Here is a 144,179-nt window from a genome sequence, read left to right as displayed (position 1 = left end):
AATGCAAAAGTTATTAATAAGATATTTCACATTCTTATTTTTGTACTGTTTGATAATAGGTATATAATTTACATTTACAACACATTCCAGTTTGCATTAGCTACCCCTATGACTAGTGGCTACCAAATCAAATCATGCAGATTAAAAATAATCTCAATTAGGCCAGCTATGATGGCTCACTCCTGTAATCCCAGCACTTTGGGAGGCTGAGGCAGGTGGATCACTTGAGGCCAGGAGTTTGAGACCAGCCTGGTCAACAAGGTGAAGCTCATCTCTACTAAAAATACAAAAATTAGCTGGGTGTGGTGCCACATCCCTATAGTCTCAACTACTCAGGTGGCTGAGGCAGGAGAATCGCTTGAACCAGGGTGGTGGAGGTTTCAGTGAGCCGAGATCATGCCACTACACTATAGCCTTGGTGGCAGAGAGAGACTCTGTCTTACAACAACAACAACAACAACAAACCTCAATTAAAATATAATTTGAAAACAATTCTGACATTCTAAAATTTATAAATTTAAAATTTCAGAAAAAAATCTGAAAAAGAAGTAAAAGTATTATACAAGTGGAAATATAAAAACTTAGATTAATGGGGACAGCAAACATTACAGATTCAGTTATAAATAAGAATGTAGTTAACTCCAAACAATGGAGAAAGGGAGATACATTTAATAAACAGTGTTAAGATCATTATTCAAGGAGGTGAGGAAATAATATTTTTAAGTCTCCCACACCTTTTTTTACCATATATAAAAATAAATTGCAGAGCATATAAAGTATTACATTTAAAAGGAAGAAAGGTAAATTAATCAAAAATGGAAAAATTATTATATCTTCAGAGAACTACTAATTTTCCAATAGATGATACGATACAATAAATTACAAAGGAGAGGACTCAAAGATACAATGACGAAAAAATTTAACACATGTGTAGAAAAAGAATGTAGACAATAAAAAAAAAATGTGAAAAATTTGAAGGAAATGTTCTTTAGATTTATAAGAAATAATTAAGATACCAATTAGAAAAGAATACAAATAGATCATTATATTTAAAAATCAGTAGCAGTATATAGAATCACCATTAGTCAAATAAATGAAAACAACTGCAAGTAATACTTTATATAGCTTAAATTTACTAAGCCAATATTTATAGAGCACTTAATGCATGTAAGGAATTCTTTAAGGTTCTATGGATGTGCAATTGAACAAAACAAGTAAATACTCCTACTGTCATGGAGTTTATATATTCTATTTTTTATATTCCATTGTGGCGAGAAAGAATGAATTTATAAAGATGTAAATACCTTCTGTAGGTGACAAACTACAAGAAAGCCAAGTACCCAAGAATATGGGTCAGGGAGCAGGAAAGAGTGGTGCTGTCCAGGAAAGCCTTGCTGCTAAGCACATGCCAGCAGAGACCTAAGGACTGTGAGTGACTCAGTGGCTGATGAAAAAGAGGACATTCCGTGCAGAGTGAAAAGCAAGTGTCAATGCCCTGAGTAACAGGGTGGAAGCTAAGGAAAGTGGGTAGGTCAGAGATCGATCTTGTGGGTGTTTCAGGCTATCATAACAACTTTGGCTTTTACACTAACTAAGATGAAAAGCCATTTGAAGTTTTTAATCAGGGAAGTGAATAATCGGACTTTGTATTAAAAGCAGTGCTTTTGCAAGTGGAGGGTGGCATATGGAATGCAAGGGTGAAGAACAGACTGTGGGACCAGAAGTAGAAGCAGGAAAAGACCTGTTTCAATACTTCAACAGAGATACCAGGGTGCCAGGATGAAGATGGTGGAGACAGTAAGAAGTAATCAATTCTGGGGATGTTTTGAATTTAAAGTTCTGTTGATAGACCATGTGTGAGCTGTGATAGAGAAAATTCAAAGATGAATGGAGATTTACATTCAAGAAAGGGGAAGAACTGTTCTGTTCCCATTTCCAAGAGGGAAAGATACATGTGAATAGAACATGTTTCAAGAATGAAGGTGGCACAACAAAACCCCATCAGTACATCACCATCATCAAAGACCAAAGGCAGATAAAACCACAAAGATGGGGAAAAAGCAGTGCAGAAAACCTGGAAATTCAAAAAATCAGAGCACATCTCCCCATCCAAAGGAATGCAGTTCATCACCAGCAACGGAACAAAGCTGGATGGAGAATGACTTGGACGAGTTGAGAGAAGAAGGCTTCAGTCGATCAAACTTCTCAGAGCTAAAGGAGGAACTACATACCCAGTTCAAAGAAACTAAAAACGTTGAAAAAAGAATGGATGAATGGATAACTAGAATACTCAATTCAGAGGAGACCATAAAAGAATTGATAGAGATGAAAACCATGACACAAGAACTACGTGACAAATGCACAATCTTCAATAACCGACTCGATCAACTGGAAGAAAGAGTATCAGTGATTGAAGATCAAATGAATGAAATGAAGTGAGAAGTGTAGAGAAAAAAGAGTAAAAAGAAATGAACAAAGCCTCCAAGAAATATGGGATTATGTGAAAAGACCAAATCTACGTCTGATTGGTGTGCCTGAAAGAGACGGGGAAAACAGAACCAAGTTGGAAAACACTCTGCAGGATATCATCCAGGAGAATTTCCCCAACCTAGTAAGGCAGGCCAACATTCAAATTCAGGAAATACAGAGAACGCCACAAAGATACTCCTCGAGAAGAGCAACTGCAAGACACATAATTGTCAGATTCACCAAAGGTGAAATGAAAGAAAAAATGTTAAGGGAGGCCAGAGAGAAAAGTTGGGTTACCCACAAAGGGAAGCCCATCAGACTAACAGCAGATCTCTCGTCAGAAACTCTCCAAACCAGAAGAGAGTGGGGGCCAATATTCCTCATTCTTAAAGAAAAGAATTGGGCCGGGCGCTGCGGCTCAAGCCTGTAATCCCAGCACTTTGGGAGGCTGAGATGGGCAGATCACGAGGTCAGGAGATCGAGACCATCCTGGCTAACACGGTGAAACCCCATCTCTACTAAAAAGTACAAAAAACTAGCTGGGTGAAGTGGTGGGCGCCTGTAGTCCCAGCTACTCGGGAGGCTGAGGCAGGAGAATGGTGTAAACCCAGGAGGCGGAGCTTGCAGTGAGCTGAGATCCGGCCACTGCACTCCAGCCCAGGTGACAGAGCGAGACTCCGTCTCAAAAAAAAAAAAAAAAAAGAAAAGAATTTTCAACCCAGAATTTCATATCCAGCCAAACTAAGTTTCATAAGTGAAGGAGAAATAAAATCCTTTACAGACAAGCAGATGCTTAGAGATTTTGTCACCACCAGGCCTGCCCTATAAGAGATCCTGAAGGAAGCACTAAATATGGAAAGGAACAACTGGTACCAGCCATTGCAAAAACATGCCAAAATGTAAAGACCATCGATGCTAGGAAGAAACTACATCAACTAACAAACAAAATAACCAGCTAATATAATGACAGGATCAAGTTCACACATAACAATATTAACCTTAAATGTAAATGGACTAAATGGTCCAATTAAAAGACACGGACTGGCAAATTGAATAAAGAGTCAAGACCCATCAGTTTACTGTATTCAGGAGACCCATCTCATATGCAGAGACACACATAGGCTCAAAATAAAGGGATGGAGGAAGATCTACCAAGCCAAAAAAAAAAAACAAAAAAAAAAAAGCAGGGGTTGAAATCCTAGTCTCTGATAAAACAGACTTTAAACCATCAAAGATCAAAAGAGACAAAGAAGGCCATTACATAATGGTAAAGGGATCAATTGATCAGGAAGAGCTAACTATCCTAAATATACATGCCCCCAATACAGGAGCACCCAGATTCATAAAGAAGTCCTTAGAGACTTACAAAGAGACTTAGACTCCCATACAATAATAATGGGAGACTTTAACACCCCACTGTCAACATTAGACAGATCAACGAGACAGAAAGTTAACAAGGATATCCAGGAATGGAACTCAGTTCTACACCAAGGGGACCTAAGAGACATCTACGGAACTCTCCACCCCAAATCAACAGAATACACATTCTTGTCAACACCACATCACACTTATTCCAAAATTGACCACATAGTTGGAAGTAAAGCACTCCTCAGCAAATGTACAAGAACAGAAATTATAACAAACTGTTTCTCAGACTACAGTGCAATCCAACTAGAACTCAGGACTAAAAAACTCAATCAAAACAGCTCAACTATATGGAAACTGAACAACCTGATCCTGAATGACTACAGGGTACATAACGAAATGAAGGCAGAAATAAAGATGTTCTTTGAAACCAATGAGAACAAAGATACAACACACCAGAATCTCTGGGACACATTTAAAGCAGTGTGTAGAGGGAAATTTATAGCACTAAATGCCCACAAGAGAAAGCGTGAAATATCTAAAATTGACACCTTAACATCACAATTAAAAGAACTAGAGAAGCAAGAGCAAACACATTAAAAAGCGAGCAGAAGGCAAGAAATAACTAAGATCAGAGCAGAACTGAAGGAGATAGAGACACAAAAAACTCTCCAAAAAATCAATGAATCCAGGAGCTGGCTTTTTTGAAAAGATCAACAAAATTGATAGACTGATAGCAAGACTAATAAAGAAGAAAAGAGAGAAGAATCAAATAGATGCAATAAAAAATGATAAAGGGGATGTCACCACCAACCCCACAGAAATACAAACTACCATCAGAGAATATTATAAACACCTCTATGCAAATAAACTAGAAAATCTAGAAGAAATGGATAATTTCCTGGACACTTACACTCTACCAAGATTAAACCAGGAAGAAGTTGAATCCCTGAATAGACCAATAGCAGGCTCTGAAATTGAGGCAATAATTAATAGCCTACCAACCAAAAAAAGTCCAGGACTAGACAGATTCACAGTCAAATTCTACCAGAGGTACAAGGAGGAGCTGGTACCATTCCTTCTGAAACTATTCCAATCAACAGAAAAAGAAGGAATCCTCCCTAACTCATTTTATGAGGCCAGCATCATCCTGATACCAAAGCCTGGCAGAGACACAACAAAAAAAGAGAATTTTAGACCAATATCCCTGATGAACATCAATGCGAAAATCCTAAATAAAATACTGGCAAACCAAATCCAGCAACACATCAAAAAGCTTATCCACCATGATCAAGTGGGCTTCATCCCTGGGATGCAAGGCTGGTTCAACATATGCAAATCGATAAACATAATCCAGCATATAAACAGAACCAAAGACAAAAACCACATGATTATCTCAATAGATACAGAAAAGGCCTTTGACAAAATTCAACAGCCCTTCATGCTAAAAACTCTCAATAAACTAGATATCGATGGAACTTATCTCAAAATAATAAGAGCTATTTATGACAAACCCACAGCCAATATCATACTGAATGGGCAAAAACTAGAAGCATTCCCTTTGAAAACTGGCAGAAGATAACCATGCCCTCTCTCACCACTCCTGTTTAACACAGTATTGGAAGTTCTGGCCAGGGCAATCAGGCAAGAGAAAGAAATGAAGGGTATTCAGATAGGAAGAGAGGAAGTCAAATTGTCTCTGTTTGTAGATGACATGATTGTATATTTAGAAAATCCCGTCGTCTCAGCCAAAATCTCCTTAAGCTGATGAGCAACTTCAGCAAAGTCTCAGGATACAAAATCAGTGTACAAAAATCACAAGCATTCCTATACACCAATAACAGACAAACAGAGAGCCAAATCATGAGTGAACGCCCATTCACAATTGCTACAAAGAGAATAAAATACCTAGGAATACGACTTACAAGGGATGTGAAGGACCTCTTCAAGGAGAACTGCAAACCACTGCTCAAGGAAATAAGAGAGAACACAAACAAATGGAAAAATATTCCATGCTCACAGATAGGAAGAATCAATATCCTGAAAATGGACATACTGCCCAAAATAATTTATAGATTCAATGTTATCCCCATCAAGCTACCACTGACTTTCTTCACAGAATTGGAAAAACTACTGTAAACTTCATATGGAACCAAAAAAGAGCCCGCATTGCCAAGACAATCCTGGGCAAGAAGAACAAAGCTGGAAGCATCATGCTACCTGACTTCAAACTATACTACAAGGCTACAGTAACCAAAACAGCGTGATACTGGTACCAAAACAGAGATACAGACCAATGGAACCGAACAGAGTCCTCAGAAATAATACCACACATCTATAGCCATCTGATCTTTGACAACCCTGAGAAAAACAAGAAATGGGGAAAGGATTCCCTATTTAATAAATGGTGCTGGGAAAATTGGCTAGCCATAAGTACAAAGCTGAAACTGGATCCTTTCCTTACTCCTTATACGAAAATTAATTCAAGATGGATTAGAGACTTAAATGTTAGACCTAAAACCATCAAAACCCTAGAAGAAAACCTAGGTAATACCATTCAGGACATAGGCATGGGTAAGGACTTCATGTCTAAAACACCAAAAGCAACGGCAACAAAAGCCAAAATTGACAAATGGGATCTAATTAAACTAAAGAGCCTCTGCACAGCAAAAGAAACTACCATCAGAGTGAACAGGCAACCTACAGAATGGGAGAAAATTTTTGCAATCTACTCATCTGACAAAGGGCTAATATCAAGAACCTACAAAGAACTCAAACAAATTTACAAGAAAAAGACAAACAACCCCATCAAAAAGTGGACAAAGGATATGAACAGACACTTCTCAAAAGAAGACATTCATACAGCCAACAGACACATGAAAAAATGCTCATCACCACTCGCCATTAGAGAAATGCAAATCAAAACCACAATGAGATACCATCTCACACCAGTTAGAATGGCAATCATTAAAAAAATCAGGAAACAACAGGTGCTGAGAGGATGTGGAGAAATAGGAACACTTTTACACTGTTGGTGGGACTGTAAACTAGTTCAACCATTGTGGGAAACAGTGTGGCAATTCCTCAAGGATCTAGAACTAGGAATACCATTTGACCTAGCCATCCCATTACTGGGGATATACCCAAAGGATTATAAGTCATGCTGCTATAAAGACACATGCACATATATGTTTATTGCGGCACTATTCACAATAGCAAAGACTTGGAATCAACCCAAATGTCCATCAGTGACAGACTGGATTAAGAAAATGTGGCACATATACACCATGGAATACTATGCAGCCATAAAAAAGGATGAGTTTGTGTCCTTTGTAGGGACATGGATGCAACTGGAAACTGTCATTCTCAGCAAACTATCGCAAGAACAGAAAACCAAACACTGTATGTTCTTGCTCATAGGTGGGAATTGAACAATGAGATCACTTGGACACAGGAAGGGGAACACCACACACTGGGGCCTATTGTGGGGAGGGGGGAGGGGGGAGGGATAGCATTAGGAGATATACCTAATATAAATGACGAGTTAATGGGTGCAGCACACCAACATGACACGTGTATACATATGTAACAAACCTGCACGTTGTGCACATGTACCCTAGAACTTAAAGTATAATATTAATAATAGTAATAAAAGAAATAATATTTGTGGGATTAAAGAAAAAAAAGAAAAGAAAAGAAAAAATTAGCCAGGTATTGTAGTGAGTACCTGTAGTCCCAGCTATTTGAGAGGCTGAGGTGGGAGTATTAGTTAAGGCCATGAGTCTGAGATTACAGTGAGCTATGATCACACCACTGCACTCCAACCTGAGTGACAGAGAGAAACCCTGTCTCTTATGAATGAATGAATGAGTAAATAAATAAATAAACACATAAAAAAAAGAATGGAGGTGGGGGGCAATGACATTAAGAAAGTTAGAAAAAAAAATCAGCAATTTCTTTTTGGATATGCTATTTTTGTGTTACATAATTTATATCCAAATGGAAAAAGGTAAAGTAGGTAGTACATTATTAGAAAATATATCAAACAATTTAGTAGAATAAAGAACAAAAGAAGAAAATCATTTTAGAATCCCAACAGGTGTAGAAGAAGCATTTCTTAAAGCACTTACCTATGAAAAAATGTGGGGTTTTTTTTTTTTTTTAGAAAGTCAAGTATGAGAGAGTACTTTATTAACTTGCAAATAATATATTCCAAAAACCTACTGTGAATTTAATCCTTAGGTTAGTTTCTTTAAATTTTATAATTTTCATAAATACCAGCTTTCTTAGATTTTTTTTTTGCATTATAATGGAAATCATGGCCAACAAAATAAGAAAAGTAAAAGGAAAGAATGGTGTAAGAATTAAAAAGTAAGAGATAAGCCATTAGTACTAACAACCCTTCAGAATGACCACATAATACAAGATCAATAGAGTGCCTCTACTCCATGTGCTGGCACACTTTTTCTATAAAAAACAAGTTAGTACATAGTTTCACCTTTGCAAGCCATAAGTTTCCATCACAACTGTTCAACTCTGCCATTGTGTTGTGAAAGAAAGCAGCCATAGACAATACGTAAGTGACTGGATGTGATTGAGTTTTAATAAAACTGTACTTACCTAGAAAAACAAGTTGGTGGGCCAGATTTGGCCCCTCAGTCATAGTTTGCCAATTTTACATCTTCTGTATACCAACGTTACCAACCAGAAAAGGGAATCAAAAATGAAATACCTTTCTCGATAGCAGCAGAAACTGTGAGGCATTTAGGAATTAATTTAAACAATATGGCACAATATGTTTACAGAGAACATTTTAAAATATTCTCAAGGACATTGAAAAAGACTTGAGTAAGTGGAGAAATATACTGTGTTCACAAATGGGAAATTTCATTGTGAAGGTACCACTATTTCCCAGATTAATCTCTAAATTAATTTAATCCAAATAGAAATTTTAGCCACAGTTTTCAAAAATATGAAAACACTTATTCTAGAATTTATATGGAATATAAAAACCACAAATAACTAACTCAATAAGGCAAAAATAAGAGCAAAGTAGGTTGCATCTTCTACTATATTTTAAAGCTATAAAGGCTTAGTAATAGAAACAAAATTATATTGGTGGAGAACAAACTAATGAAACTTAGGAGAAGACAATATGCATGCATGCATATTATCCTATATATACATATACGTATGTATTAAAACTCTATGGGAAAAGGAGCATCAAAACCAATGAGGAGACAATTCCTCATTTAAGTGGATTATACTGGAAAAATCTCATTCAGTATACAGAGCAAAATAAACTAGATCCTAACTTTGTTTGTTGTTTGTTTGTTTGTTTGTTTGAGACAAGATCTCCTGTCCCCTTTCGCTCAGGCTGGAGTGCAGTGGTGCAATCACTGCTTACTGCAGCCTCGACTTCCTGGGCTCAGGTGATGCTCCTGCCTCATCCTCTTGAGTAGCTGGGACCACAGGTGTGCACCACTACACTGGCTAATTTTTTTTGTGTTTTTAGTAGAGATGGGGTTTCTCCATGTAGCCCAGCCTCATCTGGAACTCCTGGACTCAAGCAGTCGCCCATCTCCTCAGCCTCCCAAAGTGCTGAGATTACAGGTATGAGCCACCATGCCCAGCCTAGATCCTTACTTTACAAAATATACTATAATGAAAGCCAGATTCAAGATATTAATTTAAAATTGGAAAGTCAAAATAGTAAGTATTGTGGAATATCTTTATAATCTTATAATGGAAAAGAGATATATTTACACGAAACACACAAGATATGCATATCAATTTGACAAAAATTAGAGATATCCTTTTTACAAGTAATATTATAGGCAAAGTTAGTAAACAGATGACAGAATGGCAGAGGATATCAATAATATCTGAAACAGTCAAGGGATTAATATCTTAATAACAGGAAACTCTTGTACATCAAAAGAAAAGAAAATGGACAAGCACTGTAATAAAAATCACACACAAAAAGGAAAACTGAATGGATTAGAGATCCTAAAACTCATCAGTAACCAAAGAAACTCAAATTAAACAACAATATCACTTTAGAGCCATCAAATTAGCAAATTTTTAAAATTAAGATACTGGTCAATACTGATGAGAATGTAAGTCAACTGGAAACTTCACGCCTAATTGATGAAAAGATTTGAGTCACTCTGAACAGCAATCTGACAGTTCCTAATGAAACTTATTGTGAAAAAAGCCTGTGACTCAGCAGTCTCATTCTTGGGTATAAATCTCAGAGACATGCTCTCAAAGTTCATTATGTGATATTTGCAAGGATATTCATTGCAGCATTATTTGTGTTTCCTGGAAATATGAGGTAATTTATACAACAAAATGCCACATATGTACATTTAAAACTCTATAAATATCATGTTTTAGAAGGGTGCATACATATCCAAAAAGCTGATGTCTACTAGAGAAGGGAATGTGTTTGGGAGTCAGGAATAAAGGGAATTAAGAAAAGGGGACAAGAGAAAGGTCTTAATTGCACTAAGAATGATGGAGCTTCATAAACTGAGTATATGATCAATTCTACACATGAGGCTCAAATAGAGAAATGTCTTGTTTCTGTATTGCAACAAAAAATTGTTGAAAATCATAACTAAGAATCATGCAAAAATACAGACATGCAAGGAAGTAATGTGGAAAAAAGCAAAAATTGGTGTGTCTGAGTGATAAAATCATGTGAAAAAAGTTTCCTTTGTTGTTAAAATGTTGTTAGTGTTAATGACACTTCTCTTTAAACGCAATACAAGGGAAACCCTAACAATGATGTTTGTTGTCAGTGGTGAACATTTTCCAGGGGCAGTGGCTAAGCAAAATTGATAGTCTAAGTAAAAGTACTAATTAGTTATTTATTTGGAGCTTTGTTAATTTTTTTTTTAACCTCATAATACTATGGTAAGTATTTTGGCGATTTCTAATATGTCACAATAACTTAGCTTCATTCGTTTACTTAGCACATTTTTGTTCGGTTTTAAGTGCTGAGTATGGTAGCCTCCGGTAATAAGCTTTGGGATTAAGGAAAGGCAGTGGGGCTCTGCTTCAACATCCACCGGCAGATAAGTCTTGACAGTGGGAAGATTTTAAATCTTGTGCATGACCTCCTAAACCAAGAGTTGCAAACCCCTGTTCTCAGTTTTTCTTGATAAACCCAAAAACATGAAAGGACTCACTCAAATCCACTACAACCCATTCTCCTTGTTAAATCCTCACAGAGTGGACTCACATATCCATAGCCATCTATATCTAAGAACATTTGCTTCCCTCTATACCTCATATTTTTTTTTGTTTCTTTGTTCTCCTTTCCTCCTGACCAATTTCCATTACTGTAATATATAAAACCTCTGTTCACTACCAGCCAGGGTTGTCCCACTTTGGGAATGACCTTCCTGCTAACAGCAAACAAAGGTTTTCATGTGGTTGCTCCCGGTGGCCGTCTTTAGTTTAGGACCTTTCTAGAGTGGCCAATCCTGACATAAAGCTCTGGAATTCAGTCTATACCAATTGTGGCACACTTACATAAACTTCTCAAAGTCTGCTCTTAGGACCAACAGATTTCAGACCAAATAGTCTTTTTGGACCAGTAAGTCTTCAGTATGCCTACCATTCTGTGGCTTCTAAGTCTTGCAAAAGAGCAGATACTTTTTTTTCTTAAAGGTAGAGAAAGTGATTTTCAGGCCCATTGTGGCCTTCACTCTCCTATTCTCTAAAGTAATGGTCAAGCATGAGCCTGAAGCCAGATGACTGAGTTGCAATACCATTTCCATCACTTACTATCCGTGACCTCTTGGATAAGTTACTTGGGTAAGTTACTCTTGGCTAAGTTAACCTTTCTGTGTCTCAGTTTCCTCATATACAAATTGGAGAAAATAGTAATAATCTCATAAATTTGATGTGAGGATTAATTAAGAACCTAAGTAAGCACTCATTGCATTTCTTCTATTATCATTGTTGCTGTATGCCAACCACTTCAGGCTCTGTGCCAGGTTTGCCATGCTGAATCATAAAAAATCTCTGTTCTCATATTGCATCTATCTTAACAAGTGTCATCAATCTGTTATTTAGCAGCAAATTTCCATTGACTAAAAGGCAAGGCCCTAGTTGCATATCCCAAACACTAGGATTCTTTGTGCCTCCAACTACCCTCTTCTACTTCATCTGTTGGGACCAGAGCTTTCAGGGATTCCTATCTGCTAATCTCTCACTTGTTTCTCATCCTTCAGGGGTTCTTAATATCATAGCCATCTGCTCCAATATCCCCACTCTCTAGAAGGGCAAACCTAGGTATATAAGAAAGGGAACACCAGGAAGAAGGTTGTGAGCCTGTTTGTAAACAGAGCAAAGGCGACATCCTTATAGCCCCTGTAATGATAAGTCAGCAACTTATGTTGCAATTGAAATCTTCCTCATTGGATTTATGTTAATGTGTCAATGAGGAAAGAGATTAAATGTAGTGCCAAGGGTGAATTAAGAGTAGAAAAGTTTTATGAGAAATTACAAATCTAGGCTGAGTGCGGTGGCTCATGCCTCTAATCCCAGCACTTTAGAAGGCCAAGGTGGTTATATTGCTTTAGGCCAGGAGTTCGAGACCAGCCTGACCAACATGGTGAAACTCAGCCTACAGAAAAATACAAAAATTAGCCTGGTGTGGTGGTATGTGCCTGTAGTCCCAGCTACTCAGGAGGCTGAGGCATGAAAATCTCCTAAACCTAGGAGGTGGAAGTTGCAGTGAACTAAGAGCATGCCACTGCACTCCAGCCTAGGCAACAGAGCAAGACTCTGTCTCAGAGAAGAAAAAAAAGAAATTACAAATTTAAATTTGGCTCAAGAAAAGCTGAAAGGCAAGTAGTCCAATCAGCTTGGCTACAATATATGATCCAAGCAAGGCTCCATCTGGTTTAGATGCATCCAGGTGTAAACCTGGTACCAAACAATAAAACTAAACAATACTGTAGTACAACAGATAAGAAGCTACCTTCATCACAGATGAGAGATGCAGAAAGGAAAATAGATTATTGGGAAGAAGACACTGAATAATTTCAGTGAAGACTTGATGGCTGCAAAGGTTGATTCAATCCCTCTGGGCTTAGGAAGATAAATCTCTAAGGCATATTATTAACACTTCAACCCAAATGGACCTTGCTTACCTACTGTTATCCCTTGGAAACTACACAAAACAGGTGTAGTATGTGTGAGAGGGTTGTGTATGTATGTGTATAAATTAAGTAATGGAATAAGTAATGCAATCAAGACCTTAAAATTTGAAACTTGAGGCCGGGCACGGTGGCTTATGCCGGAGCAACAGAGCGAGACTCCATCTCAAAAAAAAAAAAAAAAAAAAAAAATTGAAACTTGCATCTCTTAGTGAATTATACTAAACTTTACCCACCCCCCAACATGTCTTACACTTATAAAGTTACTATTTGCCTAAAATAAAATTTGGAATCTTGACTTCATTATGCTGAAAGGAAGCATCTAGATAGATTGATAGGATGGCGATGTGGTTGGGATATTATCCCCTTCAAACCTCATGTTGAAATGTGATCCCCAGTGTTGGAGGTGGGCCTAATGGGAGGTGATGGGGTCATAATGATGGATACCTCAGGAATAACTTGGTGCCTCATGAATCACCCTCTCTCGCTGTATAACAGGCCTACTCCCCCTTTGTCTTCCACCATGATTGTAAGCTTCCTGTGGCCTCACCAGAAGCTGAGCAGATGCAAGAACCAGGCTTGTACAGCCTGAAAAACCGTGAGCCAAGAAATCTCTTTTTTAAAATAAATCATTCAGCCTCAGGTGTTCCTTTATAGCAACACAAAATGAACTAATATTGATGTCCTTAGGGGAAAGTTACCGAAGTCCTAGGATTAGAAACATATTTTCAGTAGCCTATCCTCTGGAACAAATTCTATCTAAAATGTAAAATATTTGAAATTAGTTGAATCTAGAATCTGGTAGGTAAATAGATCTAGTGGGCTGAGAGGAAGCCCAAAGTATGCAACTCATTTCTTTGATTAATGAGGTATTAAATGCTAAATGTTGTTCTAGAATCATGTGTCTCCAGCCCTGCCTGTGGTTAATGTATATGTACTCATGCCTGAGTGTACTATCCAACCAACAACAAAACAAGCTGCTAGATTTAAATGCTAACTTCTGCAGATATACAGATGACCACACACTGACACTCAAATATTTATTCTTGTTAATAATAAACCTCAAAATCTAGAGTAATGGTACAGACACCCTGTTTATTTAGAAATATTCCAAGATAAAGCCACTGCTCCTCTTGCAAATATATGTGCTACTTTGTTGAACAATTTGATAGGAATTTTAGGTTAAATGACTATTACCTTTTCTCCCAGACCAGGTTGCCTTTTACTGATTTAAATGTTGACTACAGCAAGTGGAAAGCATAAAAAATATAATGATATAGCCCTATAAAAAAAATCAAGAAAGGAGAGGCGCAGCCCTGCCTGAACAAATATCATTAAGTCTAACCATACCTAGAGGTCAGGGATTTGTGTCAGTTTTGTGTCTCCAGCAGCCTAGAGAATGCTCATGAGCTGCAGACACAAAATACATATTTCTTAAATTAATGGTCTTCAATTTTTAAATTATTTTCCATTTCCAATTATAAACACTACATTTCATTCTCTCATTTATTTCATTCCATTTTCTCCTTTTGTGTGCCATTCCTCCAGTATCTCTAATAAGCACATCTGTCTATCCCCAAGACACATGCTAAGCAACCTAATGTGATGCCTATGCATCTCCAAGACGTTTACTAGGGGAAAAGGGAGACTTTGGAATCTTGCAGGATCAGATTTTGTTCTTCAGAAATGATAACTGAGTAGATGAAAACCTAGAAGACATTCACTTTTTAAAACATTTGCTATCTTGGAAGACTGGGAGGATTGAGGGTTGAGTCAAGAACACCATCCTTACTAAACATATTTTATGCAAATAAGAAAGCTTTTGACCACCAACAAAATTTTCTTAAAAAATACAGCAACAACAACAAAAACCAGTGACCCTGTGAGATATAATTACACCTCAGGACAACCACATAATTTTAATTATGCCAGAATATGTTGGAATATGGTGAAATGTATAGAAAATATGCCCATCTGAAACCCTTTACTGGGCGAAAATGTATTTCACAATAACAAGCTCAAGCAGTAATGAAACCTCCAGTGTATCAGGATGACCTTTCAGACTGTGCCAATGTTGACAAAATCAAGGAACTCTTTGAAAACCTAGATAGGAGAAGCAAATAAGAAACGCCAAGAGATCACACTACATATTTAAGTCAACCAAACCAAGCTTATCTGTAACTTGACAACATTCCTATGAATCAGAAATTATAATGCTTTTAAAAAATGTCTTGGGGTTCTAAATTTTAAATTTGATCTCTTGAAATTGTTCATGTTATGTTTAAGAAATTCCCAGACTAGCAATTAGCTCAAATAGCTATTTAAAAATCAACTTGCATTAAAACTACTCAGCATTAAAATGTTCCATATTATTGAAATATGTTGAAGCCACTTCAGGTGTTTGCCTGGAAATCATGGAACCACATGTGTGCATATGGTTATGTATGCATGTGTATGTATATGCATGTTTATGTATGTGTATATTTGTGTGTGCATACACCTATATATGTCTGTGTATATATGTGTGTGTGTATATGTATAATGTTTAAATATCTTTAAGTATAAAAACAACCAAAAATTCCAACTCAGTGCTTGTTTAGGACAAAATTAAATGCAGATTCTCAAGCCTTAGCATATTAATGCTCTCCAGCTCAAAAGATCAAATGTCAGCATCCACAGTACTTCTAGCGGATTTAAGACAACAGGGAACAAGAATCCCAGATGCTTTGCCTTGTCAGCAAATCTTTTTCAGGTAACTAATCCTTAGCTCATTATGCAGTTTTGCCATCTAAGAGATTTCTTTTACTCCCTCTCTAAGTGTCTGTCTGATTGCATTTGTTCTAACAACTTAACTGCAGTGTACTGTCATTATTACGTGATTTATTAAGTAGCCAAGGGTCAAACATGCTTGAATGTCTACAGTAGATTTCAACAATGTGGGCAGCATAATAGAATGAGACCCAAATAAATGACTGTGTTATAAATATTTTATATTAGTGAAAAAAATGGTAGAAGCTTTTGGGCTTCTCTGAGTCCTTCTGAAAGGATGTGGTTTTTAAACAACAGAGCCACTTCAAAACCAAACTCTAATTTTAATTCAAAGATGATGTCTCTCAGTGTTCCACACCTGAACTCCAGTTGGTATGTAATTCCTAATAAAATTCTAGGTAAGGGACATCACTGTTTTTGTCACTGGATGATGTTCTGAATACCATTTCCATCTCAGTAGCCTCTATTTGACAGCTTAATAGTGCTATGAAGTGAAAGGCATGAAAGAGGATTACAATGCTGGTGTTTGGGGAGTGAAGAATATTTTTAAAGCAGTTAAGGCAGGAAAGAATAGGCTGGGTCTAGGGAAAATAACTTATTCAAGATTATTTGAAAAAAATGCAGATAGCATCACAAAGCTAAGTCTCTTGCTTTCATGTTAAGGATGAAGGATATTTCTTAGCAATTCTGAAAGTCAGCCAGCCTTTAGTTCTTTTGCATTGTAATGAGCCACTTCCTTATTCCCTGCATATGCACCCTGTTGTCCTTACTGACCTTCATTTCTTCCTATAATTGTGGTAACATTTAACATGAGCTCTACCCTTTTAATAAATTTATGAGTGCACAATACAGTATTGTTAACTACAGGTGCAATGTTCTACAGCTGATCTCTAGAGCTTTATTCATCTTGCCAGACTAAGACTTTATGCCCATTGATTAGTAACTCATCATTTCCTCCTCCTCCCAGTCCCTGGCCGCTATCATCCAACTTTTTCTATGAGTTTGACTACTTTAGATACCTGATCTAACTGGAAAAATGAAGTATTTTTCTTTCACACTGGCTTATTTCACTTAGCACAATGTCCTCATTGTCACATGTGGCAGGATTTCATTCTTTCTTTAAGGCTTAATAATATTCCATTTTTTTATATATATCATGTTTTGCTTATTTACTCATTCTTCAGTAGACATTAAGGTTGTTTCCACTCTTGGCTATTGTGGATAATGTTGCAATGAACTTAGTAGTGCAAATATCTCTTCAAGATCCTGATGTCAATTTTTTAAAATAAATACCCAGATGTGGAATTGCTGGATCATAAGGAAGTTTATTTCCACACCTGCTCTTATCTTCATCAGGGCTATCCCTATTCACTCATCAGGTCACATCTTAGCTGTCACTTCCCAAAAGAAATCTGTCTGGCCCCACCCTCTCACAACTGTATTTCTTGACTACATAGTGTCACATCTCAACAAGCATAGTCCCAAGGCCACGGCACTTGACCAAGTCTTCTTATCTCCTTCTGTGTTCCTCCCTCAGGGAATGGCTCCACATTCATGCAGTAAATCCATCCATTCATGCAGGGGCTTAAGACAGAAATGTGGATGCCATCTTTGGTTCCTCTGTTTTTGTTCCCAACATCAATTTGGTAAACAAGGTTCTCAGTCAAATCTGCCCACTTCTCACCATGCCTACCCTGACTCCTCCAATTCAGGTCACCATCATCATCTCTCACTTGCTTGATGACAATCTCAAAGTTTCGTGTTCTTGACTCCATGATATGTGTTCTCTACTTTATTGTCAGCCATCCTTCTAACATGTGAATCTAATCATTTATTCTTCAGTGCTACCGTTTACTAGTCTCCATTGCCTTCAGGATATAGTCCAAACTTCTCATCATGATTTACATGGTATGTCATAATCCCTAATCCATAATCTGTGTGGTAGATATTATCACCCTTAGATTGATTATATAGAGATACACCCTTGATTATATAGAGATAATCAAATTATAGTCTCCATGATATTGAAAACCTTGATTAGTGTCATACAGCCAGGAATTGGTGGTGTTAGAGGTGAATTCATATTATAAGCTTGAATAATGTATTCAAGTTTGATTCATATTTAGAAGTTTTAATTTATTTCTTCCCAGGAAGGTATACATTCTAGGGTCCCACTTAACATACTTGTGATTTTATACACAGAATAGCATGGTTAGATTTCATTAGAATGTTACTGGTATATAAGTTTTGAGACAACTCTTACTTGTTATCTTAGTTGGGTTCTCATCAAAACAGAATCTGATAAAGGATTTGTGTGCAGGTAATTTACTTGGGAGGTGATCCCAAGAGCAGGAGTGGGGAGGATTACGAGCCAGGGAAGGAGAACTAGTCAATCGAAGTATGTGTTAAGGAATGCCAATGCTATGACAGTGGGGCTTAATTTTGTAAGGACCTTGTGAGAAGTGTCCTGGATGCCTCCCAGAATTCCTACCTGAGGGACAGAAAATCGAGAACTTTCCATCAGCTTCTGGCCTCGCTGGTTGAGAGTAACCCTCAGGGGTATTAACTTCCCCCAAGGTTCTAAGCTGCACATATGCAACAACCAAACAAGATCCTGCCAGCTCCTGAGATCTGCAGAACGCCGGGTCAGAAAGCAAAAACAGGCTGCACACATATAGTCTCTCTGCCAGCATGATGGGAATTGAAGGCCACATAGACCTGTCCACAACAAAATCCAAGGTGGTGGCCTCGAGGATAAACCTGGGCACCAGGCATCTAAAACATCCATGTCAAGCATGAAATAATTTAGAAATAGAATGCTATTTACTAATATTTCTAGACTCAGAACAAATTTCAAGTACAAATCATTGGTTATGGATTAACACAAATACATTTTTCACTGATTTTTCTCTTCAGAAAACAAGTATAATTTAATTATGTGTAAGTGGTCTTGCTAAATGATTCATTTATTGCAAATAAGGACTAGGTATTTAGCTGCAAAGCTGGGGCTAATGAAGAAATCATTCTTTCTGGAAAAGGAACAGAATTCTCCACTATAATAGTCCATTTATAGAAATATTAAATATTAAAAACTCTAGGCCCTAAATTTTTCACACAGAAAATGGTTTTCACCATTGGCAAGAACCTTCCAAGTCATATGACTGATATTTTTGCTTCTTTTTATTCTCAGTCAGTTCTCAAGGTTCTTTGCTGACTTACGTATTAGGGCATTAAGAAGTATGTCAGGATCATCTGTAACTTTTAAAAATGAAATATTTCACATATTTTTGGAACATGAACTCTTTATATCTATTTCACTTCATTTTAAAATGTATGTTAATATATCCCTAGGCAGGGATAGGGACAAGATAGGAATAGGATGTAATTTAACATATTAACAATAATGACTGCTTGATGTTGGAATTAAAGAAATTTTATTTTCTTCCTTGTGTTATTTCTGGATTTTCTATAGGTCTTACACAATTTTTGTAATATGAAACAATCCTACACTATACATTTTTTGAAAGTTAAATTAAAAAGAAAATACTTTGGTAACCACTTTTAACTCAAATGTGGCCCAAGATACTTTTTATGAAAAACTCACAATGTGAGCTCATGTAGAAAAGTTTCCCTTGCTATGAAAATGTCTCAACCATTTGATTGTATACTGAGTTAACTTATTTCCCATTTGTGAGAGATGTTAATATCTTTGGTTTGGAGCCCATGCAGAAAGGGTCTGAGAGATGATGAACAATATGTATACAGAAGTGGGAGCTACAGTGGGGAAAAACTATAGTGTCCTTCTTGTAAGATAGGTTGCAGCAGAGCCTTCCAGGCAGGAATGAGGGAAGAACTGCAATATCCCACTGGCCTTAATTTTGACTAGATAGGGACAAACATAGCGTTATACCATTTGTCATTTCATGTCATGCCTTTCTAGGTTGGTGATGACCTTGCAGTTTCTGGATAGATTTGTCCATATGCTCCTGTTAGGAAGGTTCTTCTGAATATATTCCACTGTATTTCTCCTCCTGTGTTAATGGAAAATTCTGGAAAAGAACCAGAAGCTTTTTACCTAAGGGAGCTGGTGAGCGTATTAATCATTAACCACTGTAATCACACCAAACCAGCCAGAAAAATAGGCTGATAGGCAGAGCCAATAATTCCGTCAAGCTCACTGCTTATGACTAGCAAACCCTACGTGGATCTTTATGTTGTTAACCATGAGTCACTTCCGAGGAGCTCCTTTTCCACAAATTCCCGACATTGTTCAGCTGTCACAACATTTCTAGAGCTGCAGCCCCTTGTCCTTCTCTTCCCAATGGCTGACTGCAGAATGGAACTCCACCTTTCTCCTCTGCCATGTCAGTTTCAAAGACAGTCACATAGGCCCTTCAGGTTTGTCAGAGTTTTTTGTTTTTGGGGGGTTTGTTTGTTTGTTGCTTTGCATCATGAAAAAAAAAATGAGCATAACTGAAAATAACAAACAAGGATCAAAGTCTAGTTTCTGATCATCATAGCCCTCATTCTACAATACTGATGCGTTACTGAGATGGTATCTAGTTCCAGCCTCTACTTACACTCTTCAAGTTGTTGTTCCCCAAATAGCCCATCATTTTCTGACTTCCTCATTAGAGAAAGGACTCAGAGTCTTCCCTATTCAAAGTTTTTTTTATTCTGTGTATGTTGGCAAGGAAAGAAACCAGAACAAAACAAATGTGCCCTTTGTCTTTAGTGATTGATTTTCTTCTCTGTGGATGTCCATACTAGCTATTAGAAAGGCTTTACCTAATTCCCAATCTCCCCACCATTATATGCTCTCTAAATACTACATATTTTCTCTTTACAACAGAGTTTCTGAACTTTGGCACTGTTGACATTTTGGGCTGGATGATTCTTTGTTATGCAGGGCTGGACTATGCATTTTAAGATGCTTTGCAGTATCCCTGGACTCTCCCCAGGAGACATCCGTAGCACCACCCCACTGCTTATCCTGGTCATTCATTCCTCAAGTTGGTGTTCCCCAAATATCCCCTAATTCTGACCTCCTCATTAGAGAAGGGAATACAGAGTGTTCCCTACTTGAAGTCTTTACTTCTGTGTATGTTGGCAAGCAAAGAAAACAGGGCAAAACAAATGTGCCCTTTTTCTTCAGTGGTTAATTTATGACAACCAAAAATGTTGCCAGAAATTGCCAAAAGTCTTCTGAGGGGGAGGGGGCAAAATTACCCCACTTGAGATTAAAAACCACTTCTCTAGAGAACTTATTAAATTTGTAAGTGTATGTTTATTTCTGTAATTTTAAGTAATTACTGTCTCTTCCACTAGACTGTAAATTCCAGAAGACTAGGACTATCTCTATATTAAAACATGCCTAACTTATCTTCCTGGCACATAGTAGCTATGTATTAAATATATATTGAATTAGTTAATGAATAAATGCTGTGGTCCATTTTATGAGTGGTTACAATAATTCTGAAAGATCCAGCCAGGGTTAGTGTCTGCATCACATTTCATGAGAAAAATGACTGTTCTTGCTATGTGACATAAATTATACTTACAAACTTTAACAATATGTAAGGGACATGATGTTTGAGACATATGAGTAACTTTTTTTATATTGTTATTTGAAAAACTTGCAAGTAGAAGAGTTTAAAGTTTTTTCAAAAATAGATTTGAATTTTAATTTACATTATATTTCTTCATAAATTTTATCTGAATGTTTGTGAGTATGCAGGTACATTTATTAATGCTGATGCCAGAATAATTGTTTAGTTCTTGTAAAACATTTTATTAGCCGGGTGTGGTGGCTCACACCTGAAATCCCAACACTCTGGGAGGCTGAGGCGGGCAAATCACTTGAGGTCAGGAGTTCAAGACCAGTCTGGTCAATATGGTGAAACCCCATCTCTACTAAAAATACAAAAATTAGCTTGGCATGTGGCATATACCTGTAGTCCTAGCTACTCGGGGAGGCTGAGGCAGGAGAATCGTTTGAACCCAGGAGGCGGAGTTTGTGGTGAGCCAAGATTGAGCCACTGCACTCCAGTGTGGGCAACAGAGAAAGACTCTATCTCAAAAAACAGAATTGTTGAATTTATTATAATTTAAAATTTTTAATTACAAAATTAATATTCACATACTCTAAAAAAAAAATTTAAAAGAATTTAAACTATACAGATAAAGTAAAGCCCTTGACTGTTTCACAAACTAGTGTTATCCTCATAGTTGAAAACCGTAGTTTTGTTTTTTAATAAGTATTAAGATATTAAGTTTTCATCCCCATACACACATTTATTTACTGGCTCTTGACACCATACAGTTAGTGGCATTCATCACCTTGGAGGAGAGCTAGCACACTCAAATGAACCAAACAGCAAGTCCAGTTCTTACATTTCTAAGCACACTTTTGAAAATCATGACAAAAACCATAGGCTTGAAAACCTTTTTAAAATTTTTTGATTACAAATATAGTGTTTTTGGTTTTGTTTTGAGCTTTGAGACTCAAAAGTAAAATTTGGGCAGAGTTGAGTAAAAGGGAAAAAAGCCACAAACAATAGCTTGGAAAGAGACTAGCTGAAGATTCAGAATAACTACCCCACCTCCATCCCTTCCCCCAGAGGCATAGTAGATAATACCAGCCCTGGGAATGGAGAGACAGCAACAGTCAGACATCCACGTAGGTCTTGGGGAAGAGAAGACTTTGACCAGGTGCTACAAAATTGATGGAAAGAGGGCTGTTCCAATGATCTATTGTGGCATAACAAATTACCATAAAATTTTAATGGTTCAAAACAAAAGTAATTATTTTATTACCTCTCACAGTTTCTGTTAATCAAGAATTCCAGAAGGACTTGGCTGGGTGGTTCTGGCTCTGAGAAGCCTATATATTCAGTGTCCATTTCCCTGTGAATGGTATAATACCCCTGTCTGCATGGGCAGACACCAAGTGGAGACCATTCCCACCCCAAATGTTATGGCCCTTTAGCACCTGTGAATGTACATGATGGCTAAGGTAAGAGAAAGTCCTGAATTGATATCTGGAAGTGACCAGATTAAGTTTTCTACCATCAGTCCACATTGGGGCTCAACATATAATCTCTATGTTGATTTACAGAAAAATAAAGAATGCTATTAATTTCATTTTCATAAGATACCCACTATATTACTATTCCCTCTTGGGTGAACATTTAGATTGTTTCCAATTTTTTACCATAGAAATTATGCTGCAATGACAACTTGTACATGCTCATATGTGTATATGTCTATTTCTCTAGAAAAGATAAAATTTAAATAAAAATTCAACAGATTCTTTGTGCTTTTCCACAAGGAATTATCCTGCCCAACCATTCATTGTATTACTACAATGTGAGCTACTTGAGGACAGGGATTTTTGTGTGTTCTGTGAATATTATTTGTACAATAAACTTACATTGAACATAGTTATCCTTTATGTGTCAAGTAAGTCTATTCTTTCTTCTCATCTTTGGAATAATCTCATGAGCCCTTTTTCTCAGAGAGTTCCATGTTTCCTGAATAAAACTAATGCCACAAGCAGTCTTAGAAACCAGCTAAGAAAGACTGAGGAGGAGTTTGAGTAGGAAGTTGGCTAGGGGCCCCTTGCTCAAGAATACCAACCCTGTCATCTATGAAGCAATGATTTTTACAGCATAATTGTTAAGGGTCTTGAGGAGGTTTGATCCTCTACTAAATGCAAGTATAATAAATCTTCCGCCCCCAACCCATCACCACCAATAATTTTACCATAGTTATCAGCTGGTAATTTAAACATGGCTTGATAGAAACAAAGAAGACCAATTTTAATTGAGATTTTTTTAAAAAAATAAGAAGACCGAAAGAGAAGGACACTAAAGACATAAAATCTCTTAACTTCGTTTTGCCTGGAGCCCACCTTGCCTGGGATTAGAGATGACAAAGTTTATATTTAGAGAACTTCAGTTGCTTGACAGTTACATTTCATCTGTGAATGTCATTCATCCTTTTCTTCTCAGGTTTTCTTTTATCAATGTAAATCCACCGGGTAAGTGCTATACCTACTTTTATTTAATGCATGAAGAAGGATTATTAGACATCAATAAGCATCTGTAATGTCACAATACTGTCATTAAAATGTTCAGGTTTTATTTCTCTTTTCACACAGGACAGCCCAGGCAAGTAGAACAATGGTGTCTGCTCTCTCATCCACACAGTACTACCATAGTAGAAACTGGCTTTTTAAAATCAAGTCTGGGAGCGGTGGCTCACAGCTGTAATCTTAGCACTTTAGGAGGCCAAGGCAAGCGGTTCATAAGGTCAGGAATTCAAGACCAGCCTGGCCAACATGGTGAAACCCTGTCTCTACTAAAAAAAAAAAAAAAAAAAATTAGCCTGGCATGGTGGTACATGCCTGCAATCCCAGCTACTAAGGAGGCTGAGGCAGGAGAATTGCTTGAACCCAGGAGGCAGAGGTTGCAGTGAGCTGAGATCGTGTCACAGCACTCCAGCCTGACAGAGCAAGACTCCATCTCAAAAAAAAAAAAAAAAAAAAAATCCCAAACAAATGACTAAACAAGAAAAATGCAGACCAGGGTTTTTTCTAGGGGATCTTAAAACTGTGGATAACTTTTGTCAGTCAGCTTGAGATTTACCTTTTAGCTAAATATAATTATGGAATAAATAGACCTTGGGGAAAAGACAGGTGGGAGGGAAAGGGAGATTGCTCACGCACCCTCAAGGATGTTCTTGAGACTTTCAGGATTACAAAAGGCATTGTTTTCTGCTTCTCTAAATCAACCAATAGCAAAGGTTTCACATAAAAATGTTCTTGGGAAAAAAGCAAGACAAGTAAAACAAATAAAAGAAAAATCTATATGCAAAAAGTTATTTTTTGTTATTTCCCTTTGTCAACTGGCTAATGATCAGTTAGAAAATGAGGCTATGATAGCTCCGCTGGCAGTCTAATAATTTAATTTTTTTCTGAACTTGGCTTCTATGCATGTTTCTAGAGAAGGAAGCTCTTGGCATTTCAAAAGAGTGTTAATAACCTAAGACTTCATCGGATTGAACAGACCTGGATGATTCCTTCTGTTCCTATGGCTCATTCTTAGCTGATCTTCAAATGTCATTTAGATGACATTCAACAGCAATTGTATGTCCATGCATATTGAATATTCACTGTGTGCCTCATAATTTATGCATCTATCACATTTAATTATCATAAAAACTTTATGACTTGAATACCAACATTAACCCCATTTTGGAGTAGAGAATGGAGGCATGTTGTGCTAAAGTCATACGTGTTTAGCTGTTTGTATGGGATTTAAATGCACGTAGTCTGACCCTGAGGCATATGCTTAACCTTCATGCAATCAATCCTTCAATCTGGCTATATGCTTTCCTATGTGCACCCGTGGATCCAAGCGCCTACACTATCCTTGAACTTTTAAAATGTCACTGTGGCTGCCTGCTAAATTGCCTGTCTCTCCTAGGAGATTACAAGCAACTTCAAGGCATAAATATTTTCAGTCATAGTCATATTCCCAGTGCCTAGCACATTGCCTGGCACATAAACAAAAACATTTTCGAATGAATATTTTTCCCTCTAGTGATAATAATGGTGAATAGCTTTAACAACTAATCTACCTGGATTCAAATCTTGTTGCTGATACTGACTTCCTATGTTGACCATGGAAAAATCATTAACCCTCTTGGTAACTGTTTCCTTAGAGATAGTAATAGTCTGCTTTGTAATATTGCTATACAGATTAAATGTTAAAATTAGAAAAATTAAAACAGTGCTCGGCACATAGGAAGCCATTTCATGAGGAATTCAATTCACAGATATTTTCTTTTAATGAAGAAGACAATACATTGACATGAAAGAAATAAAAGAAATTCTATTATTAAAAAGAGTCTATTAAGATTCAAAGGAGGATCACATGCTAATGAATGAAAGACAAGATTGATATCTTACACAACAGATGACTATTCTTGGCAATGTAGTTATAATTACAATTTTACATATTGGACAAATATTATCTTTGGCTGCACTTCATGCTTCGGAATTATGGTTATTGACCTCTAAAAACAACTACCTGTAAATCTCAAAGCATTACCTCTAATAGTTCCTCAAAGTGGCTGATCATAAGAATAACTTGGGAGTTAAAAACACACACACGCACACGTTTCCTAGCCTTACCCCTAGAAAGTCTGATTCTTCAGAACTAAAGTGGGAACAGAGTTTGCATTTGGAATGTTGTATTGATCTTTTTTCAATCTGGGAGTCATTGATTCAAGAGAGTTCCACTCCAGTTAGCTACATTAAGCTCTCTTCTTAACCTTATTTTTCAAGAAATACCAGCAGAAATCAGGCCACAGTTGAGAGATCATGCTGCTCCCAACTCCATCCTGGATTTTCCTGGTGTTGCTCTACCCCCTTCAAGGATTTCCCACCAACCACATTTAACCTCTTCTGCTGGGATTTACTAAATACTAAAGATTTTTAAAATACTTTTTAAGGAATGTGTTGGAACTGAATATATCATTCTGTCAATAATTAAAACTGTGGTTGAAATTATTGACTAAAAAAACACACTTTTTGGTAAACACTATCTTTTTTCAAACAAAGCAGGAAAATTATTCATTTCCATGAAATAATAAAGATACTGACATTACTGAGCATCTACCCTGCCTCAGACACAAGCTGATTTTACTCTTTATAATAACCCTGCAAAGTAGGCATGATTTTACTGTCTTGTTGATTAGGAATTGACATTCAGTTCAGTTGAGTAACTTGTTCAGGATCCCATGGCCAGTAAGAGCTCAGGTTCTAATCCAGATTTCTGATTCCACATTCACAGCCATTTCCTCCTTCACTGACCAGTAGGGGGGCATCTCCTTCCTGCAGTGAAAATAACATTCAACTAGGTTTTTTAAAAATTATAATGTATTGTCAACAGGTAATAACATTTTTGGTAACCTTACTTTTTAATAGACAATGTCTTTTTTGTTAGAATTACTCCACAGTGCACTGTGAATAGGCTGTGAAAATTGGCAGCACAGGCCACAGTCTGATTTAGTCAAACATCAATCTACACGTAAAAGTTCTCAGAAAACAAAAAAAGTCTTTAACACTTTGCCAAGCAGTGGAGAGGAGGCTGGATTGAGGGTTACATGTGCTTTCTTCCCACAGTTCAGAACAGTCTACTTCACAGCTTCAAACATCAGTACATATATTTTTCTTCTTGCTTGATCACTTGGAATACACTTGGAAATGCATTTGCTCCATAAGACACATGAAACTGGCAGGTAACCCTCCGGGTGCCCACAGGTGCATAAAATCCATCATTTTGGGCTAGGTGCCCTTCTCAGCTTGGTCAATTTGCTGCCAACAGGAAGGGAAACATTCGCAACCTCTGAGTGGGCAGCCACTGCTCCCAACACCTACTCCAAGCCTTTTGTCTTTCTTCATTTGAAGCCTTATCCCAAAGGTCCGTGGCTGAGCAAGACAAGGAAAATCTCCTCAAAATAGATGACTGCGCATTTATAACCGACTTTAAAAATCTTGTATGGCCGAGTTGGGCTAGTGACTTGGGATCATTTTCAAGCTTCATTCCATTTTCATTTACTCAGTTATTCACTCATTCATTTATTCAACGCTTCTTAAGGGGCAGCTGTGCACCATGTGCTCTGTAAGCACTAGGGATGATTAGTCATCTACTCTCCGTCCTCAAGAAGCTGCCCAAGAGATGCTTTATAAAAGGCAGTCTGATAAGTCCAGTGATGGAGGAATGTGCAGGGTAGTGTGGGAGGACAGAAAAGGTTTATCCATCCCAGCGAGAGGAGGTGGGCTGAGGGTGAGGGAAATCTTCCTGGGGAGGCAACCCCTTAGTTCATTCTGACAGGATGAGTGGGAGGAATCCAACTGGGGTGGGAGACTGGGACTTGATGAGGGGTGTTATGGACAATGAGGACAACATGAGCCTAGACTTTAAGGAGGTCACCGTGTGTGTGTCTGTGTGTGTTTGTGTGTGCGTGTACGTGTCTGTGGGGGCTGTGGGGACGCGTGTGGGACAATGTGTGTTGGGGAGGGGAGGAGCTGCAGCAGTTCTGCATGTCTAGGGTGGAGGCTGAGGTGAAAAGCCCCAGCAGATGAGGCTGGAGATACAGGAGGTGAGGCCACCCTGGTGCTCTGGAGACAGTTAATGAAGTCAGTTCATTCGTGTCATCAGGGGGCAGAACAAAAACGTTAAGAATGAAAGACTACACTCATAGCTGCCTTATTATTCCTCTGTAGTTACTGATCAGAAGTCCTGAGGTGTTCCAAGATCTAACAGCTTCTGAAAGCATGAAAATTAAGACTGACACTCCATAGGATCCTTGGCAGCTCTTTCTCAAAGGCTTCTCTGGGCTTTCATTTCTTAAGTGGGGAAGTGAAGAACCAGAATTCTGGAGTGATGATGCACGAAGGCTCTAAGGTTGACTGCCTTGGTTTGCATCCTCACTTCAATTGCAGGTTCTATAAACTGAGGCCAATTGCTTAAGTCTCTTTGCCTCAGTTTCATTGTTTATAAAATAAAGAAGATTATGGTTTTTATCTTTGAGTTGCCCTAGTCACAAAATATTCTTAAAGAGCTTAGAAGCTTACCTGGTACAAAAGAAGCACTCAGTGACTGTCCATTTTTACTGTAATTATTGTTATAGAGGCTCACCTTAAATCTAAAACTTTAGGACTCCCCAGTTATCTCAGATATTTACTGCATAATTTTAACTGTAAAAGTTTAGCAAAGGTTTAGAGAATGAAAAAGATTTGGGAGCTAGAGTGTCATAAACTGCCACATTATAACAATGGAAGCATTTTTTTGCCTGTTTTCTTATTGAAAATATAATTTATAATACCAAAGCTCATGATACCTATATGTAATTCATATAGTTATTTTAAGATTAAATAAAAAGAAGTATGTAAGGATGCTGAAACGCTTGGTATAGGCATCTGGTATACATATTCAATACGAAATAAATAATTATATTCCCCTTTACACAAATATAAATAGTTACTATTTCCATTAGAGGAGAGAGAATATACAGAATAGAGCATGTGTAACTTTTTGATGAGTCCTGCAAATGTAAGGACAAGAAGACACATGAAATTAATAGGTATTTTATCAAAAACAAAGTGGAAATACTCTTACGGCCACTTGTGGAATTGGGGTTATTGATAGCCACAGAGATATATTTAATAACAGTGCTTTATGGATATCAGTGACATCAACATCATGCAAGCTGAGTGATGGCAATGATAGTACAAAACCTTGGGATGTACACCTGGAGGGTGCAGAAGAAATTCTCCCTCGATACAAAGCAAGAGGATGGAGAGGTATAAAACAAACTAAAAACAGGGGTGATCAAAAAGGCGTTCTTAGAAATGTTAATATTAACCACGATCCAACAGATATATTAAGAAAAAGTCATCTTGTAAATAGCATAGAATTAAGTATTGAGTAGAACCAGTGCATATATTTATGCACATGATTAAGCTAAAAGCAGAGCTTTTAAGTGGGATCTAGAGAGAAGGAAAAATAATCATGATGAGGCTTCCCCACACTGTCATTGAGTGTCCTGTGGGTGACAACAGCTCCCAGAACATGCTGAGAGAGTGGCAACTAATTATTTGCCAAACCCGTTCCCATGCTTTAGCCTTCTCTTACATCAGCCACCCCTTCTATTCCATTCCCTTACTTAAAAGTTACTTTCAAGACCCTTGCAACAAAGCAGACTAGGAAAATACTAACTTATTCTCTTACTCATGGAGGCAGCCTCCAGTCCTGCCAGCCACAATAATGGCACACTGTTTTATTTAAATGACCAAACCCATACAGTCAATCAGTAAACATTTAGTGTTTTCCCAGGAAGTTTCAGCATCTAGGACTCATGGAGATGACAAAAAAAGTACATTTCATTGATGATGCCATCAGTTCTAAGGCAAACCATAATTTTATTTCAACTGAGAAGGGAGAAACACTTCCAACTAACTGATGACACAATGCCATACTGATAGTATGTATGTATGCATGAGTTGGTCATATCAATTTTCATTGCATTACATTTTTTTCATCTGTTAAGAGGTAATTAACAATTTCTTCTTTTTTTCATCACCTTGCCTTGCATATGATAAGCAGTCTTTTTGCCCACATTTTAGTACAAAATGTAACAAAGCTTCAACCATTTATGGCTCTCTTTCTTAGGTTATGTAAAGCACTTCATAATTGCTTTGCAAGAAAATATGGAATTGCAGTCATCCCTCCAATCACCAATATCTGCTTCACTACTGTTACATGTATGCCCCCACTTTTCTATTTCTGCATCTTGCTATGTACAAATCACTTTCATTTCATTACTGGATTATAATGTATTCTTTCTATATTCATTTTAAGTGGCAATTAAATTCAACATGTGGATTATCAACAATGCATCAACAGATGTGATGATATTGTTGAGAGCTACAACCAAGTTCACCCATGTGCAGGCAATGACAGCTCTGTCACCATGATGATGGTAACAATCCATAGATTATAAGACACATCCTGCTTTCAGAGATGTTGAAATATGGAGGTCTTGGATAAGCTCATCTTAGAGTGGATAAAATGTAATAATAAGCTTGATTCCTGTCTCCCAAATGTCCATACACCATAATTTGTAAATAAGACATAGGCATATAATATGACACCCACAAGTCAGTGATTTGCATAATTTCCAAAAGGCTGTCACAGACAGTAAGTTCTCTAATTCTTCAGTGCAGAAAGAAAATACTTAATATTGATTTAGATTCCTTCCAAAGGGAAGGATGGAGACCCAATTCTCTTTAGTATTTTCGATTCCTGTTATCCTATTCCTACATGGCAAAATAGTGTACAGTGATATTTTATGCAAGGTAATATGACACCTCCACCTTAATTCCCAGGCATTAAAGAGGTGTAGAGTGTTATAACGCAATCCAGAGTGCAGCAAACATTTACCACACAGGCGTTAGTGCAGCAAATAAAAAGGAATGGGGAGTGTGTGTTCTGAAGGTCAAAGTCTCTTCACAGACCTCTTGCCAGGCAGGCCTAGGTGCTGTCTCCATTAGAATTGGCATATATGTGGATCTGTACATACTTATTCTCAAACCATGTCTCCAACTCAAATATTCTCACCTAGCCTCAAACCACCAATCATTTAAAGAAAGCTCAGCTTAAATCCTCAATAGAGAAAAATGAGATTTGAGGATTACTGGCCACAGGAGGGTGATCAGGGCACTGGAAGAGAACAGATGGACCATTACCAATGGTATCACCCAGAGGACATTCAGCATCTACCATGGCAGCCGTGCAACCATCCATCCTCTTCCTATTCAAGCCCTTCAGCCTGCTTCCATAGTAGAAAACATTTAAATCTATAAACCAAAGGGCGTAGTCCTTAAATCTGAGCATAATACTTGTGTTTTGTGGTTATTTAGAAAGATGTGTAGCTGGCATGTGTTATGGGTGGAATTGTGTCTCCAAAAAGATAAGTTGAAGTCCCACACCCAGTACCTCAGTATGTGAGAATGTGACCTTATTTGGAAATAGTCTCTATAGAGGTAATCAAGTTAAAACGAGATCATTAGGGTGGGCCCTAATCCAATAGCACTGGTGTCATCGTAAAAAGGGGAAATTCAAACACAGTGACAGATACATACAAAGGAAAAATGTTGTGAAGATACAGAGAGAGAACGCCATGTGAGGAGAGAAGGTTAGAATGATGGTTCTACAAACCAGGGAATGCCATAGAGTGCTGGCAAATCATCAGAGGCTAAGAAGAGGCAAGGAAGGATCCTCTTTTTCAGGTTTCAGAGGAAACATGGCAATGACAACACCTTGACTCATGACTTTGAGGTTACAGAATTATGAAACAATAAATTTGTATTGTTTTAAGCCACCCGGTTTATGGTACTTCACTCTGGCAGCCTTCCCTGGGAAATGAACACAGCATAATACAATCTTTTTTTTTTTTTTTTTTGAGGTGGAATCTTGCTCTGTTGCCCAGGCTGGAGTGTCCTGGTGCAATCTCAGTTCACTGCAATCTCCACCTCCCGGATTCAAGCAATTCTCGTGCCTCAACCTCCAAAGTAGCTGGGATCACAGGTGCACGCCACCATGCCTGACTAATTTTTTTATTTTTTATTTTTTAGTAGAGATGGGTTTTCACCATGCTGTCCAGGCTGGTCTCAAACTCTTGGCCTCAAGTGATCCACCCACCTTGGCCTCCCAAAGTGCTGGGATTACAGGCATGAGCCATTACGCCTGGCAATACAGTTTTTTATTTAGTGGGCTCCTAAGAATGATCAAGTGTCAACACTTCATCATTTGTTCAAAATATTTTTAAACATAGAGGAAAAGTGTGGAAAAGAGGAGCCAAAATACATCTATTTATTTGTTACAAGCTACCAGAGTCCAATGAATGCAGTAGATAGCAACATTTTTGCCCGTGCCGTTTCCAATAGCTACCATAGGAAGTGCTGATGTAAATTTGGCTAAGTGGCTGTTTCCCACTGGAATGTGATTAAAACAAAAGCAATGCTAGATCACACCAAGGATCTCAGGCAAGGTGCCAGCTTTTCCAAGGGAGAAAGTTGAAAAGTACTTCAATGGTTCAGAAACTGTTACAAACCAAACATGTCACTGTTGCTGTGAAAAGGAAAGGTCACAAGCATGTTGTTCCAGTGCTGAGGAATTGTGGATGTAGCTGCATGTTGGTTCCCAGGGAATAAAAGATTTTTTTAAATTGAAAAGCTTGTGACTGAAACCTAACCCCCAATACCAAAAGCTAATGGATTTATTGTTAGGGTATCCATATCCTATTATCTACTTGAGCATTTTCTAGACTCTAAAAACAACACAAAACTCATTAAACCTTTCTATAATTCAAAGAAACACAAAATCTGAGATATGCAGATATCAAATCATGATCAAGGTATGCTATAACTTAAAACACTCTCAAAATATGAAGTTTCACCTTAACCCCAAAGATGCCAATTTTTCCAGCAAATGTAGCAAGATTTACAGATTTATATACTCTGTTTTTTGATAACACCAAAGATGAAATATACAGTAGGTTTTTTAAAAAGAAAAATGTTATTCAAATATTTGTTAAGATGACATTTTAATCAAGTATCTTGAGAAATATACCAAAATCAGACTTTATTAACTGATATTTCAAAGTAAACATGTATTTCAGTATTACAGAATTACATAGAATAAAGACACGATAAATTCTCTTCAGAAGATAAAACGTTATTCAATTTTTTACATATCTAAAATAGTATAAGGAATAGTTCTCTACAGATTTAATAAGATGCTAAACAAAACCTCATTTCTGTTTTAATACTGACTAAAAAGAAAATGGTAGATTGTCTATAACTGTCTCAATTCAGAATGCCTCTTTCATTTGTTTCATTGGGATTTGTCACTATTTGGGAAATGAAAACTTTCACTTTCTGTTTTTTCCCTACCTGAAAGCTCTCCTGGACTTCTTTTGGTCATTACATTCAAGCCCAAATTGTTTATTCGTTCACCATTTCTGTCTTCACTCCACAAACCCTTTATGTCATCAAAGCCATGTAGGAGTCTTTAGGTATGACTAAAAGGAAGATGAAAAATTAGTAATTTTTAACAGGTAGTAAGAAAGTCTTCTTTATCCAAAATTCCAAAAGTGACCTCTTATCCCAAACAGCTTTTCTTCTATGTCTTATAAAGCAACTGAGGCAATGAGTTACTGCTCAGTCCTGTGTTTTCTTAGAGTCCTAAGAAAGATTACAGTGATGCGGAGGAATGCACTGTCATGGCTCTTGCTTTCTTCTTAGGAGCTAGCTTGTAGGTCCTCCTTCTGTGCTAAATAACTTTCAGTGATTGTTGCGAGGGCTGTGAACACGTTTGGATACCACATGAAATCAATTTGTTAATTTTCACTTGTTTCCCAAAGAATAATTAATCTCTGCGATAGAACCAACTTAACACTTCCATTTTGAGGGTCAGTTACCTGAATCATGTCAATACAGAGATTATTTTCAAAGTTACTGATCCAGTTTTTTAAGGGCCACTGGATAGATTTTAATCATCATGACTTTTAAAGTCAATTAATTACAAGTAACTCAGATGTGTTCTGTTCTGAGACTGTTTCCACACGTTCGTTAAAATTGATTCCCCTTCGGGGTCAGGTTGTACTTGCTTTGTTCCTGCTGAAATCAACATTTTGGACTCAATTAGTTTTCTTGAGTCTTCTTATTTTCAGAAACTTTGCTATGGAAGAATAGCTTTCTCTAACACCCAGAGTTGAGATTCCATGAGACAGTTGAGATTCCATGAGACTGAGGTTAACACATCCCCTACCTTTCTCTACCCAAGTCAGGATCTAAGCTGGGATCTGAAACTCATACCATCAATCAGTTCAAAATGTTGGTTTTCCCCAGAAGAGTATTTAGGAGTCATGGAGTCAGAAGAGATTAGCACAAGGGAGGCAGAGGATGATGGCAGTGTGATCCTAAGAGGAATCTCAAAGGGCTCCTTCTCCAAAGGTCTCAAGTTTTACACCAATGATTGCCTGAACATGTGGGTAGAGTTGATTAAAAACTGGAATGAAAAATATGTTATTCTCAAGGAACCAGGAGACCCAAGTTACATCTGGTAGGGCCTGGATGCCATTTATATTCAGGAATAGAACAGCAACTATTTTTAGATATAATTATTCATAATAATAAAAGGTAGCCTTATTGTCATCTTCACAGATGATACTCATGCTTCTTTAGTTCAACCAAATCTAAAATACATATATTATCACTTCATATTCAATGTCATTAGTTTTTCCTCATGTTTAGTTACTGTACTACAATAACATTGCTCTATTATCCTTCATTTTAGGTGAACAATTCCACAATCATATTAAAGATTTAATAATCTTTTGCTTGTTATTTTGGAAAACCAACCACTACTTCTACAATTTCTGTTAGAATGTACATTGTAATTTCAAATAAAAGACTTTAAAACAAAATTTTGTAGTATAGCCATTTATGAACTGGGTCCTGATGGTCCTAACAGCTAAGTCTAAGAGACCTGCTAGAAGGGGAGAGTCAGTAGGGAAGGATGTGGGCCTCATACTTAAAAAATTGTTTCACTTTGGTTCTTTCAAAATAACGTATAATTATTTAAAATGAATAAGCAGAATGCTAGAGTCAGGATATTTTCATGAGTTTTAGGTTTCTAGGGCATAAGAAAAGAGAAAAAGAGATGAACTTCTTTTTATAGGGAGATACATTTAAAGAGGGTAGTAATCAGACCGGGTGTGGTGGCTCACGCTTGTAATCCCAGGACTTTGGGAGGCCGAGGTGGGTGGATCACATGAGGTCGGGAGTTCAAGACCAGCTTGATCAACATGGAGAAACCCCGTCTCTACTAAAAATACAAAAAAAAATTACCAGGCATGGTGGCGCATGCCTGTAATCCCAGCCACTCGAGAGACTGAGGTAGGAGAATCGGTTGAACCCGGGAGGCGGAGGTTGTGGTGAGCCAAGATTGTACCTCCAGCCTGGGCAACAAGAGCAAAACTCCATCTTAAAAATAAAAAAAAAAAAAGAAAGAAAGAAAAAGGAAAAAAAAAGAAAGAGGTAGAAATCGGTGAGGGAGTTTGGGGTTAGTGCTGATAAAGGGAAATTTATTGTTTTGAAGGAGAGCCATATACTAGATTAAATATGTGTTGTCAGTGAATTCTGAAGAACATATTTCTCAGTAAGACACTGAGACAAACAAACTAGATAAAGATAAAGAGACTGTAGAATGTGTACATTCTTTGGACCAACCAAAGTAAGGCAGGCCAAGTTTACAGTTGGAGAGAGGTTCCAGCTACATTCAAAGCACTGGCGCCTCTCCCTGTTGCTCTAGTGATTGAGCCCCTCCTAACCTTAATGATTTTATAATATAAGGTAATACACAAGCAAAATAAGTCTCACGTAGGAGTAAGGTCTTGGGAGGAGAGTGTATGGGGTGAAGGATGAGATCGTGAGGGAAGATGCTTAGGTGATCTACACGGAATACTGTCGCCCTGAGTGCTACAGCTTCTCACGTTTTAATGCACACACACTTCACCTGCACGTCTGGTTGAAATGTATATTCTGATTCAGTAAGTCTGGAGTGGAGCCTGGGACTCTTGCATTTCCAAAAGACCACTGCTGGTCCATAGGTCACATACCCTAGACATCTTGCCTCTCCGTTTGACATCAGTGTCAATAAACTATTCATTCCTGAATCTGTCTCAACTGTTCTACCATGTAGCATTGATGTCCAGTAGGAAGTCCTGGGAGTGGGAAACAGTGGGAATCTTTCTCCCTGGGACTTTTGTGAACTGGCTTGACTGTTAGCTGTGGCCACTTGCTGTCTTCGTCAGTTCCTTGGCTTTTGTTGTCGTCAAACTCATCCAAATGGGTCAGGAAAAGTAGAAGCAGGCGCCAATGGGAAGATCATTTAGTAAGTAAAAAATAATTTTGCTTGGATGCACAAGACATACAATATGATGCTGCTAAGAGTGCAAAGATTTATCAGGGCCTCCTAGTCCTAAGAAACTTTTGGTTTAGTACAGAGGTTCTCATCCTCTGAGGAAAGGGAAGCTACTATCTTTATGTCACTAGCCATTAACTGAGATGTACTACTTCCTTCCAGTGTGAAAGTATGTATCACCATGATATTAGAAGAATCTACAACTCCATCATTAATGGAAATCTCAGATATTTTTATATTACATTATTGCTGTAAATTTCTCTCTATATATATGTATGTATATATAGAGAAAGACTAATGATAATTCCATCACTGTTTTGGAATTGCAGTCATTATTATACTGACATCAGGGTTCACATGATACTAGTCTTTCTGCCCACAAATGTTATTGTAATACAAGTCAGCCAACTATTGGGCAGTTTTGAAATTCGTTTTGATCAGCCACCTGACAGTGAAGTCATGTGTAATACCTTGATGACCTCAGCATCCACATTTCTTTCCCCATCTACAATTTCGTATTAGTCAGTATGTGGAGATGAGTCAAGGACCACTCCACAGTTTAATAATCTTACCTTAGCTAAGCTACAGTAGCTGATGCTTTAAAAAATAAAACTAACTTGCCGACACTTTAAATATCATCTTTTTCTTCAATGCGTTAACAAAAACTTGTATACCACTATAACACAAATTTGTCTTTTTAATGTTTTGATAACTGTATTTCACTATTTTAAATAATTTCTCTTATAAGTCTATGCATTATATTTCATGCATTAAAAAATTACTTTGAGAAGGGGTCTGTAGGCTTATTGACTGCAAAAGGTGTCTATGGCCCAGAAAAATGTTCATAACCCTTGATCTGGTAGAATAATGTCAATTTGAAGAGTTCATTACCATAAAAAAACACTTTTTTCATAGAGGTAAACTAGTGACTAGAGCTACTCTAAGGTACTGGGCCGCTATTTTCTTAAAAATTCCACAGGACACTGTGCGCAGTGGCTCACGCCTATAATCCCAGCACTTTGGGAGGCCACGGCAGGCAGATCACGAGGTCAGGAGTTCAAGACCAGCCTGGCCAACATGGTGAAACCCCGGATCTACTAAAAAAAAAAAAATTTGCTGGGCACATGCCTGTAATCCCAGCTATTTGGGAGGCTGAGGCAGAACTGCTTGAACCCGGGAGGCAGAGGTTGCAGAGAGCCAAGATAGCACCGCTGCACTGCAGTCTAGCTAGCAAGAGTAAGACTCTGTCTCAAAAAAAAAAAAAAAAAAAAAAAATCCACAGGAAACAGATACTGAGACATTAAGTTCTTGCCCATCATGTATAGAGTTATCCAGGGAGAAGCTGGTTCTGTCTCCAAGGGATCTAGTTTATTCATTTCTCTTTTTTTTGAGACAGAGTCACTCTGTCACCCAGGCTGGAGTTCAGAGGCGCAATCTCTGCTCACTGAAAACTCTGCCTCCCAAGTTCAAGTGATTCTCCTGCCTCAGCCTCCTCAGTAGCTGGGATTACAGGGATGTGCCACCACAACCAGCTAATTGTATTTTTAGTAGACACAGAGTTTCACCATGTTGGCCAGGCTGGTCTTGAACTCCTCACCTCAAGTGGTCTGCCTGCCTCGGCCTCCCAAAGTGTTGGGATTACAGGCGTGAGCCAATGCATCCAGCCTTATTCATTTATATATTTTTGGCTGGTCATGTGGCTCATGCCTATGGTCCTAGAACTTTGGGAGGCTGAGGCAGGCCGATGGCTTGAGCCTAGGAGTTCGAGACCAGCCTAAGCAACAGGGCAAAACCCCATCTCTATAAAAATACAAAATAAATAAATAAATAAATAATAAGAAGGAAAAATTAGCTGGGTATAATGGTTCATGCCTATGGTCCCAGCTACTTGGGAAGCTGAGGTGGGAGGATCACTTAAGCCCGGGTGGTCGAGGCTGCAGGGAACCAAGACCAAGCCACTGCACTCCAGCCTGGGCAATGGAGTGAGACCCTGTCTCAAAAAACCAAAACAAACAAAACAAAGTTTTCTTAGTTCCTACCTACCACATGCCAGGAACAATTCAACCTGTTGGGGATAATAACAATAACAACAACAAAAAGACCAAGAAAAATGCTATCCTCCTGAAGCTTATATTCTAATGGGTCATCTTTCCTACACTGCAGATACCTCGGATAAAGCAACCACATGTAAGAAAAACAGTGAGAAGGCAGGAGATAGAGACACAAACTTTAGCTAACAACCAAATAAGCAATACTCTTTTCGAGACAACAAGAGACTGTAATTTATTCCTTTCTTCATTCAAAGTGTCTTATATTTTAAAAAATTGTTTACACTTTGGTCCTTTCAAAATAATTCATAATTATTTAAAATGAATAAGCAGAACACTAGAGTCAGGATATTTTCATGAGTTTTAGGTTTCTAGGGCATAATAATTGCAATACATTTATCTGAGAGAATTTGTTATTTATACTACTTAAAATTATATTTTCTATGGGCACCTTTTTCTGAAATATTCCAGTGGCCACAGAAATAATCTTTGCAACCTTTGCCTTGAAAACTCCCAGGCCAAATTGTTTGAGGTGATGATGTGTAACCCAGAACTTTGGGGACTTAGTCACTAGTGACCTACATACTGGAGCAGTAGGAGAAGTGTTTTCTGAGGAAGATCTTGTCCCAGCATCTAGGCAGTACCTTCACCCACTTTCCTGCAACTGTGGGATGGCCATTCCATTCAGGCATGTGTCTTAGTAACAGACTTTACCCTTACCCTCTGTCTCTTCCATATCTGCACTGCAGGTTCTTGGCAGAAATGACAACTTCAACCATTTGTTGTATAACTTCTCAATGATAGCCTCATTATGAGAACTAGTAAATGTGTAGAAATGCTCAAAGAACATATTCAGTTCTCCAGTTATTCTAAATGTTTTCTTTGGACCAAAACAGAAAATGAAAATAAAAACAATCATGCTTTGAACACTTATTCCGTATCACTGTGCTAAGACATTTACTTAATTGTGTGCTAATAACAATGCCATGTGTAGCTATTAATTATCTTTATTTTGCAGATAAGGCACAGAGAAGTGAAGTTATTTGCCTGAGGTTTTACAGCTAGTAAATGGACTAGTATTCACATCAGTCTGTTGATCCTAAAGAGAGTTACCTTTAACATAGTAAAAGGTTCCACGTCAGAGTATTACATGCTTAAATTATGTTGCTTCAGACCTTTATGAATTATTTTTACTGAAACATGGGTTAGCCTTCCTTTACCAGATGTCATTGCAAAGTGTTCCAGTACATATCCATACAAACTGGCAATGTTGATGATGATTGTTGCATAAATGAGGACTCATCAGAAATTATTCCCAAGTGTGTTGGTCAAATAAGTCTAAGATTCTTCTGAATAACATTTTTTTTTTAATCTTAAGGACACTGAATGTCATTGATCATGTTTTCTTCTTTACTTTGGCTACTAGGATGCACAAAGACAATTGATGCCTATCTCTAGCGACTGTACATATGCATTTCAAAATGTCAATTTTACCATAGATATATTATTTTTCTACTCATACTTTTCCTTTATCCTAATTATCTCAATTCTCTCACTTATTTATTTTAGGTATTTTTTATTGCGTATATTTTTAAGTCTACTCAAATCCTTGGTGAAAATAGGCAGAGTAGATTAAGTAAATAAATGCAGTATATTCAAGGTGATTCTAATTACTGTATTAGTCAAGAATTTATTAAGTGCTTACTGTTTTATCAAAACTATTCTAGGCACTGCATTAATACTGAAACCTTAAAAAAAAAAAAAAAGCCCATATATTCTGATGTTTAAAATATAACTTCTACTTCTTATTTTATTAGCCAAGCAAATGTCTGGCCAAAAGTAAAAAAACATGGACTGATAGAAACATCCTAATTCTGGTATTCTGCTTTCTTGTACTATAGCATACAATAATCTTTTTCTTTTTCTTTTTCTTTTTTTTTTCTTACAGTTTCGCTCTGTCACCCAGGCTGGAGTGCAGTGGCACAATCTTGGCTCACTGCAACCTCCACCTCCCAGGCTCAAGTGATTCTCCTTCCTCCCGAGTAGCTGGGATCACAGTTGCCCACCACCACAGCCCGCTAATTCTTTTATTTTTAGTAGGGATAGAGTTTCACCATGTTGGTCAGGCTGGTCTTGAACTTCTGCCTCAAGTGATCCACCCACCTCAGTCTCTCAAAGTGCTGGGATTACAGGCGTGAGCCATAGCACCTGAACTTAATATGTACTTTTAAAAAAACTATATTGAATATTTTAAACTGTATTGATTTTATAATAACTATATTGAATTTACAGTAACTATAATTAATTTTTAACTATATTGAATATTATCAACTTGAGCAGTGTAAGGGAGAAGGCATGCAGATCAATTACAATCAAAACACATTTATGAATGAAGCTACAGTAGAGGAAAGCAAAAATAGAGTTTCTTTGACATCTTAACAAACATTAATTAATACCCAAAACTACTTTTGCTCAGCTAGATAATATCTTTGCACCTCTAGGCCTGAGAAGAGCGATGCATTATGCTTTATACAACATTTTTCATGAGATGAAAATGAAATGCAATAGAAGAACCCAGATGTAAGCCAGAGTTTCCTGTTATGACTACTAATCTTATTTTCCAGAGAAAAGAAGAAATAAACTAAGAAAATTAGTCAAGATTACCCAAAACAGACATGTGTAATTCAGTTTTGCTATCCTTAAAGTTTATCTCACTGAGTGTTCTGACCACCTTTGAAAAAATGAATTATTAAGTAACTTTCGTAAGGCTACTTGGTCAGGTTTTCCTCCCACCTCAAGAGCAATAATGCACACAAATGCATCACAGAGTAGGAGGCAATTAAATCTTTAATTGATTTCAATTATTGACAATACTTCAATTAAATTAGGGACTTATGACTTCTTTCCCCAGCTATCATTTATTTCCTATAAAAGTAAGAAAACAGATCTTTTAAACTTCTTGACCATTTACTTATAAAACATATATTTTAATGTTTTTTTATTACGGTAACTATTATCCACTGTTCTTTTATGAATAGAAACTGCTGTAATGGACTTATTGATTTTTCATAGTTATTTCCAAAGAAGATTGCTACTTAATTCTGTCAAGACAAAACAAAGTTCCTAAAAGGTCTCGAGAAAGGACAATGAAAATAATAAACTAATACTATAATTATTGACCTCTAGACGTAGCTTCAATAATTGTTGAAATGTTCTGACTTTATCTGTGGTTGCCTGGTACAATGACTTTAGAATTAGATAAAATACATTCTTATTTTAAGAACAAAACTGAGATATACCTAATAACTCAATTAAAAAGTATTTTTATGATGTGCAGAATTCTGTGTCAAAGTTATCAAATGTTAAACAATGATCCACTCAAGGCAGGGTTTACCTTTGAAACAAAAACGTTTCTGTAGACTCATTTGGGCAAGTCTTTATGATTACTGTTACTGACAAATGAAAATTTAAAACAGTTCTTTGTTGTTGGTTTGTTTTCGTTTCTTTTTTCGTTTTTTTGAGACAGAATCTTGCTCTGTCCCCGAGGCTGGAGTGCAGTGGCCCAGGCTGGAGTGCAGTGGTATGATCTCAGCTCACTGCCACCTCCGCCTCCCGGGCTCAAGTGATCCCACCTCAGCCTCCCAAGTAGCTTGGACTACAGGCGTGTGTGACCATGCCCGACTGATTTCTGTATTTTTTGCAGAGGCAGGGTTTCGCCATATTGCCCAGTTGGTCTCAAACTCCTGGGCTCAAGCGCACCTCCCTCTTCGACCTCCCAAAGTGCTGAGATTACAGGAGTGAGCCACCCCACCTGACCTAAAACAGGATTTTAATCTCAGTTAAAACATCCACTGTTTGGGTTGTTTTCTGCTGTGGGTCTCTGACAACACTTTCCAAACTCACTTCAACAGTAACAAGAGGTTGATTGGCTCCAATAACTGAGGTCTGCCGGTGCTGGGGCTTCAGTCTTTCCGTGCCACTTTCTCGTGTTCCTTCAGCTGTGTCCTCTGCTGGGTTTTGGCTTTGTCTTTAGGTGAAACTCCCATCATGGCGACAAAATGGCTCTGATGTTCCAGACATAATATTCGTGGACCACAACATCCAGGAAACGATCATTTCTTTGAGTAGCTTTTTCTAAAGAGAAGCACGAAAGAGAAGCACGGGCCTTCGTGACCAAAGCTCACATCTCATGAGTTTGAACTGAGCCACTTACCCAGGGGGTGGGGCTGCCCTGATGGGCGTGAGCCAATCACAGCTCCCCACAGGACATGACGAGGGGCAACGCCCACCCAGACCACAGGCTGCCGCGGACCAAGGCAGGCTGGATGCCAAGCAGACAACTGCAGGGGCCACTCCGGTTCCTAAACTTCTTTCTCCCTTTTTTCGTTCTCCTTTATTTACGGGTGGTGGGGTTGGGGGATATAATATGAAACCCAAGCATACCAAGAGAAACTAAAAATAATTCTCATAGAAAGAAGCCTGGACATCGTGTGAGTCCTGACTTCCCACTTGTGACATTTTACCAAAGACCCAAACACCAAAATTTACTTAATTCTAGATCAAAGTAAATGTGACTTTTCATAGTATTTTCTCCCCGTTCTTAAGAGAAACGTTACTGGCAAGACTTTATTGCAACTGGCTCCCAGGCTGCCTCTTATTTGGGAAAAAGCAGCAGGCATGAGGATTCCCATCTCCTTAACAACTTCCTGGGAAAGGCTGCTGCTAGGTGACATCTCGATGTGAGAGTCCAACGGCAAAGAAGCTGCTAAGTGAGCCGGAGCTCAGAGTTAGGTGATATGTCCTTGTCATGAGAACAGAGACAAAGAGGCCTGCTGAGCCAGTAACTCCTCTTCAACAGCACTGGAAAATAGAAAGAATAGACATGTTGAAGAATGCTATCTAAACAAATCTGTAAATGAGTTCACAGGGGCAAATCATTTCTGAAATAAAAACAATCAACCGTGCCACTAAACTTTATCACTGAATTTTATATCTCTTAGCGACTATTAGAAAAGACAACAGCAGTATCTAGGCATCTACTGAAAGATTCTAGTACCCCTCTTGAAAACAAAAAGATATTGTATTCTAACCAAAATAATAAATAAATTTAGGAATTTGTCCATAGGAGTACACATTACCTATTCATGTTACAAATTGTCCTTCAAAACAATAGAATTCACAGTGTTTCCTATTTGGATTCTTTCATTTTTAAGTCTCTTAAAATTGAGTTTCTAATACATTCTGTCAGCTTCACAAAAAAACACATCACACCCAATTAATGAAATTCCTGTCAGTGGTCAAGCAGCAGATCTGTTAGTGCCTAGAGGAAGCCAGAGAAGTAATCCATCTTGATTTAGGCAAAGCTTTAGACTGTCCAATTTGGCATGTACTGGAATAATCTAGGAAAACATGCTCTCTAGAATTCCACTGACTGCAGAACGGAATCTGTTCATTGATTCATTCATTTAGTCAGTCAGTCGACAAGTGTAACCTGTGTACCTATTGCATGCCAGGCACTGGGCTTGGTGCAGTGGTCTCCAACTTCACCACACCCAGAACCAAATGGAAGTTGTAAGAGAAGATAGTGAAGGATGGAAAAAATTGGGGGCAGGAGAGAGGGAAGAAGAAAGAGAAGAAGAGAATGGAGAAATGACAGGAGAGAAGAAGGAAGAAGAAAAATATATCTATTAATGACCAATTAATATTGCTGGCCAGGCTGGTTTCCTGGCCAAGCCTTTGTTTAGTGAGAATGAACGGGAGAAAAGGGAGAATGTGGTGGAGGCAAAATGTGAAGGGGACAAAGACCTACCTTAGAGTCTCTACCACCCCTATTCATTAAGTCTCAGTGCCATTCGTAATTCTCACATCAACCCACCTCCTAGATTCAGTGCCATGCCTCTTAACACTGGTTACCTTATCCCAGATTGCTGGGAAGACAACCCTAGTGCCTTGAAACCATCAGTGATGAAACAGAAGATGTAGTCCTATCTCCTTGAGACACAAATCTGAGCAAATATTCCAGTGATGTCAGCTAGAGTCTCTATTACTGCATATAGTAGTCCTGTAGAGTTATTCTTTAATTCATTCACTCATGCATTGAAGATCTACTATTTTCAGTCACTGTTTCAGGCTATTGAAGGCAATGTTGAACAAGAACTCTCCTCTTATGAAACTTACATATTAGCTGGGGGACACATAGAATGCACAAAGACATTAACAAGAGGATATCAGGTGGTAGGTTTTTTTGAGCTATGCAAAGAATGGAAACATGATAACATGTTTAATAGAATGATTAGGTGGCTAATCTACATTGGGTGTCATAGTAGCTTTCACAGTTAGGCTGAGTCTACTAAGCAGGTGCACCCAGTGACATTTTTCTTAATGTCTGGAGGAGAAGGAGTCAGAGAATTGCATTCTAAGTGAGAAGACAACTTAGGCAAATGCCTTAAGGTGAGAATAAATCTGACTTCTTCAAGAATCTTGTGGAAGACCAGTGTGACTGGAGCACAGATGGTGAGGGGAGAGTGGTGTGAGGTGAGGCCTGAAAGGAGGCAGAGGATGCCTCATGAAGGACATCATGGGATAGGGCAAGGGATTTGAGCTTTACTCCTAGGGTAAGAGGAGAGTATTGCAGTACACTGGCATTGTACGCCTTTAGCATTGTCCGTACATATGACATGCTAAAGAGGTCTGTGGGCTTTTCTGGGGTCCAAACCACCATATGAAAAATTGTTTCTATGAGAAATGGTTTCTGAATGCCAAACAAAAATTCTCGCAATTTATTGAAAGCCTGATCAATTTATCATCAGTGCTGAGATCTTTCTCTAATATGGCTTGGGCGTTATTTCAATATTGCTTTACTTTCATTCCTGATGATAAATTTGGAAAATGGAGAGCTGCTATTTGAATCTTCCAGGCCTCAAGAAGAAGGTGGCTGGTCATTTACCTCTCTCTTCCAGTGTACAACAAGGCTTACCACTCGCAGAATCCGTTTCAGGATGGTCATTTGTGTTAACTACTACTGAGTCTACAATTCTTAGGCTGTTTAGTTTGTATTTGAAATGTTTTCTGACAAAAAAATTAATTCACAGCATCTTCTCCTTCTTGGTCTTAATTAAACCAACTTTCACTTTGAATTTTTCTGTAAGCCTTTTTGACCTAAAAATATTAGAAATAGGCCGGGCATGGTGGCTCCGCCTGTAATCCCAGCACTTTGGGAGGCCGAGGAGGGCAGATCACGAGGTCAGGAGATCGAAACCATCTTGGCCAACATGGTGAAACCCCGCCTCTACTAAAAAAAATACAAAAAAATCAGCCAGGCGTGGTGGCTGGCGCCAGTAGTCCCAACTACTCGGGAGGCTGACACAGGAGAATGGCATGAACCTGGGAGGCGGAGCTTGCAGTGAGCCAAGATCGGGCCACCGCACTCCAGCCTGGATGACAGAGCGAGACTCTGTCTCAAAAAAAAATAAATAAATAAAAGAAATAAATCTACCATTTTGAAAATTTCATTAGTAAGCAAAATGTGAAATGCAATTATATGTTTAGTTCTTTGTGAAAATTACTCTCTAGGATTCAATTATTTTATTTTGGGATATACATTTCTTCTAGGATAAGAGATTACTCTAGTATATATTATGGGCCACATCAAATAATTTGAAACAAGTTGGAACTTAAATAAATATGTAAATGTAAAATGGTGTTTTTCATTAAGTCAACCACTATCTCACGCACAAAAGACTTCCCTTCAAGCAAGTTACTAAGACAGAAAAAGATGATGTTTTTTATTATCATCTTAAATTGAAGCTCACTGTATCCTTACTGTAAATTACTTTCAGTAGAAGAGATTTTGGGGAGTATTTTTAAGACCTTAGATAGAGCCTTATAATGGAAACTTACCATGTGAATTTCACAGACCCAAAAATCCAGAGGCTAAATAAATTATCAAGTAATATAATAAAATTAAAATAAATTTTATTTTCCAGTTATAGATACTTACCACACAATATTATCAAAATACTTTTTTTAAAACTTCATTTTATGAAAAAATTCAAACACTTCCAAAAGTAGAAAAACTAGTATCGTGAACCCCCATTTATACACCATCCACTTTCCATAATTATCAGCATTTTGTCCACTTGTTTTAGTAACTCCTCAACTTTTGAGAACATTATTAAGAGTTGAAAATAATTATATGCATAAATTGGTAGTTATTTTGAAGTTAACTACAAGATCACTCTCTTTGCTAACATCATATATCTCTTTATGGTTTTTCTACTTTTTATCATAATTATTAGATTTAATTTTAATTTTTTAAGCAAAAATATGATCTACAGTGACTCCTTGTCACAGTTTTTCAGAGCATCACATCTTTTACTGCCTTGTGGGAATTCAGTAAAAAATAAGTATTAATGATTTTGGTGTTTCAGAGTCATAGTGCTTAGGTTAAGAAGAGAGCATACCTCTTATAAATAATACCTGAAAAGGACAAAACAGGAACTCCTTTATTGCTTGACGATAATTGTTGAGTTTTGGCCTTGACGGCATTAATGATAGGAGAGCAATCTCACGATATGAGAATCAATGTAAAATAAAGTAATCTTTTGTGCTTTTGCCTAATAAATAATCTTAGATTTGTTTCCCAAACAGTAGAATCCAGTTTAATAAATCTTCACCTCTGCAGCCATTATTTTATTTAGGGTTTCTGTTATTTCCCCCTTGCAGTTCTGTGATTCACTCTCCTAACATCAGTACATTTTTGCATACTGTCTACCTTCAGTTCGGGAAAATATTTATAAAACTCAATTTTAAACATATTGAAATCCTGCAGAGGTTCCTCGTTGACTTCACAGTAACAGCCATCACTTTAGCATGACTTAGGTGAGCACATCGAATCTGACTCCAATTTCTCTGTCTGCCATCATAATATGTTAAACTTGCTGCATGAACTGGAATGACTGTCCAGAATACCCCTTTTGGGTGAAAACTAACTACACCGTCTATTTATTCTTCAGATATTCCTTCATTTAGGGGCCCTGAATCGTCATCTGTATGAAGTGCTCCTTCTCGGCTCTCACAGAACTGAGCAGGTTATGTTTGTTTGTTTGTTTTTTGAGACAGAGTCTCGCTCTGTCACCAGGTTGGAGTGCAGTGGTGCGATCTCGACTCACTGCAACCTCTGCTTCCAGGGTTCAAGAGATTCTCCTGCCTCAGCCTCCTGAGTAGCTGGAACTACAGGCATGCACCACCACACCTGACTACTTTTTTGTATTTTCAGTAGAGATGGGGTTTCACCATGTTGGGCAGGATGGTCTCGATCTCTTAACCTCGTGATCCACCCACCTCAGCCTCCCAAAGTTCTGGAATTACAGGTGTGAGCCACCGTGCCTGGCTCTGAGCAGGTTATGTTTTAAATGTCCATTGACATTGTCCTTCCCACCTACACAAAATACTCCCTGAGGCCAGGGATGGTGTTGTACTCATCTTTACATCCTCAGTGTGTTTTCCATTGCTCCGTGTGTACTAAATATCCAATAAAGAGTTGTTTAATAAATGGCTGCAGTAATGAATGAAAGATGCACAATTCTGCTTTTATTTAGTAAAAGAATTTTACTAAAAGGAAAACGGAAAAGTCATCATTTGGAGTGTATTTTCTGCCATAAAAGTTATGGTAGCAAGTTACTTCTAGGCAAGTATAGGATTCTAGATCTATTTCTTAAATATATCTATTCCAGATCTATAATCTCAAAATAGTATTATTCATTGATATCGGATCCATGTTAACAATGTACCCCATCAAGATTTCAGTAGAACCTGTGAGTTTAATAAAAGTCCTTTGCTCTTTCATATCACATGGGTTGGTGGTGAGACACAACCCAGATAGCTGTAGGTTCCCTAAGAGAGCTCCAAGGAAACAACAATGAATAAGAAGAAGCTGATTCTATTTTTTCCCTCAAGAAAACAAGCAGGCTTTTCCCAGCAACTGATAGACATAAGTTACTTAGGTTTCTTATGGGATTTATTGAGTTATGTTATGAGTGTGTATCGTTGCAAATTTAAACCATGTATATTTTTATACACTGTCTCAAGTCCTTTCAGAAACAGATAGGAGCATAAATTTAAAATAAATAAAGGTACAACTTAATCTATATATAACTACAGAATTGTTGGAACATGCTACATGATATGTTGGTATACTTGTTTCTTATTTGCAAGACTAAATTTATCTGTGTTATTACCTGCAGTGTGGCTATACTGCTTTGCTTTATCCCTAAGAGATTTTAACCTTAGTACTTTAGACAGAAAATGTGACTGCATCATTTAAATTGCTCTGATCTTAACCCAAGGCAATGCATAACAAAAAAAAAAAAGTTGAAAAACTGTACCCCTTTTAAGAACCCAGGGAATATGTAATTCTTTCAAATACATTTAAGAATAGTTTGTCTTGAATGTTGTAATTCAAGCTGCAATTTATTCTTATTTTCAGAGCTTTGCTATAATTTTCTTTCTTATATGCCTTGTACAAAAAAAAAAAAAAAAAGGTTTGCATCCGTCTGTAACAATGCGTGTTTATAATAAGGCTATGAAAGAACTTTCAAATTTAAAGTACACAATATTTTTTAAAGTTCTCTAATCTTTGTTTTTTGTTTCGCTGTGTTTTGTTTTTGTTTGGAGACAGGGTCCTAACTCCGTTGCCCAGGCTGGAGGGCAGTGGTGTAACCACGGCTCACTGTAGCAACGACGTCACTAGCTGAAGCTATCCTCCCACCCCAGTCTCCAGAGTGGCTGGGTCTACCGACGTAGGCCACCACGCCCAGCTAAGTTTTTATACTTCTTGTAGAGAAGAAGTTTTGCTATGTTGCCCAGTCTACTCTAGAACTTCTGGGCTCAAGCTATCCTCCTACCCTGGCCTCCCAAAATGCTGGGATTACAGGCATGAGCCACCGCACTTGGCCTTAATTCTCCAATCTTAGTCTAAGAATAATAGGAAAAATTATATGATTCAGATTCAGATTCCATAAACATTTATTGAAAAGCTACTACAGGCTGGGCGCAGTGGCTCATGCGTATAATCCCAGCACTTTGGGAAGCCGAGGTATCACCTGAGCCTGGGAGATTGAGGCTGCAGTAAGCCATGATTCCGCCACTGCACTCTGGCCTGGGTGAAAGAGTAAGAATCTGTCTCAAAAAAAAAAGCTACTACATGCCAGCCACTGCACCACGTTCTTTCTTTGGTATCTCATTTGCTCTTCATAACAATGTGATGAGGAAGGTATTATTATCATCTCTATGTTACAGATGGGCAATTGAGACTCAATGGAGTAAGATGCTTACTATCGCACAGGTAGAATGGGAAGTGCCCAGGAAACAGTCCAGCGCACAGTAGGCATCAGTAAATGCTTGCTGGACCTGAAAATACACTGCCTTTTAACACAAATTTGCTGCTTTTCAGCACTCTTAGATCCTATCACAGTGGGTGAGTAAACATGAGGTTTGGCAATCATTTTGGCTTTTTGTGTATTTATTTTTATATGTGTTTTCTTTTATCTGAACAGGTTATTAAACTGTCTGCCAAATGTTTTACACTATTTAAACAGGTTCAAAGTCAACCTTTTCAAATTATATTGTATTAATAACCCACTACATTTCTCTGCCTTGTTGTTTTATAAAGATGTCTAAGAAATTGAAGTAAAGTAGTTTGAGTTTATTTTGATAAATCTGGGAAAACATCCCCTTGTGTTCAATCAATGCTTATATGTTCTAACATTACAGTTTGGACATGAAAATGGCAAACTGCTTTAAGATCAACCTTTACTTTTTACTAATTTCTTGTCCCCTCAGCACATACCACAGTGCCCGGTACATCATAAATATTCAGTGTGTTTAGTTATCAGATAAGTAAAATGATGAATGAACAATTCTTACATTGAATGCCACCTACATATAAAACAAGTAATTCTTTCCTGAAATGTTTGTTTTGATTGCATTCAATCTGGCTGTTTAAAGACAATGTTCAAACTCTGCCACTTACTAGCTGTAGGAACTTGGTCAAATCATAGAAAGAGGCTAAGCCCCAATTTTCTCCTCTTTCAAATGGGGACAATAAACTCTATTTGCAGAATAAATTATGAAAGTTGATGGAAGGTAGTTTTGAAGTTTGTACCTGTTGTGGATTGAATTATACACTCCCCCCAAAAATCGTATGTTGAAGTCCTAACCTAGATTACCTCAAAAGGTGACCTCACTCAGAGATACGATCTTTACAGAGGTAATGAAGTTAAAATGAGACTAATATAGTGGGCCCTAATCCAAAGTGCCTCGTGTCCTTACTCAAAGGGAAGTTTGGAAACAGGCACACACATACACACACACACACACGCACAAACACACACACAGGGAGAATGCCATGTGAATATGAAGGCAGAGATTAGAGTGATGCCTCTAGATGCCAAAGAATATCAAAGGTCACCCCAAAACCACTAACAACTAGGGAAGAGGCATTAAACAGATTCTTCTCACAGCCTCAAGAACAAATCAACTCTCCTGACACTGGATCTTGGACTCCTAGGCTCCAGAACTGTGAGACAACAAGTTTCTGTTGTTTAAGCCACTTAGTTTGTCGCGTTTTGTTATAGAAGCTCTAGGCAAGTAATACAATGTCTGACTGTGATTATTTCCTCAGTTAAGAAGTTGTAATCGCCAGTTGCAGTGGCTCATGCCTGTAATCCCAGCACTTTGGGAGGCCGAGGCAAGTGGATCACTTGAGGTCATGAGTTCGAGATCAGCCTGGCCAACATGGTAAAACTCTGTCTCTACTAAAAATACAAAAATTAGCTGGGTGTGGTGGCGGGCACCAGAAAGCCCAGCTACTGGAGAGGCTGAGACAGGAGAATCACTTGAACTCGGGAGGCGAAGGTTGCGGTCAGCTGAGATCGTGCCATGGCACTCCAGCCTAAGTGATAGAGTGAGACTCAGTCTCAAAGAAAAGAAGAAGTTAAAAATCATCTTCTGGGAGGAAGGCGTTGGCATAGAGCTAAAAGCTTGAGAAGAGAGACTCATTCTACCTGTAGTTAATGGACATCTCCCATGTGTCAGCTATTATGCTTTGTCACCAGAGATATAACTGTGGCTAAGAGTCATGGCTACTGCCCTCACAGAGCTGAATGCCCAGCAAAGCTTTGAAAGTGCTATGGTGGAGAACAGGTAAAGGAGGCAACTTGGGTTGAGTAAACTAATTGTCAAACCAAGTTCAAACTGTTGATAGGCACAATCTTTTATGACTTAGATTTTACCTGCTTCTTTGACTTCATTTTCAACCTTCAATTGACTCCTTCCCCATCACTCCACATATTGTGTACATATGTGCTTGTGCACATGCACGCGTGTGCACACACATACGCACACACAGAGGTTATGCTGCCACCACACTCACTTGCATTTCCCAAAACTCCAATATTTTTTGTCTTTCACCTTTGCACATTCCCTTCTCTCTGCCTGAAAGTCCCCTCTCCCCCTTTTATTTACTTGGCAGATTACCAAGTTTTCCTGTATTCTAAACTCAAGCATTATCCTCACATTTTAAATTTTCTGACCAGAGCCTGAGTTAGAGGTGTCTCCTCTGCTTCCATAACACCAGACACTCATTATTATACTGGATCGCGATTGGCTGTTGGTTTGTTTGAAACCAGAGGCTGAGTGTTTTTCATCTCCCTCCTTCATGCCAAGCACAGTACCCGGAACAACATAGACATGCAATGCACATTTCTTGAATCAAATGAATAATTAATTAATGTAGAAAAAGGTCATATGCAAAGATATTCAGCAACCCATACACACATGGCAAAATACCCCTAGGGCTGATTTTTGGTATCATAGGCACCTGTTCCCTGATCCTGCCTCACTCTGTCCTGCAGGCTTCTGCACCCGCCCTCCACATTCTTATCCACCACAAAGGTACCTCTCACCATTAGCCCAGCTTGTCATCAGGTGCTGAATGTGTGTCTCCACCCTTCACTGTTCACTAGGAAAGCCTCTGGAATGCTAGCATTTATCTTTTGGAAAGTTGCCAAGCACAACAGTAAAGCTGTGTGGTGTTTTTCAACTGTGCAACTTTAACATGTCTCAAGGAGGTGCTGAAAAAGTCGTAAAGTACTAAGTCCCTCCTTAGTGATATTTCAATCCCTTTGGAAATAAGTAAATGTGAAAAATTAAGAGGAAAATAAAATCGCTGAAAGATTTCAATTGTTTTCTTTATTTTTAAAATTTTATTTTATTTTACTCTTAATTGACAAATAATAATTGTAGATATGTATGATTATAATGTGATTGTTTTGATATATGTGTATATTATACCACCACATATCTTCAGTGATAGATACAAACAAGTACTTCCTAAAACAGTCATGCAATAATTAAGAACCATAAATCCTAATTTTTTACTCTGCCTCCACATTGGATTGTGACTTGGCTTTAATCTCTTGCATTTAGAAAATTTAGATTTTCTCCTATTTATAAAATAATTCAGGTATTTCTACAATGTATGTTCACCTCTGCAAAATTGGACACTAAAAATAAGAGAGCTTATAGAAAGAATAGAATTGGGGCAAATTCCTCGTAAGCTATGGAATTTTGCAACCAAGAAACTAATGAGAATAATTAACACTCCTAATAGAAATACCAGCATTGTTAAATCTTTCTTTGTATTTACGTCCAATCAGTTAATCTTCACAGTTTTAACTCCTGGTTCGGTAATTACCCTTTGAAGGAGAGATCCTAGAGGACACTCTCTTCTAGTAGATTATTTAACAAACATTAGAAATCTTATCCAGAGTGTAACTTTTTTTTTTTAATAAAAGGGAAATGTCATTCATTGAAGCTTTGTTATCTGCACTAACAGTTTACCCAAGAAGCTGGGCATAGTAGAAAGTGTAGCAATTCTTGAGGCCACTAATCTAGTCTCCACCTGCAGTTCTGCAGATTTCCAGAGTTAATTGTCAGGTCTTTTTCACAGATTGTTAAGGCTCTTTCTTTAGTTGTAAGAAAGCCTACTCTGACCACTTTAAAACATTAACCTGCTGGGAAAAAAAAATTATACATAAACTAAGACACTACTGCTGTGTTACGAAGACATTATTCTCCTATTATCTCCTATTTGCACCAGGGAAACAGTATCAATGAAACAGCTTTAAAGTAGAGCAGATTGTAGTTCTAAATACTTATTTAGTTTATGAACAAAATAATTAACATAGTTTAATATGATCATGTCATAAAACTCTTAAAATTCCGTGAGACAAATCTACTATGTAGCTATCAGTATTTCTTTGGAACCTCACAAATAACACTTGCTACAATCACTTCCACTTTCACATTTAAAGGAAATGTATTTTTAGCCAGGGCAACTCCTACCTTGGCTATCTTCCCAGAAAGTTGTGTGTTAAATATATTGAGGCAAAAACAATGAAGACTTGCTCAATTTTTGCTGTGGAAGTTCTTTCGGGCTTTTCCAACAGATACCTTACTGACCAAATGATTTGGAAGACACAGTTCTAAATTCTGCAGCTCAAAATGCTTCTATTGCAGTCTACTAGTTTATTTCCCTCTGGAATAAGGACATTTAAGTATCATTGGAAAGGAACTGTGCTGAATCTGGCATAAATATAAGTCATCTCTTTCTAAGCCTACCAGCTTGACTCAAAAACAGTTGAAATATAAGCAAGAATGATACTGGAGTGCATTGGTACAAAATAAAAAGAAGTGTTTCATTACAGCAGGGATACTTTTAATTTTGCATTTTAGTCTGAAACTAAGTTATGCTCCTGGAAATTGGATGATAAATGTATGTAGTATTCTTCTGTGAGGCTACTGTTTCAGAATAGGCATTTAGCATTTTTATCCTTCTGTATTGATCCTAGGTGAGTTTCTATAATATTAGATATATGTACTCACAATTCATCTACTTATAGAGTTACAGATGTGCAGAATGTTAGAATAGATTGGATCTTAGAAGTCAGTTAGATCATCTGTAGCTTCCTTTCATAGGCCACAACATTGAAAGTCACACGGAAGAAATGAATGGTGGGATATTATAATATTTCTTACAATATTTTCTGGGTTTTTTGAGGGGTAAGTGTGGGAAGAAATTATGATCAGCTGGCAGAAAGGAGAGTGATAATGTGTGGTTTTCTGGTGTGTATATTAAAGCTTATGAATAAAACTACTAGGTATAAGAACTTACCCAACACACAGTGAACCTCAAGGGAGATGGTTGCCTATCTGGTTTCAATTTGATTAAGTTTATGTTCTATTTGATGCTTATTATGTGGGAGACACTGAGCTAGGCGGTTGGCATACAAAGACAAGCAAGAGAGGCAAACATAATAAACATAATAACACTGTTTCTTGAAATTAGTCTTACTTTGAGACCCAGTTCTACCATCTATTAATTTATTATTAGCTTATTATTAATCTTGGGCAAATCACTCAACCCCTTAGATTTTCAGTTTTATTTATCTGCAAAACTAAGATCCAGTTTGTAAAGTTTGGTTTAAGGAATTAAATATCTCATATGCAGTCGCTTAGCACAGTGCCGGGTATCCAAGATGTATTTGTCTCCCCCAGATCTAGAGTGAGAAGCCTTAGCTTTAAGGTACTCATAATCCAATAGAGAGTGGCTTACCAATGCTGAAGAACAGACATATAATGAATATATGGGAGCACATACGGAAGAGACTGTGTTTCTGATGGAGAAGGATTAAATGTCGGAGAATAATAAAGGAATGTTAGGGGAAGAAACCAAGGAATTTCTGATATGGAAATAGGCAGGAGATAGAAATATGGAATAAATGTTGAGGCAAGGCATAGACTATTTATACATAGTACGTCTACTTTGTTGAAAATTGGAAACTTTTAGATTAATAGAGAACAAAGAATCATGATTTGTATTATTTCATTTATGCTGATTTCATTCATTCTTTTCACAAATAGCTTCTATGTGTCAACCACTAAACTAGGCACTGGGTATCCAGAGGTAAGCAAAAGAAGACAGTTCTTATTTTCCTGTAACTTACGGTACTTAGAAGGACAAAGAGATCACTAGATTCATAAGTGCTGATAAAATGCAAAGTGCTGTGAAGGAAATGAAGATGCCATTATGGCACCCTTGACAGAACAAAAGGGTTTAGATAAAAGATGTAGGAATACCTTCCTAAGCAATGATGAATCCTGAAGAGAAAGAAGTAGCTAGCTACACTCAACCAGGGAAAAAAATCCAGGCAGAGAGACCAGCAGGAGAGATTTAGAACTGAAAATATGTGTTGGTTCTAGAATACGTACACTGTGTGGCTGATAACTTCAGCACAATGCCTGGAATGTGCTAGATCCTCAACACTTGTTGAATGAATGAATGAATGAATGAATTCTAAAAAGACTGATTAGTTAACAAAGCTGTTGGGCAGGAAAATGACGTAGTCAGATTAATACTTTAGGAAAAGCAGTTCTGCAGCCATCACCAATTAAGATAATTTTGCAATAGCACAAGATTAGAAAGACTGAGAATATATCTAAGACAGGGTTTGTGAGAGACCAGGAGTGAAATGGTTGGGATGGTAATGACAAATAGCTTGATATTCCTACCAATGAAAGGCTAGCTCGGCCATGGTGATAGTGGTAGATCATGGAGGTCCTATGTGTGTTACTTCAGGTCCTAAACTTTATCTTGTGCAAAACAGAAAGGTTTTGAAGAGTTTTTAAGCAGGGGTGTAACTGGTTGCAGTTGCATTTTAGATAGGGCATTCTGTGACAGTATGGAAGATAAATTTGAAAGCTCCTCAGATGAAAGGAGGGTTGAAGGTTATTGTAATAGTCCTGTGAGAAATAATGAATAAATTAGATTAGTGGGAAGTAAGCAAATGTAGGAGGCTATTGTAATATTCCAGGTGAGAGAAACAATGAGTAAATGAAAGAAAGCCATATATCAGACAGAAAGAGCATTGACTCAAACTACTTTGAAAGCAGAATACTTATTTTATTTTATTTATTTTTGAGATGGTGTCTCTCTCTGTTGCCCAGGCTGGAGTGCAGTGGTGTGATCTCGGCTCACTGCATCCTCTGCCTCCCAGGTTCAAGCAATTCTCCTGCCTCAGCCTCCTGAGTAGCTGGGATTACAGGCACCCGCCATCATGCCTGGCTAATTTTTTTATTTTTAGTAGAGACAGGGTTTCACCATGTAGGCCAGGCCGGTCTTGAACTCCTGACCTCAGGTGATCCACCTGCCTCAGCCTCCCAAAGTGCTGGGATTACAGGCATGAGCCACCGTGCCTGGCAGAATATTCATTTTAGTGCTTAATTGGGTGTGCAGGGAGGAAGGAGTAGGAGGAGTTCAGGGTAATTCACAAGTGTCTGACTGCAGTGATTGTGCCATTAAATGAGCAAGAAAACTAGGAGGAAGACATGGTCAGGATAGGAAAAGGTCATGGGAGTGAGAGTGAGACATAAAATCTGAGGAGCCTGTGGTACATCCAAGTGAAGATGCTCATTAAGCATTTGGATATTCAAGTTTATATCCCAGATATGAGGGCAAAGCTACAAAGATAGGTGAATGGATAGAGAGATAGATACGTAGATAGGTAGATACCTAGATATAGAGGATAGATACTTACATATAATGGATGATAGATAGAGTCATCTTAATATGAGAGTTGCTTAAACCATGTGAATCACCCAGAAAGACCTGTTGAATGGAAGAACAATGGGTAAGAACATAACCTGGAGAAGAAATAGCTTGAGAGGGCAGGGTTGAAGGCCCATGTATGATAGTAAGAAAGAACGAGAAAAGAAATCAGAGGATGACCAGGGGAGAGAATTTTTATGATAAACAAGAAAGTTAAGAGCTTTTATTAAAAAAAAAAAAATGGACAATACCATCAAATGCTACAAAGTGGTCAAGTAAGATGAGGGCTGAAGACAATCCAGACATATTTGCAAGAATAAGGACTGAACATTGTGGAGATTATGGCCAGAGTAGGATACTGGAATTGAAGATTTTGAATAGAAATTAGTCTACTTGGTGACCAAGTCCCAGGTGAAAATATGACTATATGTGTGACTGAGGCGGAGGGGCAGTCAAGATCTTTAGAGATGAGGAAATCAGGGGACTGTACGGGTCGGGATTTCAGACGGGACATCCATGTGACCACTGAGGTCACCGATATGTTGGCAGGATACAAGGTACAAAAAAAGACAATTTTCCCCATCCTTTATGTTTGAGAAGTGAGTAGGAGACCAACTGAAGAATTTATACTAAAGGCAATGAGGTTTTACACAGGGAAAATGAAGCAATTGAGTTTTCTTAAATCAAGTATAGTCTAAAGATGCCTCCTTGCATATTTTAAGTTTGGCCTAAAGATTTCTCTGTACCTCGTGGACTGTAACCTAAATGAAGTTGTATACAGACTGTACTCTACTCTTGTGCCAATCACCAAGTTTTGGCCAAAGGTGCCCAACCATTCAAACCATGTCCAACTAAGGCAAATGCTGAGCTGTAACCAACCTGACTGTTTCTGTACCTCACTTTCATTTTCTGTGCATCACTTTTCTTTTTCTGTCCATAAATCTTCCACCACGTGGCTGCACTGGAGTCTCTGACCCTACTCTGGCTCAGGAGGCTGCCCGATCTGTGACTCATTCTTTGCTCAGTTAAACTCTCTTAAATTTAATTTGGCTAAAGTTTTTCTATTTACAATTTTGATGCAAGAACTGGGATATAAGAGATTATTGACTCCACTTTATAATCTCAAAGTTCTTGAGGCCCTCATGATGTATGAGTTCAGGATTGTACTGAAAAGGAAAAATGAAAAATTGGTCATAAATAGGAGGCACAGAAGAGCATAGGTTGAGATCAGAGAGAAGTCAAATGGTTTACATTTAAGGAGACTTATCAAGGGCTAATGAAGAGCTTTCAGGACAGCAGGAATTAGTGAGGACAAAAAATTAAACCATGGTCCCCACCCTCATGGAATGTATACTACTGTGGATAGATGTATCAAAGACTCGATATATGTAAGGTAAGATACATGCCAGATAAGCGGTAGGAAGGAAGTGAACACGGGATGAGAAAGCAGGTTATAGGAGGGGTTGGTCTGCTTAGCGAGGAGAGGCTTCCTGAGAAGTAATAATTATGCTGGGTTCTGAAGGAGCTGGTGGTCTGGGGAGAGGGCACGCACAGGGGAGTGGGGGGACTGTGGTAAGAGGGCAGTGTGTGCAAAAGCCTGTGGTAGGAGGACCAGGAGCATCCCATGTCGGGTGGGGTGCACAGCACAGTGAGCATGTGCCGTGGAGAGAAAAGCTGGAGCTAATCATGTCAGGCCTTAGCAGCTTCCAGGAAGGGTGGTCTTTATTTAAGGGCATGTTTTGTCCCTGTGACAAGAATCCCCAAACTATTCCTCTAAGGCAGATGGGGAGACCCAAACACATCCTATTTGTTCTGACTGACAAATCAGTTGGTGAGCACGGAGAAAAAAATCTACCCTTTGCTCCAGTGAAGGCTGTTGTGATGCTCACAGTTGACATTTACTTCTTCGAAAGGATTTAACATCTTGGGGATCTTACACAGTTGGTTCTTGGTATCCACAGGTTCCACCTTGGTGGATTCAGCCAACCGCAGATCTAAAATAGTTTTTAAAAGCAATAAATAATTAACAATAAAAAAATAGAAATACAATACAATACAATATAACCACTATTTACATAACATTTACATTGGATTAGGTATTATAAATAATCTAGAGATGATTTAAAGAATATGGAAGGATATGCATAGGTTATGTGAAAATACTACACCATTTTATTTAAGGGATGTGAGCATCCAAGGATTTTAGCATTTGCTAGAGTAGTCCAGGTACCATTCTCTGCTCTGTGAATACCAACTGTACTTGTGAACAAAGTAGGCAGGTTAAAGTGTCACGTGAGCCCATCCTCCCCCACGCTGCTTCCTGTCTCTCTCCCCTCCATAGGTAAAACAACCTCTTTTGCTAGGACAGTGGTGGAGGGGGGAAGTGAATTAGAAGATGACAGAGATGTAAGATGCCTTTTGATAGAGCTGTTTCAAGAATATTGTGTGCATAAAAATCAAATTGCTGTAGGTAAACAAGGAAGTAAAAGTGTTTAGCTAGACAGCTCTTTCAAAAAATGTCAAGAGAATGAGAGGAAGAGCGACGAAAATGAACCCTGAAGAGAAATGAGGTTAAAAGAAACATACTTGTTCATATGGCCTTTTGCAACAACTCTTTGAAGAAAAAAGTTCAAACATTCACAAAAGTAGAAACAATAGTAAAATGAACCATGTAATTTACTCAGGCTAAACAATTATCAACAATCACATTGCTACTTTTGCAAAATTTTTCTTTTCTCCTGCTCTTTGTGAAACTCCCTTTGTAAAATTACAGGTAGAGAAATTTGACATGGCCGACTCCATCTTGCTTCTCACTTCACAGGCTGGCTGTTGTCACTCATTCCTGGATGTATGCCAAGTTAACTTTGGGGAAAATTTAGTTTATAGTTTAAATGATAATAGGCCTTCCCAAAAACTAAGCTACCTTTGTAAAACTAATGAAAGGTCACAAAGTTATGAGGATGAGAGGATCCTGAACTCTACTACAATGTAGGCACAGTTAAATAATCACCAGTCATTATTCTGGAGGTCCCAAACTTGTGTCTTCCCCAATAACTCCTGCAGATAGCGTCACTACTGTAGAACCTATGACTGGCTTTTTGAGACGTCTTCTCAGGTTTTTGCATTTCTGACAACCAAATGGCTCCATTGGGACTCACCAACTGGTCCTGTGGCCCAACCCAGGAACCAACTCAGCACAATTGAACAGCTTCAAGTCCCTATGATTTCATCTCCTACCCAACCAATTCCTGGCTCCCTACCCACCAAACTATCTTTGAAAAACCCCTAACCTCTGAGCCTTTGGCAAGATTGATTTGAGTGACAATTCCATCTCCCACAAGGCATGGTTAGGCTCCTGTCAATTAAACTCCTTCTTTACTGCAATGCCATGGTCTCTGTGAATTGATCTCATTTGTGCAGCAGGCAGGAAGAACCCATCAGGAAATTACACTTTTTCCCTAAGTATTTTATGGCAAATTCCAGAGATCATGAAATTTAACGTAGTTTTCCTATTCTTACCTATGCTTCACTAAAAATTTATTTTTTCTTTTATGAATATAAAGCTATTGTTATATACAACCAAATTACCAATAATTCCTTGTCACAACCGATACTCAATTCATATTCAAAATTCTTTCATTGTCTCAAAAAATATCCTTTCACAATGAGCTTATTGGAATCAAGATTCAAACATGTTCCAAGTATTATACTGAATTGCTATGTCTCTTTTAAGTTTTCTGCCATCTGAAGTAGCCTCTCTTTGTTACTTTTTATTTTCATGCTTTGGATTACCTGATAAAACCAGTCAGTTTTTCTACCTCTATATTTTTTATAAATAAAAGTTAGCTTTAAATCCACCCTTCATGGGTGGATTTCATTGGTTTGTTTGTTTTTAGTGATGAAGAGGGCTTAAATTTGTCAAACACAGAGTGAAATTAAAAAGTTGAAGATAGAAGGGAAGGCAAAATAATTTTTAGTGCAAAATGATGAAGAGGTGGAACATAAAAGTTAACTTTGGACTGAAATCAAAGTTTTCTTTTTCTGAAACAAGAGACAGAGGTAAAAATGAATAAATACGTTGGTAAATTTTGAAATGGTAACAGATGTGATAGTCAAAATATTGATTAATAAGCATAATAGTGATAGTCAAAAATCAGCTTGGAAATGAATTGAATTATACAAATCAAGTCTAATGCAGACTGGTCCTGGTTATGAAACAGCGTGCTGGCAACTTCACAGCATCCAGCTAGTTCCAGGAGATTTGGGAGGCCTGCCAGTTCCTACACAGAAGTCCCTTGTAGACTAAAAGAAGTAGAACATTCCTCTTGTGGGCCCCTCTCACCTCTCCACACCAGAATGCCCACCATGTTTGACATGGACATCAATCATATGAAACAGATTGTTGCAAACAAACCATGTATGTAAGGGTATTGGTTCACATCAGGTACATATCTGTTTTCAGTGATGGGAAGGAACATTGATATTTGTGCCTAATGGCCTTTATTTTCTCACTGAAGTAGAAAGTAAAGTTACTGGATAAAAGGGAAAGTTAGGATATGGTGAGAATTTTTACAGGTAGATATTTGGGGTGACTGTAGTAGTGAATGAGAAAGTATCTTAGCCAAGGATGAGGTAAAGAATTTCTGTCAAAATCAAGGACCCAGAGGGAATAATTCAGTTCTGGGTCCCGAAGGTACTCGGTTGACCGGTTATAGAGACAAAGCAAGTGGAATTACTAACATTGGTGAAAAGATTTCCAGGAATCAACAAAAACAATATGACTTGCATATATACAAATCGTACTGGTGTTGTTTTTTTAAATTAGTAACTGAGGAGAAAAGACAGAGCAAAAATGGTTAAATATTAACAAGTGTTAGGGCCTGGCACAGTGGCTCACGCTTGTGATTCTAGCACTTTGGGAGGCAGAGGCAGGTGGATTGCTCCATCACTCCAGCTCAGGAGTTTCAGACCAGCCTGGGCAACATGGCAAAACCCTGTCTCTACAAAAAATACAAAAATTAGCCAGATGTGGTGGCATATGCTTGTAGTCCCAGCTTGTAGACTAAAAGACTACTCAGGAGGCTGAGGCGGGAGGATCACTTGAGCCCAGGAAGCAGAAGTTGCTCTGAGCTGAGATTGTATCACTGCATTCCAGGCTGAGTGACAGAGCGAGACCCTGTCTAAACAAAACAAAACAAAACAAAATGAAGAAAACCAATTGTTAGTAGAAGATGATGAGAATATGGGTATTTATTATATTTTGGATACTTTTCTATGATTTCACTATTTATAAAACCTTTAAATAATTGACAGATGAAAGCTAGATTACTAGACATATAAAGTTGAACTAAAAATCAGCTTTAATGAAAATTATTATGAATATATACTTCTGTTTTTTAAATCAGATACTCATAACAAAAATATAAATAATTAAAGAAAGAAGTTGGAGAAAAAGTAAAAAAATAAACAGCCAAAGCACTATAATATCAGCACCCCAGTTTATGTATTTCTATTCTCAGTTCTCAAATGAATTTTCATTTGGGGAGGGGCACACAGCATAGCACAAGTTTGTGTAAGTTTTTATTTTAAGAACATATAGTTACAATTTCCATATTATTGTATAAATTTTGTAGCAATTTTTCCTACAGTTTTGTCATAATTTTTAACTATTTTTATAGAAATATTTAACCATTTTTAGTTAAATATTATACTTACCTATTACCCTAGTGAGGTTGCTTTTAGATTTATACTCTTATAAATAATGATGAATGAATGTATTTTTTGTTGTTTATTTTCTGAAAATATAGATTTTTTTGGATATTTATGAGTCAAAGGATATGAAAATTACTAAGGTCCTTCATAACAGGTTTAAAGTCTTGCTCCACGAAGCCCAATTGATTTCTAAGAGGATTTACATTTCTACCAGCAAGGTATGAGACCGTCTATTTCACCATACCCAATTCAGCATTAGATAGCACTTACTAATATCTCATGGATAGCTAACTTTCTAGATGAAAATTTACATTTTAATAATTATGATGGCTAACATCTACAGAGTACTGCTCTATAAGTACAGTTAAGTACTTTACAAACATTCATAAGATATGCCTTGCTACTGTCTGGATCTTAAAGAGAATTAAAGTATGCAGTCAGCCAGCCAAAGACTGTAAATGAAAGAAGCTCCTGCTAAGTGCCAGACACTGTTCTGGGTGCTGGAAATACAAGGATCTTACATAGCACAGATCAGAGAAACAACATAAACAAAACATATAAATAAGTACAATAATTTCAAATAACAGTAGGTGCTTTGCAGAAAACAAAATAGAATGATATATAAGAAAGTGATGGAAGTAGGGCATTGGGGGAACTATTTTTACTAGGATAGTAAAGGAAAATCTTAATAAAATGACATCATTTCAGTTGAGACCTCAAATGAGAGGGAATAGCTGTTTGAAAATCTCAGGGAAAATCATTCCAAGGAGAAAGAATAGCAAGCGTAAAGCCCTTGAGGCTCTGGAATGCAGGGAAAGAGAGGAGGGCAAAATCTTTAAAGAGGAAGGCTGGTCAGATCATGTGAGGCCTTGGGGGAAAGGGAGAGAGTTTGGATTCCCTTATTGATTCAGTGAGAAGCCACTGAAAGCTGTCATGAGGGGAATATATGATTTGATTTATGCCTGTTTGAGCTCTCAGCCTCCTGTGTAGAAAGCAAACTTCAGAGTATCCAGAGTAGAGGAAGAGAGACATGCTGAGATGTTATTGCAGTGGTTCACGGAAGATACAACAATAGTTTGGATAGGGTTGCATGAAGAATGTTAGAGAGAGGAATCAGATGTGATTTGCAAGTGTTTGGCTTGAGCAACTGGAGGGAAGATGATGCAATTTACTGACTTGGAGAACGTTGAGAATGAAGATTACAGAGACAAGCTCAGTTGGTCTTTTTGGTCATATTAAAGTTTAAGATGCCCCTTAGACATCCCAGTGGCAAAACTGAATAGACAATTGGACACGAGGGGCTGTGGTTCAGTGGGGAGGAAGGATAAATATGTGATAGTCTTCAACATGCAGGTGGCATTTGAAATGGAAATCCTGGATTACTCAGGTAGACAGCGTAGCTAGAGGAGGAACAGCAAAGAGTAGGTGCATAGGGAGCTTCATCGGTAGGAGGTCTGGCGGAGAAAGAAAAGCCAGCAAAGGGAGGAGCAAGCCAGAAGAAAAACTAGACATTGGAGCCACTGAAAAAACATTTAAACACAGATAAAGGAGGAGTGATGAGCTGTGTCAGTTGCATCATGATGTCAAGTAAGATTAGGACACAGAAGGGAGAGTTTGCTTCATTTAGATCTTTGTGATTTTTGTGTGTAGGTCTTTGTGATCTTAAATTAGTGCTATTTCAATGGTCTAGTGGAGACAAAATGCTGATTGAGGTGATCCAGGGAAAGAAGAGAATGGGGAAGTTGAGACAGCAAGTATGAGCAACTTTTTCAAGAGATTTGCTGTGAATAATGACATGGATTTATAGGTGAATTGGTTGACGTAACTTGTCCAAGTGTGCACAGAGAGCAAGTCTTCGGATCTTTACTTGGAAGCACAAATGTTCTGACAAGCGCTTAACCAAATATACTGTTTTTATTTGTATCTAAAGAACACTTTCTAGAAGTATTTACTTAACTGTTTCTTTGATTTTTAGAAAACAATATTACTATAGTCATTGAGACAGTTGCCTGATGTTGAGATGCTGCCAATTCCTAGATAAGAAGTCTGGAAATACTAGATAGCTGGGAGGGGCCCAAAGAATGCCGGAGTGTGGCGAAGATTGTATCACTGAAAAGGTCCATGTCTGTCACAGGAAGAATTATCTGTATATTGTACACTCTTGGCATCCAATTTCCAAAAGAGAAATAATTCCCACTTCCCAACTGCATGCAATACTTTATTGTAGAAAGAGTAGAGCTAAAAATGGTTTCATCATACTTAGTATGAAAGCTTATGTATGACACACCAAGAAAATGATTGCTCTTCAGTTTGTATTTAAGGTCTGCCCGTTATACGTGACACGGGAACTGAACATCACATGAAGTGGGACTGACTCAGAATAATAAAATATATTGGCATATATTGATGTAAAACTTAAAAGGAGACTTTAAGACTGCATGTGGCTTTACTAATAACAAGAATTGAAAGGAGGAAAGGAAGGAGGGAGGGAACAAAGGAAATTAACCAACAATTATTGATCAGTCATGTGCCCCAGTACTATGCTAAGTGCTTAAAAATGCATTATCCTTTTCAGTCCTCACAAAAGACCTTTTAAAGTTACTATGTACGTTTTTCAAGATGGTAAAATTGAGGCTCAGGGAGGTTAATTCCCTAAAACAACATAGGTGAATTAAAGAGCCAATGCACGGTCTAACTAAATTCTAGTTCCAGCAATTAAATATAATACCATCATACACTAGCAAAAACTTTGTCAATCATCTATGACACATTATGTTATTTCTCGTTCAAGTTTATTTTGAAAAAGAAAAGTAGTGGCTGGAATTCTTAGAATGCTACTCAACAATGTTCCATTCAACCTTAGTTGTAATTGCTTGTCACATGCCGTTCGTGGGAACATGTCACATAAGGGAAGAAATCCTTGCACCCCTGGCTCAAAATGGGCTTGTAATTCATTCACAAAATCTTTCTGGAATACAGAAATAGAGACTGAGTACAGTTTTGCTAATAGAAGAGACACATTTAAGTGGTCTCTTGTATAGATTTTTAAAAAAATTAATTAAAAAATTTCTCCTGTGTACTCCTGAAATACTGGAAATCTTCAGCGCAGAGCCCAGCACCTAATGGGGAGTGGGGATGGAAGGAAGGGTCTCCATAAATGTTAATGGAAATAAAGTGATCTCTGATTACGCATGTGTAGACACTTTGGATTATTTAAAGGAAATAATAAGTCAGGCCACCTTAAGAGATGGGAGGCTAAGAATTTACATAAACAGACCAGACAGAAACAAAGAGCTGTCAGAGAGACCCAGACAGCTCTGAGGACTAGCTTCTTAATCCTCCCCTCTGAGTTTTGGGGTTTTTGTCTTGAAGGCTCCCTGTGCTGTGTTGTTTTCCCTTCTCTGTTAGGCAATCCTCTTTGTAACCTTCAGGCTGTTTATAAAGGAAGACTACCTGATAGGCTCACCTATTCATTGTTGTCTCTTCTGGGGAAGAGATCTTGATTTCAAGCCACTTCTTGCTCCAAATTTGAGTTAGGTGTCTTCCACAATCCAATAAGTAAGTGGTCAATGGTGCTCAGAGAACAGCGGAGCACTGCTTTCCTGAAATTATCGAGAAACAACTTTAGCTGGAAGCGGGCCTAACAAGGTGATTATGACCAATTGTGGAGGCTAAGGCAACTCCACCTTGGATGCTAATCTGCCATGTTGGCTTCTGATCAACTCCTGTTCCTGGAGGGCCTCTAACATTTCCAGTTTATCCATTGCTTCTCGTGTAAGCAGAGGTATTTGCTGTAAATCCCACCCTTAGGTCAAACAACCTTAATGTTAGCATACTTCAGATGTCCTACACATCCCTTTGGAATTATCCTTTCCCTACGGTATATAAGCCCTGGGTTGGTGGGGTAATGGCATGAGGTTCCACCACCTTGTCCCACCACCTCCTGAGATACAGACCAGATACAGTTTCTGATTATAAGTTCCTATTAACCGTTTCTTTCTAAGAAATTGATCTATCAGCTCCTTCTTTGGCCTCTCAGCTTCCTCGAATTTTAGGGTTGGTTTGCATAGACCTGCCCACCATGGAACACCACAGCATTAGTTTCTATGATCTCTAACCTAATGATCTGATTCAATTTGCATCAACAGAAGGGAGTTTGTCTAATTCTCTGACCAAAGCCTTTTCAATACAAGTCTAACTCATTTTTTCCAGTCTTTGAAGAACAATGGGAAATTATATGAAGCATTGTTTCAGAATTCTTTAAAAAAACGTAATATCTGAACTCCAGATGTGCCAGAGTATTAGATACTGAATAAAAAAGTTTGAAAGTGATTTTTTTCTCCTTGTAGCATTGATGAGTTGACACAAAACCCAACTCATGCTTACTTTATACAAAAAGTACTTTTGTCACCTAACAAAACTGTCACAGCTTTATTTTACTAAAGATAAAAGAAATTTGATGCACTGATAACAATAAGTCATGTTCTGACATGTATAGAAATAGCTTTGCAGCCAGGCTCTGTGGTTCACACCTGTAACCCCGGCACTTTGGGAGACCAAGGCAAGTGACTCACCTGAGGTCAGGAGTTTGAGACCAGCTTGGCCAACATGTTGAAGCCCCGTCTCTACTAAAAATACAAAAATTAGCTGGGTGTGGTGGCAGGCACCTGTAATCTCAGCTACTTGGGAGGCAGAGATAGGAGAATTGCTTGAACCTGGGAGGTGAAGGTTGCAGTGAGCCAAGATGGCGCCATTGCACTCCAGCTTGGGCGACAAGAGCGAAACTCCTCTCAAAAAAAAAAAAAAAAAAAAAAAAAAAGAAATAACTTTGCTCTCACTGTAAAAGAACAAGTCTTATAACTATAACTTTATATGGATAACAAATATACCAGTGAAACACAGGACATGAACAAGACACACATCGCTTCCTGAAAAATGAGGCTTGTAACAACATACATTTGAAGAAATCAGGGACATGAGTGCAGCTTGATAAATGTTTATTATTTCTAACTTGGCACCTCCACAAATATTCTGTAAAAGTTTTCACCAATCGTGAAAGATTTACATATAATATAAACACATGGTTCATTAAAATGTGCTTTTTTTCTCCTTTTAAAATTTATATTGAATCTGTCACAGTAATTAAAACATGCCATATGTATTTTATGAAATTTTTTAACAGGAAGCAACAATAAAAAAAAGTGTAGGTTCGATTAAGACACATTTAGGAATTAGTGAAGAATAAAGTTTCCCTTTGTCATGTAACACAAATTTTTGTGTGAAAAGATATTTTGAATGGTGTTAAGGGTTGAATTGTGTCTCTCCCCCTCAAGATAATATAATGTTAGAGTCCTACTCATTGCCGATGGAATTAGTTAAGATAAGCTCATCTTAACTAATGGAATTGAGTGGGCATTCCATGGTATAATCCAATATGACTGCTGTCTATGAAAAGAGGAAATTTGGACATAGATACACAGGGAGCATGCCCTGTGGAAACTGGTGGTATGCTGCCACAAATCAAGTAACTGCCAGAAACTAGGAGACAGGTCTGGAACAGAGCCTTCTCTAGCACTTTCACAGGCCTGGCCAACACCTTCATCTTGGTCCCAGGGTCCAGAGTTGCAAGACAATAAACTATTGTTTAAGCCACTCAGTTTATGGTACATGGTTACAGACACTCTAGCAAACTAATACATGGTCAACCACAGTTGGTAAGTGGATATAGGAATCCTTACTTAGTGAATCCATAATAAAGTTAAGCTTATATGCTGAGGAGGAGCAGAGTTAGACAATACCCCAAGTGTCTATTAGAATGAATTAGTGTATATAAGAGCTGAAAATCTGCCTGCCTTTGAAAAAGATACAGGAACACTGACCTTATTGAGATTCGAGTCTGTAAAAATGCATAAACTGCGGTGACACATGATTGAAACCAGATTGCACCATGAAAGGAAAGCACCAACAGGGAAGATGGTGCCTGGACCCCAAGCTGTCCTCGGTGTGAAGGCCAAATGGGGCCTGTGCTATGGGAGCACTCTAGAGACAATGACGTGTATGTGTGTGCGTGTGTGTGTGAAAGAATTGGGCCTGCCAACATTTAGGAACACAGACAGTTCTAAGCCAATACATTATAATATACAGAGAGACAGGAAGGGATTCTACTCATCTCTTTTTCTTTTTTTTTTATTTTTAATTCCTTGTGTCTTAAAAAATTTTTTTTTATTTCTGTAGGTTTTTGGGAAACAGTTGGTATTTAGTTGCATGAATAAGTTCTTTAGTGGTGATTTGTGAGATTTTTGTGCACCCATCACCAGAATAGTATACACTGAACCTGATTTGTAGTCTTTTATTCCTCATCCCCTTCCCACCCTTTGCCCCTGAGTCCCTAAAGTCTATTGTGTCATTTTTATGCCTTTGCATTCTTATAGCTTAGCTCCCACTTATGAGTGAAAACCATATGTTTGGTTTTCTATTCCTGAGATACTTCACTCAGAATAATAATCTCCTTTCCCATCCAGGTTGCTGCAAATGCCATTAATTCATTCCTTTGTGTGAATGAGTAGTATTTTATCATTATATATATATATATAAAGAAAGAAACCGAGGTGTTTATATACACATACATAAACACACACACACACACACACACCCCTCAGTTTCTTTATCCACTTTATCCACTCATTGATTGATGGACATGTGGGTTGGTTCCACATTTTGGCAATTGTGAATTGTGCTCATCCCTGTTTCAAGAGCATCACAACTTGTGTGAGTTGAAGGAGGTAGGCACTAAGGCCATGAGACTACAAGGCTCAGCTAGAAGCCCTGGCAATGGTGACAGTGCTAGCAGAGATGTGAGTGGATCCCCAGTCCCATGACAATGGCAGATCTCCCTTTCTCTCACTGGTAGCAGGAGTGATGGGAGGAGAGAGAATCAAAGACCTTTCAGGGGACCATCACCTGTGGAACTTGCCCACAAGGAATGTCTGTGACTTTCTACTTCATCAGCAGGCAATAATAGTGAATTATGTCCAATGAATGTTTCTTGAATAGATGTATATACCTCCAGATCTGAAGAAATCTCTGGAGAGAAAGAATCTTTTGCAGATCAGACTTCCTTGTGAGTCTAACAGGTAGGATTGGAGCATCAAAAATGCAAAACTCAATGTAAATGTTTTCTGATTTGTATGCAAATTTAGATATAGCAATCTCACTAGTGTACATATAAAGTCAATTTCTTGTCTTCTATACAAATATAAAATTAATGATTTCAAGGACAATGGCAGAAAACATACATTATGTTCTCATGGCTATAGCCACCATTTTGTAGTTACTCAGAGAATTTACCTGAGAGGTAGGTAAATGAAAACTAAGCAAGACATTGAATTGCTTGCTACTGGCACAGTAGAAAAGGCTATGAAAATGCTTGGGAGTATCCCAAGAAAAGTGGTTTTTGAACTCTACAAGATCAGCTGAAGAAACAAATGGTGGAGCCTATCAGCCCCTGACAGCACTGTCTACCAAGGAAGGCATCAGATACTTGGGTCTTCACAAACTCATTCTAAAGACTTGCATTCCACAGTGACCATTACCTGCTAAATGACTTCCATTCTGGGGTGGGTGTTCCTTGAGCTATACCCAGAAGAATCAGGTACTCCTCTAGGCTTGCAGCATGACCAAAGTTTGTTCTAAAGTAAAAAAAAAAAAAAATACTCAACGTGGTTGTTAGAGGCAGCCATATATTCACTTATTTGGTTATACATTTCCAGAAGCCTGGAAAAAACCCCAGTTGCCACATCATGAAGTGAATTTCTGCATGGTTGATTCGATGAACTTTTAATAACCTCAGATAGCATTTGCTGGTGTTAAGAATTTTACCTAAATTATCTTTTTAAATCCCCAAAACAACCCTTAAGAAATAGGTACCTTTATTATTTCCGTTGAATGGATAAGGAAACTAGAGCCCAGGAAAGTGATAGCTAAGCCAGTGTTTAATCGTCAGCGGTCTGGCTGACATCACATCTTACTGTACCTGAGTCAGCCAGAAAGAGGCTGATGTGATCCTTAAGTAAGACTGTTGTTTGATTGGAAAATATATCTTATTTTGAGTATATTTATAAGAGTAACCATTTATTGAGCACTTACTATGAGCCAGACTACACTGGTGCTCTTTCCATTTACTTCTCACACTGTCTCTCTGAAATGTATCACTCTCCTCATTTTATACATGAAGGAGCAGGTCTGAGTCACTGAGTCATTAAGTAACACATTCAAGGTCACACAGTTAAAATACAGGCCTCTCAATCGGACCCTAAAGACTACATTTCTCACTCTAACTTCCTTCTTTTACTCATAAAATTCTCATTTAATCAGTTTCTGATACTTTACCTATTATCCCTGATTAATAATAATGCTGCATATGAAATATTTTTCCTCAAATATGATATTTGTCTTTCCATATTACATTAGACTAAGATAAGCTGAGAAATTGCTCTCAGTTCATTTCACCACAGTGGTCAGTAAGTAAAACAAGTTAAAATGCCAATCTGAAATAGATTAATCATCGCCCTTTCAAAAAACAGAAATTAAAGCAAAAGTGAGATGAAAGGGGAGAGGGAATCCTGGCAATATGGAGTTTATATCCAATACCACCTTGCCCAGGAGCAGTGGAATAGTTCTACAGGTTCCATTGGGGGAAAGCAAGTGTGGCTTACTTGATTAATACAAATTTTCAAAATATAATCTGTAATGTATTTGGGAAGGCAACGCAATAGGAAGCAATTGGATTTTATTTTCTGATTACATAAAAGCTTTCTAGACTTTGAAATAAGTGGAGAACATACTAGATATTTATCCATCTACAATTCACTCGTTCCTGTACTGAGCAATATTTCACAGAATGATCAAGAAAGGCATGCATTCTTGGGGCATTATTCAAGAGGTCAGCATAGAGAATATTCCATACCTAGGGAAGAGAGAGGAAAGATGACACACGAAGTCACTCATAGCTGTTTACAGGCAGGAGCCTGGTTTGAGTTAGACTGATAACTGAAGGCCCTTCGTTTTTAGTCACTTTTGGAGCCTTACTAGTCATAGTTGGGATTTTTTGAGTGCTTCCAAAGCATTATAGCTTGTCTCTTACCTGGATTAGCTCCCAAGAATCTTATGTGTTAGCTAGTATTATAATCCTCATTTTACAGATGAGAAAAAAAGACATTAAATAACTGGTCCCAGTTCATACAGCTAAGAGACAAAAAGCCAGGCATTACACCTAGACAATCTAATTCCAGAACCCACTGTGGTCAACCACAACATTTGTCACCCTTAAATCCAGGTCATCTCGATGCCACATCTTATTTAAGGTCTTATACATCTTTTTAAGTTAGCTTTGTATATGTCAGTTTGTTTTGTGCAGAATGTGACTGCTTTCAACTGGCAGAGAACAAATGAATAATAAAACAGTTGATAATAAGTAAATTCCTTTATATGGCTTTATATGACTCTCTCCAGTCTCCCCATGCACGTTTGACTTTTTCAAAATTTGTGATAAAATACATTCAACATACAATTTACCATTTTAACCATTTCTAAACTTACAGTTTGGTGGTATTAAGTACATTCACATTGTTGTACAGCCATCACCAACATCCATCTCCAACTTCTCATTACTCTTGAATTTAAAACACATTTATCCATTCATTCAGCAGTGCTATTGAAGTCCAGTTAAACCTCTGCTCTGAGCCAGGTGCTGAGCGAAGTATGGCCCAATTCACTTTCTCAGATTCCCCTTACAGGGCTGGCTGGCCCCACCTGATGAGCCTTATTCCTTATAGTTTGGCCACCAAAACCAGTACTTAATTGAAAGGGTGGGAATGGGGAGAAGGTTTGATACAGTTAAAGAACAGGCCGTAGGCCATTAAGTGTCATCCTTCATGTGGTGCTGTAGAGAGGATGTGAACACTAAAGCTTGGGCTTGCATCTCCTTTTTGCCTCATATGCTGTGGGATTTGGGCATATTTCCTATCCTCTTTGAGCCCCCAAGTCTCCATTTGTAAAATGGGAATAATGTCAGCCTGGTGCAGTGGCTCACGCCTATAATCCCAGCACTTTGGGAGGCCAAAGCAAGCAGATCAACTGAAGTCAGGAGTTCGAGATCAGCCTGGCCAACATGGCGAAACCCTGTCTCTACTACAAATACAAAAAAATTAGCTGGGCATGGTGGCGTGTGCCTATAATCCCAACTACTTGGGAGGCTGAGGCAGGAGAATTGCTTGAACCCAGGAGGCTGAGGTTGCAGTGAACTGAGATTGTGCCATTGCACTCTAGCCTGGGCAACAAGAGGTAACTCTATCTCAAAAAAAAAAAAAAAAAAAAAGGAATAATGTTTATTTTGCTGAGAATACGACAGATAATACGAAAATGATTGCTGACAAGAAAAATAAATATTTGTAATTCTCCTGCCACTTTCATGGAGAGACTTTGAAACTGGAGGAAATTACCTTTGCTAGCCTTTAGCATGCTTAAGTGTGGTGCAGTAAACTGTACAGTAACAAGAGACAGCTATGTGTATGTGCATGTGTGTGTGTGCATTCACGTGTGTGAGTTTCTCGGTGTACGTGTGAGAGTGTGTATGTGTGTATTGTGAACGGGGAGGCAGGGAAGGTGGAACTAAATTGCTCTGTGTTAGAAATAGAGAAGAAAATGAGCCCCAAGGGAGGCTCCAGGCACAGGAAACTGCAGCCAGGGGAGATTCTGAGTCCTTGAAGGGGAAGGAGAGAGGATGGTGAATGGGGATTGGGCCATGAAATGCTGCACACTGTGTGATATAAAACCTCATTCCTTTTTTATGACAACTGTAGTCCACATTGTTCTGCAATACTTATATTTTCTATTTTTGAGGCTATATGGCTGATGTAGGTGCATGTGGGTGATGTAGGCTATAAGGTAATGTAGGAAGAGATGAATCAGTAAATCCTGTATCAATATTGGCTCCTAAAGGAACCAGGTGGCTCATCAAGGTAGCCGTGTATAAAATATCTTATGTATCACAAACACACATATTGCTAGCCTTTATCTCACTCTCTCACCAGACTGGAGTGCAGTGATGCCATCTCAGCTCACTGCAGCCTCCAATTCCCTGGTTCAAGCAATTCTCCTGCTTCAGCCTTTCGAGGCTGGGATTATAGGCACGCGCCACCACACCCAGCTAGTTTTTTTGTATTTGTAGTAGAGATGGGGTTTCGCCATGTTGACCAGGCTGGTCTCAAACTCCTGACTTTAGGTGATGCACCTGCCTGAGCCTCCCAAAGTGCTGGGATTACAGGCATGAGGCACCGTGCCCGCCCCCCATGCACATTTCTATAGGCTGAAAGGCATCACTGTGCCTGCCAGAACTTTCCAAGCATGCAGACTTGAATTCTTCAGAAAGTAGAAACACAGGTGGACTGAAAAGAGGAAATAAATGACAGTCCAGTGACTGAGCAGTAGACAGACCCTTTCTAGGAGGGCAGATTGCCCTCTGCCAAACGTATCACAATCATTCTTCTAAGAGAAGGTAAAAATACTTCTCTAAAAACATCAGGGACAATCTTTCTTCCAAAGACCAAAGGTATGTGGAAGAAACCTTCAATGTCTGGGTCCTGGTTTGGAGTGTGCAGAGTGCCCAGGACTGTGCTGGACTCACTCTCTCCACTTGCACCTGCAGGCCCCTGTTAGCTGAGGGCTCCTTCTGTTCCTAAATCTCTGTCTAGGCATCTCTACTTGAAAAACAGATCCTTGCTGGTGGGGGCCATGCTGTTCTACAGAATGTAACTCCATCAGAGGTGCTGTGTCCAGTCGCAAGTCAATGGTTGAGATTCTTCCATAAGTCCCACAGAGGGACCATCTCTGTTTCCTACACAAGGAAATTGTGCACTGTTCTATTTGTGGAACATGACCTTTTGGTATTTGAGCCTTCAGAGTTCCTTTTTGTTTCATTCCATAAAATAAATTGTTAAAGATATCAGATGAAAAGTAAGGATGCACTTTTTGGATTAAGATGACAGATAGGAGGCAGGACTAGCTTGCAGCTCTTGCTCAGAAGGACAGAGCAGCATGTAGAGACTCACATCATGAACTTTTGCTCCAAGAACTACCGTGGGAACATACCAGGAAAGCCGAGGGAATCCACAGACCCCTTGAAAGAACTGGATCACTGCAGCAGGCTCCCTGAGATGCTGAAATACTGTGAGTCTGCTTTCTTTCCCAACAGTGAGGTCTGTGGTCTGGGGTAGGTTCTCAGCCCTGTTCACTGGCTGCTTGGAAATAGACTCAGTGCTGCTGGGGCTGCATGGTGGGGGTGAGACTGACCTTTAGAACTGCGGTCTGTGTGGGAGTGGGGTGAGGCCTGTGACTGACAGCTTTCCCCCACTTCCCTGGTGAACTGCATGACTCAGCAGCGGCAGCCATAATCCCTCTGGGAATATAACTCCATTGGCCTGGGAACCACATCCCCATCCCCCATAGCAGCCACAGCAAGTCCCGCCCAAGAAAAGTCTAAGCTCAGACATGCCTATCCCTGCCCCAACCTGGTGGTCTTTCTCTCCCCACCCTGTTAACTGAAGACAAAGGTCATAATCTCTTGGGAGCTCTCTGGCCCTGCATATTGCCTAAGAAGCCTAAATACTTAACCACATGTCCCCAGGGCAAGTTTGCATCATCCCTATAGGATTGCAGCTGATGCACTCTTGAAAGTGCCACCACCTCTTAGCTGGAGGCCAACCAACACAAAACCAGTGTACTAAACAAAAATACAACCAGGGACCCTGGCAGAGTCCGCTGCACTCCCCTGCTACCTCCACTGGAACTGGTGCTGCTATCCATGGCTACAAGACCTGAAGACAGATCACATCACAAGACTCTTTGCAGACACTCCCCAGTGCCAGCCCAGAACAGGTAGCTCTGCTGGGTGGCTAGTCCCAGAAGAGCAAAAACAATCACTGCAGTTCAGCTCTCAAGAAGCCCCATTCCTAGGGGAACAGGGAGAACACCACATCAAGGAAGCACCCCATGGGACAAAACAATCTGAACAGCAGGCCTTGAATCCCAGATCTTCCCTCTGATATAGTCTACCCAAATGAGAAGGAACCAGAAAAATAATTCCGGTAATAGAACAAAAGAACAAAACAAGGACCTTTAACACCCCCAAAATATCATAGCAGATCACTAGCAATGGATCCAAATCGAGACAAAATCTCCAAATTGCCAGAAAGATAATTCAGAAGGTTTATTATTAAGTTAATCAAGAACGCACCAGAGAAAGGTGAAGTCCAACTTAAAGAAATCAAAAACATGATACAGGATATGAAGGGAAAATTCTTCAGTGAAATAGATAGCATAATTAAAAAACAATCACAACTTCTGGAAATCAAGGACACACTTAGAGAAATGCAACATGTACTGAAAAGTCTCAGCAATAGAATCGAACAAGCAGAAGAAAGAACTTCAGAGCTTGAAGACAAGGCTTTCTAATAAACCCAGTCCATCAAAGACAAAGAAAAAAAAAATTAATGAACAAAGCCTCCTAGAAGTTTGAGACTATGTTAAACATCCAAACCTAAGAATAATTGGTGTTCCCCAGGAAAAAGAGAAAGTTAAAAGTTTGGAAAACATATTTGAGGGAAAAATTAAGGAAAACTTTCCCAGCCTTGCTAGAGATCTAGACATCCAAATACAAGAAGCTCAAAGAACACCTGGGAAATGTATCACAAAAAGATAATCACCTAGACTCATAACCATCAGGTTACCTAAAGTCAAGACAAAGGAACGAATCTTAAGAGCTGTGAGGTAAAAGCATCAGGTAACCTATAAAGGAAAACCTTTCACATTAACAGCAGATCTCTCAGCAGAAACCCTACAAACTAGAAGAGATTGGGTGCTACCTTTAGCCTCCTTAAACAAAACAATTGTCAGTCAAGAATTTTGTATCCAGTGAAACTAATCTTCATAAACAAAGGAAAGATAGTCTTTTCCAGACAAACAAATGCTGAGAGAATGTGCCACTACCAAGCCAGCTCTACAAGAACTGCTAAAAGAAGCTCTAAGCTGTGACACAAATCCTTAAAAATACACAAAAATAGAATCTCCTTAAAGCATAAATCACACGAGACTTATATATCAATAACACAATGAAAAAAAAAAAACCAATGAGGGCAAGAAATAGCATGATGAATAGAATAGTACCTCATAACTCAATACTAACATTGAATGTAAATGTTCTAAATGCTCCACTTAAAAGATAGGGAATGGCAGAATGGATGAGAATTCACCAATCAAGTTTCTCCTGTCTTCAGGAGACTCACCTAACACATAATAAGCCATATAAACTTAAGGTAAAGTGGTGGAAAAAGATATTCCATGTAAATGAATACCAAAAGCTAGCAGAAGTAGCTATTCTTATATCAGATAAAACAAACTTTAAAGCAACAGCAGATAAAAAAGACAAAGAGGGGCATCATTTGATGATAAAAGGACCAGTCCAACAGGAAAATATCACAATTCCAAATGTATATGCACCTAACACTGGAGCTCCAAAATTCATAAAGTAATTACTACTGGACCTAAGGAATGAGTTAAACAGCAACACAATAATAGCGGGGGACTCCACTGACAGTGCTAGATAGGTCATCAAGATAGAAAGTCAACAAAGAAACAATGGACTTAAACTGTATCTTATACAAAATGGACTTAACAGATACTTAAGGAACATTCTACCCAGCAACTGCAGAATATACATTATATCCATCAGCACAGGGAACACTCCTCAAGATAGACCATATGATAGGCCACAGAACAAGTCTCAGTAAATTTAAGAAAATTGAAATTCTATCAAGTACTCTCTCAGACCACAATGGAATAACAATGGAAATCAACTCCGAAAAGAACCATCAAAACCACACAAATACATGGAAATTAAATAACCTGCTCCTGAATGATCGTTCAGTCAACAATGAAATCAAGAAACTAAAAAATTCTTTGAACTGAATGATAATAGTGACACAGCCTATCAAAATCTCTGGGATGCAGCCAAAGCAGTGCTAAGAGGAAAGTTCATAGCATTAAATACCCACATCAAAAAGTCTGAAAGAGCACAAATAGACAATCTAAGGTCACATCTCATGGAACTGGAGAAACAATCCAAATCCAAACCCAGCAGAGAAAAGAAATAACCAAGATCAGAGCAGAACAAAATGAAATTGAAACAAACAAAAAAAATAAAAAAAAACCACAAAAGATAAATGAAACAGAAAACCGGTTCCGTGAAAAGATAAATAAAATTGATAGATCATTAGTGAGATTAACTAAGAAGAGAAGAGAATAGATCCAAATAAGCTCAATTACAAACAAAATGGCAGATATTACAACTGATACCAAAGAAATACAAAAGATTATTATTCAAGGCTACTATGAACAACTTTACATGCATAAACTAGAAAATCTAGAGGAGATGGATAAATTCCTGGAAATATACAACCCTCCTAGATTAAATCAGGAAGAAATGCAAACTCTGATCTGACCAATAACAAGCAGCAAGATTGGAATGGTAATAAAAAAATTGCCAACAAAAAAAATTCCAGGATCAGATAGATTTACAGCTGAATTCTACCAGACATTCAAAGAAGAATTGGTACCAATCCTATTGACACTATTCCAAAAGATATAGAAAGAGAGAATCCTTAAATCATTATGTGAAGCCAGTATCATCCTAATACCAAAACCAGGAAAGGACATAACAAAAAAACGAAACTACAGACCAATATCACTGATGAACATAGATGCAAAACTCCTCCACAGAATACTAATGAACCAAATCTAACAGCATATCAAAAAGATAATCCACCATAATCTGGGTTTCATACCAGAGATGCAGGGATGGCTTAACATACATAAGTCAATAAATTTGATACACCACATAAACAGAATTTAAAACAAAAATCATATGATCATATCAATAGACACAGAAAAAGCATTTGACAAAACCCAGCATTGCTTTATTATTAAAACCCTCAGGAAAATCAGCATAGACGGGACATACCTTTGGGTAATAAAAGCCGTCTATGATACACCCACAGCCAATATTACGCTGAATGAGGAAACGTTGAAAGCTTTCCCCCTGAGAACTGGAACAAGACAAGGATGCCCACTTTCATCACTTCTATTAAACTTAGTACTGGAAGTCCTCACCGGAACAATCAGACAAGAGAAAGAAATAAAGGGCATTCTAACTGGTAAAGGGGAAGTCAAACTGTCATTGTTTGCTGATGATATGATCGTATACCTAAAAAACCCTAAAGACACCTCCAAAAAGCTCCTAGAACTGACAAAGGGATTCAGAATGCAAGATTAATGAACATAAATCAGTAGCTCTGCTATACACCATCAGCGACCAAGCTGAGAATCAGATTGTGATCTCAACCCCTTTCACAATAGCTGCAAAGCAAACAAATAAAAAAGCAAAAAAAAAAAAAAACAACTTACGAATGTACATAACCAAGGACATGAAAGACCTCTACAAGGAAAACTGCAAAACACTGCTGAAAGAAATCCTAGATGACACAAACAAATGGAAATACATCCCATGCTCATAGAAGGGTAGAATCAATAGTGTGAAAATGACCATACTGCCAAAAGCAATCTACAAATTCAATGCAATTCCCATCAAAATACCACCATCACTCTTCACAAAACTAGAAAAAAAAAAAAAAAAGGATCTACAATGCATATGGAACTAAAAAAGAGCCCACATAGCCAAAGCAAGACTAAGCAAAAAGAATAAATCTGGAGACATCACATTACCTGACTTCAGACTATGCTATAAGGCCATAATCACCAAAATAGCTTGGTACTGATATAAAAATAGGCCCATAGACCAATGGAACTGACTAGAGAACCTAGAAATAAAGCCAAATGCTTACAGCCAACTGATCTTTGACAAAGTGAACAAAAACATAAAGTGGGGAAAGGACATCCTATTCAACAAATGGTGCAGGGATAATTGGCAAGCCACACGTAAATGAATGAAATGGGAACCTCATCTCTCACCCTATACAAAAATGAACTGAAGATGGATCAAATACTTAATCTAATACCTGAAATCATAAAGATTCTAGAAGATAACATGAAAAACCCTGGTAGACATTGGCTTAGGCAAAGACTTCATGATCAGGAACCCAAAAGCAAATGCAACAAAAACAAAGACAAATAGGTAGGACTCAATTAAACTAAAAATCTTCTGCACAGCAAAAGAAATAATCAGCAGAGTTAACAGACAACCCACAGAGTGGGAGAAAACCTTCACAATCTATACATCTGACAAAGGACTAATATCCAGAATCTACAAAAAGCTCAAACAAATCAGCAAGAAAAAGCAAATAATCCCATCAAAAAGTGGGCTAAGGACATGAATAGACAATTCTCAAAAGAGGAATTACAAATGACTAGTAAGCATATGGAAAAATGCTCAACGTCACTAATTATCAGGGAATACAAATCCAAACCACAATGTAATACCACCTCACTCCTGCAAGAATGACCATAAACAAAAGATTAAAAAAAAAAAAATAGATGTTGGCATGGATGCAGTGGTGAGGGATAAAATACTGAACATTGGGTACAGTGTACACTGCTCAGGTGATGGATGCACCAAAATCTCAGAAATCACCACTAAAAAATTTATTCATGTAACCAAACACCACCTGTTCCCCAAAAATCTATTGAAATAAAAAATAAAAAATTAAAAAAAATAAAAGTAATGATGCTACCTTTTGTTAAACATGGAAGCACTATAGATTACTTATAGTATTAGAGGCGGAGGTCAGGGGCATATAGATTACTTATATTAGAGGCAGAGGTCAGGGGCGGAGAGGAGATGGAGACAGGAGAGAAACACAAGTTGAACTTCTAGATTTTACTAAGTGAACTAAAGAAATCTCACTGAGTCTTTGGCAGCAGCATATTGCTAAGTGTAACGTGGGTCCTAATTTTGAAATATTTTCTGATGGCCCTTCTCCTATTGTAAAACCAATTTTCTTTCTGTGCATTTTGTCTGCTATTATGACTCTGGGGAAGACACCAGGTGAATGCTGCTTTCAGAAAGAAACAGGGTACAAGAGAATCTGCCGCCACACAGGGAAGAATTACAGAAGGACAAACCAACCTTTTCTGACCCTGTGTGAAGAAGGGGAGAGAAGAATTAAGCAAGGATGTCAGGTACTAGTGTCCTTCTTTGCCCTCATTCTTTAAGGGTCCAATCTGGGTGATAAGGAAAAGCAAGGAAACTGGTTCTTCATCAGAAGATAGATTGCCTCTGTGTGATTCTTCCTGTATGACAGAGGCTTCCCTTTTACTGTTTCTTTCTGGAAACAAGATTCACCTGGACCCTTCCCCAGGGTCATAAATGAAGAGCTCTAGACTTTGCAACTAGAGGCAGTGGTGGGGATAAGCCTTCTGCTATTAGTACCTCCAAAAACCAGATGGAACAGACCAAACTCCAGCAGACACAGATGGAGCCAGGGCCAGCCTAGGCCACCCCACAACAGAGGCCAGCAAGGATCTGGGGGCATTATACAGATCCTGGGCCCTCTCCTCTGTCACCCAGACACCATCTGTGTGGGCTGGTATGAGTGGAAAATAAAAACCCGAAAAAAGACTGCTGAAACCTGAACAAACTGAGATGTCCTTTACTGACAAGTTTTAATTGCCAGCCGCCCTGCCGCCACTGAGTGGGGATTGGAGACGAGGGTGGTCCCAAGGAAGATGAGATGAGCTGTAGCAAATAAAGCACAACAATCCAGCCTGGGTAACATGGTGAGACCCTGCCTCTACTAAAAATACAAACAAATAGCCAGGTGTAGTGGTGCACACCTGTGGTCCCAGCTACTGGGGAGGCTGAGGCAGGAGGATCACTTGAGCCCTGGAGGAAGAGGTTGCAGTGAGCTGAGATCGTACCATCATGCTATTGTAGTCCAGCCTGGGCCACAGATGAGATCCTATCTCAAAGAGAAAAAAAAAGCAACAATCCTGGGTGTCACTCTCAATATATACCCAGGATCAGAGAGGTTGAGAAGAGCTGGGATTCAAAACAAATAATCAAACTCAGTACAATTCTTTAGGAAAACAGATGAGAAAGTAAGTTGTTTTGGTTACTTGATCTACAAAGTGACCAAAACAATTCAGTGGGGAAAGGATAGTCTTTTCTACAAATGGTGCTAGGAAAGTTGGATCCTCAGGCCAAAAAACTGAACTTAAATCCTTACCTCATACCATATAAAAAGTTAACTCAAATTGGCTCTTAGACCTATGATTTGGTAGAAAATACAGAATAAAATTTTTGTAAGCTTGAGTTAGCTAAAGATCTAAGGTGAGTTTAGGAAATTTTCTATCTAAAGCAACGAGTTTTTATTCCCTGACGTGTAGAACCTGATAATGTGTTCCATTTCATTTTCCAGAATAATTCATTAGCCAAAGACTCCATGGTCAAGGCACAGAGCTAAATCCAGAAAGGCATAATAGTAAGAGATTTATTTTCATTTATTCACTCTTTCCTGTCTGTAATAGTTGTATAATTCATCTTTTTTGTTTGTTTGTGTGTTTCTTTAGAGACAGGGTGTCACTCTGTCACCAAGACTGGAGTACAGTGGTGCAATCACAGCTTACTACAGACTTGAACGCTTGGGTTCATGTGATCCTGGTGCGCGAGACTCCCAAGTAGTTAGGACTACAGGTATGCAACACCACGGTCGAATAATTTTTACATTTTTTATAGAGACAAGGCCTCACTATGTTGCCTAGGCTGGTCTCAAACTGCCAGCCTAAAGCAATCATCCTGCCTCAGCCTCCCAAAGTACTGGGATTACCGGAGTGAGCCACCATGCTCAGCTTAATTTCTCTTTTTAAAATTCAAATTATTATTTCACTTCTGGGTATCAATTGAGTTCCGTTTTTTAATAAAATGAACTTTTATTTATTTTATTCCCAAGGGGCTTATATTGATTCAGTGTGCAGACTCTTCCCCCTTTTCTACCTTGCTACTTTTAATGTAATCATTTCTCTTGCAGAATTAATCTTCATAGGATTGTCATGAAGATCACATGAATGCTCAGAAAGCACTTAAAACGGTACTTGGCATAATAAGTAAATGACCTCCAGAGTTTTTCCTTTTATGGAGACTTCTTCAATTATCAGTAAGCCAATTATGATGGCTCATTATTAATAAGGAATTATTATGAATTATAAAAGTAGACATTTGTTCCTCCATTATTGTATTACCCACTACTCAGTCCACAATAAAATAACCCAGAATAGAATTCTGAATTTTATTAGAGAATATATCTAAAATACAATATTTATTAAGTTATGATATATTGTCTGAATTGAAATATACTCTGTATCACAACTCTAATTATAACAATTTTTACACATAATACTTCATTTACATCTCTGTAATTCAAAAGTCACTAAATTACAACGTAATTCATATTTAAGATAACTTTACTATAAATATATAATAATTTTTAAAGTTTTTCTTTAATATAACATCTTGGAATCATGGACATTTATTTTTTCTGGTTTACATTACATAGAATCATGACTATTTTACCTGATTTGCCTTAACTAGTTCCATTTATCACGTGCTATGGATTTGCACTCAATCATTCTACTTTCCTATGTTTTAAAAGCAGCATTTTAGTGAACAATTGAGTGCTCATCACCCTACATGCTGTGAACAAAGTCAAGGTACTTTATTCTTATTTCTTATCCTATATTCTGTGTTACAGAAAAACTACTACCATAAACAAAGCACCAACCAGCCACAGCAGTTGTGTCAAGCATGACAATTGATCTAGTCTTCACATTTTATTAGTAAGCCTATCAAGTAAGAGACGAAGCGTCTAGAAAACCAGACACAAAGCAATCAGGGTCCAAATCACCAAGGTAGATCTGTGCTTAGCTAGAGGGAAACACCCGAAGATTCATTATTTGGATACAGGCTATGGGACCATCTTATTTGAAGGAAGCTTTGATTTGCCTGTTCTTCAGTGGCTGAGCCGGGCGCCAGTTGTCCACCATCAGTTCTTCAGGTTCACCCTCCCCATTGAAGTTGAGTTTACGGAATTTCGACATCTAAAAGACACAATAAAACATTGATAATTCACGTTTCACAATAGTATTCAGTTATATGCTTGTGTTGTATCTTTAAATACATTCCCCTGCCAGGCACAATGGCTCATGCCTGTAATCCCAGCACTTTGGAAGGCTGAGGCAGGTGGATCACTTGAGGTCAGCAATTCAAGACCAGCCTGGCCAACATGGCAAAACCCTGTCTCTACTAAAAAAAAAAAAAAAAAAAAAAAAAATTAGCCAGGCGTGGTGGCGCGCCTGTAATCTCAGCTACTCGGGAGGCTAAGGCACGAGAATCATTTAAACCCTGGAGGCAGAGATTGCAATGAGCTGAGATTGCGCCACTGCACTCCAGCCTAGGCGACAGAGCAAGGCTCTGTCTCAAAAAGCAGAAACAAAAATAAACAAAAATTACATTCCCCAACATTCACAGTGCTGTGCATCAAAGGCCAAAATTCAATTTGATTCCTAATAAATACATAATCACATATAGATTATGTATGCATGCTTTAATATCACAAACCAATTTATACAAAATACACAAATTCATTGGGGCCATTTTTAAAGGAAATTTTCAGTGACCTTTTAATTTTAAAATCTAATCTCAAAAGTCTATAAACTCATACCTTTAGATGCAAAATAATAACAATTTTAGTTCCAAATTAAAGTTTGTTTTCTGCCCCAGGGAAGACAAACTATCACATCTGTACAATTAGATCAAGTGGTCAGGACCTGTAAGCTCTATGGGCTGAGCGACGAGCTGGCATCTCCAAATACACAAAAACACAGAAATGAATTTGCCCAGGCTGATTTGCCTTAACTAGCTCAATTTATCTCATGCTATGGAGTTGCACTCAACCATTCTACTTTCCTGTTTTAAAAATAGCATTTTAGTGAACAATTGTGAGTGCTCATCACCCTACATAGCCCTATTGGCATTTTGCCAATATATGCATTTAACATTAGAACCCCTTGTCACTGGTTGATTTTTACTCCGTTGTAAACTTGTTTCAGTTTACTGGCCACCACTGAGATACAGGAAGCCATTAAACAGTCTCCCACTTCTTCAAGGTTCTTAAAAAGTGCTACTTTCCTCCCTCTAACCAAGACTTGATCCAAATGAAAAAGGGTGGTTTGGGCAGGAATACAGCAGCCCAGGAATCAACAGCCTTTAACCTGATCTCTTTTGTCGGGTAATAGTCTCTCAATCACTCCCATAAAGCCACCTTCCATGCACATACATTATAACATGCACAGCTATGGTTACTGAATGCTAGGGAGCATTCTAAGGATATATAGGGTCGACTCATTGCAACAGAATTCCAGCAATCTGAAAGAGAGTCTGTTCATAAAGTGTAATGAGGTCAAACTTTTGATTAAACCAGTATAACCGATTTCTGTTCCTCACTGCACCAATTAAATTACACTCATCACATTAGTCAACTTGACTCATTATTTTAGCATCACAGAGACAGAGCCTGAGTATAGAAAATAAAGGTAGCAGAATTAGCAGACCCGTTTATACTGCTTACCTAAAATCCACACCCCCTACCGCCATACTTCCTCATTAACAGACATCTGTCCTCTCCCTGTAAGCCTCAGCGGGGTAATGAAGTTGTAGTGTAAGGAAAGGTTATAATGCCACTTTGTTTTGTAGATGGAGTGTTTATGTTATAATTAAAACATGGAATTTTTTTCTTCTTTCACTGTGAGCAATCCAACTTTAAAGCAATAGTCTGACATTTAGAGCCATTATAGCAAATGGACTTATGGTGTATGCACACCCACAGGCCGAAATGATCACATTCCCTGGCTAGGGACTAAGCAAGAAAACACAATTCTAGCCAATGAGAAGTGAAAGGTTTGCTAGGGGCCTTCAGGGAAAAGCTTCTCTGCTCCTAGGGAGCCAATGGAAGAGGTATTCATTTCCTCCTCAAGAAGTGGTTGTATCCAGATGTGATGCTCAAAACGCTATTGCAACTGCCTTGAAGATGAAGTCCTCACCTGAAGATGGGCAAGGCCAAGTCAAGGGAATCAGACAGAAGAGGACCTGGAGCCCTAGCTTCCTGAGCTAAGCATGAGCCTCCCTCCAGACTCCATGTTATAGGACAAGAAAAATAGCCCTATTGGTATTTTGCCAATATATGCAATTAACATTATTAGTTTAATACCACTTTCAACTTTAAAGAGCAAACTCAGGGCACAAGGATTAATGCAGTAGGTTCAACTGCCCTTATCTATATGTGTATTTCGGCCTGTGGGTGTGTATACACCATAAATCTATTTGTTATAATGGCTCTAAATGTCAGACTATTGCTTTAAAGTTGCATTGCTCTCAGTGAAAGAAGAAAAAAAATTCCATGTTTTAAATTACAACGTAAACACTGCATCTACATAGCAAAGTGGCATTATAATCTTTCCTTACACTATAACTTCAAGAAGCTTGCTCAAATATCTTATTACTACAAGGTCAATCTTCAAGTGACATACTACAAGATAAGCATGCTATTTTTTAGGCATACTTTGATATGCTACAAGTAATTTTCCAGTTAGATATATATTTCCTTTAAAGAAAGATGTGAAGCATCTTCAGCATTCATAAGTTCATATTCTAAAGGAGGACACAGGAATAGAATCCTTGCTCCCAGACCTGATTCTGTCCCAAGGTAGCTGAAGGGAAAACACTTCAATTTTCCTGTTTCTCAGACTGTTGTTGATCAAAGTGATTCAAGCCAGTGAAATGAGAAAGTTGGACAACATAATCTCTATTGCACATTGCAGCTCTAAACCTCTATTATTCAGCATTTTTGTAGCTTTAAATCACACTATCACTACTCACATAGTGACCATTTTCAAGATTGTTGGCTCCTAAAGCTCTCCTTAAATTATTCAGGATCCAACCTCTTGCGAATCCTAAGGAATGTTCACTTTCTACATTTCAACTGTGCGCTAAGAGACAAGTCTAGGAAAAATTCATTTGTATCCACTTTTGTGGCCACTCATCAGTGACTTAGAAGCTGCATTAATCACTTGAACATCACACAATACATTGTATTGGAAATGTAAGAATACCTGCTCTAAGCCTCTAAAGCAACCTGGAGTAAGTTTTAATAGATATGTGTTCTCCAAGGGATGACTCTCACCTGTCAGGATTCAGAAATGCATTCTGATATAAATAAAACCGCAGAAAGCTCTTATGTGAGTGAGTAGTAAGCTGGGAATTCACTGATATCTATGTAACCTTGAATATGAACTCTCACTTTTCTAAGCCTCAGTTTCCTCATAACTGGCAAAAAAAAAAAAAGCATTTATTAATTTATTAGGTGACAGACACCTTTTTCATTGAATCTTTACAATGACTATTCAATTTTACAGGCTAAACAAACTGTGTAAGTTTATAGCTAATAACAACAAAGATTTACTGAATGCTGTTTATTTGCTGAGCACCGTCAAAGGCACTATTTCCACAGCAAGAAGTAGCAGAAGGATTAAATCTCAGGTCTCTCTCACTCTGGAGGCCAAGGTCTTCTGCCTTGACTAAATGCTCCACCTATTAACAGACCTGTCATTAGAAAACCAACCTGCTCGCTGCTGACGCTGATGGGTTCCTTGAGCACAATCCAGGTCACACATTCCAGAAGAGGAGGGGTGGTCAGTGAGCCTGAGTAGGTCCAATAATCCAAGGATTCAGGAAGGAGACCACGAGGATCGAAGTTAGTGAAGTCAGCACTCTTGCCCTAGAACAAGGCAAATACTCAGGTTCAAACTGTCACACTGACACAGTAGGAGGAAGGTAGGAAAGCAGGAGACACAAATAGGTATACTCCTCTCTGATGGTCAAAAACACTTTTTAAAAGAGAGGTCCTATATTCACTGGCAAACAAAATAAAAAGAAATTAACAGAAGACATTCGACTTGAAAATATGTGGCAGGTCTTAGCAAAACAAAACAAAACAAAAACTATTTTCACATGTCCATTTTTCATGTTGGCCATTTATCTAAAATCCTTACATTCTCCATTAAGTCATTAACTGATCACACCCAGTATTTAAAGTGAGACTGCTGCCACTAAAATGAGGTGACTTCAGATTGCAATACCAGAAATAGGGTATCCCTGATGAGGAGGTGATTTTTCTCGCTCTAGGTCAGAATCAAATAACTACATTCTGTTTTGGACACTACACTTTTCAAGCAAACAGGAATGATTTATTGGAGGAGTGACAAGGTGGTGGCAAAGAGAGAAAACGATGTCATATGAGAATAGTTAAAGGGAACTAAAGATAATTAGCTTGAGGTAGGTGAAAAAACAGAGTAGAGAGAGAGTAGGGTTATGTGGAAGAGAGATCAGGTTTATTCTATGAATTCAAGGGGCTCAAGCCAGGGGTGTAGAGTGAGCATTTCAGAGGATAGATGCTGCTTCAATGTGAGGATCAGCTTTATAAAGCCAGGGCTGTCCCTGGTGATAAGTTCCCCATTACGGGAAGTGACTGTAGTGTTTAAACAGATGCTCAACGACCTCAATACAACTATGCTGTAGAGAGGATTCAAATGCAGGATGAATGAATGCAAAGAGGTTATAGAATAGAAATCTCCATGAAACAGGGCCTTGTTTATCTTGTTCACCATTGTATCTACTTGTTTGCAAAGCGACTGGCACATAGTACATACTCAACAAATATCTGCTGTGTGAGTGAGTGAATAATTTGACTAGAGGACCTTTGAACCGCCTTGCAGTCATAAGATTCTCTGACTCTTACATATGGATGTGCAAATGATGGGGGAGCAAGATTAAATAAACACAAGTCTTAGAATTATGCTAGCATTAGGATCAACTTTGTTGAAAGAAACATTAAATATTTAAGGAATATTCTACCTTTATCAACTGCTCATCCAAATATCACATGTCATTGAGACTGTGCAATTTGATCAAAAGAAGTTTCTAAAACCAATGGAGTATTGAAAATCAGTACCCTAAGGAGGTGGCAGAAAATTCAAATTTACCTTTGTTTTAATGGAGTCCAGCACATCAACAACTTTCTGAAGGCCTGGTTTAGCGCTGCCAACCTAAAGAAAAACATAAAGGGCAAGATACTATCACCCAGTTGGTACTGTACCAGTTTTTATTTTTATTTGGGTAGCTCTATTAGAAAACATCCAAATAGCCCAAATCCTCCACTTTATACATGACACCCATCAGTACTGGCTTGATGACACTGACACCATAGACTTGCCTACTTTCACCGAATCTTCAACCTGCCTCGGCTTCCACTCAGATAGTACTCCTGAAACCACTGGCTCAATTATCCCCAGTGACCTCTAACTTTTAGAATACTCTTCAAGGACTTGCCTTGATTTGGACTTTACACTACGGTCATCCCTTCTTTTTAAAAATTATCTTCTTCTTTGGCTTTCCCTATGCCTTTCAACATCCCAAATCTCTCTTAACTCTTGCCTTTTTTTTTTAGAGTCAGAGTCTTGCTCTGTCACCCAGCCTGTAGTGCAGTGGCATGATGATAGCTCACTGTAACCTCAAATCCCTAGGCTCAAGTGATTTTCCTGCCCTTGCCTCCCGAGTAGCTGGGACTGCAGGTATACACCACCATGCCCAGCTAATTTTGTGTTTTTGTGTTTGTTTGTTTGTTTTATGCCCAGCTAATTTTTAAAAATTTTTCATAGAGATGGAATGGCACTATGTTGCCCAGGCTGGTCTTGAGCTCCCAGCCTCAAACTATCCTCCTGCCTTGGTGTCCCAAGGTGCTGGGATTATAGGCATAAGCCACCACGCCTGACCCCTTTTAAGTTGTTTAATTTGCATCTCTCCCCTTGTAAAGGCCTTACATTTTGCAGTTTCTCATGATTGCCCCCTGGGCAGCTTTCTCATCTCCCTCTTCGTGCTGTACTTGGATGATTTCATAGATACCTGTAGCTTTCACCTCAACATATGAATCAGAGCTCATAAATCTCCAGTCCAGACTTTTCTCCATTCCCCTTTACCACTGTTTAGAAGGCAGCTCAACCAGTTATGTCCCACTGTTGCCTGAAATTCACTGTCTTTCCCCTCTTCAGTACCTGATCTTACTTTATCATGATATAGTACTGTTTAGCCTCAGATTAAATGAAAAGAAAACAAATACCTAGCAGTCACCCAAGTTGATCTTTTTATGTTCTTCACGTTTACATTCAAACAGTACTGAATAAACACCTCTCCTATTGTCTTTCTGTCCTCCATCTCCACTGCAACTAGCAGATATGAAAGGAAGAGATAAACTTGAAAACATTTCAGGGACAAAGACATTTCCTAAGCTCTTTTGTAGAATGTCCTGTATGTTACAAATGTTCTGTCTGGTCATCCTTTATTAAAAATAGGAAAAAAAGAAATAATTGGGCCATCAACTAACCTTCAAAAAAATACCTAGAACGGCCAGTCCATCGGGTTGCTGCACAGCTTTCCCAAAATCCCCATATTTTGTGTTCCAGTGAACCAAGTGAAGCTAAGGTGAAGAGACAAAGCCACAGTGAGTGGTTTACACAATCAAAGCCGACAGATTTTGTCCACTGGTCTTTTTCTCACAGTAAAGGTTACTTAGGAAATTGAAAATATGGATAATTTTAAATCAAACCTTTCCTTTCATTTTAATTCTAATTATCCACAGAGTACTTGGTATAATAGCAAGTGTTTTCATCAATAACTCTAAGACAAAGAAATGTACAGTTTTGACAGAAGGCACACATTTGATATCCAAATTTATGTTAAAACAGGATCCTCTAATTTGAGTCTGTTTACTTTTTGCAAATGTTGGAGTTGGAGACAGTAGAGAAAGTTCTGCAGCATTAAGTATAATGTCACAATTAAAGGTTATAAAAAGCAAATATGAAGGTCCTTTGTAAAAGAAGTGGTTCACTGGGTGCGAGTTGAATTTACAAATTAAGCTTTTGAAATTAATGCTATCAACTTATAAACATTTTTCCCTGGAAAGAAAAAAAAAGTATATCTTACCTCTGCAGCATATTTCTTTTTATCCACAGTATGCTCAGAACCTTGCCCATCAAGTGAACCCCAGTGAAAGTGAAACTGAATCAATCTGTAAGTGCCATCCAGGGGTCCTCCCTTGATCACTATAATTAAAAACATATATACATGTAACATATATGTATGTATCTGCATACACATACATACATATGTATACACACATACACTCATACACACGCACATGAAACACATGTCTAAATATTACCATCTTTAGTTCTATTTTACAGTACTAAATGTTTGCCTTTCATCACATTTCACTCTGAAAATTCAATCCAGAGTCAAGTTTAGTCTATGGTGCTGAACAAAATCACTTCGTCTGTTTTTATCCTCACATGTGTTGTCTGGAGAAATGATGCTTTTCACATCTTTCTTTCTGAGCATACTGATTCCTTTTTCTGGATTTGTTTTAGAGTCATAGATTCAGGTCCAGAGAGAGAAAATTTTAAGTGAAACTAATAATCCCTCTGGGAATCATTTAGGAAGTGCCCATGTAGCCACTGGCCAAATAATTGGTCTGCCACATACACTTGCAAACGTGGGACCGTCTGTTCTACCAAGGCCCAATGGCTGCCATACAGCCTGCTTTGCTAACCTCTGATACCAGTTCTTACACACCCGAATTTGTGAAATAAGTATTCCATTGATCTTAACATTGCAAAATCCAATTATCCTTATATAGGCTTCCCAAATTCTTTAGAATTTGGACTGTCACTGCTGCTGGCTAGCTTTGTTCCCTTAATTTTTTATTATTTATTTACATATATTTTAATTATTATTATTATTATGGTGGCTCACACCTGTAATCCCAGCACTTTGGGAGGCTGAGGTGGGCTGATCACGAGGTCAGGAGATCAAGTCCATCCTGGCTATTATTATTTTTTGAACAAAATCTTGCTCTGTTGCCCAGGCTGGAGTGCAGTGGTGCGATCTCAGCTCACTGCAACCCCCGCCTCAAGCAGAATTCAAGTGATTCTCGTGCCTCAGCCTCCCGAGTAGCTGGGATTACAGGCGTGCACTACCATGTCCAGCTAATTTTTATATTTTTAGTAGAGGCAGAGTCTTGCCTTGTTGCCCAGGCTGGTCTGGAACTCCTGAGCTTGAGTGATCCATCCACCTCGGTCTCCTAAAGTGCAGGATTACAGGCATGAACCACCGTGCCCAGCCAAAAGTTTTTATTAAACCTCTTTGACCTTAATTTACTCATCTGTAAAGTGGATACACTAAATCATTTACTATTTTACTAATAATTTATGGATCGTCTTCTATATGCAGTGTAATGTGCTCTATTATCTCTAAGAACTTAAAATTCTAACTTGATAACTATTCCATGATTCTACTATTTTTGGCATTAATGTAACTTCACTAAGCAAAATCAGTACTAAAACTCACATACTTGGGCTACGAACTATCTGTACATAATTAACAAGTTGTGTCTTGACAGAGGATTAAAATAGTGTGAAATCACTCTTTCTCCTCCCCTCCACCAAGAAACTCTGTACCTAACTTTATATATATTAATGGGATTTAACCAATATATTCAAAAGCTTTTAGAGGTAGTTTAGTTCTACAATTTAAATTTTATTTTTCTAGTACTGGGAATTAAACATCTGTTGCTATAAGTGTATTTTATTAGCTTTACTTTATAATTCCATAAAATAACAAGCCCAAATTTACTTTGGCATTGCAGAACAAAGGGATAACTTCTGTACAAGATTTGTTCATGAGCTTCACCTAAATATGCTTACATGGTAGCAACACCCATTCATCTATTCAAAGTGAAACACTGCTTTGAAGATATTTAAGCAGTGAGGTCTTTCTGTGGTTCCTGATACAACCTCTGGCTGCCAGATCTGTTTTACAGTAGGCCAGGATAAAAAAGGAAGAATGAAAACAGAAAGAATTATAAATGGTGTTATGTTTCAGATCTGCTAAGAAATATGAATTTGGATGTATTCTGACAAAGTCACATCTCTTGGAACACCAAAACAACTTATTATGACAGTATGTTTCCTGATAATTCTATAAGGAAATATTAGCTTCTAATTCTAGACTCTTTTTAAGAGAATGAAAGAATTCTCTTTTTTTTTAATAATAATATACCCTTAAAAATTAAATATATGTTCATGAAATAAATTAATACTGAAAAAAATCCTTTATAATAACTCTTTAAAGCTAGCAACCAACTGGCTGATAATAAGAAGCAAATGTCATTTGTCACATCATTAATTCTACCAAGTGGTAAAACTAACTAAATAAAACCATACTAAGCATCTTGAGATAACCAGTTTTCCAAATGTAGCTTCTTTCTCCCCAATGAAGAATCATAGCAGGATCTTACATTTTAAGGAGAATAAAGTTTATTGCTATTTCTTATTCTTATTCTTTCTCTTACAAATCTTAAAATTTCATCTTAATTTGTTTCTAAGAACATTTAGAATTAGGCAAGAGTGTGTGCAAACTTTTATTAAACAATGCTTGCTAACAGCTAAGACAAAAAAAAAAAAAAGGAAAAGTACTCTGGGCTCAATGATTAAACACATTCAGTGCTAATCTCCTATCACCAGATACCTGTTTTAGCCCCTGTTAAAATAAAACTCATTGCTATGAAGATTAGAAACCCACTGTAACTAGAAAAAGTTATTAAATCCTTAACGTTTACTTGCTACAGAAGGCAACAATTCTAGCAAACTCTTAGCATGGAGTTTAGTCAATGAAGTCCTTCAAAAACATGGTTATAATAAATTGACATAAACTCAAACATTTTATTTGCGAAAAATAAAAGACAATATTTTGGTTTAAGTTAGGGACTTTATGCTATATTCTGGATCTACTTATTTATTTAAATAACTCCATGCCATTTTCTAAACTGTTGCAGTTTAAAATGAAATCTATTTTCTAATGTAAAAATAATTTTTAAAAATAGCAGAAATTGCTAACTGCGTATTTTTTCTCTGTAAAATCCAGCCATGGCAGTGGCGCTTTAAAGAGTCAATGGTTTATTGTGCCCCAGAAATGTGTTTTGTGCGGGATGGAGACATAAATACAGTTTTCTACTCTAACGTTTTTTCAAGACCTCCCAAATTTAATTTAAACTCAAATCTCAACATCAAGAGCTCCAGCCAATTTTAATTTTCATGATCTGTCATCAATTATACATACTCTGTATATAACACAAAACAAGCACTAAGTGTAATGTTATAGAATAATCTGTCTTCCTATACATATTATTTGAGGAAATTATATAAATTACTCTTGAGAAAAATAAGAGATCTAGCAATATTGAAATGAATCACATTGCTTACACAAATTAAAAGCTGAACATTTAATATTTTTTAATTTTTTCTCCCTAATCACTTAAACTAAATTAAGATGCACTGAAGTGACAGACTAAAGACCTTAATGATGGCCGGGCGCAGTGGCCGCCTGTAATCCCAGCACTTTGGGAGGCCCAGGCTGGCGGATCACGGTGTCAGGAGGATCGGCAATTCATCCTGGCTAATGGTGGAAACCCCACTCTACTAAAATACAAAAACTAGCCGGGCGTGGTGGCGGCTTCGTAGTCCCAGCCACTCGGGAGGCTGGGAGGCAGGAGAATGGCCTGAACCTGGGAGGCGGAGCTTCTGCAGTGAGCCGAGAACGCACTGCACTCCAGCCTGGTGATACAGAAGCCGAGATCTGGCCTCAAAAAAAAAAAAAAAAAAAAAAAAAAAAAAAAGACCTTAATGAATGTCAACAGTTTCTTTTAAGTCCAAAATATAAATAAACTAGTCCCAATAATCTTTAGTTTAAAAATAAAATTTAAATGATTTCCTACTAATGAAGCAAATGATTAATTCTACAGAAAACATGTCATTTTCGGGACTATCTTTTCTATAAATAACCTGAAAATGTTAAAATCATGTATTACTGTGTTGCCCGTTGACAGCAGCCAATAATCCTAAGGCTACGTGCCAATATAGACAAATCTGGGGATAAAAAACATACACGTGTTCCATTTGTTTTAAAGCAATAAGATGTGTAGCTGTCACTTTCGCTAGAGTAAACACAGTCGAAATTCAACAGAAGTTGTGGTTTAAGCTATGTGGCAATTATATAGGAGTAAAAAAAGAAGCTGTTTTGATGTGAATATAGTAACTACAGTGTTTAGAATATGTTGGTCCATTTTCTAGGTATTTAGGGTTTTGCTGACACCATGACTGTGTGCATGACAAGCCCTTTCATTTGTTGCCATGCTTTCTTTTAACTTAGGACTGCTGTGGAAGAAAACTTTTAGAGCTTCAAAAGCAAGTCTCTGAAAGTCAAGCAGGATCCATGTATGAAGATCCATTATGTCATACAGACAATGGGTCACTTAGAAAGAGCACAGGTAAACTCATCCAGCTTCCTTTAATCTTTTCTTGAAATAACAAACAGATTTTTAAAATTTCAATTTCTAAAAAACAGAAATGATGTAAGACTTGGATAAGAGTTGGCCCAATAATTCTGGCATTGGCTTTCAAAATTTGTCCCTAACTTTGCAATAAAGCAGGAGAGTATTAAACTCCTTAATAAAAGTTAATAAGTTAGCAGGAGTTAATAATTTGACTACTATTCTTTTCTCCTAGATAAGGCCATTAATAAAACATCTCAAGCAGGGTGAGTTATTATTTAATAAGTTTTTTTAAAAACCTAAAGGGATTAGCAATTTTTCATTAACTTAAGGTGAATTTAAGGTGGCTTATTTTCAAAGGAATTTAGAAGATTGATGAGAGCTCTAACCCAAGCTTCTAGTTAAATCCTATTAACTCCACAGTTTAAAAAATTCTCTCAAGCTTAAATCAGCAATAAAGTCAACCCACTCAGTTCCTGATACCCAAGTACCTAAGTTTGGATATAAGAGAACATTTAAAGCATATTGGAAAACCTCAATTTATAAGAAGTTCTAGAAGGCTGAAATCTCATTAAGACAAAGAAGACAGGTAAATGAAACGCATTTAAATACAGGAAATAAGAGGTATAGGAAATCTAAAAATGTTACCACCACAATAATAACTCCTAACAAAAAGATGTTAAACTGTTGATTTTTAAAAATTAAATGAGTGAAATAAAAAACTTTTTGACTTAAGTGTACAGAAAAAAATGCCAGTTTTTAAAAAACATGGTATGTACAAACTAAATGTCAAATATGGTTATCCTTCAAATATTTTCATTCAAATTCTATTTTTAAGTGATTGCTATTTAGTGCCTCCAGCAAACTAGCAAGGAGATGACTTAGCAAGTTATTTAAACTCTTCGGCTTCAGTTTCTTCATGTTTATTTTAGGTGAGTTTAACTAGAGTATCTCTACTCTTTGTTTTGGCTTTGAGAGCCTAGGATTGTCTTATTTAAAAAAAAAAAAATTCTAAAGGGAGTTTTTCCACATGTTGTTTCTTTGTGTGTGGTTTTGTTTGTTTGTTTGTTTGTTTGTTTGTTTTGAGATGGAGTCTCATGCCATCACCAGGATAGAGTGCAGTGGTGTGGTCTTGGCTCACTGCAACCTCCACCTCCCGGGATCCAGATTCTCCTGCCTCAGCCTCCTGAGTAGCTGGGGTTACAGACGTGTGCCACAACACCCAGCTCATTTTTTTGTATTTTTAGTAGAGACAGGGTTTCTACTACTGTTGGCCAGGCTGGTCTTGAATTCCTGACCTCAAGTGATCTGCCTGCCTCAGCCTTCCAAAGTGCTGGGACTACAGGTGTGAGCCACCATGCCTGGCCCCCACATGGTATAATTTTTTAAAATTTCTTCTGTAGATGTCGTTTCCCTTAATATTGACATTTTAATATATTTTGCATCCTTGTTTAACCAAAGTAACTGAAAATGTGGAAAAGAGAGGCAAAATTACAAAGGAATCTTTCCTATGCAAATGAGGGCAAGTCCTTCCTGACCTTGCTTTGAGTGTGCCTTCTTGCCTTTCTGGAGCACATGCTGTGCTCTCTTAAGTCCCCTGGTATTTCCTATCTCCCTTTGCCTGGACTCTTGTCCAAGACATCAAAATCCTTCAAGCCTCCACATAAGCCTTATTTACCCTGGAAAGTCTTTCCTGTCTTACACAGACTGCTAAGCCTCCTTCACGTTTTCCATAGTTCCTCGGAATACTTGCTTTCTGCACTTATCAAAGTGGCAGTCAGGGTCTACTATTTCTATGTCTTTCTACTTTAGATATTTCCAGCATGGGCTCCGGGAAACAGGAGAGGGACCAGGCCTCCACCCTGCTTTCATGGTGCTTAGCTTCCCATGCATTTAAGTGGTGTTAGTAAAGATTTTTTTTTTTTTTTTTTTTGTGGAAGAACTAGGTGGATAATACATGTGTCTCTAAAGGCATGGGTGGGAGCTCCTACCTAAACGCCATGGTTTTCATCTGTTTCACAATCTAAACATGGCCAACTTCTTTCAAAATGTATGCATTGCTCTCCACAAGAAATAGCTGCTAAAAATGTAGCTAGACCTAATTAGTTACTGCTTATGGAGAAATCTGTCAAAGTTTAACAGATTCATGGTAAAATATATAACTATATAATAACTTCATACATAAAATAAGTACATATTCAGTATGATAAACAGAATGCTTCAGAAAATATAAAAATAAAATTTTAAAATACCATCCAATGATGGGAACTAATCTTAAAGCTGTTAAAGAAAAAGTTTATTCAGAAATCTTACCTCAGGTGCAACATTTACAGCAATTGTCTAATAGAGGCGGTCAAAGGGTTCAAATTGTGACAACAACAGAGGCCATTTATTGAGGAACTTCTATGCGCCAGGCACTGGGCTAGGTGCTTTACATATACTGTCCCATTTCATCCTTCCACTGTGGCAGATACTATTGTTACTCCAACTTAACAGTTAAAAACAACTAAAACCTAGACAGTATTACTCGCAAAGTCTCTGAGCTAGTTGTCGGCAGAGCTAGAACTCAATTCCAGGTCTCTCTGACCCCGGTCTATGCTGATAACCACCAGACCATATGTTCAAATCCACTTTCCAATAATATGTATTACTAGAATAATTTATTTCACTATCCATTTTCTAAGGACGATAAGGAACCTCATCTGCTTTCATTTATTGGAGATTTGTTTCTTCAGCGTTCCAAAAAAGACTCAAAGTATCCAATTTCTATGTAGCATCCAATGAGATACAAAATTTGGTAGACATTACATCCATTGAAAACAATGACATCATTGTGGCTCTTTCAAAAAGCACAGCTACAGACTAAAGTAGCTCACTTCTTTTGGTTTGTAAATGACTAGACATGAAATGTTATAGTATCCTTTCTGTATGTGTAATACCTTGAGACCTTTGGCCTTGTCATGTTATAAATATACAGTATTCTTTACAAGAAAAAAAGTGTTTAATTTAATTATATAACACTGTTCCTTTGGAGTGAGAGAAATGCTTGGGAAAGCAATGTAGCAGAATCACTGAACTGTCTTCAATGTACAACCTTGACTTGATTCTAATAAATCATCATACTGTGTCAGAATGTGTGAGTATGATTGTGAGTGTGTGTGTGTGTATGTATGTATGTGTGTACTGGGGAGGGTGCACACAGGCAGGCACAGGTAGGTTGAAAACATTTCTCAGATGATCTCCACATTATCCCCCATCTAATTGTCTTCCAGAATCACCATTTCAGAAAGCCAGGTGTTTACAAATTTTTTAAAAGTTGAAAGGAGGGAAAAATTCTTTTTACAAAACCAAGCTGACTATATAGGATAGCTGCTGACAAAGAATAGTCAACCCAAATGGTTATAATTGCATGTTATACAATATATTAGTACCGTAGGTCACTACTCCAAAACTTTCTCATTTTGCTGCACCACTCCCCTCACTCCCACCACCAAACAAAATGTGTTTGCAGCACCATTTCATTCAATGACCTTCCGAGGAAAGCACTCAGGAAAATAGGGCACTGGCAATTAAAGTAACTGCTGAGCAAAGAAGGCAGCTACTATGTCTGAATGGGATTGTTCTCTTGTTTCAAAAGAGAGAGAGACTAAAAAAAAAAAAAGCAGCATTTTTTTTTTTTTTTTTTTTTTTTTTACAGTGAGCATCCTGTAAACAGCTCTATTACAAATAAATATGGTAATTGGTTTTGTCAGTAATGGGCCAGGTATGTCCACCAACTCTACAACATCTTCGTTTGTGGAATGAATTTCTGAGGAGATATCAAAATATGCTGCCATCTTTATCACACTAGCCCAATCTTAAGAAATACCCATAACATTTTCCAAGAATTTCAGCATTTTAAATTGGCACGTTTTTTGTTACTCTTCTCGCTGCTACCTTGAAGATAAGGCTCACTAAGATATACTTTTTAATGGATACGCATCAGCTCTGGAAGACAAATATTTTACAATCTTAAAAGTTCAATTAGTGCAAATCTCATCATGACTGATCTTTATTGCTAGGGGACTTTGTGCCTTTTGTGACTTTTCACAGGCATATCGCGGTTATTCAATGCCCTACATAGAAGTCAGGGATTTCACAGAGGAGAAACGGCCCCGGGACACTTCAAACTAATTAGCCTACTTCTCCGAATCTGAGACCTAATGAAAATGATCAGGGTGGCATCCTTGAGTCCTGAGACAAACTGTGCTATTAAGAGGGTTCCTACCACTGTTCCTGGCTCCTTCCATTAAGCTCGGAAAACAGCTACTGTCTAAAATACACAAGTTATTTTCTAAACACTGACCTGCTTTGTCCTGAGAGTCATCAAACTCCACGTTGAAAGAATGACCATTGTTGAGGATCCTCAGAGAAGTTGCTTGATCATAGGAAACAGACAGGGGCTTCAGGGAAGGGTCATACTTGGCTGTATGAGTGTCGATGTCAACAGGGGACTGGCGCTCTCCCTTGGCAATGGGGAATTCCTTATGCCAGTGCTCAGGTCCTGGGGGAAAGAAGACGTGTGAAACCCCCATTGTAGGGAAAGGTACACCCAGACCCCTAGAGAACAATCATTCCGGAGCCTATCTGCTCAGTTCCAATTTTAGAAGCACCACTTAACAGTGGGGTAAATTTTGGCAAAACACGTAATCTGTGCCTCAGTTTCCACATTTGTAATATGGAATAATTAGAAATTTACCTCATAGATGTCGCTGTAACAATTAGAATTGATATATGTAAAGTTCTTAGATCACTGAGTGCTATATAAATATTAGCTATTTTAAAGTTTTACTGAAATTCAGCAAGTGAAGTTGGGCAGACACTAATGTCAGGGCTTGTGGTTGGGATTTTGGGATATGCAAGCTCACTTAAGACATTCAAGGAGATCCGGATCCTTTCCTCACTGCCCAGGCCCGGGCCCACCCCTCCTTTAACCGTCAGGGTCCCCACTACCTAGGAAGCCCCACACCTTCCAAAGATGCGCTAGGTGCGCCAGAGGCATGCTTCTCTGCTCCGCTGGCTCGGAAGAACCAGGTCTGAGGCCAAGATAAAACCTGATTCCTGGTGTCCGACCGCCTAACATTAGAAGTCGAGAGATGAAGGGAACACTCGGAAATCAGCGCCATGGATTCAAACCAGCACTGGAAAATGCCCCGGGACAGTTCGTGCTGAGCGCCTTAGCCACAGGTGGTGCTGAAACTGCAGGGGTGTATGGGGGTGCACTGGGGGGGGGGGGGGGGGGGGGGGGGGAAGGGGAGTCTCTTAATTTCTCTGCGATCAACAACTAGAATTTTCCGTTACAACCCTTCCCCGCCTCCTCCTAGGTCCGGTTAAAATGATCCCCCAGGTCGGGACCCGGGAGGGACTGTCCTCGGGTCCCGCGGCCAGGGCTGCGCCTCCCCTCCTTCGGGCCCTGTGCGCCTCGGGCGGACGCGGGGATTCCTCGACAGTGGCCTCGCAGCTGGGGCAAGGGGGGCATCCCCGGCGCCGGGAGCCGCGAGCGGAGTGAGCGCCCGGGGCGCACCTGAGCATCCAGCGCTCCCCGCGGCCGCAGTAAACAGCATGTGCGGGTGCTGTGGGCCCCGGGCCGGCATCCAGGCTCGGGGATCCGGGATCTGGGGGCCGCCGCGCCGGCCACCGCCGGCACTCACCGTTGTGCTTGCCGTACCCCCAGTGATGGGACATGATCGCGCCGGCGGTCGGGGCTGGCCAGGAATCGGCACCGGTCTAGCGGCGGCAGCTCGGGCGCCTGCACTGTATGTCCGCGGGTCGTGCCGGCACCGGCTTTTATAGGCTCCCGCCAACTTCGTGCTCGGGGGCGGCCCGGGGGAGGAGGCCCGGGTGGACCTAGGCGACAAGGGGAGGAGGTGACGGGCGGAGGTGATCTCCCCGCGCTCGGGGCGGGCTGGGCGGGCTAGGCTCTGGGGGCGGGGAAAACGTCCTCTCGGCGGGCGTTCAGCGGGGCTCCGGGGCTCCTCTCCCGTCGCCCGGCTCCCCTCGGCCCGCGTCCGGGCCCCAGTGTCCTGGGCTGGCAGCGAAGCTTGGATCTCTGGGCTCGCGTCGGCTGCGGTGGCTCCTGGGCTCCTCCGTCCGACCCGGGCCGCGGAGCGTCTACGCGCACCCCATCCCCCTCCCGGGCATGGAGTCTGGCGGCGGCGGGGACTGCTCGGGACCCGGACCCCCGGCGCCTTTCATCCCCTGTCCCCATTGTGATCTGTCTCCTGGCCCTGGAGCCCTTCCGCCCCACCCGCGCCGGGGTCTCCAGCGCAAAGGGCTCCGTTTCTGGTTTCCCCGGCCTGGGGTTGGCAAGCTGGGTTAGGAGCTATGACCTTGGGGCAAATAGGGATACGATCCTGGAGGCGCAGGGGGGCGCGCAGCACTGAGTGCTGAGAGCCACGCGCCCTCTGCTGCACGGCCGTGGAATAAAACGAGACAGCGGCGCCACAGTCCCCTGCCCGCAGCCCACGCTCGGGCCAGCCTGGAGGATTGCATTTCCTCGTAGGCTGGCAGAGCCTCAGACGAAGTGTTCATCTTCTCCTTCTACTTTCCTTCTCTTTAAAAAATTAACGTGGGTGAGGAGATGTCCTAAGTTGAGTACATATTGATTTGAAATAACCAAAACTTTTAACAAATCACTTTTCTCGGAAGAATCTAGTATGAGAAAGATAATTTCTTCCAAAGGTAAGAGAAGTTCCCCGGCTGGCCAAAAAAACTTGGCATCTGGCATACCTAGGAATCATTCAAAATAGTTTAATAGGAAGGACATTTTGAGGCCCAGCCAGCATTATGACTTTCGTGGGTCCTATGGAGTTTCGCCTTGGGGGTTCCCTTTTTCGTAAACACGCATTTATACCTACACTGAGATAAAGATAAATACCTTAATATTATATATTTAAACACTTTCCTTGATCAAAACCTATTTTTTTCTTTTTTGTTCTTATTTTAAAAGGAAACATTTTCCTGAGCATCTAAAAGTATTGTGGACCTGAGGCACTGTGCTTACAGGGTCTAATGGGTAAGTGAGGCTGTTTTGAGATATAGACAGAATTCATTTCCTACAAGGGACTTTGCCACAAAAAAAAAATCCGGGGGATTGTGGGAAGGAGTTCGGTTCTGTGGTCTCTGCAATCTCTGAGGGCAATAGTATTAGAGTTACAGTTGGGGAAGCAGGACACAGTTTAATGTGATTGTGTCGGCCTTGACATCACATTACTTACATTTGAAAATATATAGATAAATAAAAGGTAAGTTATTAGTGTACATTTTTGCAATATTTATCTCAAAATCACTCTTTACTATTTATTTCAGTCAATTTCACCCAAACAAATACGATTCATGTTTAGACTTACTTGTTCTTCTTCTAAGATTCTAGAAAATTGTGTGCTTCTGCTTATGTGGGTTTTGGGTTGATGTCACAGGGAATTCTTAGGCACGAAAGCAGCAATACATTTTTAAAATTTTTAGGACCATTGCAAAATGGAGTTTATTTGTGCCTCTGTAGGTGCATCCTATCTGTTGGGTCCCAGTGAGGTAACTTTGATTCTTTACATAATTTTCTTTTTTTCTCTTTTTTTTTTTTTTTGAGACGGAGTCTCGCTCTGTCGCCAAGGCTGGAGTGCAGTGGCTGGATCTCGGCTCACTGCAAGCTCCGCCTCCCGGGTTAACTTAGTTGCTGTGAGACTCTTCACTTGGCCCTGGGGATATGGCGTTGATAGGTGCCAAGAACTGAGTACAAAGTTTATGAATGTAGAGTGGGTTCCCGGGATTCTGTAGAGGGAGCCAGGCTATTTGATCAGCAGAAATGCTTGTCTTTAGTTTTCTGTGAAGCTGGATTATGACTTTCCTAATAGGGATGAAGTAAGAGCATGTTTGATTCTTAAATATGTGTAAAACTTCAAACACCACCAAACTGCAGTTCACCAAATGGATTACTGTTGTGGGAATTTTCCCTTATCTCTCACTTCTGGAAAGTGAATTAATTCTCAGTGGGAGCAGGCCCTCCCCACAGAGCTGCTGTTAGGGAGAGTATCACATGTTCACCACAGGGTGGAGAGTGGTTTGCCTTTGGTTACTCAGAAGCAATCTGAATTTTTTAGTAGCGTTTTTTGGTAGTACAGTGGTTGGCTTAGCATTGTTTTATTTTCCTAGTCAATTGTTTTAAATGGAGTTAACTTTATGCATTCACGTCAGTCAGTCCCAATCTAACTTTATTTTACTGAAGGCATTCTTAGCAGGCTGTCATGATTCACTGGCTGCAAAAGACTACTCTAATACTGGATTTGTTAAAATAAAAAAAAGTACTTATCTTATTATGTACCTATGTTTCCATCAGAGGGAAGGATTGGCTCATTTCAGAATAATCCTAAGTAAAGGAACTGACAGTAACTGGAGAAAAGTACTTTTCTTTGCCCCAGAAAAAAAAAAATCAGTCAGTATATCAGGAAAATGTAATATAAAAAAATCTTAAAGTCTGTGTTCCAATTATTGGAATAAAAAAACTTCTAACATATTAATCTTAGTAAAAATGTAAAAGAAAAAGTATTCACTTTTTCTCAAAAAATGTAAAGATATTGTTAAGATATTTTACAAAGTGAGATATACATTATTTATTAAATATTTAATTTAAAAGCTAATAAAAAGCTAGATATTCTCATACTTGTTACAATTATAGTGTTAAAGTAAATATCTGGGATTGGACTCAGTGGCTTATGCCTGTAATCCCAGCACTTTGGTAGGCCAAGGCAGGCAGATTGCTTGAGCTCAGGAGCTCAAGACCAGCCTGGGCAACATGCAAAAAACCATCTTTACAAAAAATAAAAAATTTGCCAGGCATGGTGGTGTGCCCCTGTAGTCCCACTTAGGAGGCTGAGGTGGGCGGATCGTAGCCCAGAAAGTCGAGGCTGCAGTGAGCCATGATCATGCCACTGCACTCCAGACTGGGAAACAGAGTAAGACCCTGTCTCAAACAAAATAAAAATAAATAACTATCTATGGAGGCCAACAGCCACTTGTTTCTTGGGGCTCCCATAGATCTTTGCATGCACATCCTTCTGTCCTAATATTAGCAATTCTGCATTGTAATCAGACACTCTATTGTAATCATTGGCTTATAATCCAATGACCCAATAAACTGTTGACTGCTCATTTGTAAAGCAGGAATAATGACACCCACCTCATTGTTGTAAGAATTCAGTTGGTGAGCATAGGTAAATCACCTGTCACGTGTAGGCACTCAGTAAATGATGGCTATTCAGTTCCTCCTAGACAGTGCTAAACGGTTAGAAAATAATGTAAGGAATGCAAAATTAAACACCTGGGCCAGGTTCAAGGGAAACATTTAAGAGGAATGAGTCTCCAGCAGCAAGAGGCGTTTTTTTTTTTTAGCTGTTTTTTATTTTTCAGTTTTTATTTTTTTGTGGGAGGACAGAGGAGTGTTTGTGTCATGGAGATGTGCATTCTACCACACTTGTGTTTTTCTTCTTAAACTGTGCCCCCTGAAGTTGGGTACTGTGTCACATTATTTATCTCTGTATCTTAGGCACCTAGCACCCTTTACCTAGGCTGAGTCCCAGGATACATGTAGTGGCTACTCACATAGTACTCCTTAAAATTATAAACTTTGAAAAATCCAAATGGAGATAACGGCAGTTTCACTTTGCAGAAGTTAGTAAATAATTTTGTTACAGATTACAGTTAGCAAATAACGTTGTGCTAAAATTAGGTTGGTTTTGAATCTGGATTAATTTACTAGCTTTGTAACTTTGGACAAATTGCTTGATTGTGCTAAGATTCAATTTCCTCGTCTGTAAAACTAGGGTAACAGTAATACCTACGTCACAGAGTTGTGGTGAGGACTAAGATGATACAATGTGTGTGAGGGATTTAACCTAGTGCCAATAGTTAGAACTTGATCAATGTTAGTTATCATTACTACCATTACATGTTTCTCAGCTCCTATTTAGTGCTTAATATTTTCTATGTGATAAGTGGGCTACACAAGATGACTCGTGTCTTCATTCATTCACTCAGCAAATCATTCCGAGTGCTATTATGTGTCAGGCATCAGCACAGAGGCTATAGCCATAAACCAGATCAACATAACTCCTGCCCTCACAGAGTTGACATGGGGATGGATGAGGGTACTATACAATAAATGACTCAAAAAAAAAAAAAAGGAAATTTCCAATACTGAGAATTAGTATGAGGAAAGTAAAACAGGAATGAGGTAAAGAATAACAAGTGAGGAAATCCTACTTTAGATGCAGTGATTATAGAAAACCTATTGAAGGAAGTGCATTTGAGGAACCACTAAAAAAAGATCTGGGGAAGGGCATTTCAGGCAGAGGAAACAGCAAGTATAAAGGCCCTGAGAAAGGAAGTTTCTAGAACAGAAAAGCTTGTGACTGGAGCATGGCGATTGAGGAAGAAAAGACAGGTAGTGACGTCAGAGAGAGTCAGGGGCTACAGCCTGCAGAGCCTTGCAGACAATGATAGCAAGAAAGGATTTTATACTGGTTGCACAGGGAAGCCACTGGGGAGTGGCTTATGCACAGGTGTATTACGTGCTAGGTGGGTGTAATACAAACTGCAACAATATCGCATTGTAGAATTAAAAGAAGTTTGGAGGTTAACTGGTCCAATTCTTTATTTTATAGATGAGGAAACTTGTAGAAGTCCCCAGATACAACATGCTGTTCCCTAGCTCCTTGCTTTTATTCATCTGACGACTTCCTTTACAGAAAGATCCAAACTCCTTCTTCTGACTATAAAGCCATTTAATCCTGTCTCTGGCTTCCCTCTTGGGCTCTGAGTCTCTCAGTATCCTTCTTTGGTAAGATGGGAGGCAGCATCACATGTGGTCAAGAGCCCAGGTTTTATAGTTTGGATTTGGCTTCTAGGACTTCTTCACTACATGATCTTATATTATTTGTTTCGCCTTCTCAAAGCTCAGTTTCCATATGTGAAATGTAATGAGTACCCAGGGCTGCTGATTGTGTCAAAGGGACTAGTTTGTGCGAATTGGTTGTGTGAATGAACATGATGCCTGGTATGTTAGCTGCTCCGTTAGGATTCTTGTTCTTGTAGTCAAGAGCCATAGAATTGTGAAATGGGAATCGACTTTGTAATAAGACAGACCTGAGTTCATACTCTGACTTGAACACTTACTTGCTGCCTCACCTTGAGCAAAGTAATCAATCCCTCTGAACTTCACGTGCTTTATTTGTGGATGGCGACTTGGCGGAGTGGGGCGGAGGGAATTCTACCTCCACAACGTGATGAGCATGAATGTCTGGAAGATGCTAGATACAATCCTGGCACATTTTCTTTGTTGAATAAATGGTATGATTGTCATCGCATGTAATGTTTTCCATTGTCAAATAACAGGTTGACCTTTCTAGTTCTCTAGCTTGGATGAAAATTCACATGTGTTTAGTTAACATTATTTGAGTTCCTGATCTATAAAAACAGCTAACACTTATTGAAAACTGATTACGCACCAACACAGTTCTGAATACTTCACATAGTCCTACTCTACAGCTGGTGACATTGAGGCATAGAGGTAAGTCAGATTACCCCAGGTAACTCAGCTAGGAAGTGATGAGGCCAGCTATGAAACCAGACAGTTTGAACTATTAGCCATCTGCTGTGTTGTCTCTCTGAGGGCCAGCAAAGTGCCTTCAAGGAGTTTATAAAGGCACCTGCCTTGTCATGATGGAATAGCAGTGCATTAAGATTATGTAAGCAGTACTCCTCTATAAAATAGAATGTTCTATCAAAATGCTGGCCATTTTTAGGGTTTCCTGATAAATTCCTTTTAACTATTTAGGGTAGCAGGGGATAACAATAACGTTACATATAATAAACAGTTGAATTCAACTTCCCTTAGTAAATAACTTTTCAGACTTTTAAAAATGTAGTTTCTGAATGTGTCTTTGTTTTTTCATAATGACTAGTAACACTTAACTTTTCTATAAGTAATAAAATCTATTTAGTTTTGAAGAGTAGTGGATGAATTCCAAGCTCATTACCTAGTTTCACTTTCAACCAGAACTGGAAGAAGTATTAAGTGCGACAATTACACTAAAAATACATAAAGTACACATTTTAAATATTTTATATTCCAGAACAGCTGCCACATGTGATACTATCATCAATCTAATAAAAATAAAAGTCCACCTCTTCTTAGAACATAGCTTCTCTGCTGGAGGCAGTTTTGCTCCCCAGGGGGATGTTGACAATGTCTGGACACATTTTTGGTTTTCACAGCTAGGGGAGACAGGGACTGTGTGCCATTGGCCTCTAGTGGATAGAGGCTGGGGATGTTGCTAAACATCCTACAATTCAGAGAATCACTTACTGACAACAGTGAATTTTTCTGTCTGAAACATTAATAGTACCCAGATTTTGGAACCCTACCTTAAGAGTATACATAAGGTAATGCTTTTGTAAAAGGTCTGTGTTAGAGTTGCATATGTGTCCAGCAACATGTGAGCCCTAGGACAGGGCTTTGCCCATAATACTCCCTCGCTTATCTTTTGTTAATTGGATTGGATAGAAAAGAACAAAATCCAGCCTCTGCACCTTAAGATTATTGTCTCTTCACTTTGCTTCAACACACTTCCAATGATGGTTTTACACCTAAATCATAGTGACTTGGTTAAGTTAATATTAGCTTCACCACATGATTAAACTTCTCTTTTGCTTATAAATCACCATTTTGTATAGGGGAATTTTTGACTTCCCTTTAGTTATAAGAATAATTTAACATTTTCCATGCAAGGGGAATTGTAGGCACTACGAATAAGTTTTTTCCTCCTGTTCAAGGGCAGGAGTCCTCATTCACCAGTGTCACTAACTGACAACTGTCTTAAGAGTATACAAGTGGAAAATCAGCACTTTATAATCCTATAACATATGTAGATAGGCTATAGGAAACAAAGATAATTATATTTTATAACTCTGTAGTTTTCTCGTTTGTGTTTATCCTGGTTGATTCTAAAGAAGATAGAAAATCTATATACATGAAAAGATGTCTTAAAAAGTTTTGAACTACTCAAAATTAAGATTTGGGGAAATAGAAGTAGTATATAACCTAAGAAAACTGCTGCTGGCTGTGAACCCCCGTGGCATTTTCTTTGCAATTCTTTGCTTCTTGTTAGATTGTATGTGTTTTTACCATTTCACACAAACTTTTAAAGATTATTCCATGCAGTTAGCTCTATGCTTCTATTAGTGTCTTTCTCTCTCTCTTCCATCTGAGTACAATGGCTAGAAAATAATACACACTTGAAAGAATAAATGTCATTTAAATATTTTAATGAACAGAAGCAATAATCAAGTATATTTCCCTAGACCTATGTATTGTGAATGCTTTTTTCTTTCTTTTTTTATCTTTTGTCAGCTTTGACCAAGCCAAAAGAGTTACAGCCAAATTCAGAAAGCCACCCAACCCAAGATCAAAACTGATGAGTCAAAAATGTGTGCTATTCCTCCAAGAACTCATTGACATGCCAGTCTCTGACCTTCCCAGGATGAGGCCATTAGCTCATGAACCTAGACTTGCATTCAGTATTTTAGGGGTTTCATTGTACCATCTCTCCATCCATCCATCCTTCCTTCCATGTATCCATCCATCCATTCTTTCCTTCAACTGTGCAGCAGTTCACAGCAGTCTTAATGACTCTCTCTTTTTTAAGATTTGTTATAGAATTATCTCCTACTTCCACTCTCAGGTAGTCCCCACTCGGTGAGACAGTGAATAAGACAGCAGGCCAACATGGCTGGTGAGAAACCACAGGACAGAACGAAGTGGACCAGTTGGCAGGAGATTCTGTAGGCTGATTTTGTTAGCATTCGACTCTGCACCAGCTGCCCCCCACATGACCCTGTACACACTTCAGGGGTGCACATGATGACTGCCCCATGACAGGAAGAAAACATGAGAAATTCTATTCATAGTTAATTTTTTAGCCTCTAAAATTTTCTACTTTGTTTATATTTTATAATATATAAAATAACAAAATACTGTGAATATATACTTTATTATTTTTAAATGCAATCTTGTGGGAACATGTGGAAGAACTGTGTCCCAGGGGCCCTACATCATTCAAAAAGAGTCTGGAGTCCATTGCTGACCCAAAGACCCAGGTGACCCAGAGCCGTGTTTTGCAGGTCGCCTGTACCCTCAGTCCTGCTATCTGTTCCTTCTTTCCTATGGCACTGATATCACTGTTCAACATGTATTTCATGCCCAGTGTGTTGGGCACTGTGCTTGTGCCCGATAAGCCCTTTCATTCAGTATTCACAGCCATGTCTAGTATCATTTCTCTTGAGCAATGTTTGGTAGTCGCCTTTATCTTTCTATTTTTTTCTTCTCCTTGATGCTTCTAAGTAGTTCCTTAACCTGCTTTTATTTCTTCCATATTTGACACATAAACACTTTTGAAAAGCATGAAATCTTTTCAAAAAGAGCCTTTCTTATGGCCGAGCATGGTGGCTCACACCTGTAATCCCAGCACTCTGGGAGGCCAAGGTGGGCAGATCACTTGAGGTCAGGAGTTTGAGATCAACCTGGCCAACCTGCTGAAACCCCATCTCTACTAAAAATACAAAAATTAACCAGGCCTGGTGGCACGTGTCTGTAATCCCAGACAAAACCCCGCCATTGCACTCCAGCCTGGGTGACAGCAGAGTGAGACTGTGTTTCAAAAACAAAAAAGAGCTTTATTTTAGTCATCTGTGTATACTTTTAAAACTATATACCAAATAGTGGATACTTTTGCCCAGCTGTAGCTGTAAACTTTCTTCTTTATGCCTTGTGGTGATTTCATAATTCCTCTGCAACTCTCTGCTCCTCGTGGGGCCTCATCAATGTTTCATATCGATTAAGCTCCCAAGAATAAGAGACTCAGTACACCGCACAATCTTGACAACAGGCCCTTTGTTAGAGAAAACAAACGAAAAGGAATGAATTAGACCTTCTTAGATAAGATGTCATTAAAATACTCTTTTAATTAAGAAATATTTATAATAGGCTGTCTGAAATTTACATATCAAGTTACAAGTTAAGCTGCAAAGTACTTACTATTCCACCCTGCCACTCCCCAGCCCACCACCATCATAACTGACGGTGACTTCTAGTAATTTACTGTCTGAGGTAAAGCTTTTTGTAAAAAAAATTCTCAGCTATACTATAAAGCTCGAGGTAGTAATTATCAGTACCTGAACATACATGGGGCCTATGTTGTTTGTGGAGGAAATTGACCTGAATTTACCATCTATTTGGCAGGTGTGGAGTGGAATGTGTCAGTTGGAAATGCTTATTGGATTTTCAAAAGCATCATACTTTGCTAATCATGACTGTGAAACAAGGATTTGTGTTAGGAAGAGGTATCTTTATTATGTATGTGAACTTGCCATAAATATCTCTACGCAAAACTGAATGAAATGGAGAGCTAAAGTCACTAATGAGAAAATTAAGGCAAACTTAGAGAAAAGAGAGAGTGGGGTAGTTCAAGTACCAGCATGAATCATGCCAATTAGTGTCATCAGAGTCTAATGCCACAGACTCATTGCTAATCTACCTCTTCAACTTGCACATTAGAAGCATGAGTGCTAAAAGAGATAAATATGCGGGGAAAGACTCTGCTGTTATATCTCCTAAAACATGTCGCTTTTATGCTAAGTGAAATTAATTATTAAGATTAAAATTTGCAAATGAGAAGCTTTGGATATATGTAAAGCTGCTTCTCTTCTTCCATGCACACTTTTTTTATAGAGAAGCCTGGGTTGCAGCAACAGACATCTGTATATTCTGCATTGAGTACAAGAACTTTCCCTAATTGAGGAAGTGTAAAAACTCATTGAGATGCCAGTCTCTGGCCTTCCTAAGATGAGGCGACAGTTCCCAGTAGCTCGTGGACTTAGACTGGCATTCAGTATTTTAGGAATTTCATTGCACCATCTGTCTGTTCATCCATCCATCCCTCTATCAGTTTATCCATCCATCTATTCATTCCTTCAACCATGCAACAAATATATTTGGGCTCCATTCTAGGTTCCAGATACTATGTTAAGTGCTGGGGCTTCAATAGTGTAATGAAACAGATAAAGTATTTACCTTCACAAAACCTCCCTGCTGCCACTACTTGTCTCTCTCTCTCTCACACACACACACACACACACACCAGCTATTATATTACAAACATAATTTAAAAGTGTTGTTGTTACTCCTAAATTAGTTCCCAGTGTGAGAATCTGAGCTCCTATATATTCACTGATGTGCAGCCTTCTCAGTTCTTAGTTCTTCCCAGCACTTGGCCTTGCCCTTACATCTGCTGTGCTTGGCTTGTACAATTTTCCCACCCTTAATAGGCCCCCTTCTTTGGGGTCCTGATCCATCCATGTGCCTTGTGATGCTTTAGATCTTACTGTAAACTGATCTCACAGGAGCAGAAGTGTGAATTCTGTGAGCGCAGTATTTTCAAACACTTCCATTTGTATTATAGTTCTGTGGGAGCCAGGTTCCTTTTAGGGTAAGAATTCCCTTGAACAAATGCATTTGGAACCATCCAAATTTCAAGTGCGCTGAATACATATTATAGAAATGTATGGACATGTTGGAACAGAGAATATGTACACTTAATGGCCAAAATATTTCCCTGGAATTCCACTCTCCTCTACCTGAGAAAGATTTAAATACAAGGGAAGATTTGATTCCTGTTTACTGCACAGAGTCAATTCTAACCTGGCTAAAATTAGCTTTTAAATCACTGGGTTTTATGCTGCTGCTGCACACGTGGTCCCCTGTGATTACACCATTAGATTCGCTCTTACTCCTGCTGATTACCTGTGATTACTTACGCGGTCAAGTTGTCGAGTGGCAGCACCTACTAAACACCTTCACACCTAAAGTAGTGCTTTAACCCTCTACTTAATTCCTTGATGCTAGATTTTATGCCTAGACTGTTTTATCTCCTTTTTTTTTTTTTTTTTGTAGTTGAATCACCCCCAAAGTACAAGCTCTTCTCTCAAGTGTGACTTGTGCATCTCATTTAGGATTCTGACTTTATGGCATGCTCAGACAAGTCCAACATCAATTTCATGGCAGGAGACTTTCTGTATTTACTATTAAGATAGATTTCCACTTCACGCTGCACTCCAAGGGCTTCTATCTTGCTAACATTTGAAAATCAGTATTGAACAAAAGGAACGCTATGGTCCTTCCAACTCTCCTCTTTGGTTTATTTTCTGGATGTTTTGCTAACTCCGTATGTTTCTCAGGAGAGCGGTAGAACTCCTGGAGCAGAAGCTTCCTCAGGAAAAGTTATTTGGTCTTCCTCTGAATCGCTGCTTCTAGTGATGTGCTGGTTTCCAATGTCACCACATCTTGTTTTGCCTGCTATATATATAGGACAAAAGTTACTGTTTTAAAATACCATTTTCACCAATAACAACCAGAGGTGAGCCTGTTATAGAAACTCTTTTAATATTACCTGTTGATGAGGTGTGGATTCACGATATTACTAATAGATACCTAAAGAAAGAAATGTAAGTTTAGGTATTGAATAAGGCATCCAATTTTTTCTTGGTTGGTGTGAAATTAATTAATAAAAGATCATCGTTAACTCCTATTGTGAGTTATGTCAGAAGGACTATTCTAAGTGGTTTACAAGGAATTCTTAAAAATCTCTCTGGAGGCAGGTATTACTCTCATTCCTGTTTACAGATGAGGAAACTGAGGCATAGAGAAATTAACTTGCCTGATGCCACACATTCAGCAAGTGTTGTGTGTCTTGAATCTAGTCCTCCTGAATACTGAAGAGGGCTTTAAAATGTTAATTTCCCATTATTTAAGTCTCAGTGCAATAACTACTATTCTTTTATCCCTCAGGCCTTATTTTTGGCTATAAAGACTCTTAAAAATATGTAAGAATCCTTCACTCTCTTTTCTTTTGCATAGGTATTAATGACTAATAGTAAACATTTGAAAAACAGAAATAGGCTGTCAAAAACAATTTTTAAATCTTATTGCTCTGCAATTAGTGTGAATAAAGCACAGCATGGCTTTTAATGTCATAGTCATTTTTGTAATTATTTTGCTGCCATCTAGTGACGCACATGAAATTTTTGTAATATTTTGCTGCCATCTAATGACCTAAGTGAAAATAACATTCAAACATGATTTTATTTTCCCATCTGCATTTTAAGACTTTAAGAACTACTTTAGCGGTAGGTTTTAAAAGAATCATTAAATTTGTATACCTCAAATCTGAAATTTTAAAAATCTGAAATTCACAGTGATTCATTTTTCTTACCTCTTCTCACTTATTCTTCCTCTGCTAAAATAATATATTTTACTCATAACTGGAGCTCATATTTAATATCAGATAAGAAGGCATTAGAAAAGAACCTAGAATCTAATTAACTTTCTTTATGTGGGTTTAGACCATATGTATTTCTCTTAGGCCAATTTTATTTGTGCCAATTTTCATTTTAATAACTGTCATATTAATTTTTCCACATGTATCCAAGCTTGTTAATAGCTGATCAGTTTCAACTATATTTAATTATAGAAATGATTATGGTTAAACATTGAGTGCTTCAGTTTTGCATGTTCTGTGTAGAATGCTTCTCACTCATCTACGTAAATATTCACTGATTGTACAGTTTAAAGAATTTTGAATCAATACTCCTGAAATTATTTGCCTTTTCATAAATATATCTGTCTGCTCATTTAAAAGGCAGGGATTATATTAACAATATATTTGCACACTTAGTCTTGGCCGGGTGCGGGGGCTCACACCTGAAATCCTAGCACTTTGGGAGGCCCAGGTGAGCAGATCACCTGATGTCAGGAGTTTGAGGCCAGCTTGAACAACATGGTGAAACCCCATCTCTACTAAAAATACAAAAATTATCATGGCATCCTGGTGCATGCCTGTAATCCCAGCTACTTGGGAGGCTGAAGAACAAGAATCGCTTGAACCCAGGAGGCAGAGGTGCCAGTGAGCCAAGATCATGCCACTGCACTCCAACCTGGGCAATAGAGTGAGACTTCATCTAAAAAAAAGTTATATATATATGTAAATATAGATATATTTGCATACTTCTAACAATACCCTATATTAGGTAAATTCTTGTTGATTCTGCCCAATTCATAGGCTTTTAATGATATGATATCTGAATGTTATGAAACACGAATTCAAATTAGTTTCTGCCCTATTTTGAAATGTTAAAATACTTGCAATGATTATACCCTGAAGAACAAAAGTTGGCAGATGCTGAAATCTTCTTACCACAGCAGTTCCCGGCCATGCCCCTTTGTAAGGCTGTGTGTATCTGAAATGCAATTGTTTGGGGGCCTGTTTATGATCAGGAAAATGATCCCCCTGCTGAATAAGAACATAGTATGTCTTTAATATTCTAATGGACATCTATAATATCACAGCACTTTGAGTTCAGCACTTTGAGAAGCTGGGAGGAAATTTTAAGATGGGCGATAATTGTGAGCATTGACAATGACTCAGACTAGAGGTAGGGGAGAACTATGTTCTACTAGAAAGCTCCCACCTGAAGCTAATGAGATCATTTTCCAAGGGGATCTAAACTAAGATAAACAAAAAACAATATCCCTATTAACCATGTAATGTGTTGTTCAAGAAGGTAAGTATTTTACCTGGATTCATCTATATTCATGACATCGCTTATTCAACAAATATTGAGTAATCATTATGTGCCAGACACAGTATTAGACAGCAAGGTGAACGTCAGCATGCAAGACTCATATTTGTGCCCTCATAGAGCATATGGTCTATGAAGATAGCCTCTTTTGATGGGGCGTTTTCCCTCAAAACAGTTCTAACCTGTTCAGCTTGTGTACTGGAATAAGGACCATTTGTAGCTGGCATTAAGTCATATGTTCCTCCTCCACATAGAGTCAATACTGGATACATCTTTTACAGTGCATAAGCATTACTAAGTAAGTACCTTGAGAGAATCAGCTTGTGTATTATCACTAATGATCAAAGCTCCACACCTCCTAATTTCAAGGGATTTAATTAACACTTCCAGTTCACACTGACCAACCTGGTTTGACTTCACCTGGGTGGTAATCTATTAAATATCTTTAGCCTCATAGGACTCTGTCACGTGATTTGACTTCTGGCATCTCAGGACTCTCCTGACCCAATATTATTTCATTCCTTAGGGTAATGAACTTATTCCTGTCACTTTTTAAAGTAAGTTAACATATTGGCCAGTGACGTGATGAAAGACGTAACTGCAAAATTAGACTTTATGTCTAAAGATTTTATATTAAATGGTTTAAAGATCTAAATATATGGATTTTTGCAGTGTTAGGCCAGCATCATCCTAAAGACACAATTTTTTAAAATATGGATGTAAAAGCTATAGTCTGACTTGATTTCATGCCCCTGAAACCCATTGTACTAGTCTGAACCCCAGAATTCTAAACCAATTTTGAGGCCTCTGGAAAGTATTTCCCACTATCAGATATATGGCCACACATTCATCTTCTGGTCTGCAGTTTCCTCAGAAGGCCTGTACTAATTGCTTTTTTTTTTTTTTCCCTGACGCTCCTTGAGGAATGTAGCATCCAAACTGAGAACTTCAGTCCTTAGTGCCATCCTTCAGCTACAAAAACAAACTTACAAAGTTTGTTGCTCTTAAACTCCATTTTTGTCATTTATGCTGCCCTTCCATTTTTTTAAAAAAACCACAACACTCAACGTTTTCCGTTCATGTCTTTATTGGTTCTGGTGATCAGCACAACTGCTTTAACTTCAAGTGCCATCATTCACTGTTTTGTGTTCTAATGATCATTCATTCCAGCCTCCAGTGAGAAAGACAACAGAGGCAGTTTTTATTTTAATAATCATGCAAAGGAAAATGTAGTGAAATTAAAAATAAATGGCCCTCCTTCAGGTAAAGAAAAATACTAGGATAAATTCAACTACATTTATGAAGAAGAAATTCAAATACTGAATCAAAAATTTGAAAACTCCTGATTGTATTGTGTTTTCTTTTCACTGATAATCAAAACCAAGTAATCTTAGTGGCTAAAAGTTCAATAAATGACTGACTTCTTGCTGGTGTTGAGTTAAAACATATTATTAGCTCAGTTCTTGCTGTCCATAGTCATTTTAATTTCTGGATTATGTTTAATTGTTACATGATCTTCATACACCTCTACTACATATAGAATTACTCATATTTCTTTAAGATGGACAACTCATAATATAAAAATAAAAACAATGAAGTTCTGTGAAATTTTAGGTAACAGAAAAACTGGTGCCCAATAGCTAGCCATTTAAAAAATATCTTTACTCTTCCATCTCTGTTTCTTCTTCTTTGAAACTTTACTAAAAATGCTACTTTTATAGGAAAGATGATTATTACAGAGATCAAATGTGAAATCTATGCTTTCATATTAGGTCTTGTCAAAAGTAACTTTGGTTTCTTGGTGACCACATCTCTCACATTCATTGCTCAGTGTGGAGAAATGAAATAGACTTGGAGTAAGGAGCACCAGAAGGAGGCAAGGAACCAAGCTCTCCAATGGCAGGTTTCCTTTCCTGAAGAGGGCAAGATCCAGCAGCCTCATTTGAAGGAAGCTCTCACTACCCTGTTCTTGATAGGCTGTGGAGGGCGCCAGTTGCCCACAAGGGGCACTGGGGGCTCGTTCTCAGCACTGGAGAGGAGGCTCCGCAGCTTGGCCATCTGCAAAGGGCAGGGGCAGACTGTTAACAAGACATTCGGATGAACTGGACACACTATGCAACAAAGAGTTGTAAATACTGGTGGGGTTTCTTTTGTTTGTTTGTTTGTTTGTTTGTTTATATGGAGTCTCGCTCTGTAGCCAGGCTGGAGTGCAGTGGTGGGATCTTGACTCACTGCAACCTCCACCTCCCAGACTCAAGCGATTCTCCTGCCTCAGCCTTCTGAGTAGCTGGGATTACAGGTATCTGCCACCATACCTGGCTAATTTTTTGTATTTTTAGTAGAGATGGGGTTTCACCATGTTGGCCAGGCTGGTCTCGAACTCCTGACCTCAGGTGATTCACCTGCCTCGGACTCCCAAAGTGCTGGGATTACAGGCGTAAGCCACCATGCCCAGCCAATACTGGTGTTTTAAAAATGACAAGCAAACCACACAACCTGTCCCCAGTGTCCAGTCCAGAGCTATTTAGCTAGTCGCTGCAGAGTGACACGCATTTTTTGTTTATTTGTAAAAGCCCTTTTCTTCATTCTGTACAAGATCACTATGCCCTCTGGTCACACCCTTTTCCTCTTGAATTCTGAAACATTTATTTTTTATCTGAGGGGTCAGTATGAACTATATACTTTGTTGGAGAGGATAACCACATCCATATATCAGTGTAAATAAAATATAATAGACCTTTTTTGTATAAGTTTATGGAGTCAATTATTTTAAGAGCAAAAAGAAATCCAACTCATGCTACATTTTCAATTTTAAATTGTCTTTTCTTTCTTAAAGGATAAGAAAATAAATTCTCATTAGTAACACTATGATTCTATATTAAAATATTTTTACATTTCTTCTTGAAAAAAATTTCATTCTTTCCAAATAGTTACATCACTGAATGATGTTGTTAAATTTGATCTTTTAATAAAAATGTCTTTATAAACTGACATAAATATGAAAACTGTTGCCTTATGCAAGAGACACACACTGGGAAACTGATTTTACTATTACAGAACATGCATGCTCTAGGTTGTAAGTCCCTGTGTTGTTTACTTGCTTCAATCTGTTTTTCTCCATGTTCTTGCCCACTTATTTTCTCCTATGTAGCTTTTCCCTGAAAGTGTCTTTAATGAATGTTACTAGGACACTCTTTAGATTGAACACTAAGAAGGGAACCTTGAGAAGAGATGCCAAAAATACTGGGAACAGTTTGGAGGTGGAATTACAATCCTGCACTTGGCTGTGTGATCATGGACAAATTACTGAACCTTTGAACCTTGAATTACGTATCTGTAAAACTGCAGAAATAATATATAGCATACAAAATTGTTAAATCCTTTCCATTAGCACCCTTCTCTTCTCCAGGTCTGTATTTATCATCCCATCTCCTTACCAGTGCTCAGTATTTGGCAACATCCAAATTAACAAAGATTCATATTAACCTAAACCCTTTAAAGTGTTTATAGAGCATAAACTCAGTCATGGTTAGTATCAAAACGACTTTTAAATGATTTGTATTTATCCTGGTACCCTTTGGGGGCCAAGTTTTAGAAATCTGAACAAGCTGGTTGTAACTAACCAGGGCAGACCATGAAATCTCTAGCCATAGAGATGTTCAGTGAGTATCCAGTTAGTAGCTATGTATTTTTGATTTGGTATCTGTATCTTACATAGGCAGACAGCAACATAAGCCCATGTGTTCACAAGGCTGCTCACCTGGTCAGAGCTCACGGTCATGGGCTCCTTCAGCAGCAGCCACACAATGCACTCCTCACAGGGTGGCGTGGTGAATGACCCCTGGTAGGTCCAGTAGTCCCGGCATGCCGGGAACAGGCAGGATGGGTCAAACTTTGTGAAGGGTGCCTCCTTGCCCTGGGTAAGAGCAGGTTGCAGGTGCAGTGAGTGTGTGCATGCACATGCTCACCCACCCCAATGCCCTTATCACTTCATTTGTGAGAATGGATTTCAAATGCAATAGAGAAAATAGAACTTTTGAACAAAGTAGAGGCCTGTCAAAAATAAAGATCAAAGCGGGGAAGCTGGTTTGCACATTATTACTTGATCTGACACAATCATTGTCACACTGTGTTCCTTACTGTTTTAACTGTGAGTAGAATTTGTAATTCTATCACTCCTCAAGAAAAAGGAGAAACTGATATCCCAAGCGTAATTAAATTATTTCATGTAAGTTAATGTTTTGTTGTTGATGATACCAAAAAATATCAGGCTTGCATTTTTATTGAATGTTCTACTTGGAATACTTACTTTCTCTGTTAATAAAACTCAATAATATTTTATTAGAATGGTCGCAAAAAAAATCAAAATTTTTCTGTTACTTACATGAGTCTGTTGTTAAGATTTTAAATTTATAAGTGCTTCCCAGAAAGGTCATCACCAAGACTCAACAGACCAGTACTGGCTGACATTTAGTATCTCCATGATGGTATGCATGCATATATGCAGAGTGTGTGTGTGTGTGTGTGTGTGTGTGTGTGTGTGTGTGTGTTGGGCGAGGATGCGGTGACCACTCAACTTCTCTGATTCTCACTTATTCCATTGAGAAAGAGATTATCTGACAGGATGACTGTCACCATTAAAAAACTGATATATGTGAAATTGCTCTAAAAACTGCATGCCATACAAATATAATAGCATTTATTTTTATATTTACGCTTAGCATATCCATCAAACTTAGTAACAGATTTTAGGTGGAAAAAAACACTTGAAAATGTGTAAAGAAAATTTGCATAATCTGCTTTATGTGTTAGGAGGGCAAATGATTTTTGTTTACCTTTGTCTTAATCTTTTCCAATGCATCAAGGAAAATCTGGAACTCGCCTTTCTCACGTCCTATCTGTAAGAAAACGGAAATCCAAGTATAATTCTTTTACTTCTCCATAATTTAGGATTGTCTTCAAAGCTGATTTTGATTCATCCATCTGCAACTAGTGTTTATAAATCTGCCAGAATATCTCGTACTAAGCAAAAACTTAAGTTTATTTTTCCTCAAGATTTTAGAGTATATATTTTCTGATCTAAATTTGGACTCCAGGCCTCTGAAGTACAGGACCACAAAATTACATGTTGATCTAGTTCTGTGTCTTTGACCTTCTCCGCAAAGTCATTCCACTTTTCTAAAAAACAGATTTAGAACCAAAATGGACCGTATGTTTCCCAAACTAAGCTCATTGTCTTTCTTCTCAGACCTACTCCACCTCCTGCTGTGCTGTGTTCAAGCACCAGAAATGACCCAATGAATTGAGAACCTAAAACAAATTAGGTCATTCAAAGAGAAAGAAGCCAGATTTTCACCTCTGGCTTGAAATCTAGATTATATTACCACTAACCTCATGTGTTAATGACACTAAGTCCTCTTTAAAGCAAGGCTGGCTCAACAACACACACATTCCATGTGCTATCTTAGCCTGGGATCATGTGAGTGGTGACCACCTCAAGCCGAGGGGATGTCCAGCCAGGGACTTGGCATCATATGGTTCCCAACACTGACTTTTCTGGTTTCCAGTGCAATTGAAGTGGAGCAGTGAGAAAGGAAAATGAATATATGCCACCTTTGCCCTTACCACCATGATAATAAGCGCACTCTAAGGCTCTGTCCCCGCCACCTACACACACACAAACACACACACACACACACACACACATCCCACATCTGGGGAAAATTTAGAAGTGCTAGGGGTCCTGGAGTGTGGTAAAATATACACTTTTAGAGAAAAGCAAGACATTTTGAGCTGATCTTAGCAGAAATATCTTGATTAGTTGAATTAATAATAAAATGTATATAGAGGGAAGAAAGTAAAAATGAGGGAATGAAACTCAAACTATGCTAAGCATTGGTAGGGAAATACATTTTGAAAGAAAATACATGGTCAATTTTTACTTTACCTTCAGAAAAATGCCAATCACAGCGATCCCATCACGCTGCTTCAGGGCTTCTTTAAAAGTGTTATACTTGGGGTTCCAGTGAACCAAATGAAGCTGAAACCATAGAAGACAGATTAGAAGGTAAATTCCTGGAATATGAAAGTAAGTATAACATTATCCACAGTAAATCCAATCGTTGTACAGGCTAAGATTGCTGAGCACTCTCATAAAAGCTGAGAAAATTTGAAAGAGTAGCATGTAGTATTTTGGTAACACTTCTAGTGGCTCAAATAAAAGGCATATAAAATTATTTATCTCCTTTTATCAACCAGAGCTCTGAAACCTGGTGGCAACCTGATCTTAATTTAGAACATAGGTACCAGTTAGGTTAATCAAACTTTCTATGCTGAGTTACAGACAATGGCAAGAGAATGCAATCACTTGCAGCAGTTAAAAAATGTTTTATTCAAGACCAAAAGTATGAAATAATCCCATATGCAAAAGTCAAACTGAAAATATTGACTGCATCTGTAAGAAATATACTCAACTTTCCCCATTTGATTGGGGAAGATGTCTAGAAGGCATTCTCAATATTTAATTTATCTTGCCATGGCTTTCTAGATTGGCTGTAAAGAAACAGAAAGATCACAGTGAAGTACTTTGGGTTTTCTAGCAATTAATTTAACCAAGAACTAAGTTGCCTAATGATTCTGCTTAAAAACATGTTCATAGTGTATTTCTGGGCTTCTGTCACAGCCCCTATGTTAAACAGAGCCTATCTTTGGAAAAGAGAAAGGCAGGAAAAATGAATTGGTCCTCACCTCCAAGGCAACTGCCACCACTTATTGGCTTGGCTTTATAAAGAAAACCTGTCAGAGGCCTGTCTTAAGCCCTTGTAATTTGATGCGTTGATCTGAGTTACGATTCACTCTTTTCTTTAATGGGTTAACTGAGACAGAGAGTAGTATATGCTCAGATTAAATTGTATGTGTGTACACATATCTCTATGTGTGTGTAAATATGTGTGTGTGTGTGTATATAGATATTCACACACACACACATATATATGCACACGGTTCATTAAGAGATTGGAACATAAGCATTATTCAGAATTTCTAAATGCTATTTTTGGAGTACTATATTCTTATAAAACAGGCAGCATAGGGCACTGGATAAGACGATGAACTCTGAAGGCAGTCTGTATCAGGTAGAGCACTAGCATTCACCAGCCATGTGACTTTATTATGTGTCTTTTCTATGCCTCTGTTTCCTCATCTGTAACCTGTCTCTTAAAGTAGCTAAGAGGATCTAATGAGTTAATACATGTAAACATTTAATAAGTATTAGCTATCCTTTTTCCAGTTTCATTGAGGACGCTAGGCTTTCTTATTAAGTAGTTATCCAATTTCTAACTTTTTGGGGCTTTTTTCGAGACGGGGTCTTACTCTGCTGCTCAGGCTGCAGCAAAGTGGCACAATCATGGCTTACTGCAGCCTCAACCTCCCAGGCTCAAGTGATCTTCCCACCTCAGTCTCCTGAGTAGCTGGGACCACAGGTGCATGCCATCATGCCAGGCTAATTTTGTGTTTTTTGTAGAGACAGGGTTTCACCATATTGCCCAGGCTGCTCTCGAACTCCTGGGCTCAAGCAATCCACCTGCCTCAGCCTCCCAAAGTGTTGAGATTACAGGTGTGAACCACTGCACTCACCCCAGTTTCTTAATGTAACCTTGGAAATCTTCATGTTTGATGCCAACTCACCTATACCCCTTTACCTGTCTAGCCTAGAATGTCTGGCAGCTTCAGTTTAGCTAAAACTAGTACAGCTATTTTCATAACTATAGACTTGAAACAAAAGCAGTGGATGATGCTTTGTTGCTGTGGTTCTTATTTTTAATTTTGCAATTTTCACTATATGAGACTCAGAATGGATTATGGCAGTCCCTCCTACCTCTGCTGCATACTTGACTCCATCCACGGTGTGCTCAGAGCCATGATCATCCGAAGAGCCCCAGTGAAGATGAAACTGGCGAAGTCGGTAGGGTCCAGGGAGAGGACCCCCTCTCAGCACTGTGATTCAGATAAGCTTGGTCAACAGTGAATTCATGCTTCTTTTACAGAGCTTAATGGACAAAATGTGGTCAGTGTACTGGGTAGATGGTGCCACTCCCAGGACACCAGACTCCTCATAAAATGAAGTCTTGGGATATGTCAAGATAAATGATTGTTCTTTTCTGTTTTTCTTATTTTGTTTGCTTGTTTCATTATTATTGAAACATCATTTTAACATTTAGGAAAGTAAAATTAAAACAACAGATGGACAACGAGGAGGCATACACCCAGAGAACAGGTCGGTAGTGTGGTGCAGTGGGAAGAATTGGACAGTTGAGAACCAGGTGGATGTAGGTTTCCAATGCTGGCTTCACCCCTTGCTAGTTCTGTGATCTCAGACAAGTTGCTAAACTTCTCTGAACCCACTTTCACATTTCTAAGAAGGTGATAATAATACCAAACTTTCAGAGCTGCTGTGAAGATTAACTGAGATTAAGCACCTTAAAGCGCTCATCATAGTGCCTGCACGATGATCACTGAGCAAATGTGAATTCCTTCTCCACATGTTGCTTCCAACTACACTTTTCTTTAAGACAGCAAGCAAGAACTTTCATCTATGCCTAATTTAGACCATGTCTGTTCAAATGAGATGAAATGGAAAATTCAGAAATTTCCCAGAAAACCAATCAATTTATATGACTAAACTAGATAATTCTCAGCAGCATTAATTTGGGCTTGTTGATAAACATCTCAACCCATTGCAGAGTGATTTAGAGGTTCAGATATCTTCCAAAGTATATTGAAAACTATGCAGAAACCGTAAGATCAAGATTTGGCAATATAAGCTAGATCAAAATAGAATTCAGAGCACAGCTATTTTAGAAGAGGTTGGCCACACTAAGTGGCCCAGGGAAAGCCATAAATGTAGACCTCAAACAATGAAGCTAGGCCTATATGAGTTTTTTCATGTAGAAATGGAGTGGTTCAATTCATTGCATTTTTCCTGTCCAGCCACTCAGAACAGTTATTATAGGGACATGTGAGTCCAATTTATTAGAATAAACTGTATGAAATTGACAATATTCAACTATTTTTGCTCACAAAAATGGCATTTTCATGTGGTTCAACCTAATAGACATGTTTAATTTTGTTATGGGGCTTTCAAAATGGTACTTGATATATAAGGAGAAGGGAAAAAAGAAAACAATAGCAATACGAAATCACTGTTTAAGAAAATTTAAATTTCTATAACTTGGAACCTCCTAGTAGGTAGGAATTATGAATATCATTCTTCATTACAACATCATTAATAATGTTCACTTATGTATATCAATAAATGTAACTTTATTAGAAATGTGGCTATAAGGAATTATTTTGCTGTATATCAAGCACCAAAATATTAAAGGAAGATTATTTCTTACCTCATTTATTGTGAAATAAAGTATTTTTGACTAGCATTCTTTTATTTTACTGATTTGCTTACTAGTGTAAGTGAAATAAAGAGATTTGTTTTTTCTAAATATGTATTTTGCAGTTGCTGTCTCACACACAAATACTACTCAAGAAGAAATTGTCAGATATTTCAAAAATACTCACCAAAATGATTAATCAGATGAAGCCCACTGAAGGCTTGAAGGTAAGTCATCTTCACACCTTCAATGGCCCCATTCTCTCCCCTAGATTGGTCACCTCCCAGGCACCAGGGGAAGAAAGTGCCTATTTAGGGTTTCTATTATATTTCTGGCTTTGTAGAATGGAATCTATGCAATCGAGAGTGGAAGCCTGGCTCTCCAGACCATGGACAAGAAGCATAAAAAACCCTCAGGTACAGGCCATCAGAGTCTGAAGAATACTCATTTGAGCTTATTGTCATCTCTGTCCTATCAGGTTCCATTTCAGGAATGCATTGCCAACTTTTAGCTTGGACATGGGGCCGTTTTCACAGAGACCAAGTTTGGAGGGTGAGACATTTCTCTTCAATGCATAAATATAATTATTCATAACTAAAGCAAAGTCAAATGTCATCTCCATTTTCAGAGGTAAAGGGCTCCCTCTCCCCACTAATTCTGGTACTGTGTCATAACCCACATTTTGTCAATATGGACATTGAAAACATCCATGTGATTCTACCTCACTGTCATACTTACTTGACCTATCGTAAGTATCATCAAATACAACTCGGCAGGTCTTCCCGTTATTCAGGATGGTCTTGGCAGAGCCACCATCATAAGACACTGACCATGGCTGCAGAGAAGGGTCATGCTTGATGTCTTTAGTATGCAGCTCAATGGGCGACTGGTTTTCCCCCTTGGCATTTGGAAAAAGTTCATGCCAGTGGTCAGGACCTAGGAAATAAAGTCGAGGGGATGTATTTATTTGGTGGCACAACCCAAGGCCTCTTTCTAATTGACTAAACCAGCAAAATGCAGAGAGGCTAGACAGTGATTTCAAAAAGGTCTTAGGTTTCAGACTGGGCAATAAGAGACTTACCGTTCATTTCAGGCCTGTTGGTAGTTTTGTGAATAGCATACATGGAGACTATTTAACTCGGTGTGTTCACTCTGCTTGCTCAAAGGCTTATTTTTGAGATAAACTTTATCACATTTTTTTAAACCAATGCCACCTTCCATCATACAGTTGGAATAAAATAATATTGACCACCTACATTTGAGCATTATGTTGCAGTTTTCAGAGCACACCCATATTCCTTTTCCTTGGATTAGGGAGAACCTTAGGCAGAGCAGAGATTCTCACACCAGCACCAAGCTCAGGTTAGGTGCTTGTTCAGTGTAACAGAATAAGGGCCAGTCACACCAGACCTCGGGCTGTCTGACTTCTCAGAGGCAACGGGATCTTAGGCAAGTGATCCAACTTCTCTGCACTTTAGTTTCCTCCAAGAGAAATAAAAACTCCACACTAGGGAGAACTAAATGAGATGAAGGGAAAAAAGAAGGAGCAGCATTTGGCAGTTGGAAAACCTCAGTAAATGTTAGGTCTTATCCTACTCCTACATTTTCCACTGCACTCTCTAAAGTTGCCCATTTCTGTGCAATGGCAGGGCTCTCCAGGACCGGCATCTCCTCCTGGCCAGGTCGCCGCTGCCTGCACTCACCGTTGTGACTGGCGTAGCCCCACTCCTTGGCCATGGTCGCCTTCCTCCGCGCTGGACTGCTCCTGCCTTCTCTTCCCCTGCGTGGTGCAGAGTCTCCGAGAGCCCGCGCTTTTATGTAGCTCCCCCCCGCACACTGCATGGCCTTATTAGGTCAGCGAGGGTGGGGCAGGGGGCTAAACTAGATTGGGGTGGTATTTGGGAGGCCGGGTGCGGGAAGCCAATGAATTCCAAGAGCCGGACAGCTGTCGAGGTGAGGGGGGCGGAGGTGGGCGAAGGGGCACCTACGCCCCTCCCTGCGCTCTCCCGGGAGTCGTGGCTCCTGGCCCCTCATCTCCTCCTGTTGTCTCGCAAAACTGCAGGGCTTTCTAACTGGCGCCGACGTGCAGAAATGCAGGCGGCCCTCACCTCGTCCTCTCTGCCTCTTCCATGCATTCTTGGGGATGGGGTGGGGGCAGGGACAGGGTGTCGTAGCTGTGCTTTGCCACGAACTAAAATCTACATCCCGGCGGCTCTTGCAGCCTCACTTACAAGTTGCTTCAAGCGCAGGCTGGCGGTCTGGCTGCGACTCTGGACACTTCTGCGAGTTTATTTCGTTCTAGCGATCCGGTTACGGAGGCTGGAAAGAACTCATTTGTTTGCCTGCCCCCTAAGTTTGACTCCTTTTGCAGGCAACATGTAAAATCCTAGCAGCAAAGGATGGGAAGAAAGAGTCCGGAGCGGGGTGGGATGGTGAAGAGGTCCTCCAAGTCCGTTATCCTTAAAGAGATGGCCCTTTCTGGAATCGCACCAGGCAGCATTTCCCAACCTAGCGGATCCTTTTGGTTTGCAGGAAGCCAAGGGCTGGATCTCAGAGAGCGCCCGGCATCCAGGAGATGTCTGGATCCTGGGTTCACGCGGAGCTGGAGACTGGCACTGATTTAGCCACACTCCCTGCGCTGTACCTCTGTCCATGAAAAATCAAGAATATTCTGAAGTATTGGAAGGCTACTAACATAAAATGAGTCATATTTCTTAAAACCTGTGACCTCGCTCTCCAAGATATAATGAGAGATTCCAAGAAAAGGAAGAGGGAAAGATTTACAGAATGGCTTTTAATTTTTTTCTCCCCCTCCTAAGTTGTTTTCTGATACATTGAACCATGCAAAGGAGAATAAAAGCGGCATATCTAGTGTGTACATGACAAAAGTATATTTTTCAATATCTGGTTATGGTTCATATCAAAGAAGTCAGTAGTAGATATTTACAATTTTAAGAGTATATTGTAAAATTTCTCCTGTTTTAATTCAGTAATAATTTTTTTAAGACAATGAGGAAAGATAAAGCTGATTTCAGTGCTATCTTGAACAATATTTTAATATACATTTCCTTAATTAACTTTTATTGATAATAGTATTTAGTATTCGGGGATTACAAAACTCGAAAAGGAAATCGCTCGTCATGGCAAAGATAGCTCATCCCTAAGGCATGTGGAATGACTGACCACACTCATAACCTGGACGCCAGGGGAGTCACTCCCCAGGGTATTTTTGTGACAAGGGATTATTTGATCCACACAATAGCAGTGTGGAATCAGGAACTAAGGCAGTTCGGAAAATCCAAGCAAACATAGTAAACAAATGCCCTTAAACTCTGAGCTCCTATCTGTCACTGTTTGATCAGAAAGACTGCAGTGGTTAATGGAGATGTTTTATAGTTCTTATAAAATGTATAATTATTTCTATGAGTAAATCAATCCACTCAATCATTACAATATTCTTTTTCTGGTATGAGTGGTTAGAAGATTGGCAATTAAATTTCATGTTATTTGATATAGTAGTCATACACAGAAGACACTTAATCACATTTATACCAAGAACGATCTAGAAATTCATCATGTTGTTATTATTTATGCATAGAAGGATACTTTTTTAAAAAAATAAGTGATATTTATGATTAATTTTAAAAGTGCACAATAGCACATAATTTCAAATAAATGCTAGGTAAACTTTGCAAAGTGAAATATTTAATCTCTTTAGATGTGTGGCCTTTAAAATGATGATTTGTATTTCATTATACTTTTTCATAAGAGGTTAATAGAAATTGGAATTTCAAGACAATTTATATTAAATCATGTAATTCTAGGCCATAATAAGTTTTTCAGAAACTTCATCTAAATTTTTCTGCAAATACATTTTTCAAAAACCTCATTGGCAAATTTACTATCTGCATCTTAGCTGATTTACTTCAGCATGTTTGCCTATACATTTCAAAATTCTGTGTCAATAAACAGATAATTCTAAACTGTGTGTTCAAGACTTTGAGATGTCCGGAGTTCACTTGAAAAAGAAAACTGTTAGGTATACACTGAGATAAATAATGCCAGAAAAAAAAAGAGTGAGTGATGATTAATTACAAATTATCTCCTAGCATATTGGTAGCATTTCTCACAGTGCCATTATTGAAAAGTTGATATATTGGGCAATTTGTAGGAAATGACTGTACACATATAGAGAAAGAAAGAGAGAGAGAGGAAAATATTTAAGTAAACAAAAGTTATTGGTGGGGAAATAGTGTCCAATATAGAAGTTTCATCTAGGATTGTACGTTAACATTATAAACTTAAAAGATCTGAGGATATAAAATTTAACTATATTTTACTCACGACTTGGCATTTTGTTTTGCAAGATATCAGGTAATATAACTAATTCAAACCTTCTGCAAGTTACCATTTGGCATTTCTATTGTACCACAAAAAAAAAAAAAAAAAAAAAAAAAAAGTGAGAAATTGCCCACAAAGTAATTGCAAAATTTTGTCTAGATATTTTACATATTACAGAGGCACGCACTTTCTATTACATTTTCATTTTTATAAAACAAGTTCTGGCATAGGAAGGTGCAAATGGCTGATAAAAATTAAAATTGTTGATTAATCTACTGAACTGTCACAAATAACATAACTTTTACCTTCCTCCCTGACGATGTTATTTTCCAAAGCTTGACTCACTTAGGTTGTATAGGAACATGATAGGCCCAGCCCCTGAGTGTGTCACCAGTGACAGCTGGGCCACTTGAATCAGGTCTTAGATTTTGGCTCCTGTTCATGGCAAATTTGTAGGAGAGCAGCCTGGGCCTTGTCCCAACTGGTCTCCCTCATTGGAATGTATCAACCTAAGGTAGTCACTTTATTTGAGAATAGGAGCATGAATCCAAAGACGAAGACCTCCCAAATCTGCGCAGCAAGATTTCATCATCAGGGTCAGCAAATGCAAACTATTTTCTTTCAAAAACAAATTCTTCTCTTAGAATATAGTAATAACATCTTAAATGGAAGAAAGTTCCTTAAACTTTATGATTTTTTTAGGATCAAATTTAAATGCTCAAGTTTAGTTTTCAATAACTTGATGACATTAGCTTATAGAACTAACAAGTGAAATTTTGCTTTAACATTTCAGAAGCATTTAGGTGGCCATTTGCTTAAATTTTTCTTTGACCCCAGTCACTTCATCTTTGAAATGGAGAAAATAACACACCTTGCAGGGTTCTTGTGAGGCTTAAATGAGATGCTAAATGTAAGGCAACTGAGTAGGCCGATGTAGTTAGCACTCAGCAAAGTTAGTGCCCTTCTCTGGCCTTGTTCATTTCATCTAATTTCTCTCTGGGCAACCAGCTACCCTAAATAATCCTTGTTCCTTGTTGGCCATAAACAGTGCCTTCTTTGCATGTCATAAAGCATAGGTGCTAACTTGCAGACATCACTTAAATGAAGGACACGTCCTGCTCATGTAGGATAAAAATTAATACAGCATTCACCCTTTTCTTCAGCTGTTTGAGCTGCATAATCTAATCACCAGTTTACTCTTCCCATAGTGGGAGTCAAAGTAAACATTTTCAACCATACGTGACCAGTTATGCACAAAATGCATTCATCTAACATAATTAATGGAAATGAATAGAATGTAAACAATAAAAATCATATAATTCTGACAAAGCTTAAAACTCCTTTGGCATATTATTTGAATAACAAGTTTTTTAAAGTGAAATTCAAACTCTTCCAAATGGCATTCAGGAGTTTTCAGAAGCCTCGTAGCGTATTTACTTTTCAGCCTTATTCCAGCCTTTCTTCCCAAATTTGCCCACCTTCTGCTTAGCTACAGAGCATCCTTTACTCTTCCTGTAACACACTTTATTCTTGCCTTTCTCACACATTATTCCCTTTGGCTCAATTGTCCTTTCCTTCATTTATACCTGACAAATTTCAGCTGTTTATACCTATAGTTATGCAGACTGTGTAGGTAGTGAGTATTTATGTAATATTTTATGTGGAAAAAGTTACTTTTTTAAAATATGCATACTTTTAAAAATTTCTCATAGATTCAGAGGGTACATATGCAGATTTGCTACATGAATATATTACGCAGTGGTGAGGTTTGGGCTTCTAGTATATGCGTCACCTGAATAATGAACATAATGCCCAACAGGTAATTTTTCAACCCTCACTGCCCCTCTCACCCTCCCCTCTTTTGGAGTCCCCATTACCTATTGTTTTCCTCTGTATGTCTATATGTACCCATTGTTTAGTTCCCACTTATAAGTGAGAACATATGGCATTTGATTTTCTGTTTCTGGGTTATTTCATTCAGGATAATGGCCTTCAGCTCCGTCTATGTTTCTCTGAAAGATATGATTGCATTCTTTTTTATGACTGCATAGTATTCCATGGTATATATATGCCACATTTTCTTAATCAAATTCACCATTGATGGACACCTGGGTTCATTCCATGTCTTTGCTAATGTGAATAGTGCTGCAATAAACATACAAATGCAGGTGTCTTTTTGATGTAACATTTTTTTTTCTTTTGGGTAGATACCTAGTGGTGAATATTGCTGGGTCCATTAGTAATTCTGGTTTTAGTTCTTTGAGAAATATCTATATTATTTTCCATAGAGGTTGTACTAATTTACATTCCCACCAGCAGTGTATAAGCATTCCCTTTTCTCCAAAACTGCACTAACATCTGTTTTTCGACTTTTTAGTAATAGCCTTTCTTACTGGTGTGAGACAGTATCTTTCTTTTTTCTTTTCTTTTTTATTTTACTTTAAGTTCTGGGATACATGTGCTGACCATCCAGGTCTGTTACATAAGTATACACGTGCCATGGTGGTTTGCTGCACCCATCAACTCGTCATCTAGGTTTTAAGCCCCACATGCATTAGGTAGTTGTCCTAATGCTGTCCCTCCACTTTGTCCCCACTCCCTGATAGGCCCTGGTGTGTGATGTTCATCTCCCTGTGTCCATGTGTGTGAGACGGTATCTTATTGTTGTTTTAATTTGCATTTCTCTAATGATTGGTGATGTTGAACTTTTTTTTGCGTTTGTTGGCCACTTGTATATTTTCCTCTGAGAAATGACTGCTCATGTTCTTTGCTCACTTTTTAATGGGATTATTTGTTTTTCTGGACCCTATCTCTCACTGTATACAAAAATTAACTCGAGATGAATTAAAAGACTTATATCTAAGACCTGAAACTATAAAAATCCTAGAAGAAAACCTAGGAAAATCTCTCCAAGACATTGGCCTATGTAAAGAATTTATTATTAAGACCTCAAAAGCAAATGCAACAAAACCAAAAATAAACAAATGAGACTTAATTAAACCAAAAAGCTTCTAGACAGCAAAATAAATAATCAATAAAGAGCCAACCTACAGAATGGGAGAAAATGTTTACACACTATGCATCTGACAAAGGACTAATATCCAGAATGTATAAGGAACTCAAACAGCTCAACATGAAAAGTTATTGTCTTAAACCCGCTTTCCTTGGCTCCCTGCAGCCATACTAATTCAAGGCCAAGCCACTGTTGGAGTTGCATTGACTCATATTTGGAGGGTGGAGGTGGGGGGGGGGGTACTATTTTCACTGTGATATAAATTATTTTGCTTCCTTGGAAAACAATCAATCATCTACCTCATGTCTATAGCAGCTAGGAAAAAAGCAAAACAAACAAACAAACAAACAAACAAAAAACTTCAATCCTACCTCTGGAGCTTCCTTTAAAGCATTGTTACCCTAGGCTGGTTGGCTGACTTCTCAGAATAATAATTGCCCTGGATACTTCACTTGGTTTTTAACACTAAATGAAGTAATACACGTCAAGCACTTAAAAACTAATATTTTGCATTTATTATTCTCATGTTATAAGTTTAATTAAATAAATACTTAAGATCTGGGAAGTTTTCATGCAGGAAGCGCGATTTTTAGAAATTGCATCATTTAAAAACTAAAGCATCATTTAAAAAATTGCAAGTGCCATTTTGCAAGGCAAAACGTGGTGAACTGAAGATCATAACATCTTAAAGACATTAAGAGACATTGGAGATCGCCTTTCATCAAATTTCCAAATAACACTACAGAAAAATATCTGCACTGATTGCTTGAATTTTATAGTCCTTTAATGTTAATTATTTCTTTATTTTTCTAAAATTAAGTAGTGAAGACTAATAGAAATCTTTCAATTAGTATAATGCCCCACAAGCTATTTTATCTCATTTATTCCAAATAAGTAATAAAATTTAAATAATGTATTCTTAAAATGTTTTAAATACTGATATAATGATGCATGCAATTCTTAGTATTTTAAGGGTAAACATATCTGCTATAAAAAATGCTACTCAAAGCAGGACCAGAGTATATGATTGGTCTGTCATACACATTTTTAAGAAACATGGCATTGGCTAAAGGCATGATAAAGAGCACAGTGAAACAAAATGAACAGATAAAATACTCTTAGATAAATTTGAATCTCACGTTAAAATATCAAGATTCCAGTCAATTAGCAGCAATTAACTCTTTCCACAATTCGTTACTTATGGTTTCCAGAGGTCATTTTTAAAATCAATTATCTATATCTATATATCTACCTATCTGTCTAACAATATAGGCATGTTGCCATGGATGTATATCTGTAAGGTATTCCGGAGAGTAAACAAGCTTCATAATCATGGACAAAGTATGTTCTTTATGTTACTGGAAACAGGAAACAGGTCCTGATCCAGACCCCAAGAGAGGGTTCTTGGATCTCACGCAAGAGAGAATTCAGGGTGAGTCCACAGAGTAAAGTGAAAGCAAGTTTATTAAGAAAGCAAAAGAATAAAAGAATGGCTACTCCATAGACAGAGCAGCCCTGAGGGCTGCTGGTTGCCCATTTTTATGGTTATTTCTTGATTATATGCCAAATAAGGGGTTGATTCTTCATGCCTCCCTCTTTTAGATCATATAGGGTAACTTCCTGATGTTGCCATGGCATTTGTAAACTGTCATGGCATTGGCGGGAGTGTAGCAGTGAGAACCAGCAGAGGTCACTGTTGTTGCCATCTTTGTTTTGGTGGGGTTTAGCCAGCTTCTTTACTGCAACCTGTTTTATCAGCAAAGTCTTTATGATCTGTATCTTGTGCCAACCTCCTATCTCATCCTGTGACTTAGAATGCCTAACCATCTGGGAATGCAGCCCAGTAAGTCTCAGCCTTATTTTACCCAGCGCTTATTCAAGATGGAGTTGCTCTGGTTCAAATCCCTCTGACATTTATATGAAAATAAATTAACCACCCCATACCCTAGATTGCAATGGGAACAAAAAGAAAATGCTACTCAGTATTTCTACTTTCTCTATGGATCCTAAGATGAACTTATTTTATGCTCATCTACAAAAAAAAAATGCTGTCAATTAAACCATAACGCACTGCTTTTTCAAAATCTCACCAATAGTGTCTTAGCACTAAGACTAAGATATGATTAGTTTTTATCTGTTGGCTTTAGAAAAAGTTATTTGGACACTTTTGATTTTGCATCTAAATGATGAGGAGCACTTTCTCGTTGTAAAAAAAAACATGTATTTTCTCTTTAGATATGGCTCTATAATGTTTGTTACTTTGCTTTACTTAACCTAATCCATCTTCTTGACTTGTGATGTTTTTATAAAAATAATTACTGTGATATAATATTAATTACTCTTATAGGTTACAGTCAACTGAAATCCTACAAATATATATTGGCATATGGTTTGGTATACGGTATTTAAATAATTTTAAACTAGTATGAAATCCCTAAGTAAAGTTTTTCAAGCCAGAGACATCCTTAATCCAGAGACATCCATTTTTCAAGCCAGAGACACCCACTGATGCTAGTTAACAAGTATCAATGTAAAGAAAAATGCAATTATGGATATAATATGATGAGCTACATAGTCTTTGAGACAGTTATAACGCAGACTCATTTATGTGGAACATAAAATTAAGAAAGGGAATTTCCAGTTTGAGCGTGAATAGCTATATGAAGCTAACTGCTTCTATGTGCTCTAGTACAGAAACCATTTACTTTGTTTTAGCACAGGAATGTTTTTAATGAAACAGGAATGTTTTTAACTATATCTTAGAAAAATATAGAGAATTCTCTTTCTATGACCTTGAAAAGCACAATGCAAAATGAATACCTAATGATTTGAAATTCTGCAATACTAAAAGTGTTGAAAGAGATCAGTATAAATATTGATGTCTAAAACAAATGTGTTTTGTTACATGCTAGAATAAATGCTTTTTCTGGAGCCAATTCAGTATGTAAATAGAATTGCGATCTTTGGAATTACAGTTTCTTATCTGTATATCTGTAGTTTCTTAGCTATAGTAAGATGTGCTTTTCTTTGTACATCAGAAGTATCAGATGAATTCAAAAGACTGAGAAATTTAGATTCAACACTAAATAAATTCCTTTGTAGGACCTAGTATAGTTTAACCTTGAAACATGCTATTACTTACTAGAAACGAGAGCTAGTCTTTGTAGTTTTAATTTCTCAGAATATCCTATTGAAAAAGGAATATAAGTGAATGAAAAGCACTTGCATGACATGTAAAAGTGAATTACAATGCTTGGAGCAGCCAGAGAACATTTCCAGGGCAATGAAGAGACTTCATGTGTCGTTCTTTAAACTAGAGCACCTAATTATCATTAGTTAATATTTATAAATGTCAACAACATAGAAAAATTGGAAAGTATATCCACAATTCAGGAGCCAAAAAAGTTTCAATCTAGACTTGATACTTAAGACAGAGAGACAAGAACTAGTGGGGAAATGATGGTCATATGGGGAATAATATGAGGCAGAGACATGAGTTGCCCTGCTCCTACTTGAAGATCTATCCTGCCGCCTCCCCACTGCTAATCCCTCATTAAATTCTTAGGTTCTATTGACAGTAACCCTCAGGACACTTGATCCTTCTGTATGGTCAGAACTTGAATCCTCAAGGGAGGCTATCCTGACCAGATTTTTGGTTTTTAGTTTCACACACAGAAGTCATCATTTATTATTGATGTTAAAGACATTCTTCTTTTCAGAAGGTGCCAGGGTAGAGAAGACAAACAATTCACACAGAGAAATCTTATTCAAATGAGAGGGGTGAACCGTGCTGTCCCTGTTGGGCAGAAGCACGCATATAAATACCTTGCTTACAGCCAGATTGATGCACATGTCTCTTCCAAAATAAACAGGGCTGGATTTTTTGTTTGGCACCCATTGTATTAGGACTCACAGTTACTTTTCTAAGGTATTTTTTTTACCCACAAGGATCAGAACTGAGCCTGGGAGGAACAGCTATTCAGATCTTTTTATCTTTGGCCTAAGTCACAAACTTCCCACGTTGATGTTTGATTGAAAGAATGAATAATGGGTATTGTTGACTAGGGTTCAGTACTCAGATTGCAACCAATGACACTGCCTCGTCTGGGACAAGGCGGCAAGAGGAATAAATGGCAGCCCAGTGTGTCCGATGTTGCACATACTTTCCCCTTAGCATCATTAAAAGGTGTCATAATCCCCAAACTGAACTTTTTGAAAATGAGTCCATTTGTTCTGATGCAGGAACACTCATTTCTTCACACTTTCACATTGCTGAAATGTTGCATGCCAGCAACAAAAACTGAAGTTTATGTTGATTTTTTTTTTTTTAACGTTGCCTTATTTAAATAAATTAAGGAAGATCTTTTTGGCAGTGGTAAACTAGAAAGTTGTTCATTACTTCTTATCCTGTAAAAATTTCAGGGAGGGGAACAACACAGGGGGTGGGGGGCAAGGGGAGGGAGATCATTAGGACAAATACCTAATGCATGTGGGGCTTAAAACCTAGATGATGGGTTGATAGGTGCAGCAAACCATCGTGGCACACGTATACCTATGTAATAAACCTGTACATTTTGCACATGTATCCCAGAACTTAAAATAAAATAAAAATTCATTGTTCTTTTTTTTTTTTTTTTTTTTTTGAGACGGAGTCTCGCGCTGTGTCACCCAGGCTGGAGTGCAGTGGCGCGATCTCGGCTCACTGCAAGCTCCGCCTCCCAGGTTCACGCCATTCTCCTGCCTCAGCCTCCGAGTAGCTGGGACTACAGTCGCCCGCCACCACGCCCGGCTAGTTTTTTGTATTTTTAGTAGAGACGGGGTTTCACCATGTTAGCCAGGATGGTCTCGATCTCCTGACCTCGTGATCCACCCGCCTCGGCCTCCCAAAGTGCTGGGATTACAGGCTTGAGCCACCGCGCCCGGCCAAAAAATTCATTGTTCTTTTCACAAGAATAAAGAAATTCAGAAATGTAAGCACTTAATCACATGGAAAATATAAATTATAATAATTTATTATGAATTATTACAAAAATATAATTTATAATAAATTATAAAAATTATAATACATTTAATATGCTTTGACTTGAGCATGTATTTTAAATTTAAATTTTGCTACAGATATAGTAAATGGCATGTCATAAATCTTAGTGCAAATCTTCAATCTCTCAGAAGTGGTTTCTTTGCCAACAAACAAACAGAAACTTATGAGGTACTGCATCCCATTCTACAATTTTTAACTCATTACAGTATAGGAGTATATTATTTTGTTCAATGACTGGGCCAACACTTTTCTACAGTCTGTGATACTGGTGACTAATTATAGTAAGCTACTACTTTTAAAGTTCCTATGGATATTGAAACCACCTTTGCAAAAATTGTATCAGTGAGAAACTTATGGCAGTCGGGGAGATCTGATCTAGCCAACCCTCCCTCTTGTCTTTAGCTTTCAAGCTGCTTTAATTACTCTTAGGCTTAGGCTGAGTTAACTTTGGAAGATATTGAGGCTATAGTTTATTTAAATATCTTGCAGTTTGGGCTTTCCCCAAAACTCAACCACCTTTATAAAACTAATGAGAGATCACCAGGTTAGGCGGAGGAGAGGAGCCTGCAAATTTGCTAAGGTGCAGACTGGTCAAAAGATATGCAATTTCTTTAATTACTCATGCAGAGAACATCACTGGCCTTTTGAGATAACTTTTCTGGTTTTTTCCATGTTGGACACCCATGGCTCTACCACCTGATCCCACTTACCAATGGCTTCTGTGGCCCCACCCAGAAGCAACTCAGTGCAAGAGGACAGCTTCAACTCCCTATGATTTCACCTCTGACCTAACCAGTCAACAGCAAGCACTCACCCATGGCCTAACCATCTCCACCCCTTCCTCTAAACTACCTTTGAAAAACCCCTAACCTATGACCCTTTGATGAGATTGATTTGAGTAATAACTCCATCTCCACGCAGCATGGCCAGCCTTGCGTCAATTAAAGAATTTCTTTACTGCAATGCCATGGTCTTTATTTGTGCAGTGGGCAGGAAGAACCCCTCAGTTGGTTACAGTGTCTTTGACATTCTACATTCAATAAATTCTAAATGGAATAATATTTTAGCAAAATCCAATAAGTTTTAAAAATATATCTAATGAATGTTATTGAAATAATATCATCTATTCGTGCATTCCACATATTTATTTGGTGCCTTCCGTGTGCCAAGTTCTGTTCTAGGAACCAGTGGTATATCAAGGAGCAAGAGAGAGAGTTTCTCCTCAAGCTTACATTCTATTGGGTGGTACTGACAAAATTAATAGTCTAATATCCATTGTGGCTTGTGATACATGCTAGAATGAAAACTAACGAAAAATTTAGATAAGAAATAATCAGCTATTGATACTCAAAAAGAGTGATCTTCTCTAGACAGATAATTATGGAAGTCTTTCTGTGGAGGTGAAATTAAAGAACTAAAGTATAGAAAAGCATTAGCCACTTGAATTCAAGGAAGAGTATTCTTGGCCATGGGAGCTCCAAGAACACTGTGGCTGGAAGGTAGTAATCCAAGGAGAAGGTGGTGCAAGGTGAAGTTAGGAATGATGGTAGGAGGCAGGACACACAGGGTCCTGCAGGTTACAGCTGATCTTTTCCTTTGGGGCAATGGCAAGTTGGAGAGTATAATGCTGAGGAGGAACACAAGCCAATTCACTTTTGCAGATCACTGACTGATATGTAGGAAATGGAATGGAAGGGGAAGCAGAAAGCAAACAGAGAAGAGTAATTTCTGTTATTATGATTCCAGTGCATAATTTTCTTTATGTGATGAAGCTACAGATTTCAAATAGAGTTTCAAATATTCAAGTAGTGAAATTTGTCTGGCAGTACGTGGAAGAAGAAACAAGAAACAAAACTCAATTATGCGTTTCAATATTGCTATCATTAAAACAAGACAATTTAAATATTAAACAATGCTATGTATTTCTCCACATTAGGAGATGGGACGTGGTTGTCAGTTAGAGGTTTAGGTTAACTAACAGGTCATTGATATTGCTCCTGGTGATCTCATTATATGATTTTTTTCTTTTTTTCTTTTCTTTACTTTTTTTTTTTTTTTTTTTTTTTTGAGATAGAGTTTCGCTCTTTTGCCCAGGCTGGAGTTCAATGGCGCAATCTTGGTTCACTGCAACCTCCGTCTCCTGGGTTGAAGTGATTCTTCTGCCTCAGCCTCCTGAGTAGTTGGGATTACAGGCATGCTGCCACACCTGGCTAATTTTGTATTTTTAGTAGAGATGGAGCTTCACCATGTTGGCCAGGCTGGTCTCCAACTCCTGACCTCAGGTTATCCATCCCTCTCAGCCTCCCAAAGTGTTGGGATTACAGACATTAGCCACCACACCCGGCTGATTTCTCTTAAAATAGATCTTAAATCATGTAGACCAGAGCAGCCTGAGAAAGGGTAGTATAAAGCTTTACAGCTCCCTCCCCATTAAAGGAAGCACATAGGTTTAGCTATAGCAAGAAATAGGTAATGCTAAAACAAGTTTTTATTTCTTCATTTGTTTGTATTTATTTATGTATTTGGTTAGTTTTAAAATAAATTTAAGAAGACATAAAGCATTGAAATTAAGAGCTGGAACTCTCAGTTCCGGAGACCTGAGACTAAGACTAACTCTGCCACTTACTTAGGGCCAGCAATTTCCCTGAGCTTCAGTTTCCTCATTAACAGAATAGAGTTTTAAGAATTAGTTAAGATACAAAGGACGCAAACTCATCCTTTTTTATGGCTGCATAGTATTCCATGGTGTATATGTGCCACATTTTCTTAATCCAATCTGTCACTGATGGACAATTGGGTTGATTCCAAGTCTTTGCTATTGTGAATAGTGCTGCAATAAACATACGTGTGCATGTGTCTTTATAGCAGCATAATTTATAATCCTTTGGGTATATCCCCAGTAATGGGATGGCTGGGTCATATGGTACATCTAGTTCTAGAAAAGGGACATGGATGCAGCTGGAAACCATCATTCTTAGCAAACTATCACAAGAACAGAAAACCAAACACCGCATGTTCTCACTCATAGGTGGGAACTGAACAACGAGATCACTTGGACTCAGGAAGGGGAACATCACACACCGGGGCCTATCATGGGGAGGGGGGAGGGGGGAGGGATTGCATTGGGAGTTATACCTGATGTAAATGACGAGTTGATGGGTGCAGCAGACTAACATGGCACAAGTATACATATGTAACAAACCTGCATGTTATGCACATGTACCCTACAACTTAAAGTATAATAATAATAAATAAATTTAAAAAAAAAAAAAAAAAAAAGAATTAGTTAAGATAATACATGTGAGGAGTGACATCAGGAAGATGGCGGAGTAGAAGATCCCAGCCTTCACACACACACACACACACACACACACACGTGCGCACACACACACACACAAAATTAGCTATCCAAGAATGAAAATAGCTCTAGGAGAGCTCAGAAGTGTAGTTAAGATACTGTCACAACACAATGAAGCAAAAAATCAAGAAATAACTGCACAAAAATGGTAGGAAGAACAGTTTTAATTTACTGCGTTATCTCATCCCCTAGGCCATCACAGTTCAGCAACCAGTGATAACTCCCCAGCCCATGCATGAGCTTCCCAAACAGGGAAAAGAAGAGCAGGGTGAATGCCCAGCTTCCCCAGACTTCTGGGCACTGCATGAAGGACACACTTCGTTTTCATCTATGCAGATTGCTGGGGAAACCAACACAGCTGAGATCTCTGAAGATGACTAGAATAAAAGAAGAACAGGGCCTATCAGTATCAGCCACATGGCAGAGGACACCATGGTCCCCAGTGGCCTTGAAGTTGTATTGACAACTTGAAGAAAATTGAGCTCATATCAAATATCTTCTCAGTAGAATGAGACTAGAAATCAATAATAGAAATAAAACAGGAAAATTCACAAATACGTGTAAGCTAAACCACACATTCTTAAACAATTAAGTAAAAGAGAAAATGAAAAGGCAATTTAAAAAATTATCTCAACACAAGTAAAAATGAAAATATAACTTACCAAAACTTATGGGATGGGACAAATGCAGTACTAGGAGGGAACTACTTTAATGCCTAGTATTAAATGCCTATGTTAAAGAAGAAAGATATCAATTTAAAAACCTAGATTTATACTCCAAGAAACTAGAAAAATAAGAATAAACTAAACCCAAACTTAGCAAAAAGAGGAAAATGATAGTGTGATGTAAAATAAAGAATAGAGAAAAATCAATAAAACTGAATTGGTTTTTAAAAAGCCAAACAATCAACAAATCCTAAACTAGACTAAGAAACAAAAAGAGGAAGACTCAAATAAATAAACTTGGAAATGATAAAGGAGATATTACAATGGATAACACAGAAATTACAAAACATCATAAGGGACTATTGTGAACAATTATATGCCAAACAAGGAGTTACGTAACTGAGAAGAAATGGACAAATTCCTAGAAACATACAACTCATTACAACTGCATCAAAAAGAAATAGAAAGCCTAAACAGACCAATACCAAGCAAGGAGATTGAATTAATAATCAAAAACCTTCCAACAGGCTGGTGCAGTGGCTCACACCTGCAATCTCAGCACTTCGGGAGGCCAAGGCTGGAGAATAGCTTAAGCCTAGGAGTTTGAGACCTGCCAGAGCAACATAGTAAGACCCCTATGTCTACAAAAACATTAAAAATTAGCCGGGTGTGGTGGTGCATGCCTGTAGTCCCAGCTCCTCAGGAAGCTGAGGTAGGAGGATTATTTGAGCCCAGGAGGTCGAGGCTGCAACGAGCTGTGATGCTGCCACTGCACTCCAGCCTGGGTGACAGAGGGAGTCTCTGGCTTAAAACAAAAACAAAAACAAAAATCATTCCAACAAAAGCCCCAAACTAAACGGCTTTGTAGGTGAACTCTATCATATATTTAAAGAAGAGCTGATACCAATCCTTAAACTTCCATGAAGTAGAAGAAGGAACACTCCCAAATTCATTTAAGAAACCAGCCTCACTCTGATTCCAAAGCTAGACAAAAACAACACAAGACTGTACTAGCAAACCAAATTCAATAGCACATTCAAAAGATCATGCAGCAGGATCAAGTGGAATTTATCCCTGGTATGCCACGATGGTTCAACTTATGAGAATCAACCAATGTAATACACCACAGTAGTAGAACGAGACAAAGGCCATGTGATCATCTCAATAGATGCAGAAAAAGCATTTGACAAAATTCGGTATTTTTTCATGATAAAAAGTCTTAACAAAATAGGTATGGAAGAAGCTGACCTCAACACAAAAAGGCCATAGATGAAAAACCCAAAGCTAGCATCATAATCAATAGGGAAATAAAGGCCACATATGAAAAACCCACATAATCAACAATGGAGAAATAATAAAAAAATTTTTCTTGTAAAATCTGAAACAAGACATGGATGCCCACTCTTACCACTGCTATGCAACATATTACTGGAAGTCACAGATCAATCTGGCAAGAAAAAAAAAAAAAAGGCATCCAAATCTGAAGGGAAGAGGTAAAATTATCTGTTTTCAAATGATAATATCTTTTATGTAGGAAATCTTAAAGACTTCACAAAAAAAGCTATTCAAACAAATAAATGAACTCAGTAAAGTTGTAGAATACAAAATCAACATACAAAACTCAATGGGATTTCTATGCACCAACAACAAACTATCCAAAAAGGAAATTAAGAAAACAATACCATTTACATTAGCAACAACCAAAAAATAAAATACTTAGGAATTAACTTAAGCAAAGAGGTGAGAGACCTGTACACTGAAAATTAAAAAACATTAATGAAGAAAATTTAAAATGACATTAATAAATAAAAAACACCTCATGTTCATGGATTGGGAGAATTGATATTGTCAAAATGTTCATATTACCTAAGGTGATGTACAGATTCAATATAATTGCTATCAAAATTCTGATGATGTTTACAGAAATAGGAAAAAAATCTAAAATTCATATGGAACCACAAAAAGTCTTACGTTTATTTAAACATAGTTTTTTAAATTTTTAATAGCTTTGGGGTAGGAGTGGGTTTTGTTTACATGGACAAATTGTGCACTAAAATCCCAGTTCACCCAAGTCATGTACATTGTACATAAAAGGTAGCTTTCCCCACTTCCCCACTTCTGAGTTTCCAATGTCCATTATACCACCCTATATGCCTTTGTGTACCCATACCTTAGCCCCTACTTATAAATGGGAACATGTGGTATTTGGTTTTCAGTTCCTGAGTTACTTCATTTAGAATAATAGTCTCCATCTAATTCCATCTAAGTTGATCCAAAAGACATTATTCTGTTCTTTTTTATGGTTGAGTAGTATTCCATGGTGTGGAGATATACATATATATAGAGAGAGACACATATATATGTGTATGTATATATATTTTATGTGTATATATATATTATGCATATATACATATATTTTTTCTTTATCCACCCATCAGTTGATGGACACTTAGATTGATTCTATATCTCTTCAATTATAAATTGTGCTGTGATAAACATATGCGTACAGGTGTCTTTTTGACATAATGACTTCTTTTCATTTGGGTAAGTACCCAGTAGTGGGATTGCTGGATCAAATGGAAGATTTACTTTTAGTTCTTTAATAAATCTCCATATTATTTTCCATAGAGGTTTTACTCATTTACATTCCCACCAACACTGTATGAGTGTTCCCTTTTCACCACATTTATGCTAACATCTATTGCTCTTTAACTTTTTAATAATGGCTATCCTGGCTAGGATGGTGGTATCTCATTGTGGTTTTAATTTGTATTTTGCTGATGATTAGTGATGTTGAGCATTTTTTCATCTGTTTCTTGGCCATTTGTATATCTTCTTTTGAGAAATATCCATTCGTGTCATCTGCCCGCTTTTTAATGGGATTATTTGTTTTTTTCTTGGTGACTTGAGTTCCTCATAGATTCTGGACATTAGTCCTTTGTTGAATGCATGAGTTGCAAATATTTTCTCCCATTCTCTAGGTTGTCTGTTTACTCTGATAATTATTGCTTCTGCTGTGCAGAAGCTTTTTAGTTTAATTTGGTCCCATTTATTAGTATTTATTTATTTGTTTATTTATTTATTTTTGAGACGGAGTCTCACTCTGTCGCCAGGCTGGAATGCAATGGCACGATCTCGGCTCACTGCAACCTCCGACTCCCTGGTTCAAGCACTTCTCCTACCTCAGCCTCTGGAGTAGCTGGGATTACAGGCACGAACCACCATGCCCAGCTGATTTTTGTATTTTTAGTAGAGACGGGGTTTCAGCATGTTGGCCAGGATGGTCTTGAACTCCTGACCTCGTGATCCACCCACATCAGCCTCCCACAGT

General features: G+C 38.3%; 2 protein-coding genes and 2 long non-coding RNA genes across 4 annotated transcripts; 1 reads left to right on the top strand and 3 right to left on the bottom strand.

The window, feature by feature from the left end:
- Nucleotides 1-58,035: 58,035 nt before the first annotated feature.
- LOC103886936 lies at nt 58,036-72,899 on the bottom strand. The gene is made up of 3 exons (XR_002523879.2): nt 70,360-72,899; nt 66,234-66,369; nt 58,036-59,049 (listed from the first exon to the last, which is right to left on the bottom strand). It is a non-coding gene; the product is annotated as an uncharacterized LOC103886936 (long non-coding RNA).
- A 10,205-nt stretch (nt 72,900-83,104) lies between these two features.
- Nucleotides 83,105-101,504, bottom strand: CA2 (carbonic anhydrase 2). The gene is made up of 7 exons (XM_003902932.3): nt 101,013-101,504; nt 99,668-99,865; nt 90,921-91,039; nt 90,322-90,414; nt 88,925-88,987; nt 87,505-87,660; nt 83,105-83,926 (listed from the first exon to the last, which is right to left on the bottom strand). The coding sequence occupies exons 1-7, from the start codon at nt 101,044-101,046 to the stop codon at nt 83,807-83,809; spliced, it is 783 nt and encodes a 260-aa protein (XP_003902981.1). The 5' UTR covers nt 101,047-101,504; the 3' UTR covers nt 83,105-83,806.
- Nucleotides 100,402-128,636, top strand: LOC116276373. The gene is made up of 5 exons (XR_004185867.1): nt 100,402-100,548; nt 124,556-124,657; nt 124,909-124,982; nt 126,080-126,283; nt 126,963-128,636. It is a non-coding gene; the product is annotated as an uncharacterized LOC116276373 (long non-coding RNA).
- Nucleotides 116,114-126,844, bottom strand: CA3 (carbonic anhydrase 3). Its single transcript, XM_009213268.2, has 7 exons — nt 126,134-126,844; nt 125,169-125,366; nt 122,921-123,039; nt 120,992-121,084; nt 119,880-119,942; nt 118,805-118,960; nt 116,114-117,102 (listed from the first exon to the last, which is right to left on the bottom strand). The coding sequence occupies exons 1-7, from the start codon at nt 126,270-126,272 to the stop codon at nt 116,983-116,985; spliced, it is 888 nt and encodes a 295-aa protein (XP_009211532.1). The 5' UTR covers nt 126,273-126,844; the 3' UTR covers nt 116,114-116,982.
- Nucleotides 128,637-144,179: the final 15,543 nt, after the last annotated feature.

Source organism: Papio anubis, chromosome 8, assembly GCF_008728515.1.
Source record: "Papio anubis isolate 15944 chromosome 8, Panubis1.0, whole genome shotgun sequence".
NCBI classification, from domain to species: domain Eukaryota; kingdom Metazoa; phylum Chordata; class Mammalia; order Primates; family Cercopithecidae; genus Papio; species Papio anubis.
Note: the sequence above shows the minus strand (reverse complement) of the source record. Positions and strands in the feature narration are given on the sequence as shown.

Excerpts from the sequence above, each read along its gene's own strand:
- CA3 (XM_009213268.2), bottom strand. The coding sequence starts at position 126,272 with ATGCAGTGTGCGGGGGGGAGCTACATAAAAGCGCGGGCTCTCGGAGAC. Across the intron at positions 118,961-119,879 it reads TGGAAAAGATTAAGACAAAG|GGCAAGGAGGCACCCTTCAC; the intron begins GTAAACAAAAAT and ends GCTCTTACCCAG. Across the intron at positions 117,103-118,804 it reads TGACCGTGAGCTCTGACCAG|ATGGCCAAGCTGCGGAGCCT; the intron begins GTGAGCAGCCTT and ends TGCCCTTTGCAG.
- CA2 (XM_003902932.3), bottom strand. The coding sequence starts at position 101,046 with ATGTCCCATCACTGGGGGTACGGCAAGCACAACG. Across the intron at positions 90,415-90,920 it reads AAAAGAAATATGCTGCAGAG|CTTCACTTGGTTCACTGGAA; the intron begins GTAAGATATACT and ends TCTTCACCTTAG. Across the intron at positions 88,988-90,321 it reads TTCTAGGTATTTTTTTGAAG|GTTGGCAGCGCTAAACCAGG; the intron begins GTTAGTTGATGG and ends GTTTTTCTTTAG.